The sequence below is a fragment of the Equus przewalskii genome, chromosome 1, assembly GCF_037783145.1.
Source record: "Equus przewalskii isolate Varuska chromosome 1, EquPr2, whole genome shotgun sequence".
NCBI lineage: Eukaryota > Metazoa > Chordata > Mammalia > Perissodactyla > Equidae > Equus > Equus przewalskii.
The window spans coordinates 83,165,235-83,294,989 of NC_091831.1; the positions used below are offsets into that span (position 1 = coordinate 83,165,235).

General features: G+C 49.6%; 3 protein-coding genes and 1 long non-coding RNA gene across 7 annotated transcripts; 2 read left to right on the plus strand and 2 right to left on the minus strand.

Moving 5' to 3' along the window:
• The first annotated feature begins 13,886 nt into the window (after positions 1 to 13,886).
• On the plus strand, positions 13,887 to 29,455 carry RBP3 (retinol binding protein 3). The gene is made up of 4 exons (XM_008530266.2): positions 13,887 to 21,326; positions 23,545 to 23,735; positions 27,213 to 27,355; positions 28,904 to 29,455. Exons 1-4 carry the CDS (start codon positions 18,279 to 18,281, stop codon positions 29,338 to 29,340), a joined length of 3,819 nt encoding a protein of 1,272 aa, XP_008528488.2. The 5' UTR covers positions 13,887 to 18,278; the 3' UTR covers positions 29,341 to 29,455.
• A 5,292-nt stretch (positions 29,456 to 34,747) lies between these two features.
• ZNF488 (zinc finger protein 488) lies at positions 34,748 to 60,352 on the minus strand. 2 transcript variants are annotated; one of them, XM_008530265.2, is made up of 3 exons: positions 50,791 to 51,097; positions 40,936 to 41,077; positions 34,748 to 40,827 (listed from the first exon to the last, which is right to left on the minus strand). In XM_008530265.2, exon 3 carries the CDS (start codon positions 40,441 to 40,443, stop codon positions 39,469 to 39,471), a length of 975 nt encoding a protein of 324 aa, XP_008528487.1. In that variant the 5' UTR covers positions 40,444 to 40,827; positions 40,936 to 41,077; positions 50,791 to 51,097; the 3' UTR covers positions 34,748 to 39,468. The 2 variants fall into 2 exon arrangements, with proteins under 2 accessions (XP_008528487.1, XP_008528486.1); XM_008530264.2 differs by lacking the exon at positions 50,791 to 51,097 and adding an exon at positions 59,856 to 60,352 and having other exon boundaries at positions 34,754 to 40,827.
• LOC139082867 (uncharacterized) lies at positions 50,932 to 70,190 on the plus strand. Its single transcript, XR_011539200.1, has 3 exons — positions 50,932 to 51,518; positions 60,863 to 60,983; positions 69,308 to 70,190. It is a non-coding gene; the product is annotated as an uncharacterized lncRNA (long non-coding RNA).
• LOC103557660 (anthrax toxin receptor-like) lies at positions 67,693 to 110,892 on the minus strand. Of its 3 annotated transcripts, none has more exons than XR_011539193.1 (17): positions 110,234 to 110,892; positions 91,520 to 91,591; positions 89,984 to 90,055; positions 87,535 to 87,616; positions 87,399 to 87,432; positions 86,297 to 86,376; positions 86,152 to 86,220; positions 85,789 to 85,869; positions 85,632 to 85,692; positions 80,206 to 80,301; positions 76,994 to 77,063; positions 76,314 to 76,389; positions 73,951 to 74,358; positions 72,656 to 72,779; positions 71,452 to 71,523; positions 70,667 to 70,735; positions 67,693 to 69,160 (listed from the first exon to the last, which is right to left on the minus strand). XR_011539193.1 is itself a non-coding variant. In XM_070616170.1 (17 exons), the coding sequence occupies exons 1-17, from the start codon at positions 110,440 to 110,442 to the stop codon at positions 68,933 to 68,935; spliced, it is 1,818 nt and encodes a 605-aa protein (XP_070472271.1). In that variant the 5' UTR covers positions 110,443 to 110,892; the 3' UTR covers positions 68,575 to 68,932. The 3 variants fall into 3 exon arrangements, 2 of the variants coding, with proteins under 2 accessions (XP_070472271.1, XP_070472282.1); XM_070616170.1 differs by having other exon boundaries at positions 68,575 to 69,160; positions 72,656 to 72,694; XM_070616181.1 differs by lacking the exon at positions 91,520 to 91,591 and having other exon boundaries at positions 68,575 to 69,160; positions 72,656 to 72,694; positions 110,234 to 110,724.
• Between the last annotated feature and the right edge of the window lie 18,863 nt (positions 110,893 to 129,755).

The window sequence follows — 129,755 nt, forward strand, 5'->3', positions numbered from 1 at the left end:
CGTGTAGGGTCCTCTGGTCAGATGGGTATCACAGGGTGCCATTCCCTGGAGAAGGAGGAGAATGACAGCCTTCTCGCCTTTGATTGATGCTCTGTCAACACGGTCACTAAACACTGTGGCTTGAACATCTTCCAGAATTTACCAAAATTGGGAGAAAGGGATCGCTGGGTCAATTCTTGCTCATGGCCTTTTCTTTCCTAAGCCCAGCTTAATTCCCGTGTGAGCTGGGCTAGTCCAGGTGGGAGTGGGCGGTCACACTCTCTGAACTCAGAAACTCTTTTTCTCTCATGTACTAAGGTCTTGGTTCCATACCCAGCTCATCTGATCAGCTCCCTCTGTCCTGGACATCAGTTTCTCCCCAGAATCTTCTGGAGACTTCTGCTATTACCACCCACGGGGCCTCTGCATCTGGGCCCCTGAGATGGGCCTGCATGGCCCCAGATAGTTCCTATTCCATCACTTCATGGGGTCCTCATAGCAGCCCTCAGGGGGTGATGAAGCGTGGTGGACATACTGGTACAGGGCATGTAGTGGGAGCCCTGGCAAGCCCACCTCTGAGGGGGCTCCCTCTGCTCATACAGCTCCTGCTCCCCTGCCTTTAGCTTGGATGGGGCCCAGAGATGTGAGGAGAGGCCAGCAAGCCTGTGCTGGCCTCTCACCACAGGGCACCTGTGCCCCCAGGCTCTAGAATGACACAGGTGTGGCGGTCTGGCCTGTACGGTGGCACATGGCCCATTTGGTTTCATATTCTGCTTTTGCCATCTTAAAATTCATAATAATTTTTGAACAATAGCCCCACATTTTCATTCTGCACTTGGCCCCGCAAACGATGTAGCTGATTCTGAAGGCGTGTGTGTGGACTTGGTTTCCCAAGACCCAGGATGCTCTGCAGGCTGCCTCCGGCCTCGACATTGCCTACATCCTGGTGTGTCAGGCAGTCTGAGCTTTGCTGCTGAGAGCTTGCCCCCAGGGTCCCAGCAATAGGATAAACACCCCCCCACCCCCCACTCCCCAGTGGTGCACGCTGAGGAGGTCCAGAGGCTTCTCAGATTTGTGACCAAAGACAGCGACCCTATTCAGCTCTCAAAGGCCAGCCTGTTCCATCCACACAGCAGCAACCTGGGGGGATCCAGGTTCCTGGGAGTGTCAGGAGCATCCAGGAGTGAAGAGATCCTGCTTTACCCAGACTCACCTTAGCGAGGAGACCTGAGACTGTGCACAAGGCAGGCAGCACTGCACACAGGGGGTTAAGTGGCTTACGCTTATTCAGGTGACTGCATAAAACTTTCTGAACTTCTTTCCTTCCCAAATTAGAGCATCCACTACAGGCAGAAATCTCCCACCACTGGCCCCAGCTTCCCTGAGCACTGCTCACTCAGACAACCGCCGCTCCCCGAGGGAGCCCGTTTCATTAGCGGACGACTCCGCTCGTCGGAAGGATGTTCCTGAGCCTGGGCCAAAGTCTGTGCTCAGCCTCATTCGTGATCATGGAAATGATAATGAGGTTCCATCCTATACTCATTAGATTTGCATAAATGAAAGCATGTGACACTAGAATGCTGGCAAAGGGGGAAATGAGCACTGTCATTGGCAGCTGGCAGGACTGCCAGTGGGGTTGGTCACCCTGGAAGACAATTCAGCAGCATCAGTCAGAGCTGAGAGATCCAGAAACTCCATTTCTTTATAGTCATTCTAGAGATGCACTTATAAGCGGAGAGGCATGCCCAGAGACAGCATTGCAACATGATTTGTAATCATGAAAAACTGCGATGGCCTTGTAGTGGCCAGGTCACCCGTCAAGACCATCAGCTGACGGCTCACAGTTTACCTTTCCTAGGAAGTGTCCTTGGCTCCCTACAGGGATGGACTCAGGTTACATGCCCTCCTCAGAGACAGCCTCCATCCAATACCTGGTTGTGTGGGTGATGAAGGCCCCCACTGCAGCTCCATCACCCCCAACATCTCCCTCTGTCCAGTCCGGGTGCAGCTCCTGGAGCACTGCCTGTGTGCTTCTGCAGCCAGTCCTGTCTCCGTCTGTTGCCCTGGGAAGCTGACCTGCACCCATCAGTTGGCAAACAGCTGATTGGAGGGTGGCACATGCATATGGTGGAATGACGCAGAACAAATAAAAAGCCTGCTAGTCGGTGTGCACCAGTGTGTATCAGTATCAAAGACGCAACGCTGAGTGAGGAAAGCAGGCTACCGTGTGAAATGTACAGCATGATGTCAGTTACAGAACTAAAAACCCACAAAAATCTGTGTGCATTCTAAGCACATGCTTCCATATAAGGAAGGAGTTTATAAAAGGGCTAGACGGACACAGTAAATCGCAGGAAGGTGGGGAATGTCAAAAATGCATTTCCCTTTATCTAGAAAGGTCTTTTTGTCCTACTTCTGTGATTCTTTTTTTAAATACATACACAGGAACAAGAACAGAAATGGATAAACTGGTGTTGAGAGTGTTGGTTTTGGGCAATTGAAATATGGGTAATTGTTTTGTTCCGGGTTATTTGGGAAATTTTTAGGATACTTTTACTTAAAAAAAATTAAAAAGACGAGAAAAAATATCCCATAGTCTTGGCCTCTGAATGGACAGAGGACTCAGCTGTCAGCCTCTGAATTGGGGTGTCCTTGGGTGTGGCCCTACTTGATGGACTGGCACAGACTTCATTTCTCCTCTTTTTTTAAGGCTTCTAAATCCCGGGACATCCAGCTTTCCCATAATGAATACTCCACATGGGCTTGGCCAAGCTCTGAAGACCAGGCTTTGAAAAGGCCTTCATTTCCCTAATGCCACATCAATTAGGAACGCTTTCAGCTGCAGACTTTAGAAAACAAGACACCTGCTAGGAGATTTACTTTTCTCACAAAACATGGGTCTGAAGGTGAGCTGTTGCCTAGCATTGGCCAACAGCTAGATGACGTGAGAGTCAGCATCTCAGCAATGCTCTGGCCTTTAGCGCACGCTTTGCTACTCATGGCCACAAGATGGCCACCTGGGCGTCAAGCATCACATATTTATTTCCCACAGCAAGAAGGGGAAGCAGCAACCCACAGAGGTTGCTGGTCCAGAGGTCCCTAGCAGGCTTCTGCTTATATCTCATTCACTAGACTGGGCTCCAGGCCCACAGTTCTTTCAATCCTCATGCTGCCCCTCCTCTCTTCTCCTGGAAGGGAGTGTCCATTGGGCCCTCCACAGAGTCTTCATTGCACTAAGCAGTGGCCTCCGTAATCATCCTTGCAGAGATTTCTTCATATGTTTGCCTTCCCACCTGTGAGCTTGGTTTGTCTCTGGGTCCCAGCACAGAGCCTAGGGCCTGGGCCCAGCACGTGGCTAGATGAATGTCTGTCCCCTCCTCCCTCCTCCTTGTCTGGCACTGTGCTGGCACCCACCTGTTAGCTCTTACCCACCTGTTTGCACTTCTGAGACTAATTAGGCGGAAAGGTAGGGAAGAGAGGTTTTCAAAGCCGACTTGAACTCAGGTCTTCTGGTGTTCACAACTCCTCTGCACACGACGTTCCTCAGCGGGGGGCGGGGGGTGACATCCTTAGTGCCAGGGCATTTGGAAGCATCGGCTCTATGGATAACGAAGGCAGCAGCTGCCCAGGCTGAACTGGACTTTGCGCCCCTGACTCTCAGCAGCACACAGAGAAGGGAAGGTGAGACCCAGCTCAGAAAAGCATAAAACTGCAAACAGTTTTCTAATCCCTGATGACATCCAAGGCGTGACCTCCCCATGGGTGTTGCACAGCATCCCTGGGTCCACAGAGCTGGATGGTGAGAGTGTGAGCTCTGTGACCTTCTTAGGACCCCCATATCACGCTCACATTCTGGAGGCCACGCGGGGCCCCACCCCAGTGCCTTTGGGGTCATCGAAGTCAGCGTCTGGACTGTCCTTCCTCTGCCTGGACAAGGCTCCTGCTGGGCAGTGCTTGGCCGACCTCTTCCTCTGGCTCAGTGACTGTCATCCTGGTTTCCCAGGGACAGTCCTGGTTTACGCCTGCTGTCCCTGTATAATTAATATTGGGGCCCCAGTTTAGACGACATGTTATATGGTGTCCTTGGCCAGGGACAGCTCAGGGGCCAATCATAGAGGTCAGTTGGGATCAGCAGGGGGTGGGAAGAGCGTGGGGTAGCCTGGCTGGGGCTCAGATCCTGACCAGGTCACCTACTGGCTCATGGTTATGTCAAGGGACACAGGCTCACTGAGTCTTGATGTCCTTGCTTACCACCTGAAAAATGACACAAAAATGCCTCCCGGGTACATAGGGAAAGTTCACTGGGGCCCTTGCTTCTCCTTCTGAGAGATGCTCGGGAAAATGTTAGAGCCTCTTATTGCCTCCTCTTACACTCCACTACTCTGGAACCTTCTTTTCTTTCCTCGGATCTTTTTCATCTCCCCCTCTTCATTTTCTCTCCCCAAGTTCTCCGAGCATCCTCAGCCTCCCTGCCTGTACCTGGGTTGGAAATGAGAGTCACATCCACCAGCAAGTACCCTCCTCACATGCACACACCAGAGGTGCTCCGTGTACTGGCACCCAAATCGGAAACCGAGCCACATCCTTGGGGACCTCAGAGACAACTCTCCACAGCCCTGATGCTCCTGGGAGAAATGGGAGATCCTGACGCCAGTTCATTACTGGGGTTCAGACATATACAGACACGTCTCACAGGCCTGGGAGAAACGGGAGAAAGAAGGGCAAGAAGAGCATTTATGTCTTAGGGGAAAATCAGCGTAGTGAGGACGGCATTTGGGAAGCAGGCCCTGCTCAGCAGGAGTGTGTCACTGACCCTAGACACAGGGTGAGGCCACCCCAGACAAGACACGCTGGGGACGAGAGGACCATGAATCAACCAGGCCGGAGAGCACCACTGAGAGGGAAACCCGGTGGAATTACAACACAGGGGGCACCAGCTCTCTGACTTTCCGGACGAGGATTGGGCACCAGAAAAGGAAGACGTTTCCTCAGAGGCGGGACAGAGAGACAGAGAGGAGCAGGAGAGGGCAGGAGGCAGCCCCCTGGACAGCAGGTCTTCAAGGGACAGCAGAGGTTGAGAGCAGCTGAGCACAGTGGCCTGAGCAGAGCCTCAATAGCAGCGTGGAAGCCCAAGGTGGAAGCAGCAGCAATGAGGCCAGTGGGCTCTGCTGGGCCTGTGGGTGCAGGTGGGCTGGTGGCACGGGCGCCAGCTCATTCAGGGTTGGAGACGACAAGCACTTTGAGAATGTCTCCAGGAGCCCATGTCTGATAGAGGATAGAAGAACTCAGCCCGTCCGCCAGGGGCGAGGTGGAAGCATAAGTGGGATGCTTCAGACACAACCAGATCCCTCCACATTTAAGGAAGACCCTAAAACACCAAGAAAGGCTGGCTTGACCAACAAACAGAAACTCCAGCAGAACCCAGAGGACTCCTTTTGTCACACCACTGTGAGTCAGGGAAAAGGCAGCATTGTCTTCCGAAAGAGACAGCTGGCTGTCATATGCGGGAGGGACAAGGCTGTTTTTCCACTTGTCAGTCTCTGGTTCCTTCGTGGAAACGCTCTCAGCTGGCACAGAGGCAGAGGCAGAGTGGGACTCGGCATCAAGCAGATGTCCCAGAAATGTTCTTAGGAGGAGAAGCGGATGACATTGAGCCATCAAAATTGGAAGTTAAAGTTTGGAATCCAAATAGTCCGATGGACAGAGTGACCAGCTTCTAGCACTTGCCTTTGGAGCATGTGCTGGAGCCCTTGGCTGCGGCTGCTCATGGGGAGCATGCGAGTGTAGGGAGGTCTGCATGGGACACCGTGACCGAGCAGCCAGCGAGTGTCTCCGTGCCACTGGGAGAAGCTGTTATGCACAGAGACAGAACAGCAGGATGACCCACTTCTGCAGGCGTTTGCTAAAGGAGGCGTCGGAAAACCATGGCAAGACTCGAACAACATATTAGGGCAGCAAAACACTCTAAGATACTATGATAATGGGTACACGCCATTAGACATTGGGCCAAACCCAGAGAAGATGCAAAACCTAATGAAGACTGTGGACTCTGGTGGGTTCTGATGTGTCAACGTAGGTTCATCAGTTGTAAAAACTGTACGCCTCTGGTGGGGGATGTTGGTCATGGGGGAGGCTGTGCATGAGTGAGGACAGGGGTTTATGGAAAATCTCTGGATTTTGCACGCAATTTTGCTATAAACCTAAAACTGCCCTAAAAAATAAAGTGTATTAAAAATGTTAAAAATGAAATAAGAAGAAAGACTTTCCCTGGGAAACGGTGGACTAGTGTCCTGGAATGGTATTCCATGTGGAAACCTACAGACAGACACGCGCCACACAAACAGCAAAAAGCCGAGAAAAAAACTGAAACAAGTGTATGTCCCAAATTACCAGCCAAATTTCAAACACATGTCCAGCAGCCACAGCGCATCTGGCCCTGTGGGCGGGGCACTGAGGCCACCCACCAACCCAGAATCCCAGATGGGAATGGCCCGTGAGAACTGCCACCCTACACGGCCTGTCTAGGGGCATTCCTGAGGCCCTCCTAATACGTGGGGTGGATTATGGACAGCATGTTGGCCACACTGGAAAAAATATATTGGCCTGAAAATGCCAACACAGACAGCAGACCCGTCTCCCAGACCTCTCAAGGGGGTCCCCGTGTCGGAAGTTTCTTTTCCTGACCGACCACCCAGGAAACGCACACCCATAACACGGATAGTCACAGTTGCCATGAAGACCCAAACACTCTTTCTTCAGACGGTGATTTTGCTCATCGAATCTGCAAAAACGCCCTCCAGCTACAGGCAGCAACCACCATTGTTCCTATTAATTACGCTGCCATTAAGGCAGAATGTGAGCTGCTTTTAAACTCTTAACTGTCTGTCCTGCCTCTGACCACTTTTGTCTTTCCCTCTCTCTCTTCTTGTTTGCAGCAAATCTGGTAAGAGAGATTTCAATTAAAAAAAAAATAAGACACGGGATTTGGGATTTAGAGTTGGTGGGTGGTGTCCAAGAAGACAGCAGAAGCCAGGACTGAAGGAGGATGCAAAGGCAGAGGGACACCTGGAGAGACAGAGGAGCCATCAGATGCAGGACTTCAGCGAGAGACCTTGCCCGGGAGCCAGGGGACCAGGGCAGAAGGGCTGTTGACGTCACCTGACGGCATCTCAGGCCTGGCGCAGCCCTGGCTGAATGTGGGCCACAAAAACGCTCGTCCACAACCTAACCCTCAGAATCCGTGAGTGTGACCTTCTATGGCACAAAGAGTGAGTGTCACCTTAATGGCAAAAGACGTGATGAAGGATCTTGAGAGGAGGAGCACGTCCTGTATCATCCACGTGGCCCTAAATGCCATCACGTGTATCCTTATGAGACAGACACACAGAGAGAAGAGAGAAAGAAGAGGAGGAGGAGATGTGAGCACAGAGGCAGAGAGTGGAGTGCAGGGGCCACACGTCAAGCCATGCCTGCAGCCACCATGAGCTGGAACTGGTTAAGAAGGATTGTCTCCCAGGGCCCCGGAGGGAATGTGTCCCTGTCACACCTTTATGTCAGACTTCTGGCCTCCAGAACTGAGGAAGAATAAATCTCAGTTGTCTTAAGCCACTAAGTTTGTGGTGATTTGTTACAGGAGCTGCAAAGAGCTACACAGCGCACTGCCCTGCCCTGGTGGCCTTGTGGGCTGGACTTGCACAGACCAGTTTCCTGCTTGCTCCCAGGCTACGGGATTCATCGGAGGGCAGAGTGAACTCCTGAGCAGGGAATGTAGGTGCAAAGGCACAGTGTGATCTCAAGCACACACAAATGTGAGCACACAAACGTACACACATATCTGTGGGCACACGCGTGCACACACACACATAGGCACACAGAGTTCAGCAGAGATTGGCCGTCCTTATTGAGTCAGCTCGGCTCATGCTCCCGGCTGAACCCCTGAACTGCTGAGGCCTGGAGATAGAGGACAATACACTATGTTTCAGGAGCTGAGGATAAAAGACGACAAAGCAAGCTCTCGCAGGATCACCAAGAGGAGAGGCTGTCCTGACCCAAATAGAGGATGCCCTGGCAGAGAAGATGGGGCGGTGGACTCAGGCCCATCTGGACATCTGGAGAAAGTGGGCTGAGAGAGCTACATCTCACTTAACATTTTATGAGAAGCAAGGCACTATTGTGGCTAAAAGTTGAGGGGCAATGGCATGAGGAGTTTATGTTCTAGAGAAACTCAAGTCATTGACAGCATGTGTGTGTTTGTGGTCAGTGAGACTGTAATTTTTTCTGGAACCTGTTTGATGCACTGAGAATTCAAGTGATCTGGAAGCCTGAACTATCCTCAGAACCAACAAAAATGCCTCGTACGCGAGTGCGGAGTGCGTGGCTTTTTGGAGCTAGTCTTCAGTTCAAGTTTTGACTCTGCTGCTTACTGTGCCCTTGGAGAAGACCTTTGACCTCCCCAGGTTGTTGACCTCTCCAGGCTGGTTTCTTCACCTATAAAATGGGAATAATGCCACCTGTGATGGTTAATGCTATGTCCACATAGTGAGACTCTGGTGCTAAGCTGTTTGGTCAGACACTAGTGTAAACGTTGCTGTGACAATATTTGTGAATGTGATTAATATTTACCACCCATTGACTTTGAGTAAAGCGGGTTACCCTCTGTAGTGTGGGTGGACCTCAGCCAATCGGTTGAAGGCCTTAAGAAGAAAGACTGAGGTTTCTCGAGGAAAAAGAAATTCTGCCTCAAGGTGGCCTTAGTCTCCAGCCTGCTGGGGCCCGCCCTACAGATGGCAGACTTGCCAACCCCCACAATCGCATGAGCCAATTCTTAACAATAAATCATCTCTATCTGTATATGGTTTCCTGGAGAAGTCCTGACAAATCCTTATTGACCTCACTAGATTGTAAAGATTAAATGAGAAAGTGCCAGAACAACTGGATTTCCACAGGCAAAAGAATAAATTTGTACCCTTACCTCACATCATATATAAAAGTTAACTCAAAATGGATCAAAGATCCAAATATAGGAGCTGTGACTATAAAAGTCTTAGAAGAAAATGCCAGGGTAAGTCCTCAGGACCCTGGATTTGACAAAGGATTCTTAGAAATGACTCCAAAAGCAAGAACAACAAAAAGAAAATTAGGTAAACCAGACATCGCCAAAATCAACAACTTCTGTGCTTCAAAGGACACCACCAAGAAAGTGAAAAAGACATCCTACAGAGCGGGGGGAATACTTGCAAATCATATATCTGATAAGGGACTTGTATCTAGAATATATAAAGAACTCCTGCAACTCAGTTATGAAAAGACAAATGACCTGATTTAAAAATGGGCGCAGGATCTGAATAGACGTATGTCCAGGGAAGACATACAAATGATCAATAAGCATATGAAAAGATACTTGCTGTTGTTAGTTATTAGGGAAATGCAAAGCAAAACTACTTCACACTCACTAGGATGCTAGGATCAAAGAGTCGGATGATAATGAGTGTTGGTGAGAACATAGAGAAATCTAAACCCTTATACCTTGCCGGTGGGAATGTAAAATGGTGAGCCACTTTGGAAAACACTGTGACAATTCCTCAAAAAGTTAAACATAGAGTTACCATATGACCCAATAATTCCACTCCTAGACATATACTCAAGAGAAATGAAAACATATGTCCATACAAAAACTTGTACATCAATGTTTATAGTAACATTATTCGTAATAGCCAAAAGATGGAAACATCCCAAATGCCCATCAATGAATGAATGGACATACAAAATGTGATGGGTACATCCATAAAATGAAATATGATTCAGCCATAAAAAGCATGAAATACGGATACACCCTACAATATGGATGAATCTTGAAAACGCTATGCTAAGAGAAAGAAGCCAGTCACAGAAGACCACACGTTATACAATTCCATTCATAGGAAAGTCCAGAACAGAGAAATCTTCAAAGACAGAAAGTAGATGTGTGGTTTATTAGGGCTAGGAGGCAGAGGTGGAAGGGACGGTGAATAGAGGGTAACAGCTAAAGGGGACAGCTTTTCTTTTTGAGATGATGAAATTGTTCTAAAATTATTGACACCCAAGGATGCCCCAATTCAGATGACGGTTGTACATTTCTATGACTATACTAAAGAACATTGAAATGTGTGCTTTAAATAGGTGAACTGTATGTGTGGGCATTATATCCTAATATAGCTGTTTTTAAACAAAGGTTCAATAAGACTGTGTTCACAAAAGGGATGCAACACGGTACAAATGAGATAGGCGATTATTTTTCAGATCCATTCTGCCTTCAAAAGCCATCTGTCTCTGTCCCCTGCACCTCTTTCTTTTTGTGATTCTAAGCATCTCCTCCAATCCCTCTTTATCTGCTCTCAGAACCTCGAGCCAGACTGTCCTTCTCAGAGCTGGGCCCACCAGCAGGGACCAGATGCCCCTGCAGACCAAGCCCTGCCTGTAGTCTGGCTCAGGACACACAGCCCGAGTGTTCCAAGCACAGGAATCTCTACCCAGCCACCAGAATCACCTAGGGGTGGTGATGGAGGACACATGGAGGAAGATGCCTCTTGGGAGTGCTCGTTAGGGACCTCCTTATCTTAGACCATCCTGGACCAGCATTCTCACCTCCCAGGATCAGTTCCACACCAGGCACCTTGGACAAGGGACAGGGACAAGGCCTGCCTCCTGGTCCGGTCCCTGCCCTCTCTGCTCCCTACCCCTCTGCCTTGCCCTGATGTGAGCCAGTCTCACATCAAGCCTGCATCCTGGTGTGGTCCCAGCCTCACTCCGTGGATCTGAACCAGCCCTAGGCCCCACGTCCTCCAGGGTCTGACCCCCTACGTGCTTCCAGGCCCCCTATGTGGTCCTGCTCTTAGATTGCCAAGACTGTGGTCCATTCCCCTCCCCCACTACTCCCAGGCCCCCCGTCATCCTATTTTATCTCCTGGATCCCCAGGGGCAGGGGGGTGCACTGCCTGCTGGGGTCAGGCTTCACCCCAGCATCCAGCAGACCACCTGCCCTGGGGTTATCAGAGACACAACATTGCTGGGGCTGCTAAATCCAAAGGGATCGAGGCCCTGCCATGCCTCCCCCTGCCTCCCACCACAAGTCCATGCCTAGGGTTAGGACACGGGACAGGAACCAAAGCCTGGGGAGGTGTGTGCAGAATCCTGAGAGGATGGCAATGTCCTTCCTCCTCTCAGCTGGGCTGTCACTCCTCAGCTCCGTGATCTCGGGCAAGTTCTTTAAGCTCCCCTCGCCTCACCTTCCTCATCCAGAAAACAGAGGGATGGTGGTTAGGAGAAATCCCTCAGGTGAGGGATGCGGGCGAGGCCTCTGAGCGAAGGCATCACCCGTGGACCAGTGCTCCCTGCACGAGGCCCTGCAGGTTGGGGCAGAGGAAACCGACTTGACCCTTGGTCACTATTCTTACGGTCTTACCTTCCTGGTGAAAAGGATTCATTAGACATGAATTCTCTCCAAATTCAAAATTTTTTTCTCACTTATTTGTGAAAATCATGCATTCCCAGAACCTCCTTAAGCCTCACTCTCCTGTGCTCTGTCTCCACGCTGGCTCCAGCCACAATTTACTCTTTGTCCCTAAGCTTGAATTTCTGCCCCCACTACATAGAAAAGGCTCGGTGCAGGAAACGAACGGGACAACTAGGTGCTTCAGAGAGGGTTCCACCATGCAGAGAAAGCATGCGGGGGATGGTCCCACTGCTGAAAGGACCTTGGCCACTATTCTGAGCCCCTGACATGCCTCAGAACCGGGTTCCAGTTCAAAGGCTCCCCATGGGCCCCCACCAGGCGCTTGGCTGGGCACACAGCACCCCCTGGTGGGAGCTGCACCTGAAGTTCCTCCAGTTCCCCGCTTTCACATCAGGCAAATGATGTCATTCATCTTTGGGGCTGTGAACACTTCCTAAAGTGTGGGGTGAACAGCTGGAATAATCCATATTCTTGGACTTCAGTTATTGCTTTCTCTTCATGGCACAGAGCTGAGAACATGCTCAGCTGAGAAGTGGAAATAAAGAAACCAGAAGCCTTCCTTCCTTGTCTAGAGCAGTATTTCTCAGCTAAATACTTAAAATGATATCAATTCTACAGAAACTGTACTGTAAAATAGAAAAGTGAAGAAACAGGAAGAGGAAAAAATACTTCCCAACTCATTTAATGCGGTATTACCTTGATACCAGAGCCAAGAGGGAAGAAGACTGTGATGGATGCCCCAGTCAAGGTAGCCAACCACAGCAACAAGCTGAAGAAGAAAGAACCGTGATCCTCTCAATATGCACTTGACAGTGTTCAATATCCATTTATTAATTTTTTAAACTCCCCAAATACTAGGAATAGAAGAGAATTTTCTTAAACTGATAAAGAGCATGTACCAGAAGCAAACAAATGAAGAAATCTACAGCTCACATCATACTTAATAGAGAAAGAATCAATGTCTCCCCCTAAGATCAAGATCAAGGCACTGAAGGTCCTAACAAGTGCCATAAGGCAAGAACAAGAGATAAAGTCTGCAGAAGGGAAAGAAAGGAACGCAACACTAATATCCCCTTATAAAATTCCAAGGAATCTACAAAAAAAGCATACTAGGATGAATAAATTAGTCTAACAAGGCTGCAAGATATAAGATCAACACACAATGAATAGCTGGAAATTAAAAATTAAGTAAAAAAGTATCGTTTGGAGGAAGATGGGCACGGATGTTAGCTCAGGGCCAGTCTTCCTCAGCAAAAAGAGGAGGATTGGCAGTAGTTAGCTCAGGGCTAATCTTCCTCAAAAAAAAAAGTATCATTTACAATAACACCCAAAAATATCAGAAAAAGGTATAAATCTAACAAAAGATTTACATGATCTGTATGCTGAAACCATACAACAGTGATTTAAAAAAAGAAGACCTAAATAAATAAAGAGATATACCATATTCATGGATTGGAAGACTTGGTATTATTAAGATGTCAATTGTCCCCCAAACTGATCTATAGATTCAATTCGATCCCAGTCAATTGTCTGATTCTGAAATCAATTATCTGAAACTAAAATCAATTATGTGAATCTAAATTTATATGGATAATCAAAGGAACTAGAAAAGCCAAAGTAATTTTGATGAAGAATAACAAAGTTGGATATTTTTATATTCTAGATATGAGTCTCTCGCCTAATACATGTGTTGCAAATATTTCTTTCCAATCTGTGTGTGACTTGTCTTTTTATGCCCTTAACAGTGTCTTTTGAGGATTAAAGTGTTTTATTTTTGATGAATTCCAATTTATCAACTTTTTATTTTATGATTATATTTTTGGTGCCATATGTGTGAAATCTTTGCCTATCCTAAGGTCACAAAGCTTTTCTTTAATATTTTGTTCTAGAAGTTCTATAGTTTTAGGCTTTATATTATAATCCACTTTGAGTTAATTTTTATGTATCGTGTGAGGTAGAGGTCATGGTTTATTTTTTTCCATGTAGATATCCAGTTGATCCAGCATTAGTCATTGAAAGGATTTTCTTGTTCCATTGAGCTGCCTTGGAATTTGGTCAAAAGGTGACTTACAGCATATGTGTGGCTCTATTTCTGTACTCTCCATTCTGCTGTGTTTATCTGTTGGTCTTTTCACCGTTACCTTTTCACCCATACTACGTCTTGGTTACTATAGCTTGTAGTACATCTTGAAACCATGTAGTGTGAGTCCTCCAACTTTAGAATGCCTAAAATTAAAGCGTGACCATACATACCAATTGTTGGCATTGGTGTGGAGGAATTGGAAGTCTCATGTGTTGCTGGTAGAAATTTAAATTTTGGAAAACAGATTGTTTCTTAAAACAAACATACATTCCTTTCCTAGTGAAGATAAAAACATATGTCCACACAGAGACTTATACTTAAATATTCACAGCAGCTTTATTTGTAATAGTTATGTACTGGAAGCAACCTGCAGGGCTATCAACATGTGAGGGGATAACAGATTGTGGTATATCTAGGGAACAGACTACTTCTCAGCAATAAAACAAATAAACTAATGGTCCACTCAACAACATAAGTGAATCTCAAAATCATTATGCTGAGTAAGAAGAGACAGACAAAAAGCAGTGCACATGGTATAATTCCATTTATATAAAATTCTAGAAAATGCAAACAAATCTATAGTGATGGCAGCAAGTGGACCAGTGTTTACCTGGAGATGGAGATGCAGGGGCCATTGGATAACAAAGGGGCACGAGGAAAACTTGAGGGTGAAGGAAATATGCATTATCTTGATTGTGGTGATAGTTTCAAGGGTGTATACACACACGTCAAAACTCACCAAACCGTACGCTTCAAATACAGGAAGTTTATTGTATGTAAATTATACATAGAGCTGTAAAAAATATACATTTATCATATAATTTAAAAGTTACTGGAAAATACAATAAAGAAAAAAATCAAATAAAGAGTGCACATGCTCTTTGATTTCTTCTTCAGAAATAAGAAGCCCCAGTCCTTATGAACACGTGTTCGAGAACATTTATCACAATATTGTTTACAGAAGCAAAAACAGAAAGAACTCAAAATATCCCTCTCTAGGGGAATGGATCAGTAAATTATCGAGGACTATTACACAGACATTAAAAGGATGAACATTACGTATGCGCTTCAACTTGGAAAGCTGTTTCTGCCGTATGTTTAAATGAGTAAAACGAAATGCAAATTACTGTGTATACTATTATGAGGTGACAATAGATAGATGGATGGATGGATGGGCAACCATAGGTGGATGGACAGATTTATTTCCTACAGATGTGTTTCCACGTGTGAACACAGAGAAAGGTGAGGACAGCTACACGTTAAACTGTTATGATTGGCCGGATTAGACAGGCTCTGGTAAAAGATTGTTCATGCACTTATGAATTATTTAACTTGTGAAAATGAGTATGTTTCACTCTTATTTTAAAAAAATTAAAACAAAAAAGGATTAAAACAAATAAAGTCAAGATTCAACTTGCTTTGAAATGCATCCAAAAAATATGTGGGCTTGAGGGTTAGAGAGGGGGCCAGAGAGACAAAGGTGACATAACAAAGGGTAATAAAATGTCAGTGGTAGAATCTAGGTAGATGGGATGCGGATATTTGCTATACTACTTGAAAGTGTCCATAGTGACCATTGAGGGAAACGCTAACATAAAACAATAGATTAGATAGATGACAGATAGATAGATGATAATTGGATGGATGGATGGATAGACTGATGAATGGGGGTGGATGGGTGGATGGATGGATAGGGATGGATGGATTGTTGGATGGTTGGATGGAAGGATGGATGGGTGGATGGATGGATGGATGGATGGATGGATGGATTGATGGATGGATGGATAGACGGTTGGATGGATGGATGGATGGACGGTTGGATGGATGGATGGATGGATGGATGGTTGGATGGAAGAATGGATGGGTGGGTGGATGGATGGATGGATGGATAGGGATGGATGGATGGTTGGGTGGATGCATAAATAGCCAAACAGACAAGCGAAGTGGAAAGAGTGAATCTATATTGTAAGAGGTGATTCACTCCTTCCTAGCTCGCCCAGGCTTCAGGCCTGTTCCCTTTGATCATCCTAACAGCACACTTTTTATGCCATCATTCCCTTTTGAATCTGATGCTCTGGTCACTGTGTGGGGTGCTTTGGAGTAAGCACCAGGACTGGGTATTTCTCAGGTGTAAAGTCTCTCCAGACACACACAGAAGGTTTGGGACCTCAGAAGCACTCAGTACCGGAGGGTCCCAAAGACAACCCCAGCCTCTTGGAGTATCTCTTCCCAACCCCACAGGGGAGGTCCGATCATGGCTGCCACTCTTCAACTCCTGCTGTGACCTCGGCTTCTTTATTATACTCGCTAATGCTCTTACAACAATACTGCAAGGCTCTTCTCCTCATCCCGGTTCCCTTTTGAGGAAGCCAAGGCACAGAGAAGTCATGTTGTCTAATCGAAGTCTCTACACTAGAAAGCAGGAGGGTTTGGGGTGGCTCCTAAACGCACATTCTTGACCCCTCGTGCCCATGTGCTTGTACAAGTGAGGGGAGGCAGGGACTTCTGACTCAGTCCCGACTCAGACTCAACCCCAAGATTGCAAAGGGACTCTGCAGCCCCCAGGGCCGACAGCTGGCAGGGGCCGGACGGGAAGATGTAGAGATCCTCCTGGATCCCACTCTGGGGCTTGCCCAGAGCATGCTCTCCTCTGCCGGCTGCCACCTGCTTACATTCCCCCTCACCTCCAGGTCCCCTGGAGAGTTTGGAGGACTCCTGGGACAGAATTTCCTCTCTCTGGCCTCAGGCCACACCCACAGGAGGACACCTCGCCTCCCCTTGCAGGCACAGCCTGACTCAGGCACCCTGTGACTTGAAGCAGACCCGGCTCTGAGCCTTCCACACAAATCGCAGCCCAGCAACAGCTCCAGGCGTCCCGTTCAGAGACTGCACTTTAAGAAGGGTCTGGGAACAGCGCTTTCCCCAATAAGAGACTTCTTCCAGGTCTAGAGGCTCTGCCTGGGCTCCGTGATGACAGAACAGTGCCCTCAGAGGCCCGGGATGGTACGCTCTGAGTTGTGATGCCCCGAGGGGAGGCGGGGACTAAGGAGGCCTCATTATTATAATAAATCGGGCTCAGTTCATTGGCTGCAAATGGTGGAGTGATGCGACCATATGTCACTTGGGCATTAAACAAATCCTAATGAGCTAAAAATATGTTTGTTTTAGCTAATTGACCTCTTGGCCTTCATAAACCACTTGGTAAACATCCTCAGATAATCATTTCCAGAGAGCGGATTGTGGCTCTCGAGGGTGCTGAGAAAGCCCCCTTGTCCCCCAGACCACCTCCTCCGGCTGCCTGCTGAGGCACACGTGCGCTGGCCTGCTGCCCGCAGGGCCCAGGAAGTGTGCTGGGACAAGGGGGAGGCGAGAAGGGCCGAGCCAGGCGCTCGCCCAGCGCTCTTCCCTGGCTGCGCCACCGACAGCACTCTGAGCCCTAGTTGCTCTTCTGTTAATTGAGGGCAGTGCCCTCCCCCAGAGGGACCCCTAAAAGCAGAAGTTCTAGGTTCTAGGCTCGGTGGCAGGTATTTTTGGATATCTGTGGAGAGTCCGTCACAAGCAGGACCCATGTCTCTTCTAGGCTAAGGAGCAGGAGCTGGGAGCCCGAGAGTCAGCAGGTCACCCGGGACTGGCTCGTGAGCTCCCTGCAGGTGCGGGGGTGATCTGGATACCTGTGAAATCTGGGACCCCAGAGAGACAAGTCCTGCGGCTTTGTTCTCCCTGCAAGCAGTGGGCCGCGGGCTGAGCCCCCACCAGCAGGGGTCTTCGTTAGCTGGAAGAACGGACGCCTGTTAGATCTCAGAGCTAACTTCATCTGACGTGCGGTCACGGGTCCCACGGTGTCTGGAAGGCAGATGCCCCTCCCACTCACCACACCCGTGTTGAGGTCCAGACATCTCATCCCACTGTTTGAAAGATGTCGAGGGGGCCACTCGGGTTTCCTGGAGGCATTAGCAGGACTAGGAGTAAACTTCAAGCTCCGACGTGGACGGCGGCCTTAGACTCAAGTTGTGTGTGGCCTGAGCTGACTGTGGCCCCACAGGCTTCTTCTCGCTGCCCCCACAGCTCCCTGCCTAAGATGGTGGGCTTCAGTTGGCTACTGAACTCTCCTTCTTTAGCCGTAAACCAGAGATAATATCGAACACGGAGAACTCATCAGCCATCAAGTGCCTTCTCCTTGCCTGACCCTGTGAGGTGTTTTATACATATTTTCTCACTTAATTGACACAATCAGTAAGACACTTCTGCAAGGCCACAGAGTAGAGAGTGGCAGAACCAGGCCTCCACGTTCCACCTAATTCCAGAGTCCTGGATCCCACAGTGTGGTGGGGCAATGCTATTGATGAGTGGTTAATGACTCTACTTTGCGAGGCTCTGGTGAGGACTGTCAGCTCATAAAGCATGGAGCACAGTGCCTGGCATGTGGCAGGGGCTCCCAGGACACGACAGTTATTCACCTTATCATACACAGAGGTGGCACAGTGAGAGGAGGTCCAACACACCTTCTGGGTCAAACCACCTCAGCCCCTTCTCCCCAGTCCCCGGGGCTGATGTGCTTGCATTAGACAGGATTAAAGGCTTACCGGAGCTGGAAGCCGCACCCCAACTCCCCAGACCTTCTGTCCGCCGGCTGAGAAGGACAGGAAAGACGACAGCCGTGCAGTGCAGAGCTGTGCAGAGTTTAGGGAGCGTCTGCACAGGAGCCAGCCCTCCTTCTGGATCCCCATGATGAGAGAATGGGCCCTGATCTTGTCCATGCTGCTCTGTGGCCTGGCTGGCCCCACGCACCTGTTCCAGCCGAGCCTGGTGCTGGACATGGCCAAGGTCCTCCTGGACAACTACTGTTTCCCGGAGAACCTGATGGGGATGCAGGAAGCCATTGAGCAGGCCATCAAGAGCCAAGAGATCCTGGCCATCTCAGACCCACAGACACTGGCCCAAGTGCTGACAGCCGGGGTGCAAAACTCCCTGAACGACCCTCGGCTGGTCATCTCCTATGAGCCCAGCACGCTCGAGGCTCCCAAGAAAGCCCCGGCACTCACCAACCTCACACAAGAGGAACTGCTTGCTCGGCTGCAGGAGGGCATCCGCTATGACATTCTGGAGGGCGACGTGGGCTACTTGCGAGTGGACGACATCCCGGGCCAGGAGGTGGTGAGCAAGCTGGGGGGCTTCCTGGTGGACAATGTCTGGAGGAAGCTCATGGGCACCTCTGCCTTGGTGCTGGACCTCCGGCACTGCACTGGGGGCCACGTTTCCGGCATCCCCTATATCATCTCCTACCTGCACCCAGGAAACACGGTCCTGCACGTGGACACCATCTACGACCGCCCCTCCAATACGACCACTGAGATCTGGACCCTGCCCGAGGTCCTGGGAGAGAGGTACAGTGCCGACAGGGATGTGGTGGTCCTCACCAGTGGCCACACCGGGGGCGTGGCCGAGGACATTGCTTACATCCTCAAACAGATGCGCAGGGCCATCGTGGTGGGTGAGCGGACCGTGGGAGGTGCCCTGGACCTCCAGAAGCTGAGGATAGGCCAGTCCGACTTCTTCCTCACAGTGCCCGTGTCCAGGTCCCTGGGGCCCCTGGGCGGGGGCAGCCAAACATGGGAGGGCAGTGGAGTTCTGCCCTGTGTGGGGACCCCGGCCGAGCAGGCCCTAGAGAAAGCCCTGGCCATCCTCACATTGCGCCGTGCCCTGCCAGGAGTCATCCAACGCCTGAAGGAGGCCCTACAGGACTACTACACGCTGGTGGACCGCGTGCCTGCCCTGCTGCACCACCTGGCCAGCATGGACTTCTCCTCAGTGGTCTCTGAGGACGATCTGGTCGCTAAGCTCAACGCTGGCCTGCAGGCTGTCTCCGAGGACCCCAGGCTCCTGGTGTGGGTCGTCAGGTCCAAAGAGACCCCTCCCGGGCTGGAGGCTGGAGCTGATGCCCCCCCAGAGATAGCCCCCGCAGTGCCCGTGGATGAGGCTGCCCTGCAGGCCTTGGTGGATGCCGTGTTCCAGGTGTCCGTGCTGCCGGGGAACGTGGGCTACCTGCGCTTCGACAGCTTTGCCGACGCCTCCGTGCTGGGCCCGCTGGGCCCGTACATCGTGCGCCAGGTGTGGGAGCCGCTGCAGGACACGGAGCACCTCATCCTGGACCTGCGCCAGAACCCCGGGGGGCCGTCCTCCGCCGTGCCCCTGCTGCTCTCCTACTTCCAGGGCCCTGAGCCCGGCCCCGTGCGCCTCTTCACCACCTACGACCGTCGCACCAACGTCACACAGGAGCACTTCAGCCACACGGACCTGCTGGGCCAGCGCTACAGCACCCAGCGAGGGGTGTACCTGCTCACCAGCCACCGCACTGCCACCGCCGCCGAAGAGCTGGCCTTCCTCATGCAGTCGCTGGGCTGGGCCACGCTGGTGGGTGAGATCACCGCCGGCAGCCTGCTGCACACCTGCACGGTGCCCCTGCTGGAGACGCCCGAGGGTGGCCTGGCCCTCACGGTGCCCGTGCTCACCTTCATCGACAACCACGGCGAATGCTGGCTGGGAGGTGGCGTGGTGCCCGACGCCATCGTGCTGGCCGAGGAGGCCCTGGACAGAGCCCAGGAGGTGCTGGAGTTCCACCGCAACCTGGGGGCCCTGGTGGAGGGCACAGGACACCTCCTGGAGGCCCACTACGCCCGACCAGAGGTGGTCGGGCAGACTGGTGCCCTGCTGCAAGCCAAGCTGGCTCAGGGGGCCTACCGCACAGCGGTGGACCTGGAGTCGCTGGCCTCCCAGCTCACGGCCGACCTGCAGGAGATGTCTGGAGACCACCGGCTGCTGGTGTTCCACAGCCCGGGCGAGCTCGCGGCTGAAGAGGCGCCCCCGCCCCCTCCCGCTGTCCCCTCCCCAGAGGAACTCTCCTATCTCATCGAGGCTCTGTTCAAGACCGAGGTGCTGCCCGGCCAGCTGGGCTACCTGCGTTTCGATGCCATGGCCGAGCTGGAGACGGTGAGGGCCATCGGGCCACAGCTGGTGCAGCTGGTGTGGCAAAGGCTGGTGGACACGGCCGCGCTGATCATCGACCTGCGCTACAACCCCGGCAGCTACTCCACGGCGGTGCCGCTGCTCTGCTCCTACTTCTTTGAGGCCGAGCCCCACCAGCACCTTTACTCCGTCTTTGATAGGGCCACCTCAAGGGTCACGGAGGTGTGGACCGTGCGCCAAGTGGCAGGCCAGCGCTACGGCTCCCACAAGGACCTCTACATCCTGATGAGCCACACCAGTGGATCTGCGGCCGAGGCTTTTGCTCACACCATGCAGGACCTGCAGAGGGCCACTGTCATCGGGGAGCCCACGGCTGGAGGGGCGCTCTCCGTGGGCATCTACCAGGTGGGCAGCAGCCCCTTGTATGCCTCCATGCCCACACAGATGGCCCTGAGCGCCACCACAGGCGAGGCCTGGGACCTGGCTGGAGTGGAGCCCGACATCACAGTGCCCATGAGCGAGGCCCTCTCCACAGCCCGGGACATAGTGGCCCTGCGCGCCAAGGTGCCCACCGTGCTGCAGACGGCCGGGAAGCTGGTGGCCGATAACTACGCCTCCCCCGAGCTGGGGGCCAAGGTGGCTGCCAAACTGAGCCGCATGCAGAGCCGCTATGCCAGGGTGACCTCCGAAGGCGCCCTGGCCGAGATGCTGGAGGCCGACCTGCAGATGCTCTCCGGGGACCCACACCTGAAGACGGCCCACATCCCCGAGGATGCCAAGGACCGAATTCCTGGGATTGTGCCCATGCAGGTGAGAATCACGGGGGGCTCGGCCCGCACGGTGCCAGGAATGAGTTGGCCAGTTGTCCTCACGCCCCGGGCTCTGTGCATGGTGCGGGACAAAGGCTTCTAGACTTGCTTTTGTGTTTAAGTTGTCACCCATCCCATCTTTTCCCATCAACTCCCTATGCCCGTGGGGTCCCTGAGCACCTCTGTAGAACCCTGGCACCCACAGGAACTCAGTCGGAGCAGCCCTGGTGCAGAAGGCGCTTCTCTCTTGGCTGGGTGGGAGGCAAGGACTCGCTGGGCCTCTCCTTACCAGTGTTGGGGTCAATAGGTCGCGTGAAGTCACCTCAATTTTGTCCTCTGGAAACGTGCAGCATGTGTTCATGCTCACCACTCTCCTGCCTCAGGGCTTTGCAGTTCTTGTGAACGAGTGGGAGGGTGGGAGACGGGGAGGCAGGCGGGGGGCCCTGGCCTCACAGTTGCCTGGCAGCTGGAGCGTGGAGCCTGGACACAGGCCCCGGAATGGTCAGGGGGGCCGGGGCCCAGCCCAGAAAGCCAGAGTGGTGAGCCTTCCTCGCTAGGCACTGGCTGCCTGCTCGTCTCCTCCCACAACGCGAAGCACTACATCCCAAAGGAGGGGGCTGGGTGGGGGTGCCGCCTGATCCAGGGGGTGGCTGGACCGGCGATTCTAAGCGAGGCTCTTGTGATGAAATATTTGAAACCAGCACTGCAGTTCTGGGCAACACTGAAAAGGTGCATCAAGGCTGAGGGTCTTGCTGCTGGGTGGATGACGGACAGAGTCTGCAGACTGGGGCCACGGTCAGCCTCAGGGCCCACCCAGTTCCCGTAGGAGGAGAGCTCCATCCAAAGCAGCATTTACAACACCTCTCCACACCGTCCACCATCTGTGACTCACCGCACAGTCACGGCGAGCAGGCAGGCCCCAGCTGTCTTGGGTGCCTTGAAAGCGGGTCCCGAGACAAAGAGCTTCGGGGCAGGCCATTTGGGTGGGAGGTGGCGCTGAAGCCCAGAGAGGGGGCAGGGAAAGTGGGAAAAGGAGGAAAAGCTGACAAGTGGGTGCATGACTGAGGCCGTTGCCTCTGAAGGTTCCAACGGGCCCCTGACATGTGTGAGGAATGCCCCCCAACAGTGCCAGTCCTCGATGGCTTGAGGGTCCTTCCAGAGACATGAACTCTCGAACTCAGAGGCAGCTTGAAGCAGGTTCTGAAGCAGAGAGTAGAAAGACACAGGGCTGTGCTGGAGGCCTGGCCCTGTCTGCAGGGGTCCAGCTGCAGCTGAAATCAGACGAGGGCTGAGGGCACCAAAAGCATCTACTGCACAATGGTTATCCCATTTTACAAAAAGGGGAACTGAGGCCTGGAAGGGTGCAGATGAGTGTGACCTGTGGCCAAAGAGCTTGAGACTGAGGGTGGAGCAGGGCCTGGAGACCAGGTGTCCCCGTCAACAGTGGGGTCCCTGCCAGCTCCTTGCTCTCAGCCCCGCTCACAGAGCCTGCCGCCCTCCAGCAGCCTTGGAGAGAGTAGCGGAGGCCCAGGCATGCTGGGGGAACCTTGGAAGTGCCATCCCTGTACTAGGCTCGTGAGGTCTCCAGATTCTAAACCAACAGCTCACTCCTTTCCAGCGTAGTCAGAGCTCACAGTTTGGTGCGACATGTAGATTCAGATTCTGATTTCACCACTTACTGGCTGTGTGGCTTTGGGCAAGTTACTTAATCACTCTGTGCTTCTGTTTCCTCATTGAAAAGAAGGGATAATGGTGTCTCCTCCACAAGTTGGCCGTGGGGGTGAAGAAAAGGACTACAATGTGTTCAGCACAGGACCAGGCCCCTGGTAAAGACTCAGGGGCGCAGGAATGTCTTCCCTCCCTGCCCAGGGAGGATGCTCAGGGACGTCAAGAAGTGTCTGGTGAGATCGGGGGAGTCAAAGTGGAGACCATGGGCCTTTCAGCTCCGGACACCAGGGCGTGGGATGGGCACATATGAGCACTCTCTGTGGTGAGGCTGCTGACCACACGTGGGTTCACATCCCAGGCCAGCCAACGGGGTAACTTCCTAGACACCATCGGAAAAGGCCCTGGCACCTCCCGCCTCCTTCAGAAATGTTCGTTCCCTTCCCATACCCTCAATATTTCTCACGACACGAAGGAAATCCTAGGTGCCCACTTTCCCACGCTCTCAGCTCCACTCCTCTCCTGATGCTGGGCTGCACCTCCCGATCTTTCAGATTCCCTCCCCTGAGGCCTTCGAAGACCTGATCAAGTTCTCCTTCCACACGAACGTGCTTGAAGACAACATCGGCTACTTGCGATTCGACATGTTCGCAGACAATGAGCTGCTCACTCAGGTCTCCGAGCTGCTGGTGGAGCACGTCTGGAAGAAGATTGTGCACACGGACGCCATGATTGTCGACATGAGGTCAGTGGGCCAGGGGCCAGCGGTTCCAAGCTGGCCAGGCCAGCTGATGGAGAACAGTCAAAGCTACGGGCCTAGGAGGGAAGAAAAAGGACTTGAGACACAGGACGGGAGCTGAGAGGGCTAGGTGACCCGGCCATCAGGGCTCTGGCCCTAGCCCAGAGGTTCTGGAGTAATTGGCCGGGTGGGGCCCCAGCACCTGTAGATTCTTTTCAGCTCCTCATATGATCCCAATGTGCATTCCAGGCTGAGAATCACTGGGCTAATTCGGTGGTCTGCAAACTTGCCTCGTCATAGGACTCAGTGGAGAGGGAGGGGAAGGGAAACCTTAAAAACACCGATTCCAGGGCTCCACCCCAGCCCCACTGAGTCCAAAGCTCCAGGCACGAGGCCCAGTGATCCGTCTATTTAACAGGCAGGCCCCAGGGGGTTCTGATGATCAGGCACGTGTGAGACAGCAAGGCCTCCACCTGTGGCTGTGCCTCTCATCATACAAAACCCGCCCATGACCACCCTGGTCACAAGAACCAGAAAGCCGGAGTCCCAGAGAGAATTTGCGAATTAGCCACTATTGTTGTAAAAAGAACTCTTTGCATCACAAAATGAGAGTCAGAGGGATGCTCTCAGCTAGCCTCCGCCCTTCTGCCTCTGTAAAGGTGTGTGTCAGCTTCTAGAGTGAGTTTCCCTTGGGAAAAGTGGAAGAATGCCCTTGGGCAGTGGCCGGGCCCCGGCCTCCTGTGACTCCCAGGTCCATGAGAGAACTTGCCCTGGGCATCCTTCACCACACAAGGAGGGGCATGCTGCTCCCCTGGGATGTGGATGCTTCCTTCCCCACTGACCCCCGGCTGCCAGAGAGACGTGGCTAAGATTGGCCAAGAGGGTGTGTCCAGTCCAGCTCTGGTCTCTGGCCTGCAACATTCCCGTGGTTCTTAGTGGTCCCTAGGTGGCTCTGGATCCCAGAGGCTGGCTTTCCTCCCTGGGAGATGAAACGTCTCCCAGGGCTCCAGGGTGTGTGCCCAGAACACGAGATTGGGGGTTCCTGTGGTACCTCTCGTCATTTTGCTCTTCAAATGCTCTATCGAACATCCAAACGACTGTCATGCTAAGTCCCTCTCTGCTTACCTGTGCCATCCATATTTTTTAAAGAGGAAGAGGCCCAGCCTACAGGTGTGCTTTGCTTTAAGATCCTTCCTGCCCAAGGTTTGGAGGTTCAGAGGCTGAGGTCATGGGCCCTGAACCCAGCAGGGCCATCCTAGACCATCAACCAGAAAAGGCTCCTAACGCACAGCCAGCCCTGCACTCCTCATTTCCCAGATGAGGAGACAGAGGCCCAGGGAGGTCCTACCACAGGGCAAATCCAAATGGCCTGGGACGGGCATAGGCTCTCTCATCCTCAACACGGTTCCATAGCTCTGAGCATGCCACTGCTTTACCAACAAAGTTCCTGTGATATTCTAAACTCTTTGTTGTCATTTCAACAATCTTCACAGCATCTTCTTCAAGAGTAGATCCCATTTCAAGAGACCACTTTCATGCACATCCATGAGAAGCAACTCCTCATCCATTAAAGTTTTATCATCAGATGGCAGCACCTCAGTCACGTCTTCAGGCTCCACTTCTAATTCTAGTTCTCTTGCTATTTCCACCCCATCTGCAGTTACTTGCTCCACTGAAGTCTTGAAGCCCTTGAAATCATCCAGGAGGGTTATTTTGACCTCTTCCCATGAATCATGAGTGTTCTTAATGGCATCTAGAATGGTGAATCCTTTCTAGAGGTTTTCAATTGACTTTGCCCAGATCCATCAGAGGAATCACTATCTATGGCAGCTATAGCCTTACAAAACGTATTTCTTAAATCATAAGACTTGAAAGTCAAAGTTACTCCTTGATCCATGGGCTGCGGAGTGGATGTTGTGTTAGCGGGCATGAAAACAACATTAACCTCGTACATCTCCATCAGAGCTCCTCGGTGACCAGGTGGGCTGTTGATGAGCAGTAATATTTGGAAAGGAATCTTTTCTCTGAGCAGTAGGTCTCAACAGTGGGCTTCAAATATTCAGTAAACCATGTAGACAGATGTGCTGTCATCCAGGCTTTGTGGTTCCATTTATAGAGCACAGGCAGAGTAGATTTAGTGTAATTCTTAAGGGCCCTAGGATTCTCAGAATGGTAAGTGAGCGCTGGCTTCAACTGAAAGTCACCAGCTGCATTAGCCCCTCACGAGAGAGTCAGCCTGTCCTTTGAAGTTTGAAGCCAGGCACTGACTTCTCCTCTCTAGCTGTGAAAGTCCTAGATGGCATCTTCCGATAGAACGCTGTTTCATCTGCGTTGGAAGTCTGTTGTTCAGTGCAGCCCCTTCATTACCATCTCAGCTGGAGCTTCTGGAGAACTTGCCACAGCCTCTGCATCAGCACCTGCTGCTTCACCTGCACTTTTATGCCGTGGAGACGCTGCTTTCCTTAAACCGCGTGAGCCGACCTCTGCTGGCTTCAGGCTTCTCTTCTGCAGCTTCCTCCCCTCTCTCAGCCTTCACAGAATTGAGGAGAGTGAGGGCCTGGCTCGGGACTAGGCTGTGGCTTAAGGGAATGTGGTGGCTGGTTTGATCGTCAGTCCAGACCACTACAACTGTCTCCCTATCAGCAATGAGGCTGTTTTGTTTTCTTCTCATTCGTGTGTTCACTGGAGTGGCACTTTTAATTTCCTTCAAGAACTTCTCCCTTGCATTCACACTTGGCTAACTATTTGGCATAGGAGGCCCAGCTTTCGGCCTGTCTCAGCTCTCGACATGCCTCCCTCACTGAGCTCCATTGCTTCTAGCTTTTGATTTAAATTGAGAGACGTTGACTCTTCCATTCTCTTGAACACTTAGAGGCCATTGGAGGTTATTAATTGGCCTAGTTGCACTATTGTCGTGTCTCAGGAGAGGGAGAGAGACGGAGGAACAGCCAGTCAGGAGAACAGTCAGAACACACACATTTGTCATTTAAGTTAGCCGTCTTACATGGGCACAATTCATAGCACCCAAAACAATTACCATAGAAACATTACAGATCCCCATGACAATATAATAACAATGAAAAAGTTTGAAATATTGCCAGAATTACCAAAATTTGACACAGTGACACAAAGTGAGCAGATACTGTTGGAAAAATGGTGCTGATAGACTTGCTCAACAAAGGGTTGCCACAAACCTTCAATTTGTCAAAAACGCAATATCTGTGAAGGGCGATAAAGCAAAACACAATGGAACAAGGCATGCCTGTATTTTCTAAATGAATTTGGCCACAAAGTCTCTCGTTCTCAAGAGTTTTGTACTCTGGGAAATGCTGACCAAGGCATTAAATAGGAGGAGGAAGGGGCCCCCGACGAAGACTGCCTGGAACTGCAACCCTCGACAGGGGAAAGAGCCAGGGCTCCCGGGGGGACCAAGGGCCTCACTGGGAGCTCAGCCCCTCGGTGCCCTCCATCTCCTTCCCTCAGGTTCAACATCGGTGGCCCCACCTCCTCCATCTCCGCCCTGTGTTCCTTCTTCTATGACGAAGGCCCTCCGATTCTGCTGGACAAAATCTACAGCCGGCCCAACGACTCCATCAGTGAGCTCTGGACCCACTCTCAGCTCACAGGTGCGTGGAGAAAGCTGCTACTTCCTGTTCTCATTCTAGAAGCTTCTGGAAAATAGGGAACGATAGCTAAGGTTCAGGTAAAAGTAACAGTAAATGGAATATCAAACCCGTCTCCTATGCTGTGCCCTTTGTACACAAGATCTTTAATCCCCCCCAGACTCATACCGTTATGCTCATTTTCTAGAGGAGAAAAATGAGTCTCAGCTGGGTTGAATATCTCGTCTAAGGTCACTCAGCTACTAAAACCAAAATGAAAGTGCCAAAATTTGAACACTGGTTTGTCTAAAACCAAAAGGTCCCCCATTCTCACCATTACAACCATCAGCCTTCAAGGTGAATGCAGAACAAGAAGGGTCCCCCTGTCCATCACCAAACCCCATGGGGTTCCCCGTATTCATCTTCCCTGAGCTCTTTGCAGCAGCTGCACACACTTGCCTGAAGGAATTTCAGGACTCTGAGGGGTCCCCCATTACCTGCCCTGGGCCCAGAGCCGTGCAGGCCCCTTGCTCCGTGGAGCCACGCATGACTTTCCCAGCCCCGTCCCGGGTGGTCAGCCTCATACCATCTCCCATGCCTGGTTCGGCAAACTAAGGAAGCTGTGATCCCACCCAACAAAAGGGGGGCTGGAAGACCAAGGAGGGGGTACCTATGACCAGAAAAGCACCCACAGTTTCCATTTGTATACCTCCTTATCACACAAGGATTCGGGGGGACCATCCAGGACACACATTCAATAATATTGCAAAATGCAAATAAAAATCAGAACCATGAGAGTTCTGAATTCAAACAAAAATTCAAGACCAGGAGTTAAAAACAAACTCAGATCTGCAGATCATGGGGTGCTGGAAAGGCAACATCCAATATGGGAGCCACATGCCACACATGGCCATAAAAATTGTGACGTGTGAAGTGTAAAGTGCACACTATACTTTGAAGACTTTGTATGAGAAAAAAGAATGTAAAATATCTCATTAATAATTTCATGTGATGACATTTTGAGATGAACATATTTTGGCTATCTCCAGTTAAATGAGGCATTATTAAAGTCCATTTCATCTGTTTCTTTTTACTTGCTTAATGTGGCTACTCGGAAACTTGAAATGACATCTGTGGCTCACATTCTGGCTCATGTTGTATTTCTATGGGGCGTCTCTGTCCTTGAGTGTAGTTGTCAAGCCACAAATTTGGCTCCTCCGAGGGTCCAAAGTGAAAAGAGAATAGGGTCAGTTTAGGCATTCTAATTATTCGTAAAGAGGAAACATGCCCTTTACTCAGGAAAGTCAAGCTTTTTCCCATTACTTGGCAATAAAAGAGCATGCATCAGGGAGCTCTCAAGCACATGCGTGCTGGGCATTGGGCACACATTCATATCCCCGTCTTACAGATGCAGAAACTGGGGCTCACAGAAGGGGAGTGACTTGCAGGTGGACACAAGGACGCAAAACTAAATCTCAGCCCTTCTCTCGGAGGGTGCAGACAGCATGGAGAAGGCAGGTGCCCCCGGGTCATGCCTTGACTCCCTACGCTGAAGGGCCTTCTGTCTTGCAGGTGAACGCTACGGCTCCAAGAAGAATGTGGTCATTCTGACCAGCAGCGTGACGGCTGGCGCTGCAGAGGAATTTACCTACATCATGAAGAGGCTGGGGCGGGCAGTGGTCGTTGGGGAGGTGACCAGCGGGGGCTGCCAGCCGCCGCAAACCTATCACGTGGATGACACCGACCTCTACCTCACCATCCCCACGGCCCGCTCAGTGGGGGTTGCGGATGGCAGCTCCTGGGAAGGGGTGGGCGTGATGCCCCACGTGGCTGTCCCCGCTGAAGCCGCCCTCACCAGAGCCAAGGAGATGCTCCAGCACACTCTGCTGAGGGCGAGGCGGAGCCCAGGCCTGCAGGGCTGCCGGGATGACCTCTTTCAGCAGAGCCCCGGGGTGGGCGGGACCTCTGGGCCATACCCCAAGGGCATTCCAGCATGTGGTCCTGCCTGAGGCCCCCGAGGGGCAGCAAAGGGCCCTGCTGAGCTCTGATTAGCCTCATCCATCAGTCTCTTCACCACTGCCAGTATCCTCTCTGGACACCTAAGGATAGCAGCTGGCCCCCTTCAAAGGCCACCCCTCCATTGTAGTTACTTTGGGGAGCGGAAGTCCGGATCTGCCCGCACCCATGCTTCTTAATGGCCAACCCCTTTTCCTCATGCTGTCAACTAGAGCACCTCTGTCCCATAGAGTCACAAAGTGAGCCACAGATGTCAGGCACACGTGTCACTTGACATTTTCCAGAAGCCACACTTAAGAAAAGTAAAAAGGAACAGGTGAAGTTAATTTTAATAGTATAATTCGCTTAACCCACTAGATTCACAGTAGTCTCATTTCAACACATACTCAACTTAAAAATTATTACGAATGAAATGTTACTGCCCTAAGTCTTTGGAATCTGACGTGTGGGCTGCACTTAGCGCACATGCCCATTGTTGTGCACCACATGTTTATTGCTCGGGGCCACTGGAAGCTGGTGGCTCCCGTGTGGGACAGCGCAGGCCCAGAGGTGACGCACGTCCACTCTCCCGGCACACTGGCCCCACCTTACCCTCCCTGCACCTGCGTCTTTCCTGTTATAGCACCTCTCCCCCTCTGCCCTGGGATCATTTCTGTCCCCACCCTGCTGCATAGCCCTCAGGGGCAGGAGTCGACGTATTTGTCCTCGTCTCCTGCTGCCGGCCACGCAGCACGGCACCTGGTGCCCAGGCGAAGGACGCGCAATGAACACACGTGAATATGGGGCACCAAGTCTGCGTTTTCCTCCAGCTTCTCTCCAAGCTCTCCAGCTCCTGCCACAGACCCTAAAGTGAGGTCTCCTGCCACACAGCATCCTGCCACGAGGAAGGGAGAGCAGCCCCGGGCGGCGGTATGCGTGCCTGCCCTGTTTGTCCAAGTGCAGCCTCTCACTGTGCTGCCTCTGGTCACCATGCCCTTTCCTAACAGGGTGAGGAGCTGGCAGCATGCAGACACCAAGACCTCCTCCAGAGCTGAGCAAACCCCAGGAGGAGACAAGGAGACCAGGGGTGAATAAGGCCCCTGGCTGGTGCCCTGGGAGCCACACAAGCCTGCTCTGCTGGAGTCACTAGGACCCAAAAGTGAGAGACCTCTAGGGCCCTGCCCCAAGTCACGGTGGGGGTGAGGCCAGGAGGGTGGAGGGAACCTCAGCCCCGGTCAGTGCTCTGGGAGCCCCAGGCTCTACGATGTCCGAGCGAGGATGAAGTATTGGTGCCGTCTGGCCTTGCTGTCCGGTGAGTCCAGGCTGCAGCTGTCACAGGCAGCTTCCCCCATGGCACCCGGCTGACTTCACCACACAGCCCTACTTCACCACCCCCTCCCCAGACCCCAGAGAGCTGTGGGATCTGGGCACGCCTCTGGGCCACCACCAACACCGGGGGCGGGGAGCTTTCTCCACTGGAAAAGCTTGAACCCGCCCTGTTTAAAGAGGAGCACCACAGCCAAAGGCAAGATTTCACTCAAGTTCCTTCTCCTGATAAAGTCAAGGAAGACTCAGTGCAGGACTGAATTTTAGTAGCAGCCTGTGCACTGTGGTCTCACCTTTTTCTTTACTATGTCTGTTAATGTCCAGGCAAATGTGCGACCCCTCTCCGTGCTTACATTCTAGGAGCTCTCTCTCCTCCCTCCCCTCTCTCTCTCATACATGTGCACGAGCACACGCACACGGCTTTCTAATGATCCCCTAAATCAAACAATGGTTCCTTCTAGGTGGCAGAATCAGGGGGGATATTTTAGCTTTCTTCTTTATTCTTTTCCTTTTTTCTGAAATCCTTAAAATGAGCATACATCATTATCTTCAAAGGCAGCAGTCATTATTCCAAAAATAAAGTAAACCAGATAAAATAAATTGTATAAGTGAGTCACTAACCATACCCTAGCGGTCAGCAGTGGTTGTTTAATTTTTTTCGGGGGTTTTCCTTTCACAGAATTTGGGTCCCCTTGATGTGCACCACTGGGGTGATTGACAGTTTCTCCCGGGGCAGGTGCCGGGCGAGGTGCCGTAGGGTTCGCAGATGGCAAAGATCTTGGCGGCTCTTCAATAGCGGAAGGGGCGGCACAGCCCTTAGGCTGGGGGACCTGCACGCTGTCTCTTCAGAGCTTCACAGCACGTGGACAACCGTCACTATCATCTCTGCAGGAGTCAGCTGAGACTCAGAGAAGCTCAACAATTCACCGGGGTCACACACCTAGCACAGGGGACAGTCGTCCTCCTTTAGGCCACCCAGCATTCGCACCCCTCTGGACATTCAGGGAATCACTCCACGTATGAATCTGTGGGCAACAGACGAAGAAGCAGTGAGGTGGCTGGGAGCCCAGGTTCTGGCTTCAGCACACAGGGTGGGAAGGGCTGTCCAGCCACTTCTCAGCTGTGTGACTCTGAGCAATTTACTTCACCTCTCTGGGCCTCAGCTTCCTTATCTGTACAATAGGACAGGTGATAGCACCTTTGAGGCTATGAAGATTAAATGAGTTAATCCAGTGCCCAGCCAATGGCAGCTGTCCTCATTTCCCCACTAAAAGCTAGACCTCAGGAAACCCACTTTCCCAGCTCCCTGACAGTGGGGTACAGGCACATGGTCTTGCCTGGACCAATCAGAGGCTTCTCTGCAGGATGTTTTTTCTGGAGGAAGTGACCCAAAGGAGCCGGACAGCAGAGTGGCCAGTGCCTAGTGTACAAGGCAGCACGACCATGCCTGCCGTCAGCAGGGGCGGGAGCAGCAGCATCCCCAAGAGGTGTTTCCCCGGCCCGACCGTGATTGAGATCCTGTCCAGTAGCTCCTTGTCCCGCCCACTGCCCAGCCTGGGCCCCTAGCCTACCCGTACACACAGTAGGCAGCCCAGGCTCCTCTCAAGACACCCCTTTCTGCTCTAATCAGCCACAGGCTTGTTTTCTTACAACGAATTGCACTGTCTCGGGCAGCTGGGGAGGGAGCAGACGAGATCTGAACCCACATGTGTCTGGCTCCGAGGCGCCCGCTGTTTCCACCACATCATGAATAGGTCCTGGGCCTGGTCTTAGAAGAGGCACAGAGGTGAGCAGGCCAAGTGAAAGGGTCAAGCTTCCTGACCTCAGCCTTCTTGCACTGTCACCTGCTTGGAGACTGAAGACTGGAGAAAAAAGAAGAAAAACAAAATCCCTCCAGGCCTCTCTCTGGTGGCAGAGCCAGGGGACCCACAGCTGCCCAGCAGCCTCTGCTCCGATGGACTGCAGGCCCCTCAAACTCTCAGTGCCCCGGAATGAGCTCATCACCCCCGCCCTCCCCAGGGCTGCCTGGCCACCGCCATTCCTGCCCCCAGGTCCCCATCTCGTACAGAGTCACCCCTCCCTCCAGAAATCAGGCCAGAGATCTGGAAGCCACTCCCGACTCCCTCTGCTCTGTCCCCCCGCCCCTCCACCCTGTGCCCACATCATCGGGACTCAGGATGAGTGACCTGAGTTAACAGCACTCTGCTCTGGGCCCCACTGCCAGCTTCTCTCCCTCATCTTGGGGTTCTGCCTCCATGCCTGAATCCCCACCACAGTCTCCTGCCCCATCTGTGCCCCAGCCACAGCCAGGGCCGTTGCTCTGCCACACAACCTTCTCACATCTCCCCCTGCTTGAGGACCCTTCAAGGCTCCCCCCGCCCTGCAGGGAGAGGGGCTGGGCCAGGCTGTCATCACCCAACCGCCAGGGTACCCCTGGCCTGTGGACACCTGGACCCCAACCTCGACAAAGGGCCTGTGGTGTGTTAGGTTGTCCACGCTTCCTAATGCCCCCTTCTCACCTGGCAAACCCCGCTGGCTCCCCAGGACCTGCTCAGATGGCACCCGGTCAGATGAAGCCCCCTGACCTCTCTCTCTGCATCTCCTCAGTCCCTGGGGCACCCCCGCCACAGTGTCTGTCTTCCTCTGCACCATCAGTCTCCCCCTGTTCTGTAGGGAAGGGAACTCGCCCTGCTCTCTGCTCTTCCAGCCCCAAACAGGCCTGTCCCCTGGGGAGGAAAGTCAGCAGGCCGTGAATGAATGAATGAATGGGGCCCCTCTCCACTGAAAGGGCATTATTATGTGATGCCCAAGGCGTCTTATTTCTCTGCCCCTCCTGGAGCTGTGGTGGGGAGGGAGGTCCGTCAGGAGTGAGCAGGGAGGGCTGAGGGCAGCCCCTTTGACTTGCACCCATGGGTGCCAGCAGGCCCACACAACTCCAGCCGGGCTGTGTGGTAACAATGTGAGTGACAAATGGATTATCAAGGACCTGAAGAGGACTAGAAGCCGGCTTTCTGGGGCAGGACAGGACCAGCGGATCCTCGACCCCACTCCAGGTAGGCAGGCATAGGGTCATTACGGGGAGAAAGCAACACAGTGGCATCCTGGGCCCATCTCCTCCTCCTGCCTCCGCCCCAGGGGGCATCGAGAGGGTGGCAGACCAGCCATGGGCAAGCCGTGGAGGCAGAGGAGACCCGGGGTACCAGATGTGAGCGGCAGAGGGTCAGGAGGGGGCACAGTGGATATACCTCTGCTTCCTGACAAGGGGCTGGCAGCACAGGGCCACGGTGGCCAGGGTCCAGGGAGGCGGCTCTGGGTGCTGGGGGGCCCATGTTCAGGTGCGCTGTGGCAGGACTAAGCCACTCCTCCACCAGACTCTATGTAGTTAGGAAAGAGCAAAAAACGGTGACCTTCACCCTCGAGATCCCTGCTGAAGACTGGTCCCAACCCCCCAGGGCAGCAGAGTCCAGCCCCACAGCAGTGAGATGCTCCATCCAGAAAGGAGTGTGAGGGGGCCCTGGAAGACCTCGTGGCTCCTCTCTAAGGCTGGGCTGGAGCAGGAGGAGAGAACCCCACCTCTTCTCCCGACTCTCTCACCCTTTTGTCTCCCGCGTCCTGGGTCCTGCCCACACAGCCCCTTGCCACGTCTGTGTGTCAGCGGGGGCCCTGGCTATGCTACACAGTTTCAGGGCAAGGAGAGGACGCGGCTCACAAAGGACAACGATGCAGCCCCAACACGCTCCTGGGCAGGGAAGCCTGTCTCCCTCGTGCCCACAAAGGGCACCATCTCACACCTCGTGGTCCTTATAGAGTTAGCGGCCGCCCGGCCTGAGGACTTCCCTGCTGCCTTATTAACCAGGGCGCAGGCATTGAACACAGCTTCCTAGTCCAAGCAGTTTAGAATAGCAGGCGACAGAGGCCGTTGGCTTCCTGTCTCCGGGAAAACACAAGACAGCCAGGGAAGAAGTCGAATTTAAAGACCCCCAATCCTCCTCCCAGCATGCACTGCCTCCACGCTCCCCGCCTTCAAAACTGGTTTCCAAAAGTTCTTCTCTCTGAGGAAGCGGCACAAATCAAAACACATCCGGAAATGAGTTATTTTTTAAATAAAAGATTTATTCTTTGGGAGTTATATCTTGCTGTATGATCGTTAGACTTCCTCGTGACTTCTACTACAAAAAGGAGAAAATAAGTTATGCAAATAGCCAGGGCGTGGGAATCCTTTCTCTGCAGAGAAGTGGCCTGCAGGGGAGGCCAGCTGCCTCCAGGGGGCACCAGCGCCTTCCAAGGAAAGGAAGGACGCAAAATTCCCTTGGGACAACTCCGGACCGACTTTCACTCCTAAAGATAGTTCTCTTCCTGTCCCCAGAGGAATGGGGGTGGATGGGTGAAGTCAGCAGAGCCAGGCCCAGCACCCAGGCCCCTCAAAGCCTGGGAGCATATAGAGTTAGGGGTCTCCAGCTGGGGGATCTTGCCCCTCCCCATCACCACCACTGACGAGCTTCCTTGAGTCCATGCCATTTTGGCCGTCAGTGTTTAAAAGACAACAGGATCCGTTGACCTCTAATTTCACATACGGTTCTGATTCTGGCCTTTCTTGAGGGTTGTGTTCAGCCTGGCGCTGAGGAGCCTTCACCCAGAGCCATTGAGCTCCAGGTGTCAGGACCGCCCCTCTTCACTCTCCCCGCCCCCCAAACTCAGTGGGCTTCACTCACGTCATTAACCGAATTAGATGGGCATTTGAGCAGGATCCATGGTCTACGATCCAGGAATTGACTAGAAGTGGAAGTCCAGGATCCCAGCCTTGTCAAGGTTTTACTTCTCTCCGGATAAAAACAGAGAGAAAAGCAGATCTTGGTTAAAATTGAGCAGTAAAATGAATCTGAATTCAGAATCTCTTATTTTAGTACATCTTGGGGACTTTTATAACTCTTAATGGACTGGCTGCTGGGAGATAATTTATCAAGATATAATTAGCCGTTTTTCCAGCCGCCCTGAGTATTTTCCCCTCTGTAGCCCAAAAAGTCAGCCAAGCCTTTCTGTTCATTGACTCAGTGGCTTCTGTGTAACATGCCTAGTGACAGCATTGCCAGAAAACCTCCAAGACCCAAGACTCTGGGAGAGGTGGAAGAGAGGAGACGGAGCCATGGTAGCACAGAGGCAGACACCACACGGCCTGGGGAGACCTCACGAGGCTAAGAGAAGATACCCTCTTAGGTGGGGGTGTCGGGGGGCTTTCTGTGACCTTGAGACACAGGAGAGGAATTGAAAAAGACAGATGGCACATCCTACCAGAATCACAGGATCGGGGTGCAGAGCAGATGAAATGATATAGAGAGAACTTGAGGAATGTGGCACTTCTCACCTAGAATTGTAGAGTAAAAAGCATACCCGCTGATGGGATGTTTTGTGACAACATCACCCGTCAACTCTTAACTGATCCAGAAGGTGGAAGAGAGCGCTAAGGCAAAGTCAGATTAGAAGTGACGACTCTCCAGTAAATACAGGAGGGCAGAGGAGACAGGATCTGACTGCCAAGGGGACTTTGGGAACCCAGCCTGCTGACAAGCAGGAACTGCCATGTTAATAAACTCCAAGCCATCACCTCCATAAGTCATCTGTGAGTTTGTTACCTTAAATGGCTGCAAAGCAACTTGCATCTACATCCATCTTTACCAAAATGAACTCCATCTTAAAAAGCTGAGTTAGAGGAAGAGGTCTCATTGTGCTTCTTCAATAACTTTAATTTAAATGTTTTCCAAATGTCTCTCTTGCTTGTGAGTGGAATGGTCACTGTTAGTAATAATTCCATTTGAGGCCATAGTGGCGGTTCCTCGAAGAGTGTGGGCGGGCCAGGGGAGACACACAGGGCTAGACGTCTCAGGGGTCCTCACCTTGACCAGCTCATCAGTGGACCTCCACGCCCCCTGCTATAAAGGGAGGGGATGGACCGGAAATCTGGAGTCCCTCTCAATTCTAAATTTCTATCGTATCTTAGTATAATGCATTTTGCCTTTCAAAATAATTTCACAGAAATGATGGACCAATCTAATAAGCCAGAGGAGGACAGCTGTGCACACCATTCGACAGGTGCAAAACTCATGTGAGAAGCTGATTCAAGACTCGTCAGGGGTGAGGCTGGAACCAGGCATCTCCTTCGTTCCCGCAACAAGTGTCTGCTGAAGAGCTGCTACGTGGCCACATTGTTCCAGCTGCTGGGGATGCAGCAGTGAACAAAACAGCCAAAATCGCGCATGGGGCTTACAGACTAGTGATGGGAGACACCATACACAGGATAAATCAGTAAAGTACATAGAATGCAAAACAGTGAAAAGAGCTAAAGAAAGAAGAGTGATAGGAAATGGGGGGCGGGGGTGGGCAGGGTGCAAGTGGAAATTTCAGACAATGCCTGGTCCCCAGTCCCAGTTTCTGAACCAACCACGAGGCCACGTCACCATGCCCTCCTGAGAAGGCAGGCTGGGAAGGATGTGAGCTCAGAGTTGGGCGGTCCTGGGGTCTTATTCTTGTGTTCTGCCCCTGAACCCATGGTGTTAGGAAACTCAGTTAACCTCTTGGAGCTTAGTTTCTTCTGCAGTAAAATGGGAATTAAGTATCTACTTCGTGGGCATGCTGGGCAGATGAAATGATGTAATGGATGTCAGTGCAGTGTGGAGCCTGAGGTTCAAAGCCCTGGAGGGATGCCTATGGACAACACTGCTGGCTCCTTCCAGATGCAGAGGAAAATGGCTTAGGGGGTCATCTCCTCTCCTCCAGCCCAAGCCTCCCACTGCAGCCAGAGGCCACCTCGAAGTGCCACTCGGAGCCGACCCTCTCCGCCCTGGTCCAAACTCCTCTCCTTTGAGGCCTTCCTATGTCTTTATTTCAGAGGGCCACCCCCCCCAAGTCCTCCTCACGCTGGCTTTGCCCACCCTAGCATGTCTACAGGGACCACCCTTTCTCCCTAGCCACTGCTCTCCCTGTCTGAATCACCAGCGCCCACTGGAATTTGAGGCTCAGCTCATGCCCTTCCCTGCTACCCACAGGTCTGATTTAGGCAGCCCCCCACATCCAGCACCCCAGCACAGACCTCTGTTTAGCCTCTGTCACACTGCACTCTAATCATCTCACACCCTAAGGATCATGGGCGAATTCACTGCTCCCCCACCCAGGGTTTGGCACAGAGCCTGGCACAGCATGGGTGCCCAGGGAAGCCAGTAAATGAGTGGATGGTTGGCTGTGGGTGGAGAATGGATGGTGTGTGGGTGGGAGGTGAGGGAGGATGAGAAAGAGGGACAGAGGGGTTGGGCGGGCCAGGCAGGTCATGCTGCTGCCTCGGACAAGGTGGGCTCCATGGAGATGGAGAGAAGAGGCAGAGTCTAGGGGCTTTGGATGGCTAGCTGGCCTCTGTGTGAGACCCCCACCAGCTCCTCCCCAATCACAAGCCTGAGCTCCGTGACAGAGGCCCCAGTGGAGGGTTGGAAACTGGAGGTCAAATGAACAGATCCTGACAGTGAAGTGGAAACCAGTCAAAGGAACTGCACTGACTCAAAAGAACTCCCAACGAGTGGCTTCCACACAACACGGCCTGTGCCACATCAGAGCTCCTGACCTGAGGTCTGCATTATTAGGAACAAGGACAAATGTGGGTAAACAGGATAGTTACTGAAAGAAACTCCACAGACAAGAGATAAGAAATGGCACCCAGAACTACCCCAGTCCTCATTATGTTTTCAGCATTGAGTTTCTGCATATGCTGACTTCCTGAAAGCTAAGGGGAGTGTGTGTGTGTGTGTGTGTGTGTGTGGTGTGTTAGACCTCCCCATTTTTCCATTTTCACATATTCAGAATGTGAAGAACCATGGACCAGGTGGAAGGTTGAATTATTGGTCCCAATTCTTCAGGCCCCTGTACAAGGATTACACACCCACTCGTGGCTTCACCATGGGCAGTGTGCACATTTCACCCCTTAACTTCGGGCTTGGCCATTGACTTGCGTTGACCAAAGGGGCATTAATGAAAGTGACCCAAGCAGAGGCTTGAGATGTGCTCGTGTATTTGGATTTATCCTCTTGTGCTCTTGGCATAACCGTGAGAGAAGCCCAACTGTCCCAGAGAAAAAGAGCATGGACCTACATCCACCGGAAATCTGGAGCCAAGCTCAGACAAGACCAGCTCAGCCCAAGCCAACCCACAGACCCACAACCAAGGACCAGGTAACAAATACCTGAACTACCTTGGACTAAGGTCCAAGGACTGATGGACCTTGGTAATAAATATCGTTTACTCAGTGATCACACTGTGCCAGGCGCCATGCTGGCCACTCTCCACACATCTTCCCATGTAACCCTGACAACATCCCTAAGACACAGGTGTCATCATCTCCACTTTTCAGATAAGAAAACTGGGGCTCAGACAGTTAAAGCTATTTGTCCAAGGTCAGGGCTAGTAGGCAAAGGGCCGCGATTCGAATCCGGATTTGTCCGCCTCCAGAGCCCAGGCTCTTTTCCAAACTTGCTTCTGTACAGAGCAAAAGGCGTAGTGACAGGAGTAGGGCCCCGACTTTTGAAAACATTACCAACACTTTGTGCCTGTTAGTCACCATGCCCTGGATGAGCAAAGCACATCATTTTATTTCACGACTTTATTTCCTTCAAAACACATCACAGGGGCTTGGTTATCTTTTTCAAATGACGACTGAGCTGTTCATCTACAAATGCTGAAGCACACAGCCCTGCAGATGACTGTGACCAGCCCTTTCAAAGGAAGGCCCGGTGAGCCAGCTGGACGCTGTGCCCAGCTGTCTGCTCCACGGCCACCTGCTAACTGTGAGAGGTCATGTGCCGGGCGAGGTGGTGGCGCTCCCGGAAGTACTCGTGGCAAATGGGGCAAGTGAGGGCCTCCTCTCTCAGCTTCTTAGACTGTAGGTCAGGCGTCGCACGCTCTTTCTTGTGGTGGGACCGCATGTGGAAGACCAGGTCGGAGGTCAGGCGAAAGGAGAGGTTGCACTTTGCGCACCAGTTCTGGGTGGACAGGCCCAGGGAGGAGAACGTGGAGGGCAGGAGGGCCCAGGAGGCGGTGGAGGAGGCCGCCGAGGGCGTGGGTGTCTGGGCCGTGGGCTGCTTGAGCCACAGCATGGGGGCACCCACCAAAGGGCTGCAGAGAGGTGCGTTTTGGGGCGACATCTGCAGGTTCCAGAAATCGGCCGCTAAAATCTTAGAATTTGAAAGTTGGCCCCAACCAGAGGCGTCTACCGTGTTGATGAGACCCAAGAGCTCCCCCAGCGCATCTGCAGGTCCCCCTCCCTGGAGGACAGAGGTTGGCCCAGGCCTCCCTGCTGGACACCTGGCTGGTTTGCTGAAGGCGCTTCTCTGCTCCCCTCGGGCTCCAACGGGCCACACCAAGGAGACCGTGCCACCTGCTTGGTCCCTGGGGACATCCTCGGTCAGCTCCTGGGGACCGGGCCGGCCTGTAGGACCACTGTGCTCCCCTTCGTGGGCCTGCCCATCCCCCAGCCTCCTCCCAGGCCGAGGCACCTCGGTGAAGGCGCTCTGCCCCTGTGCCCAGCACGCCTTTCGCAGCATTGGCTTTCCCAGGCGGAGCTTGCCCGGGGTTGCTGACAGCGCCATCTTGGCACAGGCCTCATCCCGGCCACCACTGCCCATGGCAGCCTGGGGGCCCAGGCGGTTCGTTTTCTCCAGCAGCACAGGCTTGCGGCCCCGGCCCTGCTCGGGTTCACTAAGCCGCCATCTGTTTTCAGCCGAAGGGCCCTGCAGAGCCCCCTTCCCAGCAGCCATGTTGACCAGCAGGGCCTGAGCCAGCTGAGCAAGGTAGACAATCCAACAGCTGTCGGTCTTCAGGGCTTTAGGGCTCTAGAGGGCTCAGCCCAGGGAGGATCCCTGAGATGGGAGAGTTCCCCTGATGAGCGGGCCGGCCACACTTGGCCCACGGGGCTCTACAGAGAGAGGAAGCAACAGCAGTGACACAGGCTCTCAGGATCACCTCCCAGCACGCAGGCTGCAGCTGCCTTAAACAGTCTCCTCTCAGGCTGGCCCCGTGGCAGAGTGGTGAAGTTTGCCCACTCCGTTTCGGCGGTCTGGGATTCGCCGGTTGGGATCAAGCCATGCAGTGGCAGCATCCCACATAGAAGAGCTAGAATGACCTACAACTATGTGCTGGGGCTTTAGGGAGGAAAAAAAAAAAAAGAGGAAGATTGGTAACAGACATTAGCTCAGGGCCAATCTTCCTCACCAAAAAAGCATACGTTAAAAAAAAAAACCTCCTCTTACCAGGAACCTGATGTCCGGTGTCAAATGGTGACAGGAACAAGAACTGGGGGGTGAACAAGGCTCCATGTGAATCCAGGCTTCGCCAATCCTTAGCTGTGTGATGTTAGACGAGCCACTACATTCTCTGAGCCTCGGTTTGCATCTGTGAAATGGAAGAAATGACCTTACTGCCCATGTCCTCCCTGGGGGTGGGGACAGAGGTCTCTGCTGAGAAATACCTAGAAGCAGCAGCCCCTAGAGACAGGAGCAAGGAGAGATGAGAGAAATGCACAGATTCCCCTGGCGGAAGGCCAGGGGAAGGCTGTTTGCCAGGCTGAGGAACAGGGAGGTTGGAGGGGAAGGGAGGGGCGCCTGTCCCGGGCACCATCCAGGCCTCAAGGACCCTCCAGGAGTTCTAGGTCATCTGTCAACAGTGGACTCCAGCGTGAGGACACCCAGCACCAGCGGTTCCTGCCCCACGCTCAGGCCCTGTCTGGCCCCACTGAGTGCCAAGGGCACAGAGGGAGGTCACAGCATCAGGATGTCACAGCGTGTGGAGGAGTGTCGCCTTCATAGTCCTTGCTCCTGACAGCATCTGTCTCTGTTCTGACTTCACCCCATAACCCCTCAGGCTGCCAGACCTGTCTCCCAGCCTAGCAGCCTCTTTGTCCACACCACGTGCCCCACCAGCTTCTGTGTCGTCTCCCTATTCCTCAGAGCCAGGCTTCTTGGAAGAGTCACATGTCCCCACTCGTCCCCCCACTCCCAGCCCAGCCCCGTGTGTTGGGCAGTGGTCCCCGCCACTGCAGAGCCGAGCCTGCTCTGGCGGAGACCAGCCAAGGTCGGATTGCCCAAACAGCGGCCCCTGCTCAGTCTTACTCATTCTTGCCCAGGGTCACCCAGATGCCCCCAGGTGTTGTTTCAGGCTCCCCCTGCACATGGACACCCGCATTCCCCATGGGACCCATGAACTCCAGCTCATTCGGCAAAGCCCAGCTTGGGCGTGGCCCCTCTCTGTGCCTCCCCCGATCCTCTCAGGCACTGAGAACACTCCTGCCTCCACCACTGCCGTACCTGGACCAACGTCCCGCATTGCACCACGTGTAACATCATATTTACCCACTTGTGGTTTACTGCAAGGCAGGCCCTAAGAGTCCAATACATCAGTTCACCTCGCCATCTGAGTCCTTCCTAGCGCCTGCTCACAGCAGCGGTCAGCAAACCTTGGCTGAATGAATGAATTCGGGAACATGAAATGGGTTTAGCAACCGTCAGAAGAAATCAATGTTATCCTCACAAAGCATGCAGCCGTCTCCCCCCAGTACAGACAGGACAATGTGAGCCCCTCATGTTTCCGTGGGGTCCCAGGGAGGAGAAAAGCGCAGCATGGGAAGGGCGGGGGCACCTGCTCTGAGGCTCTCCTGCACCTGCCTCCCCCAGGAGCCTCTCTGCAGGCCCGCAGCCCCACCTGGTCCACAACCCCGGCAGGTGAGGAAGTTGCTATCTGCAGCAAAAGGCATCCTTTTCTCTCCAACGCGGACATGAGACCAATATGAGGCACCACAAGGCCCTCCAGCCTTGCCCTATCCCCTCACCTCCCCTTGACCCCGGCATTTCTTTCCCCAGTGAGAAGCCCCTCAGTTTCTCCTCAGGAAAGTGGCAGCCCAGGGTCAGCCACTTGAGCCGACTGGGAAAGGCTCAGTGGCCTGTGGGTGCCAAGAATCCTCCCAAGGATGAGTCCACGCAAGGAGCTCAGGCTCTGAAGGTGTCCTTCCTCCAGGTAGGGGACAGACCACACTGATGGTGGCTGAAGGAGGAGCTGGAGGGGGCAGATCTGCCCAATGTGGGATGAAACAGAGACGTCCATCACAGTGTTGTGCACAGCGAGGATAAACAACAAACTGCTCAACGCCGCACGACAGAGACTTGTGGTAAGTTGTGATGCGTAGCCGAGATGAAGCATTGTGTAGCCTCGGAATGGAATGTGTAATATGCCTACAATGTAACGTTGAGGAGGAAGAAGGGCAAAAAGGTTATATATTTGGTGTAATCTATTCTTGGCAAAAACACATAAGCCAAAGGAAGAATCCTTGAAGGAAATATACAGAAATGACCAACAGGTCGTATTTTTCATTAACTTCCTAACTTGTTTGTTCATTCATTCAGCAAACCTTTGCAGACAGCCTTATGCATGCCGGGTCTGTCCTAGGTGCTGTGGTGACAGTGGTGACAAGACAGTCCTGGGATGTGCTGAGCAGCAGGACAGTACGCATTGGCCTACATGTGTGTGCGTGTTATAAATGGGCAAGTGTGGCATTTCAGCTGAGCCCTGAGGATGGAGAGGGGTTTGCCCAGGACTCATGAAAGGGTGGAATCTCCCTAGTAGAAGGGGAAGACTACATGAGAACAGAAAGGAGGAGAAAATGTGGGAGAAACGTTGCAGGATCAGGGATGGACAGTCACTAACCAGAGCAGCCTGGGGGGCCTGAGGAATGCCCCATCGAAGAGGCGACACTAGCCCTGGGTGTTGATGGATGAATAGGAGTGCATCAGGAAGTGATGGTGAAAACGGCACAGGCAAAGTCATAGTGGCAAAGAAGGACTGGGCACATTCCAGCCATGAGGAGATGGTTGCGGGGAAGGAGCTCAGGGTGACACAGAGGTGCCCCTAAATAAGACCTTTCTATTCATACTGAGCCAGGCCAGACCGGCATGTGAATACAGCCCAGTGAGTGAGGCAGGGGAGGGCAAGGGGAGAGGGGCAGAGTCAGAGGCAGCAGTGTGCACAGCTCCTTGCCATGAGGAGCTCTGAGCACCTGACCCCCATGAACGCCCGTGTCCTCAGGCTCCCCCAGGAGGTGGAGCAGCCCCCCAGTGCAGATGGAGGGGCGGAGGGACCCCCTGTCCACTTGCCTTCCACAGTCAGATCAGGCAGAGGGGGTCAAGCCCGGGTCTGATCCCCAGTGCAGACACGCACAGCATTCCCCCCACACTCCAGCACCAGGGGCCAAACTAAACCCAGGGAGACAACCCTTTTCCGGTATGGAAATTATACTCCAGTGCCCTGTCCTTCCAAAGCCTGCAACTAGACCCTGGTGTGAGGACTTCCAGTGAGGCCCAGGGGGCTGCCCACAAAGCAGAAGGAATGGGTTTCCCCTGCACCTGCTCACACACGACACCAGCAGGGTAGGCATGCCGGGGCTCAGGCGTGCGGAGCGCCATCCACAGCCTGCCCTGCCCTGCTCACTGTCACCCTAGCCGGCCCTGGAGAGGGACTGTCTGTCTGTTCCTCTTTGTACCCCACTGGGCCTCACGGGCGGCAGGGAGCAGCTCTCAGCAAGGGTTGGCTGTCCCGCACTGAAGACGCTCTTTTGCTCCAGGGTCTTAAACCCACACGTGGAAGGGGGTTGCGTGATCTCTGTGACAACAGGGCACCGGTCACATGCTGTGGCGTGGTCTGCCACCCGGCGTCCTCCTCCGCAAACCCGAGTTCCGTCCGGGAGCTTGCCAGGACTCTGAGGCAGCTCAGTCCCTGTCTTCTCCAAGCGTACTTCTCCAGTCCTCCCTTTGACACTGGGACCACCCCTCCCCACCCCCACCGTAACCTTCTAATTAATCTTCTTGGCTAAGTTGGCCAGAGTCAGGCTTTGCTGTTAGCATCCAAAGAACGCTGACTCCTATAGATGTGACAGCTCACCTGGCTCAGAGCTCTAGGCCACCTGCTTTCACCTCCAGGACCCCATCAGGGAGGAAGGATGCCTGTCAGCCTCCAGGCAGCAGTGGCCCTGCTCACAGAGCATGCAAGGCTGCCTCCACCAGCCAGTTCTGACCCGGTTGACAACTCTAACAGGTTTGAGCCCTGATTTACAGCAGTTTTTGTCCCCTGATGCTCAGCATGCTGATTTTTCTCCCAAATCATCAGAAGTGCCAGGACACTTTGAGCACCTGGGGACAGGAGCTCCTGTAGGCACAGGTGTCCACAGGGGTAAAAGCTGGAGCAGTAGACACCCAGGCATGCAGGGTTGGTCTGGGGCTGTGCCTGGCCCCTGCTCCCACACCTGGGGGCAGCCTTCTCTCCACCTGGCCTTGGCCCTGGTCCAATTGAGGGGTCTCCCGTGTCTCCACTCACCAGAAGTGCCCACCCTTGGTTCTCCTCACACAGTCATCCACTTGCATCTCCTCTGCCCACTTATCCACTGTCCTCTTGTGCCAACCTGCTGGGCACACACAGGTGGACCAGCCTCCCCTTTGCCCTTGAGGTGCTCATGGCTTGGAGGGGAGACACACAGTGGCCTCATGTGAGGTTGGCACCCAGAAGGGGAGGGTGCCATCAACCTGCTGGAGAGGCATTCATCTCTGCTCTTCCATAGTCAGCTCCACCAGCGAGGTCTGCAAACTGGGAAAACTGGCTTCAAGCGCCTCCCTCAGCTGGTGAGCGGTACTGCTGGACCACACTCCACTGAGTGTTCCGAGTTTTCATCACTAGAAAGTAGTTGTCCCCGGGGCCCTGAGCCCCCTCCTCACAGGGACCTCCATGGGCTTGTCATGCATAAATGCCACTAGGGCTCATGTCAGCTCCTTTCTCTGGCCCTGCCTCCTGCCTCCACCCCCCCCCCCCCCATGAAAGCACACACAGGCACCCTGCCCTCACTCTCTCGGTGGCAGGAGTCTGTGACAGGCACTGTGCATGTCACCTCTTCCATCTTCACTGCACCTGGAGGATCATCACTCTCTTTCACAGATGAGGCAGCCCTGGGCTCCCCAGAGCTAAACATCCTGCCCGATGTCCCCTGCAAGTAGGAGGCACGCTGGGACTGAAACCCACAAGTGTATCCCCAAAGTCTGCTTGGGTTGCACTCCCTGTGTCACCCTCACAGTGGCCCCGACGGTGAGCACCAAGTCCAACCTGTGTGCCACCAAGGGGATCTGAGCCCCTCCTAATCCTTCCAAACTAATTCCTCAAAGGGGATGCCACTGACATGAGAGAATAGTGCTAGCCAGTGCTTCTTGAGGAGGCAGAGGTGGACACCCCAGTCCACTGGGTGACCCTCAGCTGACCAGCCCACCTCTCTCAGCCTCAATTTCCCATCTATAAACTGGGGTTGGGCTAGATCATCTCTACAGTCCTTTCCAGGTCGGCCAGCGGATGACTCCAGTGGGATGAAGCCAATTCTTCCCTTTCTCAAAGAGTAACTGGTCTGCCTGAAGCCCTATTGCTGAGCTTCCATGAGCTCACACAACGACACACAGCCAGATACCCTCACACCCTCACATGCACACACAGACACCCCCATCTCTCTCATGTGCTCCCTCTCTCTCTTTCATCCTCAGACGGTTCTCCACATGACAGTTGACATGTTTGGAATCAAAGGACATCTTCCCAAGCCTGGGCAGGAGCCTGGCTTGCTCTCCTCTGGGTCCTGTTGAACCCCTGCCTGCCTCTGCAGACAGCCCCACTGAGCTGCCTTCACCGCTCAGGCCCCCTTTGCCAACCACAGCCGTGTAGGCCCAGGTGCCAGCAGTGTCCAGAGTGCCCTGAGCCATGGATGTGACTGCCCTCTTCTCAGCACTAAAATTGGGACACGTGGTGTTAACCGCAGGATGGGTATTTGCTAGCAGGATGCTTCATGATACAGAAATAGAGGCCACTGCTTACTGACTGCGTTAAGTGTCTACGTGCCAGAGACTGAACACACCTTCTTTCACTGAGTTTTCACAACGACCACGTGAGGGAAGCTGCCTGTCTCTGCCAAGCGCGTTCGTCCCCAGCCTGGCAAACACCCCGTCAGTAACGCAGCACAGCACTCCAGCCTCTGAGACCCTGGCGGAGCCGGATTCTGCCCCTGCTGTGTTAGATCTCCATCCAGCGCCATGCTCCATGAATGCTATCGCCCAAATCTTAATAATAATAGTGAGAACGAGGAGGAGGGGGAAAAGGCAATGACGTAATAACAATAATAATAACAAAGAGGAGGAGACAGAGATGCAGAACTGACGGGGACCTATGGCATGACCGACCTCCCTGAGGGTCACCACTCTCAGGTGCGTCAGCACTGCTGGGGTAAGTCACTTGGACAAGTGCAAAAACGTCCTACAAAGCTCCATCTGGGACTCCATCTAACCCTGGTCCACTCTTCTGGGACAATCGCCAGATTGAAGCCTCTCAAAATGGAAAAGGATGTGAGTCTGACATGGCGCATCCCGAGGGAGCCCCTCCAGCTCCGAATGCTCAAAGCTTCTTGTTGAAGAACTCACAGGCCCTTTCCCAGGGTCAACATCAGACCTGGAGTCTCATCCAGCTCCAGCCTCCCTGCACGCCTCTCCCGTGATCCCCAACACATCTCCGATGACCTCTGCAGATGAGTGAGGTCATCTCTGGGGTCAATCCATGCCCTGGGCAGTGAGTTCTGGGTCAGGAGACCACATGCACAGTGGCTCTGTGCTGCCTCGCTCCTCCTTTCCCACATGGACCACCCAGAGCCCTTTGCACCCGGAGGATGTTCCCTGCCCGAAGGGCCCTGGGCAAAGCGGAGCTGCCCTTCCTCTTTCTCCTTCCACAGACACCGCGGCCCTGGCAGTACATCGGCCTGTGCAGCTCTTGTTCTCCCTGCTCTGATCCATTATTAAAGGACCCTTTGCCATCCTCCGCTCTCCTCAATAGCCTCAGTTCCTTCTGGGCTCTCGACCTCAGGGGTATGTCTCCCTCAGGCTCCCACCCACTCTGGGCCACCAACCAGGGGCTACTGACCAACAAAGAGAGTGCTACATTCTGAGGGATGAGGCCTCACCCACCCCCTGTGGAAAAGCATGGTTTATTACCTATTCCCAGGGACGTGACTGCAGACTCTGATCATTCCTTCATCTGGGAAGCACTGACCATAGTCCACCTTCCTATTCCTGCCATATCCAGGCCGTCCCGGATAACCAGGCTTACAGCCACGTAGAGGTCAAGTGTGCGGACTCTAGGGTCAGAATGACAGGACCACATCCGGCTCTGCCCTTACCAATCCTGCGACCGTGGGCAGGGTGCTGGTCCTCTCCCTGCCTCTGTTTTCTCATCTGAAGAAAAGGATCACCTCACTGCCCGCTTCATCAGGGGGCCGTCAAGATGAATGGATGCACATATCTAAAGCGCTAAACAGCCTGGCTCGATAAAGCTTAGGTAGCATCAATTTATTATCACACTAGGCCAAGGTTCAGACTCAGTTTCATGGCTGCTTTCCCTCCACTCACGTGCTGCCAAGGACCAGCACACAACAGTGTTTAAGGAGGGACCAAATGCCTGGGCTTCTTCGTCCTGCCCCCTCGGTTTACAGAGGAAAGAACTCTTAGCAAACACCGGACGATCTTGTGTTCCTGAGATGTCTGAAGATGCTCACCCCCCAAGTCACTGACCAGACTCCAGTTGGTCCAAGCTGCAGCTCAGAAAATAGATTTTATCAATGGCTCGTCTACCCCACCAGCCATGCCTTCCTGTGTCTGCCTTCCACTTCAGCAAAAGCAAACAGGAGCAGAAAATATCTCCTGTGCTCTATTCCTTTGGCTTTCCTAGCCTCTGGAGTTGCTTTTCTAATCCTTTTGCAAGATTCCAGAGGATAATCATCTATCTACTTCTTCCACATATGGATTGTGAAGTCCTGGGTTTCCTGAGAAGAGAAACACACCTGTTTTCTAGACATCCTCCTAGCCCTGGAGCCCTGTGAAAACTAAAAACTCAGGCTTTCCTGGAGGCCAGCTGGTGGAGCCATGGAGCCGGGGGACCAGAGGACTCCCCGGCCAGCTCTCACAGGCTCCATGTCCAACTCTGCCTACAACCCTCCAGCAGCAATTCCTGCTGTGTTAAAGCAAAACCAAATGCAGGCTTCCCAGCCTTCAGCCAAGCCTCAGCGAGGTCAGCTGGAGTCCTAACACAACGCGGCCACACGGACCAATTCCACTGGCAGCCTTCAGGGGAACAGTCCACGGTTTCTTCATCACTGCTCAGCCAAATTCTACCTGATGCCAACAATAGCCTCATTTGCGAGAAAGAAGGAAAGACACAGTCTACTTAAAGAAGGAAAAGAAATTTAAAAGCATTGCCACTCACGACCTAGCCCTGAATTAAAAAAAAAAAAAAAATTGCGTGATTATCTGTTCAAAGAAAACTTGTCACCTGGACTTCTGGGGGGAAAAATCTGCTAGGCAAAACAGACATGACAGTTCTAAATCATTTGAAAAGCATTCCTTCCCCACCCCCTGAATTCTGATATACTACAAGTCAGTGGTTAAACGACGTAAAAGACTATTTAACGATTCAACTCAGAAAATAGTCTGCCAAATTGAAGTGCCATGCATCTACCTAGGAATTTGCCCAACGTTCTTTAATCTAGAAATTATTTCAATACACACGCTGCAATCCTCTTTCAGCATATTTAATTTTTGTTCACTTCTGCATGATTTATCTACTGACACATTTCCTTTTCCATATCAACGGAAAAGTTAAGCTGAATTATCATTAAAAACCATAACAAACTAAAAGGACAGGTTAAACTATTTATAAGAACCAAAAGATACAAGTGTTAGGTGATAATTAACAGCTTTAAAAACAAACAAGCTTTTTACAGCATAGTATATATAATATGTGTGTGTATGTACATGTTTGAAAATGTAGCTATACATATCACAAAAATCTCCTTGAGTACTGAAATTATGTCTCTCCGACAAGATTAAATTTTTAACAAGAAGCAAAAAATTGCTTTGATATACAACACTTCTACTTTATTCCTCAAAAATGAATCAGATTTGTTTTTCTTGATTTCTTCCCTTAGTATGTGTCTAAGACGATCTTTGGTATTAAGATGAAATATTTTCACCATGGTCCTACCTAACATACACAAAAACGTTAATTTCAAATGCCACAATAATTGCTATTAAAGGTCTGCTTCATTCAATAGTAATTATGTGACAATTTCTGCACATCAGCAGCACTGACAACTATTTATTTTAGAAATTTGCAGTTAATTTCTAATTTCAACTCTCACCCAAATGTGTCATGTGCAAAGCCCCGGCCTCCCTATTGTCTGCCCACAGCTGAGCTCTGAATCCCACCCTCTCGGTCCCCAGGAACCTGGCCTTGCACTGCACAGAAGCATGGCTTGGGCCCCAAGGTCCCTTAATGTTCCTGCAAAGTTTAGCTTCCTGGTGTGTTGTCTGTGCCTACTACTAAAGGCAAAACGTCAAGGAAAGGATTCAGGCAATGCCTTGTTTCTAAAGCCAAATCTCTTCTTTCAGCTCACCCTGAAGTCTCGGGATTTATGACTTGATCATTCATGTATTTTTCCCACGACAGGCACTGAACAGGTTACATGCTCCGATCTTTGGGTACAATCTGCTGGGGAAAGGATATGGGGCAGATGCTCAGTAATTACCCTAGTGCCCAGGGGAAGCCCCAGCTGAGAATCACCAAGCAACACACAATGAGTGGATGAGTGGGTGGATGGACGGATGAATGAAAAGAATTGCAGCCTAAAAAGTCAACCCGCAGGGGAAAAAATCCAGTAGAATTCTTGTTGTGGGGGTGGGTGGGGGGAGAGAGAGAAAGAAAGAGAAGGAGGAGGACAGGAGAAAGATAAACAAGAGATAGACAAGAAAAAGTGAGATAAATGAGAGAGAAATCAGGAAAAGAGATGGCCACAACGGACAGAGGCAGAGGGCAGGGACAGGGGTGGCAGAGAGGGAAAAAAAGGAGAGATGGAGAAGGCTGGTGACAGAGGGAAGAGAAGGGCCAGGCAGTCCAAGGCAGGACTGCGGACTCTGCCCCGGGGACAAGTCAGGAGAAGGGAGAGGAATCTCGCGCGCACTCGCGGCCGGTCTGGCGAGCAGGGCAGCGCGCCTCACCTGTGCTCTCCCACGGAGCTGGCCGCTGGAGACGCTTCCGCAGCCCGGGCGCCGCCAGTTCTGGAGCCGCAACCCCCGGGTCGGATTGGCGCATGAGCCCTGGGGCCGGGCGGACCCCGCCTTCCCGCCCGCTCCCGCCTCGGGGAGGGGCCTCCAGCTGGCAGAACCCGCTGATGGGAGGACACAGAGGATCCGCTGCCCAGGCACTGCGGGCAGAGGTGGGCGCCCAGGCGCACGCCGCTCCGCGCCCGCTTGGCGGGGCCGGCGCTCCGGGCTCAGCTCTGAAACCCCGCCCGGCGCCCCAGCTGGTTCCAGCCCCTGCCTGGCGCCTCCAACGGCGGGACTGAGGACGGGGTGGGCCGCCCCACGGTTCGTCCAGCCCCCGCTGCCTTTGGAGGTGGCGCCCTGGGCGGGACAGAGGCTGCACTTGTCGCTGCTCACTCGCCCTCTGCGCTGAGACTTCTTTCCTGGGTCTGCGGGACCCAGGTGACAGGAAGGACTGCTGTCCATGTGGTCCGCGCCCCGCGGCTGCCGATCCTCCAAAAGCCACCCAGAGACCCCATCCGCGCTCCGGACTCTCCCTCCCCCTCCCGGCTGAGTAGCCGCGCAAGCTGCATCTTGGCAGCACCCCTACAATCTCCCAGACTTCACTGGAGCTGTCCCCGTGCCTCTCTGCATTCCCCGAGAGCTCCCTCAGTTGTCAAGTGGCGGCACTGTCCCAGATAATGGTGAGTTCTCTGACCTCAAAGAAAACCAAGGTCTTGGGGAAATTAACTACCCACGGAGCGTGGGACAGGCTAGCGCCAAAAGGTGGGGGCAGCAGGGAATGGACTCTGAGTGTGCACGTTCGTGCCAGGGCTGGATGACGTAGGGCTTTTCCCTGTTTGAGGGGTGAGAGAAGAGGGAAGCAGAGTCGCAGGCCACCAGAATTCTTGCAGGGGCAGCCAGGTGTGTGGGTCACATTGTTTGAGCCCAGTGGGGCTGCAGAGCAGATTAGACCGGGGAGGAGAGAATCACTGAGGGACTGAGGGGGAGACCAGCCCTGAGTGCCTGCTCCTCCCTTCCTTCCTCCCTCAGTACGTGTTCTGACCCATGGAGGTAGGGCGGGCACGGACATAAGGCGACAAGGCGCTGTGCTTTTCCCCAAGGTCTTGCAGCATCTATTACAAAGCTAAGATTGTAAAAGAATAAAATCATGATACATTGAAAGAAGGGAAGGGGGATTCAGCACACACATTAAAACTTTGGGGGATGGTCCCCAAAGCAAATCTTATTTTATATCACAGAACATCCAGGATAACCTCGAAAATAATCTGTCCATGTAGAATTCTGTATCTAACTCTACCGTTATTCAAGGCTGAGCACAAAACAGAGATATTTCCAGATGTGCAAAGCCTAAGGTTATCACCCACACAACGTTGGTGAAAGAACTACTAAAGAATGTACTTAAGAAGGAAGGAAACAGATGAAAATAGTGGGTTTAAAGAAACAACGGGGAGCAAAGGAGCTGAGAAAACAGGCTGACTGCTGGAAACATCTATACACTGAAAATCACAGGGACAGTCACTAACTTGGAGAGGTTCTTTTGAAAAGGAAGGAGAGTATGATGTAGGGTTGGATAGGAGGAGTGTCAGAGGGTAGAGCAGTTAAAGAGAGTTTCAGCCATGCTCATGGGGAGTCCTGGAGCCATCAGAGGAGCCTGAGCTCTCCTAGGCATGGGGCTGCCTCAGTGTCCCTCTACACTCAGTCCTTGACCAGCAGCAGGGGTGTTCCCTCTGTGTGAATGTGGGGTAGATTGTGGTGGTGGGTGGTGGGTTCCCAGAGCACCCTGCCCCCCAATTACACTTCCTAATGTCAGAGCTGAGTGGTGCATCTTCATGGCCCCCACAATGGAAATGGACTTGACCTACCAATGAAAGACAGTTTGTCAGGTTGTTTGTTTGTTTTTAATCTAACTATATGCCTTTTAAAAGAGACAACTAATACATAAGGACATGAAGAAGTTGACTGGAAAAGATATGCCAGACATGCTGGACAAACCCAAAGAAGGCTGGAGTCTTCAACACAGAAAAACATTATTAGGGTTAAAGAGGGTAAGTTCCTAATGATAGTTTCATTTCCCAGAAAGATACAAATATTTTAAGCTGGCATGCACCAAATAAAGTAAAAATGATGAACAAAAATGATAAATGATAAGAAGAAATTGGTTAAATCCACTATTACAGTGAGAAATTTCAAAACTCATCTGTCAAGAAGACGAAATATTACTTAAAACAAGCAAGGTTTGAGCAACAACGAATATTTGGTGTAATAGGCTTATAAAGAATCCTGCACCTAGTCATGTATGGAAACAAGTCTCAATAAAACTTAAAGAAACAGTATCATACAGGCTACGTTCTCAGATACCACAATGCAAATAGGTGGGAGATCAATGAGAAAAATAGTTTTTGACAAACCAAATGCAATTGAAAATTTAAATCATACATGTAAATAATTAGGGATCAAAGGACAAATCCTTTCTTTTGATTTTTGTAGTGTCTATTTCATTTATTTCTGCTCTAATTATTATTATTTTCCTCCTGCTGACTTTAGGCTTGTTTGTTCTTCTTTTTCTAGTTCTGTTAGATGTAATATAAGATTACTTATTTGAGTTTTTCTTGTTTGTTGAGGTGGGCCTCTATTGCTATGAATTTCCCTCTTACAACCGCTTTTGCTGCATCCCATAAGAGTTGGTATGTTGAGTGTTCATTTTCATTTGTCTCCAGGTATTTTTTTATTTCTCCTTTGATTTCTCCACGGATCCATTGGTTGGTCAGTGGCATGTTGTTTAGTCTCCACATATTTGTGATTTTCCTAGCTTTTTTCTTGTAGTTGATTTGTAGTTTCCTAGCATTGTGGTTGGATGAGATGCTTGATATTTCAATCTTCTTAAATTAATTGAGGCTTGCCTTGTTTCCCAACACATGCTCTATCTTTGAGAATGTTCCATCAGCACTTGAGAAGAATGTGTATTCTGCTGGTTTTGGATGGAATGGTCTATATATATCTAGTAAGTCCATTTAGTGTTTCATTTAAGGCCAATGTTTCCTTGTTAATATTTTGCCTGGATGATCTATGCATTGATATAAGTAGGGTGTTGAGGTCCCCCAGTATTATTGTGGTGTTGTCAATTTCTCCCTTTATGGCTGTTTGTTGTTTTATATACTTTGGTGCTCCTGTGTTAGGTTTATACATATTCCTAAGTGTTTTGTCCTCTTGTTGGAATCTCTCTTTCATCATTATATACTACCCTTCTTTGTCTCTCATTGTCTTTTATCTTGAAGTCTACTTTGTTTGATACAAGTACGGCTACTCACTTTCTTTTGTTTGCCATTTCCTTGGAGTATCATCTTCTGTCCCCTCACTCTGAGCCTATGTTTGCCTTTAGAGCTGAGATATGGTTCCTGGAGGTGGCATATGGTTGGGTCTTGTTTTTTAATCCAACCAGCCACACTGTGTCTTTTCATTGGTGAGTCAATCAATTTACATTTAGAGTGATTATTGATATATGAGGGCTTAATACTGCCATTTTATCTTTTGTTTTCCAGTTTTTTTATATTTCCCCTGTTTCTTTTCCCTCATATTTCTGACTGCCATTTCAGGTTGGCATTTTCTCTGATGGTTTTCTCAATTTTTTCTTTGTTTATGATTTGTACCTTTGCTCTGACTTTTTGTTTAGTGATTACCATGAGGTTTGTATACAAGACCTCACAGATGAGGTAGTCCATTTTCTGACAGCATCTTATCTCCATTAGCCAAGCAGATTCCATCCTCATCCTCTTCCCCTTCTGAATTACTGTTGTCACAAATTATTCTCTTTTGCATTCTGAGTTTGTGACTAAATTGAAGTGTTTATACTCATTTTTGATGCTTTCCTTCACTTTATCTTTTATCTTATACTTAAGTGTTTGCTAACCTATTCTGATAGAGAGCTACAGTTTTCTGATTGTGTCTATCTATTTATCTCCTTGCTCAAAGCTTTGTGAACCTTTGCCTTTTCATTTCAGATAGGAGGGATCCTTTCCTCCTTTCTTGTAAGGCAGGTCTTGTAAGGCAATGATCTCCCTCGGTTTTTGTTGATCTGGGAAAGCATTTATTTCTCTATCATATCTGAAAGATAACTTTATTGCATAAAGAATTCTTGGCAGAAAGATTCTGTCCTTCAGAATTTTGAATATATCCTTCCATTGACTCCTAGCCTGTAAAGTTTGTGCTGAGAAACCTGCTGAAAGCCTGACAGGGGTTCCTTTGTAAGTTGTTCTCTTCTGCCTTGCTGCCCTTAATATTTTTTCTTTGTCATTGACTTTTGGTAGTTTTATTATTATATGTCTTGGAGAAGGTCTTTGCATTGATGTCATTAGGATTTCTATTGGCTTCAAGTACTTGTAAGTCCAGTCTCTTCCCCAAGCTTGGAAAGTTCTCAACTATAATTTCTTTCAACAAGCTCTCTGCTCCTTTCTCCCTCTCTCCTCCTTCTGGAATACCTACTATCCTTATGTTACTTTTCCTAATTGAGTCAAATATTTCTCAAATACTGTCTTCATTTTTCAAAATCTTAGTTCTCTCTCCTCCTCCACCTGAAGCATTTCTAAATTTCTATCTTCTAATTCACTAATTCTGTCCTCTGTATCATCTGATCTATTTTTTATGGTTTCTGCATTATTTTTCATCTCATTAATTGTGTTCTTCATATCCAGAATTTCTGTATAGGTTTTTTTAAGGGCTCCAATCTCTTTGGGAAGTATTCCTTCTGCTCACTAATTTTATTCCTAAGCTCAGTGAACCGTCTTTCTGTATTTTCTTGTAACTCGAGTTTCTCTATGACAGCTATTTTGAATTCTCTGTCATTTAGATTGTAATCTCCTGTTTGGTTTGTAAACTTCAGGTTTGCTCTCTGGAGACGTGTCATTTTCCTTCTGCTCTGGAGTGTTACAGTAGTTCTTCATGGTGTTCCATGAATTGATCCTCTGTTGGTGTGTCTTTGGTGGAATCAAGTCACAGATTCCACCTGCCACAGCTGAGGCCATGAAGGAGCTGTGCTTTCTGATCCTGCCCTGTCCAGTGGTATTTGTGCCAGTCAAGGCACTCTGCATTCACACAAGCTGCTGCAGCTGTTTAATGATTTGCACTTGTGAGGGTAGGGCACCTTTGTTCCAGCCAGCACTGAGCTCAGTGGGCAGGGGGCCTTTTCGGGGATGGAGCCATCACCACTCAGTGGGGAGTGTTCACACGAGTGGGGCCACTGCAGCACAGTGGCCATTCCTGTGGGCCAGGCTACCACTCCAAAAGCATTGCTTGTGGGCTGGGCTGCTCCCAACTCCACTCACAGTTGCACTGTCTACCACATGAGGACCTAGGACCTGGATCACTGCTGCTGGGCAGGGGGAGACGGCCACTCCCCTTGTTCCACTGCTTCCCAGGGACCCACTCCCCCCACCTTCAGATGCAAGGCTGCATGGATCTCTCAGGTGTCCTGTTGTGCTTTGTAGGGAATCCTTTGTTCCTCTGTTGGTTAATGAATGTCCTTTTAGTTGTAACTTGGACGGGAGAGACTAAGGGAAATTAGAAATGAAAGAGGAGAAATTACAACAGCTACCACAGAAATACAAAAGATTATAAGAGAACATTAAGAAAATCAATATGACAACAAACTGGACAATCTAGAAGAAATGGATAAATTCTTAGACTCTTAAAACCTGCCAAAACTGAATCAAGAAGTAATACAGAATCTGAATAGACCAATCACAAGTAAAGACATTGAAATAGTAATCAAAAACCTCCCCAAAAATAAAATCCAGGACCAGAGGGCTTCTCAGGAGAATTCTACCCAACATTCAAAGACAATTTATTCCCTATTCTTCTCAAACTATTCCAAAAAATTGAGGAAGATGGAAATATTCCTAACACATTGTAAGAGGCCAACATCACCCTGATCCCAAAAACAGACAAGCACAACACAAAGAAGAAAAATTACAGGCCAATATTGTTAATGAACATAGATGCAAAAATCCTCAACAAAATACTGGCAAACTGAATACAGCAATACATTAAATAGACCATACACCATGATAAAGTGGGATTCATACCAGGGACACAGGGATGGTTCAACATCTGTAAATCAGTCAATGTGATACATCATATCAACAAAAGGAGGAACAAAAACCACATGATCATCTCCATAGATGCAGAGAAAGCATTTGACAAGATCCAACATCTGTTCATGATAAAAACTCTCAATAAAATGCATTTAGAAGGAAAATACCTCAACATAATAAAGGTGATATATGACAAACCCACTGCCAACATCATACTCAATGGGGAAAAACTGAAAGCCATCCCACTGAGAATAGGAACAAGACAAGGATTCCTACTCTCACCACTGCCGAGGGGCAGTGCTGTCCCTGGGGTCAGTGGGGCAGGACGCGGCCAAAGGAACGCCAGCTGCGGTGAGGGGAGAGGCAGGATGGTCAGGATGGGACCCAACGAGCAGAGCCCTGATATATAGAACATTCCATCCAAAAATGGCAGAATACACATTCTTCTCAAGTGCACATGGAACATTCTCAAAGATAGACCATATGTTGGGAAGCAAAGGAAGCCTTAAGAAATTTAAGAAAGCTGAAATTCTATCAAGCATGTTTTCTGATGATAATGCTATGAAACCAGAAACCAACTACAAGAAAATACCTGGGAAAGTCACACATATGTGGAGACTAAACAACGTGCTACTCATCAACTATTGGACCAACGGAAAAATCAAAAGAAAAATGAAAAAATCCCTGAAGAAAAATGAAAATGAAACCACACTGCACCAAAACCTATGGGATGCAGCAAAAAGAGTACTAAGAGGAGAACTGTAGCAAAAAATTTGGAATATTTGGAAAATATGGAAAATCTTAAATAATCTAACACTATACCTAAAATAACTAGGAAAAGAAGAACAAACAAAGCCTAAATTCAGTAAAAGACAGAAATTCTACATTTTGTCAGAATGATTTCCTAGGCCTCAAATGGATGAGGCCTCCCTAGGACGAGAGCTAAGCTTTGTTGGGAAATAATAGACATCAAAGCATAAACAAAGGAAACAGACACTAAAAAGACAATATAAAGGATTGATAAAACTGAGAGCTTGTGGCCAGCCCCATGGCTGAGGGGTTAAGTTCACGCTCTCCAATTTGGCAGCCTGGGGTTCACCGGTTCAGGTCCTGGGTGTAGAGCCAGCACCACTCGTTAAGCCATGCTGTGGTGGCAACCCACAAAGAACAACTAGAATAACCTACAACTAGGACAAACAATTATGTACTGAGGCTTTGGGGAGAAAAAAAAGAAAAAGAGGAGGATTGCCAACAGATGTTAGCTCAGGGCCAATCTTCAAAAAAATAATTGCAACATTAAAAAAACACTAAGAGCCAATTCTTTGAAGAGATAAACAAAACTGAGAAGCTCATAACTAGAATCACTAAGAAAAAGAGAGAAGGCTCAAATACATCAGAAACGAAAGAGAAGAAATTACAATGGACACCACATAAATACAAAGGACTATAAGTGAATACTGTGAAAAGCTATATCCCAGAGAACCTCAGGAGTGCCACCAGCAGAGGCATCTGACCCGCACAACACCAGGAACAGAATAAGTGCTCAGTGAAAATTAGTTCACATCCCCTCCAGTGCCCAGAGCCCTCTCTGATCCATCCCAGAGCTGGGCTGTGCCCACTCTGGGCCTGACAGCACAGACCAGGAGTGTGGGAAGGGGCACTGTGACAGCATGGCAGCTGAGAGGACCCTTTGGACTCACTGCCACTCTCTGGAAAGACTGACCCAAAGAGGCTGACAGCCCCCACAGTGCCCACCATGCCCCAACCCCAAGGCCCAAGAGACAATCGCCACTGCCCTGGGCTATGCTGAGGACCAACCAGACAAGACCCGCCCAGGGCATCTCAGGACCCTCTCTGGACAGTGAGGAGGGACTTCTCTTCCAGGTCCAGCGTGGCTCCCAGCTCGAGGGCTTGTTAGAAGCTGTGGGCTGGGCACCCATCCCCCCAACGTCAGTGCCCATGGAGAAAAAGAGGATCAGAGGCCACACAGCCCGGAATGCAGATGAGCCCAGCCCAGGAAGACGGAGTCCTGTCACCACTACCAGCCTCTGGGCTCCTTCCTCCCATCTGAGGAGCCCCCCGTTCCAGGAGATCCCACATCCAAACACCTCCCGACCCTACACCCTGGACTGTTGGGAGGACGACAGGAGATCACTGCAAGAGCTTTATCAACCGGGACGTCCTCAACCATGCTGACAGTCATGCCACTGTGACTACTGAAGAAGTGAAGTTTATTCTCAGCCGCCAGGGGTTGAAACTGGAACCAAGGCACTCCCTCCAAGCCTGAAGACCCCCAGCTTCCTTCTGTGAGGGCCAGAGCTGCCTAAGGCACAGCCCAGCTTTCCCAGGGCCAAGCCACACAGACCAAACCGCTGGGAAAGTGCACACACACTGTCACGGGGGCCCAGGTTGTCGAGGAGAGAAGCAAATCACTCAGAAGCAGCAAAGCCAAGGACCCTCTGAGCAGTGACGCTGCGACGAGACCCAAGAGACCACACGGGGGGTCTCTCTGGGCAGGAAAACACACACGTCATCTGGGGGAAACACCAAACCAACCAAGCAAACCCAAACCCAACCGCGGCCCTCGGGAGCCGGGACCCGTGCCGAGGAGGCGGCTCCACGCCATGGCCCCTCGGCTGTTACGGGCAGGCGCTCCCAGATCCAGGCCCGGGGATGGAGAGCCGGGGAGCCACCCAGAAACCCTCGGCTGGCCGCTCTTCCTTCCCAAATGACACAGCCCCGGGGACAAACGCCTGGGTCATTCCTCTGCCTCAGGACAAGGAGGCCACAGGGCTCTGCTCGTTGGGTCCCATCCTGACCATCCTGCCTCTCCCCTCACCGCAGCTGGCGTTCCTTTGGCCGCGTCCTGCCCCACTGACCCCAGGGACAGCACTGCCCCTCGGCGCTGGCGAGGGCAGGAGGGCCGCTCACATGTCCAAGATGAAGTAGAGGTCAACCGTGCTCTGGCAGAATTTCGGCTTTTCTCCAGCCAGTCGCTCCTGGGGCAAGGGGGTCGGGCCCCGGATGTGGTGGAACCTCTCCTGGTCCGGGCCCAGGCGGCGCGGGCGCCGGGGGCTTCCCCAGGGCAGCCCGAGGCCGCGCCAGTCTCGCGAGCGTTGGAGGCTGAGTAGGAAGCTGTCTGCGCTCAGCGGCGGCAGCAGCAGCAGGAAGAGCGCGGGGCCCAGCACCCCAGGGCCGCTGGCCCCCATGGCCTTGGCCGCCCCTGCGCCACACGGACCCCGGCCATTCCAGGCCACCTCAGGGCCACTCCAGACCACCTCAGGCCTCTGCGCCCACCACCTCCGACTGTGCTCAGGGTTCGGCCCCTCCGCCCTGTCCTCAAGGCTCGTGCGCGGCCTCCACCTGGTCCCACCTGCGCGTGGAGAAGGCGAAATGGCTCTGAGCCGAGGCCCCCAACATCCGCGGACGCAGAATGTCCGGTTGTTGTGATGAACAGCAAGGTTGGCATGGTGACTTTGTGACCTGCAGCTCTGCTCAGAGTGCTGCCTGTTGACAACCCCAGGCGGCAGTCATGGGATCTTTGGCGGGGAAGACAGGCCTCTGTTGGTCGCTTATCCCAAACCCTCACAGGTGGCCGTTGGCGTCCCCCAGAAACCCCACCTTGCTGTAAACTGACCCGCCTTGGCTATTTGCTACGATATCATCTGTGCTTCCCATTCCTTTGTGGGAGTCTTGAACTATTGATACAATTTATTTAATGTTTACTGGACGTTATGGACTGAATTGTGCACCGCGAAATTCATATTTCGAATTCATATTCATGTTTTCAAGCCCTGACCTGTAATGTGACTGCATATGGAGTCAGGGCCTTGCAGGAGGGGATTCAGGTGAAGTGAGGTCATGAGGGTAGAGCCCTCATCCCACAGGACCGGTGTCCTTATAAGCAGAGGGAGACAGCAGGGCTCTCTTTCCTGCAGGCACAGAGGAAAGGCGGTGTGAGGACACAGCAGGAAGGCGGCCGTCTGCGAGCCAGGAGAGAGGCCTCATCGGAAAACCACCCAGCTGGCACCTTGGCTGGACCTGCCGACCTCCTGAACGGTGAGAAAGTCCATTTCTGTTTCAGAAGCCCCAGCCTGTGGTTCACCTTATGTCTGTGCCCGCCCTACCTCCGTGGGTCAGAACATGTACTGAGTGAGGAAGGAAGGGAGGAGCAGGGACTCAGGGCTGGTCTCCCCCTCAGTCCCTCAGTGATTCTCTCCTCCCCAGTCTAATCTGCTCTGCAGCCCCACTGGGCTCAAACAATGTGACCCACACACCTGGCTGCCCCTGCAAGAATTCTGGTGGCCTGCGACTCTGCTCCTCTCTCCTCTCACCCCGCACAACAGGGAAAAACCCTACATCATCCAGCCCTGGCACGAACGTGCACACTCAGAGGCCGTTCCCTGCTGCCCCCACCTTTGGGCACTAGCCTGTCCCACCCTCCGCGGGTTGTGAATTTCCCCAACACCTTCTCCTTCTTTGAGATCACGGAACTCACCATTATCTGGCACGGTGCCGCCACTTCACAACTGATGGAGCTCTGGGAATGCAGAGGGGCACGGGGACAGCTCCAGTGAAGTCTGGGAGATTGTAGGGGTGCTGCCAAGATGCAGCTTGTGTGGGTTCTCACCTGGGAGAAGGAATGACTGTCCACGATGCTGAGGGGTCTTATGGCTGCACATGGAAGATCTGTAGCCACCCAGTCGGAATGCCCTGGGCTGACATCCTGGTTGTCACGCGGGTCCCGAAGACCCGAGAGAGGAGAGGTCGTGAGGCTCAGGGTGAGTGAGCAGTGGCAAGTGCAGCCTCTGCCCTGGCCAGGGTGCCACCTCCAAAGACAGCAGGGGCTGAATGCACTGTGGGGCAGCCCACGCCAGGACGTCCTCCAGGTGCCCCAACCACGAGGTGCCCAGCACTGGCCAGAGGCAGCTGGGATGGTGGGCCTTGGTTCCATTAGCTGAGCTTACAGTCAGGCCCTGGAACTGCGTAATAAACAAAGCAACATGGGCTCTGACACCATGCAGTGGGCGCAGCTTCCTGTCCAACAATGTCACATGTCCTGTGTTGGTCTGTAGAAGCATGGTTGGTGGCCGAGGAGTGTTGAAAGCCTGAGGCAGATGTATCCTCTATGGGAGGGAAGGCTGGATGTGGTGAGACGCCCTGTCAACTTGGGGAGTTCAGTTTCAGAAAATTTCCAAGATTGGTGCTTACTGATCCCAAGAAAGGGCTCAGAAAAGGTTGCAGAGTATGGATTGAAATCAGATGCTTTCAACAGGAAGGACACAGGGTGGTGCTGAAAGATGTCTGCATGGCTGAGAGGGTTGTCGAAGAATGAAGGAGGACAAGAGAAGCCCCTTTCACTGGCCCCCCAACATGGTGGTTGCAGGTCCGCACGCTCCGCCTCAGTGGCCCGGGTTCGTGGGTTCGCATCCCAGGTGCAGACCTACTCTACTCATCAGCCATGCTCTGGAGGCATCCCACATACAAAGCAGAGGAAAGATTGGCACAGATGTTAGCTCAGGGCTAATCTTCCTCAAAAAAAAAAAAAAAAGAGGAAGATTGGCAATGGATGTTGGTTCAGGCGAAATCTTCCTCACCAAGAAAAGAAAACCCCTTTCAGGACACACACATGATAGAGTGATGGGGACCAGGAAATGTTGTCGGGGGGTGAGAGCCCAGAATGAAGTGAGGCTATTGAGGAGAGCGGAGGTCGGCAAAGGGTCCTTTACCATTGGATCAGAGCAGGGAGAACAAGGGCTGCACAGGTCCACGTGCTGCCAGGGCAGCTGGTGACTTGTACTGGAGCTTTGTAACCTTTGACCACCTTCCCCCATTTCCCCCACCCTGCACCCCTTGATTCTGACAACCACCCATCTGTTTCTGGATCTATGAGTTCCTTTCGTCTTTTCCTTTTAATTTCACAATCAGTGAAATCATATAGTATTTGTCTTTCCCTGTCGGACATATTCACTTACAATAATGCCTTCAAGGTCCATCCATCTTGTTGCAAATGGCAGGATTTCCTTCTTCTTGACAGCTGAATAGTATTCCATGGTATACATGTACCACATTGTCTCTACCCATTCATCTGTTAGTGGACACTGGGATCATTTCCCTATCTTGGCTATCGTAAATAACACTACAGTGAATATGGGGGTGCAGACATTTCTTCAGGTTACTGATTTTATTTTCCTCACATTATGCTCAGAAGTGGAATTGCTGGACCATTTGGTAGTTCTACTTAGAATGTTTTGAGGAACCTCCATAACGTGGTCCATAGTGGATGTACCAGCTTACGTTCCCACCAGCAGTGTACACAGTTCCCTTTTCTCCACATCTCTTCAGCATTGTTATGTCTTGTGTTTTTTGATGATAGCCATGCTACTAGGTGTGAGGTGGTATCTCCTTGTGATTTTGGTTTTCATTTCCCTGGGATTAGTGATGTTGAGCACCTATTCATGTAGCTGTTGGTCATTGGACTATTTTCCTTGGTTAAATGTCTGTTCAGGTCCTTGGTCCGTTTTTTTCATCAGATTATCTTTTGCAAGTGATTTGTATCGGTTCCTTTTATATTTTGGATATTAACCCCTTACGAGACATGGGTTTGCAAATATTTTACCCTGTTCCATAGGTTCCTTTTTCACTTTGTTGATTTCTTTTGCTGTGCAAAAGCTTTTTAGTTTGATGTAGTATAGTCCTACTTGTTTATTTGCTTTGGTTGCTTGTGCTTTTGGTATTATATCCAAAAAATTATTGCCAACTCCAATGTGAAGCAGCTTCTTCTGTATGTTTTCTTCTAGGAGCTAATGGTTTCAGGTCTTACATTTAAGTCTTCAGTCCATTTCCAGTTAATTTCCGTGAGTGGTGTAAGCTAAGGGTGTAGTTCCATCCTTTTGCATGTGAATATCATACTTTCCTAGCACCATTTATTGAAGACACTGTCTTTTCTGCCTTCAGTGTTCTTGGTTCCCTTGTCAAATATTACTTGACTGTACATACAAGGATTTATCACTGGATGTCAATTCTGTTCCCTAGTTCCTCTTGTCTGTTTTTAAGCCAGTGCCTACTGTATCAATCACTGTAACTTTGTAATAAAATTTGAAGTCAGGAAGGGTGATGCCCTGCGTTTGTTCTTTCTCAGTTGCTTTGGCTCTTTAGACTCACTTGTCATTCCAAGTGAGTTTTACAAAATTTTTTTTCTATAAAAAATGTCATTAGGATCTTGATAAAGATTGCTTTGAATCAGTGGATGACTTTAAGGAGTACAGACATTTTAACAATATTAATTCTTCTGATGCATGAACATGTGTTATCTTTCCATTCATTTATTCCTTCATCAATCACTTATAGTTTCTGTAGGCAGATCTTTCATCTCCTTGCTTATGTTTATTCCTAAGTGTTTTATTGTTTGTCATGTTCTTGTAAAAGTCATTGCTTTATTTCTTCTTCAGACAAGTTACTGTTAACAGACATGCTAGTAATGTTTGTTAGATTGATTTTTGTCTTCTGCAACTTTTCTGAATTTGTTAATCAAACCTAATAGTTTTTTGGTGGAGTCTCTGGATTTCCTATATAAAATCAGGTCATCTGTGAATAGGGAAAGTTTTCCTTTTTCATTTTTGATTTAGATGCCTTTTATTTACTTCTCTTGCCTTATTGCTCTGGCTGAACCTCCAGTATATGTTGAATAGGATTGGTGATAGTGGGGTAGCTTGTCTTCTTCTTCATCTTAGAGGATAAGCTTTCAACCTTTCATCATAGGGAATGATGTTAGCCGTGGGTTGTCATACATGGCCTTCCATACCCAATTTGTTGAGAGTTTTTGTTAGGAATGGATGCTGAATTTTGTCAAGTGCTTTTTCTGCATCTACTGAGATTATCATAGGATTTTGTTCTTTAATTCTATTAATGAGATGTATCGCAGGTATTGATTTGTGTATGTTGAACCATCCTTGAATTCCATGGAGGAATACCACTTGATGATGGTATAAGATCCTTTTAGTGTGCTGCTGACTTTGGTTTGCTAGTATTTTGTTGGGAATTTCTGCATTATATTCACCAAGGATTTTGGCCTGTGGGTTTCTTTCTTGTAGTGTCCTGGTCTGGCTTTGGTATCAGGGTAATGCTGGCCTTGTAAAATGCATTGGGGAATACTCTCTCCCTTTCAATTTTCTGCAAGAGTTTGGGAAGGAGTAATGTTAATTCTTCTTTAAATCTTTGGTAGTATTCACCAGTGAAACCATCTAGTTTTGGAATTTTATTTGTTAAGAGGTCTTTGATTACAGATTGAGTGTACTTACTCATTGTGGGTCTATTCAGATTTTCTGTTCCTTCATGATTCAATATTGGTAGGTTGTATTTCTAGGAGTTTTCCATTTCTTCCAAACTGTCCACTTTGCTGGTGTGTAGTTGTTAATGGTAGATTTTTCTTATCCTTGTATTTGTGTGGTATCAGTTCCAATATCTTCTCTTTCATTTATAATTTTATAGATTTCGGCCCCCTTTCCTTTTCTTGGTCCGTCTAAATAAAAGATTGTCAACTCTTAGTTTTCTTAATCTTTTCTATTGTTTTCTTGTTCTTGACTTCATTTATTTCTGCTCCAATCTTTATTATATTCTTCCTTCTGATAAATTTTTGCTTAGTTTTTCCCCCTAGTTCCTTGAGGTGTAAAGGTATTACAGATCTTGCTTTTTTCTTGACGTGTTTATTGCTGTAGACTTCCCTCTTAAACTGCTTTTGCTGCATCCCATACATTTTCTTATGCTGTGTTTCCATTTTCATTTGTCAAGATTTAAAACGTTTTCCTTTTGATTTACTGGTTGTTCACATAATTTCCCCTATTTGATATCTTTCACCTTTCTTCATGTTATTCATTTCTAGTTTCATACCATTGTGGTTGGAAAAGATACTTGGCGTGATTTCAGTCTTCTTAAATTTGCTAAGATTTGTTGTGTGGCCTAACATATAATCTATCCTAGAAAATGTTCCATAGGCAGTTAAGAAAAATTTGCATTCTGCTGCTGTTGGATGGAATGGAATGTATATGTCTGCTAGGTCTTGTTTGATGTATATCGTGTTGTTCAAATCTGTGGTTTTCTTATCAATTCTCTATCTGGATGATGTTTCTATTGTTGAGAGTGGGGTATTTCGAGTCCCCCACTATTACTGTACTGCTGTTTCTTTCTTCTTTTGTTCTGTTAGTAATTGCTTTCTATTTTGAGGTAGTCTAATGTTGCAGGCATAAATATTTACAATTGTTACATCTTCTTGGTGGGTTGAACTCTTTATCATTATATAATGACCTTCTTGTGTCTTGACCATTTTTAGTTTACAGTCTATTTTGTTTAAGTATAGCTATCAGTGCTGTCTTTTGATTACCATTTGCTTGAAATATCTTTTTCATCCCTTCACTGTCAGTCTGTGTGTGTCTTTAAAGGAAAAGAGAGTCTCTTGTATGCAGCCTATTGTTGCATCTTATTTTATATCCATTCAGCCATTCTAAGTTTTCTGATTAGAGAATTTAATTCTTTCATGTTAAAAGTAATTCTTGATAGATAAGGACTTCCTATTTCTATTTTCTTAATTGCTTTCTGTCTGCTTTATAGGTGCATTGTTCCTTTCTTCTCATCTTGATCTTCTTTTGTTATTTGATGACTTTTTGGAAGGGTATGCCTGGACTCCTTTTTTGTAATCTTTAAGTGTCTAATATAACTTTTTACTTTCTGGTTATCATGAGCCTTTCATGAAATGTTATATTCATAATATCCTATTTTAAGCTGATAACAATTTAAGATTCATATTATATGTAAATGGTATCCTTTTACTTCTCAATCCCACACATTTTAGGTTAGTGATGTTAAAATTAACACACTTTTCATCTTGTGTATTCAATAACAAATTATTGTAGTTATGGTTAATGCAGTTTTTAAAACTTTTATACAGGTGTTCTATGTGAATTACACACCAACATGACAGTAGTAGAGATCTGTCTTTGGCAATATATTTCTGATTGCTGGTGAGTTTTAGAAATATGTTAATATGTTTTCATGATGTTAATTATCCTTTATTTCCAGCTGTTGAGTATGCTTTAGCATTTCTTGTGAGACAGGTCTACTGGTTATGAACTCCATCCTCTGTTTGCTGGGAATGTTGTTATCTCTTCTTCATCTCTGAAGAACAGCTTTTCTGGGTGTAGTATTATTGGTTGTTAGTTTTTTATTTCAATATTTGAATATATTATCCCTCTCTCTCCTGGCCTGCAAAGTTTCTGTTCAGAAATCCAGCCTAAGTCTTATGGGGCTTCCCTGCATGCGACAACTCACTTTTCTCTTGCTGCTTTCTAAATTTTCTCTTTCTTTGGTTTTTGACAATTTACTTATAATGTATCCCAGTACAGCCCTTTCAGATTCAACATATTTGTTTTCCTTTGGCCCTATGAATCTGGATGTCCATTTCTCCCTGCATGCTTGGTAATTTTTCAACTCTTATTGTTTTAAAATACTTTCCCTTTCTCTCTCTCTTCTCATTCTAGGATTCTGCTAATTCATATATTGGTTCGGCTGATGATGTCCCATAATTCACAGTCTTTTCTTCGCTCTCTTTAATTCTTTTTTCCTTTTACTCCTCAGATAATTTCAAGTGACCTATCTTTTAGTTCACTGGTTCTTTCTTCTGCTTGATTGAGTTTGCTCTTGCTATTGTTTTCTATAGTAAAGTCATTGTACTCTTCAGCTCTAGTTTTCAACATGCTCTTTGGATGGTTTATGGTTTTTGTTCTTGTCATTTTGTTCATGCATTGCTTTCTTAATTTTGCTTACTTTTCTGTCTGTTCTTGTAGTTCACTAAACTGCTTAACAAGGATTATTCTGAATTTTTTTATCAGGAAGTTCATAGATCTCCATTTCTTTAAAGTCAGTTATTGGTGCTTTAGTAGTTTTCTTTGGCTGTGTCATGTTTCCCTGATTCATCATGATCCCTGATTCATTGTGTTGGTAGGTGCACATCTGAGTAAGTCGTCTCCTCTTCCCTACTTTACAAGTGTGCTTTGACAGAGACAGTCTGTCACTAGCTAAGACAGAGCCTTCACTAGTTAGCTTGGTTAGGGTACTGGAGAGGTCAGCAGGGAGCATGGTTGGGTAAGTGGGGCTTGCTATTGGGGTCTCTATTTGGGTGAGGCCATTGCTTAAACTCTGAAGTCAGCAGGGTGCCAGTGGCTGGGAACATATAGATAGCACAGCTGTCTTTCTTTCATGCTCAAGTGTGGCTGTAGGATGAGCTACATACTTGCCTAGATTCTCTGGTCAGGCCTCCTAGTGCTCTACTCAGTAGTAAATGGGGCCATGTACCCATTCCCCCACCTAGGGAGAATGACAGAACACACCCCAAGGCCAGCATGGTTCATTGGCTAGGGACCTGAATCAAGCACAACTCTACCAAGTTCTCTGGTCAGACAAGGCCACCAGCTCAGTTATGCACACAGGAAGATTTGCTGGCTGCAGTCTCTGCTTGGTGCCACTGCAAGTGGGGCAGTAGGATGGGCTATGCACCTTCCTGGATTTTCTGGTTATGCTCCCTGCTTTCCTCCTTTCAGTGAGGAAACTGAAGCACAGGAAGGTTAATAACTTGCCCAAGAGAATAAGGGACAGCCACTGGGTGATACATACAAGATTGGAGTCATATTTCAAAGATGTTGTGAGCTTTTTCCAAGAGCAGAATTTTGCTAAAACCCCACGTGGCCCAGCCCTTGGTGAGAGATGAAGACCAGGCTATGAGGAGTGGGACGCATCCATGTCTGCATCCACAGGACACTAGGGTGCTTTGTCCCTGCAGAAGCAGTATTGATATAACTCATACCATGAGGCAACACTCACCTGGTACCAAACTCTCTTGCTGATCAGCAACAAATTCCAATTCTTTTTGACTGTAAACCAAGACTCAATATATATGTACAATTCAGTACACAAGGGGTTCTTAACAATCTTGGGTTTCTGGTGCTTTAGAGCTCAAACTATGGGGGTGGGAGTGACAAAGTAGTTCTGCAGAGTGCCTGGGCATGGGGGGGGATGAGTGGCAGCATCCTGGAGGCAGGCCGGGAGCAGATGGCTCGCAGGGGTTGACCCCGTGAGCAGCAGCTGTTGAGGGGGAAGCTCTCCTGGCTGGGTCGAAGGCAGATATTTGAGCCGCAGGGCATCTGCACGCAGGGTGGCTTCACTAGGGTGAAGTTGATGCATCTCCCCTGCAGGGAAGGGAAGCGAGAGAAGGTCACTGAGAAGACACTGAATCCGGAGCAGAAGGCTGTGGTTTTTGTGGCTCAAGAGGATCAGGCTCACGATCCATCTGGACCCACAGGGTGGACCTTTATCGCTGCCCTTGCTTTTCTCAGGTGCTGGCCTCCAGCCTGGATTCCTATTCTGAGATGCTCTTCAGGCACCGGAAGTCTGCCCTGCCTTCCTGGGCAGCTCCAGTTTTCTGAGTCTAGACGCCTTTTGCTCTGGTGTTGAATTTTTCTGCTTGCCCCTGGACTGGGAGCCTGGGGGCAAGGAAGAGGCCCGACTGCCACCTGAGCCCCAGTGTTGCCCAGGCTTTCTCGGTGAGCGTGTGCTGAAGGGATGAGCCGTCAGGCTGGGCTCCAGTTCCCCAGGGCAAGGTGGGTGGCGGCACCCTCCGATGCGTGACAGGCTCTGGAGGCAGCAGCACCCGTGGGCACCTTGTTTGAGGAAGAGCATGATACTGCTTCTGAAACGCTACCTACCCTGCCACCAAGACCCAGTGTTCCCTGAAGGTGGCCAATGCAGCCCTCACGTCAGACCCTGGGGACCACAAGGCCCTCCAGGCCCCTAGCCCAGCCTGCGCCAAGGAAGTGAGCATGGGGACCCAGGTCGAGGAGCCTCAGTGAGCTGGGCCCACTGCTCTCCTAGGGCCCAGGGACCTGAGGAGGGCAGCCCTGCAGTGATTTGGGGGAAACCATCCTGAGATCATGAGTGCTGACCCAAAAGGGGGGCAGGGCAGGGAGAATGGTGGGGCCTAGGTCAGGGCTCAAGTCCAGCTCGGTCACTCCAAGGCTTTGTGACCAGGGACAACTCACTCAGCCTCTCTGTGCGTCAGCTCCCCCCTTGGTAACACTGGGATAATACTAGTCCCTACACGAACACTTACTGGGAGGACGCAGATGGCAAACCTGTGAAGTTCTTATGCTAGCAACGGGTCCATGGGAAGGACTCAATAAAAATTAGCCTCATTATTAAATTTCAACATGACAATTGTGACAATTTGGCTTCTCCCTGTTGTCACAGGTAATGACACAGAACAGAACATTTATAGCTGGTGAAGCCAGGCAGTGTTGCACAGACAACATTCGGGAGGGTGTCACCATGCCCTCCTCCACTCCTGGCTCCTCAGTGGAGGCGGGGAGCCAGCAGACCCACAGGGCCTGGTGGGCCGTGGGGAGGGCCATGGCCCGGGAGGCCACAGCACGCACTGGGCTACCAGCCTCTGCAGCCCTTTCACTTCAGTTTGGAAGAGCTGCCTATTGCTCCAGATGAGAAAGCTCCCCACGTTCCTGAGCCGACAGTGTGTGGAAACGCAGCAGTCATGTCCAGAAGGGGCCTGTGAGGCCCTGAGCACCCTGTCTCCATGTCTGGGCCATTCCTCCTTTGCACATTACCCACAGTCGCAGAGCACAACTGTCCAGGGCAAAAGCAAGGTCCCTGTCCCATGCGGAGCAAGCCTGTGCCCAGCTTACCTTGTCTCTCCACATCAACGGCACCTGGTTGCAGCTTTGAACAAAGTTGCACAAGGTATCCAGTTTACCCTGAAAGGCACAAGTGGCTGTCAGCAAGCTGTAGGTGGGGATGCTGTTTCCCAGGGGTGGTGGCCCCTGCTGCTCTCAGGGGCTCTGTCCCCATGTACTCGCTGGCACAGCACTGCAGCCTCCCCTGGGGGAGGGTGTCTGGCGCCTGGCTTGTTTTGGGTGGGGGCAGTCACTGTGGGGGACACACCGTTCAGGAAATCTGGAACAAATCAGTATTTTTGGTGCAGGAGGACAAGTCAGGGGCAACTTTCCGAGGAAAAGTTCTAAGGTTGGAGGAGACATGTGGTGGCCAAGGAGGGTCTTGAAGGAGAAATGGGAGGTGGGCAAGGGTACCTGGGCTGGATCCAAAGAAGAGGGGAAGAGGGTCTCATCTGGGGGGCCACAGGAGAAGGTGGGAAGAGGACCCATGCCCTGCTGGGGGGCAGGTTCCTCACACAGGGGAGGGGGTGGAGAGGGAGCAGGAAGTGAAGACAGGGAACAGACCAGAAAGGGACCCTCCTGGTGGTAGTGGGAGCAGGAGCCCTCAGACTTTTTGCCCATAGGGTCCAGAAGTCCTTGGGTTTTTCTCTGGCACCAAGTGAGCCACGTCCAGTGCCCATAAAGCTCATCTCCACCCAAGCCGTGCCTTTGGGCCCAGCCTGTGCAGCATGAACCAGCGGGCCCTCTCCTTCCACCCCAGCCCAGAGGTGACAGCCCTCCCTAGCAGCCTTTCTCACCTCCATCCATCTTATCCTGTCTTGTTGGCACCCACACCAAGGGACAATCACTGTGGGGCATGTCTCTGGCTCCTGGGAAGAGAAAACAGAGTCGGCTTCATGTCTGGCAGCTCCTGGGGTGCAGACACATGATGTCTGGTCACTAACACCTGTCAAGCACTGGCCACTCAGCAAGTGCTGGTTGGAGAGTTCAAGGACAAATGAGCAGCATCCTGCACCACAGGAGGGCGGGCTCCATGTGAAAAACAAGCAAACTCCTTTGGGTTTGTGAAAATGCCTCTCCCACACAGCCAAACAATCCTGTCCTTCCCCTTGGTTTCCAGAGGCCACCCCTGCTGGAGAAGCCTGGAGTGAGGCCGAGCAACATCACAGGGGCCATCAGGCTGAGACAATTTCCAGGAGACAGGACTCCATTCACCTGCCTCGGGCAGAGCCAGCCACCCAGCCCACCCTACAACTAGTGCAGAGGCCTCCAGGGCAGTGAGGCCGGTTGCCTGCCAAATCCCAAGCCCAGTGCTCCTTCCTGGGTACTCCGGGCCCCAGCTCTGACTACTTCCCATGGGCCTGGCTTGCCCCACCCCAGGAGAGCCACAGCCTGCTCCCGTGACCCTTGACCCCATGCTCACCTGGGCTGGGCCGCCCTCACAGCTCAATGCCAACTAAGACTGGCTCAGCCTCCTGAGCCCTGCAGACCCTAAGGCCAACCCCAGCAAGCCCCTCACCCAGCCAGGGCACAGGGATGGAGACCAACTGAAAAGAGCCAACATCCGGGAGACCCAGAGGGCAACAGCTCCCTGAAACCTGAGACCCCCTTTCCAGAGGTTCCCCTGAGGCCTGGGAAGGCCCATCCCACAGGCAGTCTTTGGGAACTGGCCAACATGCCCCATGCATTTCAGCAGGGATCCTAGCAGTTGCTGAACCACGCTATACCAAGTCCCTAATCAGTGACAAAAGCCCTGCGTCACGTTGGGTTGGGAGCACAGCAAGGGTGTTGTCTGGGGAACATTTCGTGAGTCCCATATCCTCCCCAGGGCCCCTCCCTGCTCCTCTGTTGCCCTCTTCTTTCTGCCAGCTCTCTGTGCCCAGGTAGTCAGGAGCTGGTGGGCGCGAGTGGAAATGTCCCCACAGGCTGCAGGAGGCCTCTCCAGGAAGGTCAGTGTGCACATCAGGCCTGCTGACAGCATCCGGACCAAACACCACCTACCTTTTCTGCTTTCTGCACTGGTGGTGGCTCCTTGACGGTCTAGAAGGTTAAAGAGACATAAACCCAGGCTGGGAGGGAGGTGGAGAGCTCTGGCTCAGCCGTGAGGACAGGCCGGGCTCCTGCTCTGCAGCAGAGGGACAGAACGTGGGCTTTGGGGTGTCATCTGGGCAACCCTTGCCTGTGCTGGGTGGTCAACAGCCTCCAGGCTCCTGAGCCCCAGGCTCCCTGGTTATCAAAGGGGAATTGGTCCCTCCCTGGAGGGTCACGGGGACACAGCACACTAAGGGCCTGGTCCCTGGTGGACACACCCGCCTGGTCCTGTCCTCAGCAGCTTTACATCACATGAACAAGAGAACCCTCCCCTTTCTGTCCTACTCCCCTGCCCCCAGGCCCTGCAGCCCTGCCTGGCTGCCCAGCCCTCAGGGATGTCAGTCCCCGACCCCGGGCATCCTCTCCTCACTGCTTCCCCTTTGCGGGAATCCAGACCTGCTTCTTGCTGGTTGCTCAGCCCCTCCACACCTCTGCTGCTTCCTGTCTCCCTCCAGCTCTCTGGCCTGTGTCCCTCAAAGCCAGCTAGCCAGAGCCTCGGCCTTCCCTCCCTCCCCTGGGCAAGTCTCTGTCCTTCCCGCTTGCTCTGGCTACACAGGGCACTTGTCACACCCTATGAAGATTGAGATTTTACCCTCAATACCCCCAGGCACCAAACCGGACCAGATTCTAGGCTGTCAGCTCCTGCGGGCAAGGAGGGAGGCCGCTTCACTTCTGTCCCTCAGCGCCCAGCATGGGGCCCAGCACATCCTGGTGCTTAGTAATGACTGAGGAACGACTGACAGAACGCACTAGAGATGAGCAACATCCCTGTTGCCTTTCAAAGGTTCCGAATCCCCCTGCCAGCATCAGTCTCCCTTTGGGGCCATCTGTGCCCCCTGCAGACCCCTCTTCTTCCCTAACAGCTGAGGCCTCTCCCGGCCTCCAGTCCCCCTGAGTCCTCCAGAAGCCTGGCTGCTCTGAGGCAGTCCTGGTCTCAGGGCTGGGGGTCACGTCTCCCCAGGCCCAGGGCAGCTGGAGGCCACCTCCCTGAAGCGAGCATGAGCCAGGAGGCTCCTGAGAAGCCAGCCCAGCTGTGTCTGTGCCCAGGAATGGAGGACAGAGTCTGTGCCTCTGCTGCTCATGTGATGACCCTGGAGCTGACGGGAACCTGCCCACAGGCAGGATCATGGGGCAGGCGGGCATCTGGGTCCCTTGGGGGAGCTCATGGCCTGGGGCCCCAGGGCTGTGGGGGTGGGGTCACTCACTCTCCTGCAGTACCAGATGCAGCAGATCAGCACAGGGATGATGAGCACGGCTGGGACGAGCACAGGGAAGAAGAGAGGGTTGTCGGGGCTCAGGCCAGGTGGGGCCACCGTGGGCACCGAGGTCTCCTTCTGTGTGACAGTCGTGGGCACCGGGGTCTCCTTCTGTGTGACAACCGTGGGCACCGGGGTCTCCTTTTGCGTGACAACCGTGGGCACCGGGGTCGCCTTCTGTGTGACAGTCGTGGGCACTGAGGTCTCTTTCTGTGTGACAACCGTGGGCACCGGGGCCTCCGGTGTTACAGTCGTGGTCACTGTGGTTTTCTTCTGTGTGACAGTGGTGAGCACTGTGGCCTTCTGTGTGACAGTCGTGGGTATTGAGGTTTCCTTTGGTACTGTCGTGGCATCTGGCTACAGAAAGCACACATGGTAGTGGCCTGGGGTGGGTCTTAGTGGCTTCTTCCCACGCGCCCACCACCTGGCTTCCCACACCAGAAATACTCATCTGCCAGCTCCCACTTCTCCTCGGGTTGTCCCTCCCTGAGGGACCACAGCAGGACTAGGAGGCCGGGCCGGTACACACAGAGCCACTGTGGAGCCTTGGGCCAGACCCCACCAGTGGCTCTGCTGAGAGTCTGTGCCCCAGAGCCCTGTCAAGGTCTTCTGGAACCTTCCATGCTGTGACCAAACCCCGCCTCACTGCACGCCTCTGCTGACAGTATGAGGGTGTTGTGAAGACCACAGAGGGCTAGAGAGACCCTGATGGGTGAGGAGGGGCTGCTGAGCCCATGGAGGTGGGGGTGCAAGAGCAGGGGCGGGAGCCCTGGGTCCAGCTCCCATCGCCTCTCCCCCCACTGTCTGGCTCTGCAATCCTGGGCAAGGCGACTCAGTCTCTCTGAGCCTCTGTCCACCTCCGTAACGAGGCCCTGGGTGGGCACTGGTGAGGCTGAGAGCATTCACTGAGTTCTGGGTCAGGCCAGGTCCACGTGGGGGCCTAAGACACGGGAGCTCTGCTCCTGGTCTGCACGACCACGGGAAAGTGCGCTGCCCCCGTGGATCGCATGCTGCACAGCCCTGCCCCGACCAGGGCTCTGCTCTCAGAGAGGCAGAGAGGGAAGCAGGAAGAGAGGGCCGTGCACAGAAACGGGCACTGGAGGGAGGCGAAGCCCAGGCCCACGGGGAGCCGCGGCTGCTCCTGAGCTCCTCCTGCACGCGCCTGTGCAGGGCGGCTGTCGTGGGCGGCACTCCTGATGGGCACAGGCCGAAGTGCAGCTGACGGCCCGGGTGTGGACATCAGGGACAAGCGAAGACAGACCAGATGGCAACTGTCCACCCTGCTGGCACCCTCCCAAGCTGGTCCTGGACACGGGGTGGGCACTGGTGCCGGCGTCCCTCCTCCAGGCACACCTCCCCTCCAGCCTGACTCTCTGTCACCCAAGCCTGCCGCCCCTGGCTAAGGTGCCTGGATGATGAGAAGCTCGGAAAAGTGGGTTCCTGGGAGCAGCCCCCCTTCCCAGGTGCCTCTCCCTGAGCTGAGCCCGGGCCCACCCCACAGCCCTGACTTCTTCCCCACCAAAAGAGGAGAGACCCTCCCTGCAGGGGTGAGAGTGTTAGCACAGGGGGCCCTGAGGAGCAGGAGAGAGGAGGAGAGGCAGGAGGCAGGCTAAAGACATCAGCCAAATGATGGCGGCTGCTCCTCCAGCCACGTGGGGCAGGGCTGTGATGGTCCTGAGTGGGTTCAGAGCTGTGCCAGCTGCTTGGGCACGAATGCAGGGGAAACACACCCTGCTGTGCACGGCCACAGGTGCCACCCTCCAGATCCCCTGTGCCTGGGACCCCGATTTGGAGGGCCCGGGAGCCCCAGAGGTCCTGGACCTGGCTCCTAGCACACATCCTTCAGCATCTCCTGCTTGCCCCAGCTGGAAGCCAGGATGCAGCCCTGATGTCCCACCACTAGCCCCAGGCCAGGGAGGTAGCCGGTGGGAGACAGGGTTGGTAGAGCCTTAGCACCATCTCTGGAGTTGGAGTCGAGCTCTAATTGGTCCCTTCCACACGCCTTCATGACACTTGGTTCACAAAGAGCAGAGGTTCTGCAAGGCCTGGCCAGCTGGCTGCCCCCCTAGTGCTCTTGTAGAAGCACCCCCAGGGCCCTTGCCACACATGAGGGTGGAATGTGTCCCCAAGGAAGGGCTAAGGGCCCAGGCTGCCTGTGGGATGCTGCCCCAGATGCCTGTCTGCACAAGCTACTTGGTGGGCCTGCCTGGGATCATTGTTGCCCTCTCCTGCCTCCCCAGGGTGTCTCTCCCTCCAGTGCGGGGGTTCTGGACAGCCCGGGACGGAGGGTGCGGCCCCACCCTGACACTCACACAAGTGATGCTGACGAGTGTCATTGGTTTCTCGTAGAAAGTGCCATTGTCCTGGCTGCTTTGAATGCTGACCTCCCTAAAGTACAGAAAGGGCAGATTGTGACCACCAGCTCGGATGGCACTGATACGTGGACAGGAACCCATCCATCTCTCCACTTCTCCCTGCCCTTGGCTCACACCACAGCCCACAGGTGTCCGCATTGCAATGACCATGAATATCAGGCCATAGGGCCACCAGAGAGTAGACAGCATGGTAAGGAGACTTCACCCCAAACACTATAAGGTCAAGCTCTGCACTGAAGGCTGACCAGAGAGTGAGGAGCCTTGTACGGGGCCAGAGGCCCTTTCGGCCATGGGCTAAATGACCAGGGAGGATCATACAGTCACCATCCTGGCTCTTCTGAATGTACAGGGTATGTTGGTTCAGCCTTGAAAGGCTGCCTGGAGCAAAGATACCCTCCCGGGGGACACCTCCAGCTCCTGCAGCCTGCTGTCAACAGATCCGGGGCCACAGCAGATCACTGAGCACCTCAGGGGACCACCACCGAGGGCAGGTGCTGGGGATAACCTCAATTCTCCCAGAAGAAGACATGTGCTGTCCCAGCAGAGGTGGCATCCTACATTCTGGACACCTCATGGTGGCAAAAATGGACCATGTGGCCCCTGACCCAGACACTTACTGTCCACCACGCTTAAATACGTGACCAGGGCAAACTACCGAGCCTCGTTGCACAGAGGTGGCATTCTTATCTAAGAGAAGATCACAGGAGAATGATGTCAGTGGACCCGTCCATCCACCCCGCTCTCCCCTCTCCCTGCCCCTGGCAAGCAGGGCCAACACTTGGGCAGACGCCAGCTCCTCTCTGCCTCCTTCTGTCCAACGACATCTCCGCGCTCCCACCCTGCACTAGGCGCGGGGCAGTGCTCTGGGGTGTAATGGGAACAGGCCGGCAGGGTCCCTGCTCTCTAGGGCCTCACATCTGAGGGACTGGAGAGGGACACACACAATGAAATAACTCACAGCGAGCAAATGAACGCCAGAGTGAAGAGTACTGTGACGTCCCTAGACAAGGGAAGGGGCAGAGAACAAGGGGAAGGACAGCTGTTCAGGGCCGGGGGACCTGTCTGCCTCTCAGAGACGCAATTTCTATTTTAGAGAAACTGGAAATTTACACATGAAATGATGCGATGTCTGGGATTTGCTTCAAAATAACCAGTGGTGCGGGTATCAACAAACCCACACTGGCCAAAGTTGACAACTACTGAAAGTAGGCAGAGGCTGCTAAAAGTTCATAAAACAACTTATGCTCCTTTTGTGTATTACTGAAAGTTTCCATTAAAAATAAGGGCTCTCTGAGGAGGTGATTCTGGAGCTGAAACCAGATGAGGGGAAAGCCAGGGAGAGATCCAAGGAAGAGTGTTCTGGGCTGTGGGAGGGTATGTGCCAAGGCCCTGAGGCATGACTACCTGAGCTTGCTGAGGAGGAGAGGAGTGAGTGAGGACAGGTGGGTGGGCCTCGTGGACCCTGGGAGGGGTTTTGGTTTTATTCTGAGCACAGTGAATCCATCCAGGGGCTGCCCAGACCTGGTTGTACTTTGGACACAGAGGCAAGAGGACTTGCTGGTAGACTGGACGTGGGGAAGAAAGCAAAGACGAATCCAGGATGACACGCAGGTTTTTGACCAGAGTGACCAGGTGGATGGTGGTACCACTGAGATGGGGGCACTGAGGAGGGAATGGGGGCTTCCTGTTTTCTGGGTTTTCTGTGGAGGTGGCACTCACCAGGCTCAACACACTTCCATAACTCGGAGCTGTGGAAGCTTCAGTCCTGAGCCCAAAGTCCTTTCTGAGCCGGGACTGACCACAGGTCAGGTCTCTTCCCTACAGACTCGTTCATTTCCTCGTGGGCCAGCTCCCTGGCTCCACCTCTAGATTCGCTCTGACCTTCTGAACTGTGTTTCTCCTTCACTGGTGCTGAGAATGAACACTGATCGCCAAGGATGCTTAGGGGAAAGGATTTGTGTCTGAGGGGCACAATGCAAAACCACAAAGAAATTCAATGACTGTCCAGTAGGGTGTTCACAGGCCAGAGCAGGGGGAAGGAGGCGATGGCAGCAGCCGGCACACCGAGGGCCCCGCAAATCATGGCGGCTGGAGAGGAGTTTTCAAACCATTATTAGCTGATTAAACCCAAAACTTCAGTTGCCACTTTTAGAAAATGTCTGAAGTTATAAAAACATTGCATGATAAAAGCAGATTAATTAAGAGTGAAATATTGAAAACTCTTTAAACATTTTTCTTCTTCATGCTTCTATTTCCTAAAACGTGTTCCTGGATGTGTCATTCCGGGTAACATGTAATTGGAAACAACCCAATGACTCCTCCCCAGTGCAGCAGAGCTCCTGGCAACACACCGCCCTGGGGCCCCCCCCGCCAGCCTCTGACTGGGAGCAGAGCGGCCGTCAGCAGGGGGCCCAGGACTGTGGGACGGGCTCTCCCATGTGAGAGCCTGGCCCTGGCCCACCTCAGACAGAAACACTGTCCTCTCCAGGCTGGGAGAGCAGGACGGCCAGAGACCACAGAGGAAGCATCTGAACACACTTCCTGGGGACAGGGGGCGTCCAACCTTCCTGAGAACCGTCTTCTCACAGGGCAGAAGGCCAGACTGGGCACTCGGGTCACCTGTGGGTACTTTCAGCTCTTCCTGCACCAGCTCTTGGCCCCGGGCAAACCCTTTAATCATCCCTGCCTCTGGCTCCCGATCCATACAAAGGGGTCACAATAGGTCTCTTTGGAGAATTAATGGGGATGGTGTGTATAAGGCACTGAGCACAGTACCTGCTGCAGTCAGCGCCCGATAAACATTAGTCTCCATGCAAGGGAGTGACTCAGAGAAAGTACAGACCAAGGGAAACCTAATTCCCTCAGGCTGTCTGCACAACTCTGCAGGAGGGGATGTGGCCTTGACAGTGCCCTGCCCCATGCTAGGCACCCAAGGAAAGAAGGAGAGATGGCCTACAAGTGTGCAGGGGGAGAGGAGTTTCTCTGGGTTTCCCAGATGGTCCTGGACGAGTCACTGAACATGACATGCGATCGGACGAAGTGAAGGGATCCAGGGCGAACTGGGGATGGAGGAGGAGGCAGACAGTCCAACCGTTCCCCAGCGCTCCGATCCAGGGGGAAGGTCACACCCACCTCAGCGCTGAGGGCACCACATCTGCCTGCCCCAGCTCTGTGCTTCCCCAAGCCACTCAGCCATCATGGGGGTCCACCTGGTGCCTGAGTATTTCCAAAACCAGGTTCCATATGTGACAGAGCTCAGTTAGTGTACCCACCATAGTGGCCCCACTTACTGCAGAGAAAGCAGAGGCTGAGAACGGAATGCTCACTGGGTCAGGGTCACACATGCAACGTGTGTGCTAGGCAGGATTCCAGGCCCCAGGCCGGCAGGTGGCACCCTCTCTTATTGCAAAGGGACACACCTTCCTGGGAGAGGTACCAGTGCACCTGGCACAGCCTCACCCCTGGGGCTTGTCTCCACTTCCCACCAGCAGACCTCTGAGATTAGGTCCTCGGCTCTATAGGGAACTGAGAGCTGAGGGAAGCAAGGGGGATGAAGCTGTGAGGGCAGACCCTGCACCCCACATCCAGCCCCGGCAGGGGGAAAGCCCTGCTCCAAGATACTCCTGGGGCACTGGGAGTTGAGACCTCCCGGCTTGCAGGTCAAGGGGAGGTGGCCAGGCTTCCCAGCCAGGTCCCTCCTCTGCTTGTCCACGCTGCCTCTGTCCCTACAGCATCCACAGCAAATGGTCAGCAAGGGACTTGAAGGCTCAGTGGGTGAGGGGAAGGCATGAGAAATCTGTCACATGGAGGCACTGAAGGGGCTACTTACAGAAGGGCTCAGAGTATCCCAACTTGTATCTGCAAATAACTTCATCCTTGTTAATGTCAGCTGAGCTTGACAAATGAAACGTCACTTCGTAGGATTCTGCAAAGGCAACATCAAATGTCTGTGTCAGTGCGGCTGCGTGCTGTCCTCCGTGAGCTTACAGTGATGGCTGGCCAGCCCCTAACGGAACTCCCAGGAGGCTCCTAGGAGGAAGCAGCTGTGCCTGAACCTGCATCTCTGTGCCCCATGGGCACAATCCCCACCTGCTGTTGCTGAGGGTTGGCTGAGGTGGCTGGGCTGGACTTGAGACTCGGGGGGCCCCTCATCATAGCCCCTGACCCATGGAGCCCATTAAACCCACCCAGCCTTGTCCCCTCCATAAGAGAAACCCAGCCATTGTTTCCAACCTTGAAATCCCACAGTCCACCCTAAGGGGACCTGCTCCCCACCAGGCCCTCCTTCACATAAATGAGAGAGGAGCCTGGACTACACTGGCTAAAGACAGCCGAGATTCCTGTATGAGGTGGGTACTCAGGCCTGGGTGGGACTTTGTGGACACTTGGGGGTCATTTCCTCCTCCCTTCTTTCTGTGTGCCTCTGGCAGCATGGAGATCCCAGCAGCAGGGCCAGGACTCAGAGGAGGCAGGCAAGGAGTCCAGGATCTGGCACAGGAGCATCCCCCATGGAAGGGGGAATCCTGGATCAGCTGCAGTTCCAGAGGCTGGAGGTGACCGCTGTCCACTGCTTCCCCTGGCCCTTCATGGACCACACTCAGTACACCACAGGATACGTTCATATGCTTGGGTGCAGTTCTGGGCCCGGGCCCACTGCCAGGCTGCTGGGCCTCCCTGGTACTTCCCTGCCCAAGGCCCATACCAGGGGATACAGAGAGGGCAGCGAGGGCGCCTGGGCCTGAGGAGTGGGCCAGGATGACATGCAGGTCTTCCTGCTGCAAGCCCAAGGTCAGCAGCCTCCACTGCTGCCTCCTGGCCCAGGCCCGGCTGGTTCCACTCCCAGATGCTGATGTGCCCAAGGTCAGGTAACAGGGGACCATTCCTCAGGAAAGACACACAACCTCGGACCTGGCAGTCCCAGTGCCTCCCGCATCAGGGGATCCTGCAGCACCCACCCATCAAGCAAAGTGGGCGAGTCTCAGCCTTGAGCACAACAGATTCTTGGGCTGTGGGCCCAAGTTGGCCTGTCACGTGTTTTGTCAGGCTTCCAGTGTTTTAAACAAGCGGAGCCCACGTGTAAATCGCAGGCTGCCCCTCTCCTGCATGCCCTTCCCTCCCACCCTGTGGCCCCTGCTGCCCTCAGGCCTCGCTCAGTGGCCACTTCTCCTCTGCAGCAGAGCCCCCTCTGTCCCTGGGGCCTGCAGCTCCCACAGAGGGTCTCATTAGGCTGGCAAGTCTCCATAAGCGGAAGGAGGGGCGTGCTTTCAGATGTCTGAGCAGAAGAGACTTGGAGCTAAAGGGTTTTGCTCTGTCCACACAGCTGCTCCTTCTGCTTCCCAGCAGCCCTCACGCCGACTCCTCCATCAATAACAAGCACCGCAAGGAAATGCAGCCACAGGAGGGACTAAAAGTGGCGTGCAGGGAACGGTATGGCCCACATCCAGCCCCACTGCCCACCAGCTCTCGGGGGCAGAAGGATGGGCCGCCCCGGAAGGGAGACCAATGCTTCTGGAAAGGAGAGCTTTGCCTCCGGAAGAAAAGTGACACCCCAGGCTCCTGGGGCTCCAGACAGAGGAGCTGGGAAGGCGGGCAGCCCCTGAGAAGGCTGGGTGGCAGCTGAGCAGCGAGGAGGGGCAAGGACTGCCATGAGACCCAGAAGGCCACACAGATGGACGGGCCCTGCCCTGGGGAGGGCGGGGTGTGGGGACAGGAGGTGCTGCTTGGCACAGAGTCTGAGAGAAATGCGACATCCCTGAGCAACTTCTAACCTGTGTCCCCTAATGCAGCAATTCTACTTCTGGTATTGATCCCAGGGAATCTGACCCAGGCCCGCAGGGAGGGAACTGTGGGGATGTTCACGGCAGTGTGGCTTGTACTATCAGCTTATTAGGAACAGTCTGAATATCGACCAAGGCAGACTAAGAAATAACCTCGGTTCCCCCATGGACGGAATGCTGTGCAGAGAGCTGGAAAGTATTATGTAGTGCACGATCCCTTTAATGTAGAAATATCCCTGCAAGGGACACAGAGATAGGTGCACACATATTTACAATCCCCGTTTATGGTGTTTATCTCCGGGAGACAGGAGGATGGGAACAAGGGGCACCTTCATCACAGCGGAGGCACAGCAGCCACCAGGCTGGTGGCAGAAAGTCCCTGCACTGCACAGTGGGGTCTGCCTTGGCCCTGCAGGGTCCTCCTGCATCACACAGCCTGTCCCGCCCACTCCACCCAGAGGGCCTCCCAGCCACGGTGCGGCTCCTGGATGCTGGACCTCAGAGGTAAGCCCTCCTCTGCACTGGGCCCTACTACGTGCCGCCACTGACGAGCCCCATCTGTTGGGCTTCTTTGCAGAGACTCACTTGGGCCAATCACACGCACAAGAAAGAATGACCTGGTGCCCTCCAGTCTACTTCCCGGGGCTGAGAAACCCCGTCCAACCCCAGCAAACACACAGCAGGGACGACTCTCCAAACCACTGCGTCTGCTGCTCCAGGCAGACAGGGCGTTCACGCCACGTGAGCCCGCTGAGGGGACGGTTCAGAGTCCCAAACTAGTCCACGGAAGGAGATCAGAAGAGCAGCTCCTCCAGCGGGTGGGGGCAGGGAAAGCCAGGGAAGGGACCCGAGGGGACCTTCTGGGGGCAGTCGTAATGGTCGCTGTCTTCATGGGGTTTGGGCTACAGTGGTGTGTGTGTTTGTCAGAACTCATCAAATGATGCACTGCCGATGTCTGCATTTGGGAGAGACATGTTAGCAAATACTGTTCCCTTAAAGACACGCAGAGTGAGGGGTGTGGGGGTGATATAGGCTGATGACTGTAATATACTTCGAAATGCAGCCCAAAGTGCGATGGATTGATGAAGAGAAAGAGAGAGAAATGATAAAGACGACATGGTCAGACAATTGCAAAATCCAGGTAGTGCATATAGGGGTTGCTCATTGTAAATCATTTTCACTTTGCTGTAAATCCCACAATAAAAGGATGGAAGAAAACCAAAACTAAATGAGGAGAAGAAATCTGTGGACGCAGCCAAGCAGCAGGCATGTACATACTGGAGGACAGGTGACCACTGAGGGGGACAGACCGAGGGCTCTGGGAAGCCAGAGGGGCCAGTCGACCAGGAAAGGGCTTGTGGGTGACGTGCCCTGAGTGTAAGCTGTCAAAGGATGTGTGGCCTGGACCCCGCAAGGCCGAGGAAGGGCTGGCAGGAAGCCCAGCCCCTCCCTCCCATGGCACCTTGGAGCAGGTGGGGCCCACAGCCAGGCTGGACCTCAGAGGGCACCGCTGTCCAGCTAACAAGCCTCCAACCACCAGCCGGCCTGGGGTTAGGGAAGTGGCCTTCTCAGCACCCTCGGGCCCTGGGCAGAGGACGGAGTGGAGTGCAGGCACAGGGGCAGGGAGGCCAGCAGAGGCCTCAGCCTCACCCTGAGTGAGCCCCAGAGGCTGAAGAGGCCGCATGCCTAGTGGTCCCTCCTGCCTGCTTCCTCAGGCCCCCTGGCCCTCTGACGGATTCAGGATGACAGACTGATGAAATGGCTCCTTCTATTCCATTTGGGGTCAAGGGCCCTGCCTTGTGCTTTCCCTCCAAGGGACTGTCACGCTGTGTGGTAGCTTCTGACAAGACAGCAACTGATTAAAAGGGCAGAGCAGGGACGCTGGCCATGCTGGCAGAGGGTGTGCAGTGGGCACCTGTCACCTCAGCTGGGCCGCCACGGGGGAGGAATGACGACTCGCATCCTCACCTGCGGTTTGACCTGCTCCTCAGATGCTACAGCCTGTGTGTGTGTGTCCAGGGGACAGAAGCAGAGAAATGAGGCTGTCAGGCCAGCTGCACAGCTGGGTGCTTTAAACCAGGAGAAGCAGGAGAAGACCCTACGTGTGTGTGGAGGGGTCTCTAACCCACCTCCACACTGCGCAGTGCAGGTCACAGCTTCAGAACGTGGGAGGAGTCACACAGCTGCCACCAACAGCTGGCTCAACTGGAGACTCTCGTCCTGCCTGTCCTTGAGCCACCTCCCTCCCCAACCTGGGCTCAGCAGAGGGGTTGGGGGCAGAGCCAGTAATCAAGGAGGGAAATCCTAGTCCCGGCTACTGTTGGGTAGGGCCTCCCAGCTTCCAGGTCCTGTGCCCGTCACTGTCGACTCCACTGGTCTCACCCCTCACAACAGGTCTGCCAGGGCGCATCGTTCTTTCTACCTCTTGGAGACAGAGGGGGACTTCGAGATGCTCGGCAATCGGCCCACGGGCAGCAGAACTCAGATACACCCACAGCTCTGTCTGACCCACGGCCTGTGGCACCACCGCCTGAAGGGCACAGAGGCTGGCCCTGGCTGCCTGGGACTGGATCCGGCTGGATCCGGCTGGGTGCTGGTGCCAGGGGAAGAAGTGTGCCCATCCACCCACCTCAGCTGGACCAAAGCCTGAGACGGGGACGCACACGCCCGCACACAGCGAGGACACGACAGAGAGAGGCTCCTCTCACCAAGCACCTGCACAGGATGCCGGGCGCACACTGGGGCAGGGAGCCCTCTGGGGAGACAGGGCGTCCTTGTCAGGTTCAGACCCAGGGGGAGGCGTTCCCCATGTGACCCCTGGTGTGATGTTAGCTGTGCCATCTGTGCGGACGCCTTTGTCAGGCTCCGCTCCCGGTGGATGCTGGATGTTGGCCTGTGTCCAGCTCTTTTTCTCATCCATTGAGACAAGCAGGTTGTTTCTTCCCCATTTTGCTGATGGGATAAGTGTTATTATGTTATGTGTTGTTGGATTCCATTTGAAGTGTTTTGTTGAGAGCTTTTAACATTTTTTCCTATTTTTTCATTAAACTTTTGGTTTGGAGATTTAAAAAGAAGCTTACACTTATGGGGGTAATCATTTTGTAATAAATGTATGTCAAGTCATGATGTGGTATACCTTAAACTTACACAGTGCTGTATGTTAATTATATCTTAGTAAAACTGGAAAATAAAGTAACTACATAAAAAAACCCACATCAGAAGCCCTGGCATACACACTCCAAGCAAACACACTCACTTATCTACCCAATGCACATTTCTGTACAAGCACCGTGAATACACACATACCACACACAGTCTACTCGACCACACATATAGCACACACTCACATGACATACGCATATGCACAACAGACTCACACACATCACGTACTAACGCTGACACACCCACATTCACATACACACATTCGCGCGCACACCCAGAAATACTCTTCTGTCTAGAACAGTGACCAAGCTCTTACCTCCTACACAGACATAGTAAGAGCCCCCGGGAATAACTTCTGCACAGGAATTTACCACGAGCTGGAACAGGGAGAGGGGTGGCGGGATCAGGAGACTGAACGGCAGGCTTGGTGAGAAGCCACCCCATGCCTCTGCTCACATTTAGCCCACACTCACCCAGCCAATAATGTCTCTCAGGGACTTGAATCCTTTTCGCGCCTCATAGATTTGATTCTTTGATCCTGCAACATTACTCAGCTACACGAGAGAGGAGGTGGGTCAGGTCCACAGCCAGAGCTGGAGGACACAGCATGTCCCAAACCCAGGAGACAGGCCCTTGCCTCACGCCATGTCACACTCCAAGCCCAGACCCTGGCATCTGCCTTCAGCCCACCCGAACGCAGTGGAAAGCTCTTCCACCCTTGCTTGTCGTGTGTAGGTTTTACACAACACTTGTTCATTTCTACCCTGGGAAAGCCAACTTGATAGGTTTCCCCAAACTAGGCTCATGGTGGCCCCTGGTTACCTGACTGGCATTACCTGGGACGCCTCATAGTCTTTCACACCCACACCATAAATCAAAGTCCCCATTTTCTGAGCCTTCTTAGCCTAAGAGAAAGAAGACTTTTAGTACAAAGTACCAAAATATTTGGAGCAAAATGCTAGCAAAGATGCACAGACTCACTTCGTTCTTAGCATCCTGAACCGTCTTCTGCTGCAGTGGTCCAGCAGTCAGAGCAATAATCAGGCTAGCAGCTTTCTGGTCTGCAGTACAAGAAGGGAGTGGCCCGGTCAGGAAAGGCACCCAGCATGACCCACCGCAGGCTGCCAGGGCCACAGCACTGCCCCCCACACCTCCTTCTCCTGGGGAAAGGCCACACAGACCCCAGCACCCACCGTGCACAGTGCCTGGGGGGCTTTGCATCCCACTCCGGAGGGAGAAGCAGCTCAGCCCAGGACCCACTTTCCAGATGAGGAGACGGAGCCGGCTCAGGGCCCTTCCTACTGAACTCCCACCACTCCCAGATGGCACAACCTTTGCCCTAACAGGTGACTCCAGCTGTTTCACTGGACAAGTGTCACCCTTTCAGGTGGGTAAAGTGAGGAACAGGCAGACCAGACTGTGCCAGGCCCTACAGGCTCTGTGGAAGGCTGGGCTTCTGATCTGGGCAGTGCCTGCCCACACTCTTGCTGGCACCTGTCTCCCCAGTGGTTCCAGCTGCGGGTCAGAGGCACTTAAGCAGCTCAAAGCCTTTCCCACCAGCCCCACGCATCTCTCCTGACAAGAGCTATAACCCTACAGTCTAGACAAAGACGGTTCTGGCCCAGCACAGCCTTTTCCACTGTTGGAGACACAGTCCCAGGATGACAGTCAATCAAGGGAAGGAGCAAAAGGGAAAAGGAATCACAGCCAGAAATGGGATGGAGACAAAAGCGAGGTCAGGAAGGAGGACAGCAAGGTCTTTTCTCCGAAAACTGAAGCCTGTCTGCTCTAGGGCCCCGGGCTGTTCCCTTCCTTCTCGTGCAGCTCAGGGGTAGGGCAAGAGCGCATGTTTACTAAGAACCAAGAATGTGCACACATGATCCGTGGATTCTGAGAAACATCACTGAGGGGGCTTTTAGCCTCACTGCACGGAGGGGAAACCTACAGCTCAGAGAGGGAAAGCAACTTGCCCCAAGAGTCAGCGCTAGGAAGTGGCCGAGGTGGGTGTGCCAGGCCTCACTGAGGCCCAAGCCTGGCTCCGTAAGGGACGGACCTGCCCATGAGGAGTCAGCAGGCAGCTTACCTTTGGAGTGCACTTGTTGGATCTGCTCATTGGCCTGCAACAACATGAAGGAGGGTTAAGGAGCAGTGAGCTGAGCCAACAGCACTCTAAGAACTTGACAAGCAGAGCAAATTCCCAGAGCGCCAGCGGGCTGTACCTTTTTAAACCCCTCTTGCAGGTTTCTGTCTCCTGAGGGCACCACATTCTTAAGTCGGTCAAGACCATCATGTATCTCATTTCTGAAGAAAATCAGAAAGGGGATTGAGGTGGAATGGGGGGCTGACGGGTGAAAACCAGCCCCATGCTGTCCTGGCACCATTCCACCCTGTGCTGAGCGGGCTAGACAGCAGAGGACTCAGTCAAGTGGCCCTGTCATGGCCCATCCACCCTGTGTCTTTGACACTGACAGGGCTTCATGTCCCCCATCTGGAGACATGAGGTGGGCACTGGATGTCTGGTCCCATGGGTACAGCTGGCTTTCCATGGGCTCCCACCATCTCAGGTATGCAGACCTCAGGGGACCTCACCAAGGGCCCTGCCTTGACCATCCATGTGGGAGTGGGAGCATCTAGGATGTGCCCTGTGACTCTGGCACATACAATGTGACTGGCAGGACCGCAAAGCACCCAAGGGCCCCTCAGGAGGGCACGCAGTCCTCCAACAGGTAAGGCTGAGTTTGGAGAAGGTCATCCAGCTGATGCCCCCTGCTCCCATCATCCCTGTCACAGACCCGAGGATGACTCGGTGCACCCAAGCCTCTCCCCCTTCTGTAGTTGGTGCTAAAGGAAGTAACAAAGCTGTTTAATTAGAGGGCTCAGCTCCTGGACCTCATGTGTCCTGAAGGAAAGGACCAAAGCTGGGGCAGTGGCCCTGAGGGCTGTCCAAGCAGGCGGAAGGGCCATGGTCCCCAGGCTGCCATGGGGAGGTGGCCAGTCAGCCAGTGTTAATGCAGAAGCACAGGTTGGGACTGCGACACAGCAGGGGGTGGTCTTGGGTCCAGGCTTATCCGATGTGACAGGGCTGAGCGGGCACAGCAAGGCTCAGGAGAGCGTGGCCCTGAAGGCTGGCCTCTCACTGAAGGCAGAAGAGATGCTGCCACGGGGGGAGAGCTGAGAGCCCCGGGTCCAGCCCTGCCCAGCCCAGCCCAGGACGTGAGGCAGCCTGGACCCATGGCCAGCGGAGGCCAACCCAGGCCCTGCCCAGCCCAGTACACACACCCGCCCCCCTCTTTGAACATCTAGAAGTCTTCTGTTTTGTCAGTAGCACCCCCAGTATGCTGCAACTCCCAGCCTCCGGCCAGCACCCAGCTCAGCCAGGCTGTGCTCTCGCCCCCTCGAGCTCTCCCTGCTGCTGCCCCGGCAGCCCAAGTCACTCCCTGCTCCCAGCTGTGCTCCTGAGGGACCACAGGCTCCTAGCAACCTCGGCAAATGCCCCTCCTCTTAAAATATCACCCCCCTAAACTCACACGAGCTCACATCTTTTCTGCTCCCCTGAGCTCCACACCCATTCCGCCCGACAGCCCCACCTTCGCTCACCAGAGATGACCTGGGAGGCCCTCCAGGGGCCTCACACAGCTTCTCATGGTCTGGGCCCTGAGCCCCTGCCCTGGGGGAGGCACTGGTCTTCCTCTCCCCCAGGGCCGCTCCTCCACCTGAGGCCCATGCCCCGTCCCCGCTGCCTCTGTCTCTGCCACCTGCCAGAGTCCCTCCCCATGGACTTGCTTTCTTCCACCTCAAACCCACTCAGGTCTCTCTCCCCCAAATAGGAACCACAGGCACACACAAAACCTCGCCTTCCCCTAGGCCATGGAGCCGCCAGCCCAGTCCCTGCTTCTCCTGGGAGTCAGACATGGGAGTCTGTGCCCATGCCCTGGGACCCCCACACGCCCTCCCCCGCAGCCTGGCTCTTCCTGCTCATTGTGTGGTGCTTGGCTTCTCTCCAAGGTCCTGAGCAGTGGCTCTGTCCCACAAATACTGGGACCCATCAGTCCTAAATGTCCTCCCCCCCGCTCTGGTGCTCCACCCACTCTGAGTTGGGTTCCAGTCATTTGTATCCATGGGAACTCGAACCTCCAAACTACTCAGAAGCCCAGGACTGCCTTCCTCCGGGCCTGTGGGCACCTGCTCAGCCCTCCTAGGATGCGGGCACGTCATGCCTCCCTCCTGCACCTCAGCCCAGCCTGCTGGTCAGGACCCCATTCACGGGCTCCCCTGTGTCAGACCCACCAAGGGACCCAGCTCCCCCCAACTGAAGCCCCCCCGACTTTGACGCTGCCCGTCCCTTCCTCCCTGCTTCTGACTGTCATCTCCCTTCCTCCACTGGCCCAGGGCAGAGCACAGCAGGTGCACAACACAGGCCACTGTTCACAGCGGCCCAGAATGTTGGTTCCACCAGCTCCCAGGAGTCCTCCCAACCAGCCCGTTCTAAGGGTAGAGTGCCCAGGGAAGGTCTCAGGAAGGTGAGGGCAGGGCGGAGATGGTCTAGAAGCACAGGGGTATAGCTAGTGCACCAGGGTCCCCCCTGAGGTCTCAGGGAAGCCCTCAGCTCCCTGGCTCTCCCTGCAGCCCCACCCACAGGGCCTGCCTTTGGATCAAAGCAGCACTTACCTGTCTGAGGTGAGGTTCATGAGGGTGTGGCCCTCTGTGGAGTAGGTGATGAACGACATCCGCAGTTTCGGGCTGGGGAGGAAGCATGAACTTGTGAGAAGCCATAAACACAGGCTCAAAATGAGGCTAATGTGGAGCCAGGGATGGGGTGCATGCCACCTTCCCTGCTGCCCACCCCAACTCTTCTTTTGGACTCTTTTCTGACTCCCAGGAATTCCCATCACCTCAGAGAAGGATTCTGAGGCTAGTGGAGATGCTGGGCTCCCCGGCAGACAGTGCCCAGATGCATCCTGCTCCATCCCTCTACCCTCAACGCCCCAGGAGTCTCTGTCTCAAACACACACACACAGGCTGCACACAGCATGCCACTTGCACAAGAAGATGGACGCCCACACACTCCTCCATGACGCTCTCTCAACTGGCCTCGCTTCGCCTGGGAAATTCTTTGGATGCTTCATCCTGTTCCCTCTGCCATAGTCTTTTCCGCCTCCCTCTCATCTCCATGAAATTCTTCTCCGGTTTCCAGCCATTCACAGGACTTTGGGTCAAGGACAGAGTGTATATAAGACGGTGGTCCGATAAGTTAGCACCATGTAGCCTAGGAATGTAGCAGGCTGTACCATCTAGGTGTGTGAGCACACTCTATGATGTTTGCACGATGACAAAATTGCCTAAGGACTCATTTCTCAGTACATGTCCCTGTCATTAAGTGACACGACTGTACATCTCTCCCCCTCCTCTCCCTGGTCACTGTCTTCTGGTCCATGCAGCCTCATTATCTTTTAGCTAAATTTCTACCCTAGGTAAATGAGCTTCTTACTGCTTATGGCTCTTGTTCCAACTCATTTTACCCATAATTATCAGACTTTTCCCCGAAGCACAACATTTATCATGTCACACACGTGCTCAAGAATCATCTATAGCTCCCTATTGCTCACAGCAGGAAATCCAAGTCCCTTGATCTTGTATTATGAGCCCCGATGGCCTTGACCACAAGCCGTCCTGTCCAGCCTCATGTCCCTGCCCTCTGCTGAGTTAACCCTACCCTCCAGCCAAACAGACTGTTCTCTCCACAACCAGTCTCCTTGATGACTCCTGTTAACCAGCCCTTCCTCATCCTTCAAACCTAGTTCAAATTGTCACACCCTCTAGGAAGCCATCCTTGACTTTTTCTCTAGGAATTCTTGCTATTTCTTTTACGCTGCCACATGAGACTTTTGTTTCTTTGTTTCTTTTGGTTTGGGCACCCGGCGTTCAGTTACTGAGTTGCTCGTCTGCCTGTCTTAACTTCCTTTCCCAGTCTGAGGTCCTCTGGGGCAGACTGTGTCCCATACCATGTGGCCGGACTCCCAGGTAGGAGCGAACCAAAGACACTGAGACCAAAAGGAACCCTGTGATCTGTCCCTCTTTCCTGCTTCTGAACACTGCCCCGGGCTCTGTGCTCCTGAGCCGAGGGTCTCCCTTGCCCAGGGAGTCTAAAACGCTGGGTGTTCTGCCCGGCAGAGGAAAACACCCTGAAGCATGGAGAGCCCGTACTTTTTGTACTTCTTGGCCGTTTCATTCACAAATTTGTGAATATCCTCCCAATTATCTTTCACAATGTCCGACCTGAAAACAAAAGAGATCTGAGTCAGAGGGCTGAGTCGCATCCTTTGAGTGGGCTGAGCGAGCGTCTGCCTCCCCACCTTCCAGCAGGCCCTTTAGCAAGCTCCTCCCCTCATAGCTGAAGGCTGCCACGCACCCTCAGTGGCCTCTGTGGGTCACCCTGGTGGTGACTTTCATCAGCGTGAGTGGTGGGGAGGGTGACCAACCAGACCTGTGTTTTGGGACAGAGGGACTTCCATAAATGAGGGACTTTGGGTGGTAAACCAGGATGGTCAGTCACACTAGGTGGGGCTGTTAGACAAGAAACAAGGGAGGGTGTATTGGCCACAGCCTCCCTCATGCTGATTCTGACATGTTGGCTCTCCTGGTCCCCCACCTCCCGTTGGGAATAACCATTCCTAGCCTTCTGCTCCTCTCCTGCCCCTTAAACGTGTGTGTGAGTGGATGGGGGCATGGCTCTTTGCCACCCTCTGCCATCAGGAGCCTCTTGGATCAACAGTTCCAGGCTCAGAGGTGGTCCAGGCCTGTCCTGAAGCCCCTGCTGGACTCCTGGATTCTTGGGCATCAACCTATGCTGACATGACCCCTTAGGCTGGGGAGCTATTTGGAAGCCTGTGTCTGACCGGCCAACCCTTCCTCATGACACCCCCAAATTCTGTTCACTCCTCCACATTTCCCAGCACCCACAGATACGTGAAAAGACATCCCCAAGAGAAGTGTGGGCCTCAGGCCAAGGAGAATGTGCAACCCAGATTATTTTATTTCCCTTCTTTCTTATCAGCCTGAAAAGCTGAGCTCCTCTGGGCACAAAAGTGCTTTGTCAGCGGTACTGCCAGGAGAGGGGCAGGAACAGACCTGGGACACACTGTCTGGTGTCATCATGCCCCGAACAGCAGGGAAAGCCACAGGTCCTTCCTGTCCCTACTTTCATTTTCTCACTCCCATCAGCTCCCACTTTAGTCCCTGGATGGAGGGTGAGGAGGCTGAAGAGGGTTGGGGCCTTGGGGCTTCTTCTGTGCAGGTAGGAAGCACTTACATGTGCCCTACCTGCCCAGGGCCAAAGATCTTTGCAACCCCACATCTCTGTAGGTCCACACTATTCAAGGTCATGGAGGGCAACCTAGGGCTCACTGATTAAGTGTGTTGTTCAACGTCCTGCAGCTGGTAGGGGGTGAAACCGTGGCTGGTGACCTGGTCTGGGCTCTCTCCATGGAAATGCTGGCTCACATCTTATTATGGCACGTGAGTCAGAGGACCCTTCAGGAGGCCCGTTCTCTCACCTCCACTGATCACCATGCCCATAAGTGTCCTGAATGTCATGTTTACATGTGTGGTCCCCACCCATCCTTCTCCTCTCCACCATTCCATCTGCCTCCTCTAGGCTGCATCTACACTGTCAACAGATGGTGGTGAGACTAAGCATAGATGACTCTAACAATATCAGGATTATCATTCATGGAGCATGTATGAACCAGGCACTTTATATACATAAGTTCCAAATCTAGAACAACTTGATGATATCAGCATTATTCCCATTTTACAGATGAGAAAACAGAGGCTCTCATCACAGGTCAAGGAATTGGCCAAAATTTCCACGATTAGAATGGAACTGAACCCAGATTTAGCTGCAAAACCCATGCTTGTCCATTGTACTTGGCAGATCGGGGTGACACTGCTGTGTCCAACAATTGCTGAGAAGCAAAGCACTGGACTCTGGCAATCTCCACAATACTGACCTTCTCTCGGAAGCTTCCAAGCTAAGTGCAAGGCAACTCCTTCCCTGAGGAATGGTAACACTTTCCATTTTCCTTCTTATGACTCACTGCTCCTCCCCTCTGTTTTCTTCTGAGTGAAGAAGAACTTCCAAAGAAGATTTACAGGAAGCAAGAGTCTTCAACCCACCCACCTAGTCTGGGAAAGTTGCCAGTTCAGGAGGATTGTGAAAGAAGTTCTGGAATCTAGAATACAGAAGAACACAAATGCTCATGGGCAGTGTAAAAATGCAACAGGGACCTCCAGGTCCCTAGGAAGGAGGCAGTACGGGACAGAGCAGCCATGTGGACTTCTGGCACTCAGAGCTCCAGTCATGTTTTAGTGCCCTCCTCTTAAATGAGAATGCAGAGAGGAGGATCAACAGACACGTGAGGACATCTCTACTGTTAAGGCCTGAGGCACAAACATCCTAGTGATAGAACTATGCTGAGAGAATGGAAGTGGCTGGGACAGTATTGTGTAGAGGAGCTGACCTATAACAAAGCTAAATTCTCTTCCCCCAAAACAAGAAGTCAATAGAGAATGTATAAACCTCAAACAGCAAGAAACAGCACTTAGTGCAAGCATGTTATTAGAAACAAGGTCACAGGAAAGAAACAATAGAAAAAATGAACAAATGCGATTACATTGAACTGAAAAGCTTCTGCACAGCAAAGGAAACCATTAACAAAATGAAAAGACGACCTAACAATTGGGAGAAGATATTTGTAAACCATGTATCTGATAAGGGGTTACTAAGCAAAATATATCAAGAACTCATACATCTCAACATAAAAAACCTAACAATCCAATAAAAAACGGGTGAAAGATCTGAAGAGACATTTGGCTAAAGAAGATATTCAGATGGTCAACAGGCATAAGAGATGTTCACCATCGCTAATTATCAGGGAAATGCAAATCAAAGCAACAATGAGATATCACCTGATGCCCATAAGAATGGCTATAATCAACAGGACAGGAAATACCAACTGTTGGAGAGGACGTCCAGAAAAGGGAACTCTCATCACCACTGGTGGGAGTGCAAACTGGTGGAGCCACTATGGAAAATAGTATGGAGAGTCCTCAAAAAAATAAGAATACAACTATCATACAAACCAGCTATTCCACTTCTGGATATTTAACCATAGAACACAAAAACACTAGATTGAAAAGATATTAGCACCACTATATTCATTGCAGCATTATTCACGATAGCCAAGACTTGGAAGCAACCTAAGTGCCCCTCAACAGATAAATGGATAAAAAAGATGTGCTACATATGTACAATGGAATACTACTCGGTCATAAAAAAAGGATGAAATCTTGCCATTTGTGAAAACATGGGTGCACCTTGAGGGTATTACGCTAAGTGAAATAAGTCAGAGGGAGAAAGTCAAATACCATATAGCCTCATTCATAAATAGAAGATAAAGACACCAACAAAGAAACACATAGAGACAGAGTTTGGATTGGCTGTTACCAGAGAGGAAGAGGGGAGGAAGTAGGGGGAAAGGGGAGACTAGACACATGTGTATGGGGAGCGATAGTAATCAGCTTTGGGTGGTGAACATGATGTAATCCACACAGAAACTAAAATATAATGATGTAAACCTGAAATTTATATAATGTTATAAACCAGTGTTACTGCAATAAAAAATAAATTACAAAAAAGAAACATCATAGAAAACAATCAGAAGCTGTCTGCACTAAACTTGTAGGAGTTCTAGAAAACAATGCAAGGTTTACAACTATAAAGCAAATGTTCAATCAAGAAACAGCCATCTTCAAAATGGTAGGAAAGATTTGTGGCATTTTTCTTCACTCGTCTCCCGCTCCTTCCTGGAATGGTGGCAGTTTTGGTCTTGATCAGTGGTTCAGTTCCAAGTTTTCCTTGAACCAAAGGGAGAAATGTAGACTTCACTCACAAATTATTGTGTAAATCTGTTCTAAGATGATTGGGATCAATTAGGATGTTCAAAAGCAGCCATGGCCACAGGTGAATTGAGAAAGCCACACTTATGCCGAGCTAGAATCACACTCAGAAGAGTCCTGAGAACACCTTAAACCAGCTTTGGGCTGATGCTTAGGCTGAGAGTAAGCCTAAGTAAGAAATAAAGGAATGCCCCAGCAAAGAAACATTCTACCAAGACTGGGAGATGTGGCTCTTCTTGGTGTTTTGTTTTAAAATTTTGTGGTGGTTTTGTTTATTTCAGCTCCTGGAATTCAAGGAAGTCTGTCAAAACCTTAGCTAAATATGAGCTAAAGGAACAGAAACTCCACCGATCATACACAACAAAGAATATTCTTTGCCAAAGTAGTTTGGAAAAGTCTCAAAACAAAGAGACTATTAGACACTTCTACAACAAAAAGTGCAAAAACACCCTTGTATCCATTGGGAATTCTGATTTCTAGACTACCACATTATAATAAGTATAATAAAAAAAAGCGTAATTAAAAAAAAACAATTTGCAACAAAATGCAGAAAGAAATAGGAGGACGTGGTTCATAAAGGAACTAATGAATTTGCAGAAACTACCCCTGAGGAAGCAATGGCATCAGACCTACTAGATAAAGACCTAAAGCAACTATCTTAGATATCCTCAGAGGTAAACTGAAATAAAGACAAAAAAAGAAGGAAAGAAAATCAGGAAAATGATATATGAAAAAGATGAGAGTATCAGAAAAGGGACATAAAGTATTCAAAATCGAAACAGAAATTATGGAGCTGAAAAGCACAGTAACTAAATTTCAAATTTCATTAGCTGAGTTAAGCAGGCAGAAGAAGAAAGCAGCAAAGTTTAGCATACGACAACTGAAATTACAGAGTGACAGGAGGAGAAAGGATAAAGAATGAAGAAAAGTGACCAGAGTCTAAGGGACCTGTGGGACATCATCAAGCAGATCAACATATACACTGTGGAAGTCCTAGAAGGAGATAGGAGTAAGGAATAGAACCATTATTTGAGGAATCACAGTCAAAAACATCCAAAATTGGATGAAATATGAGAATCATCAGTCCAAGAACCTCAACTCCAATTGCAATAAACTAAAGAGCCCTACATCAAGACACACTGTAATCAAACTGTTGAAAGACAAAGACAGAAAGAGAATCTTGAGCAGGCAAAAGAGAAGATGCTTGTCATATACAAGTAGCCCTCAATAACATTATTTCTCATCAGAATCCTTGGAGGCCAGAAGGCAGTAGAGGTTATATTTAAAGCACTGAAAGAAAAAAAACCAGTCAAGTGAGAATGCCAAATTCTGCAAAAGCGTCCTTCATAAGTGAGGGAGAAATTAACATAGGCACAGATAAATGAAAGCTGAGGGAGTTCAATTCCACAGGACCTGACCTACAAGAAATTGGAAATGGAGTCATTCAGGTTAAAATAGAAAGACATTACACAACAACTTGAAGCCATATGAACATAAAAAGATGTCTGGTGAAGATAAATACAAGGATAAATATAAAGGCAGTATGATTGCAATCTTGGTTTCTAACTGAACATTTTACTGTCTACAGAATTATAAGAAGGCATTAATTCATTATGAATCTATGTTTTGGGCACACTGTGTAAAGATGTAATTTGTGACACTGATAACACACATGGGGCTGCTGCAGTGTAGGAGTAGAGACTTTGTACACAGTTGAAGTTAGGATGGTATCAATCCTAGTTAGATTGTTCTAACTTTAGCATGTTATAGTTAATGCCCATGTGACCATAAATAAAATATCTATAAGAGAATATACAGCAAGGGAATCAAATCGGGCCACTAAAAAAAATCAAGTAAACACATAAGTAGGCAGAAATGGAGAAAATAAGAAACATAAAAGCTAGAAGACATAGAGAAAACAAGTTGCAAAATGACAGAGTACATCCATAGTAATTACTTTAAGTGTAAATGAATTAGACTCTCCAAACAAAAGTCATAGATTGGCAGAATGGATTAGAAAAAAAAAAGATCTAAGTGTGTGCTGTCTACAAGAGACTCACTTTAGATGTAAAGACACAAATAAGCTGAAAAATAAGTTGAAAATGAAACAGTCAAAAGACATTCAGTGCAATTAGAAATCCAAAGAGATCTGGGGTGACTACATGATAGAAAATAGACTTTAACTACAAAACTATGATAAAAGGCAAAGAAGGACATTTTATATTCATAAAAGTGTCAATTCATCAAAAAAAATAAAACAAATAGAAACAGATATGCACCAAATATCAGAGCTCCAGAATTTATAAAACTAACATGGATAGAGTTTGAGAGAAACAGAAAGCACTACAACAAAGACTGGAGTCTTCAATATTCTACTTTTGGAATGGATAGAAAAACAAAATCCAAGGAAATAAAGAAATAAGCAAATAGAAGACACGAACAACACCATAGAACAATTGTACCTAACCAATATGTAGAGAACACTCCACGTGACAACAGCAAAATGCACATTTTCCTCAAGTGCACATGACATGTTCTCCAGGATAGATTACACATTATGCAACAAAAGTCTTAACAAATTTAAAATGATGAAAATCATCCAGTGAATAAATAGAAACCATAAAAATAAACCATGCAGAAATCCCAGAGCTGAAGAATAGAAATACTGCCATGAGGAATTCAAGAGAGAGCTTCCAGAACAGATTCATCCAAGGAGAAGAAACTATCAGTGAACCAGAAGATAGGGCATTTGAAATTATCCAGAGGAGCAAAAAGAAAAAGGAATGAAAAAGAGTGAGGAAAACCTACAGGACTTATGAGAAATCATCAAAGGAAACAATATGCATTATGGGAATCCCAGAAGGAGAAGAGAAAGAGAAAGGGACGGAATGTATATTTAAAGCAATAATGGCTGAAAACTTCTGAAACATGGGGGAAAAGGTGGACATCCAGATTCATGAGGCCCAATGGATCCCAAATAAATTGAACCCAAGAAGTGCTACACTAAGACACATTGCATTCAATTTTAAGAAGTCAAAGACAAAGAGAGAATTTTAAAAGCAGCAAGAGAAAAACAAAACATCACATACAAGAGAGACTACCATAATATTATTCGAAGACGTATCAAGAGAAACACTTCAGGCCAGGATAGAGTGGGATGATATATTCCAAATAATGAAAGAAGACTGTCAACCAAAAATAGCATACTGAGCAATGCCCTCCTTCAGAAATGAAGTAGAGATACAGACGTTCCTGAACAAGCAAAAGTGGGGAGAGTTCATCATCACTAGACCTGCCTTATAAGAAATGCTATCAGGTGCTCTTCTAGTGGAAATAGAAGCAGCTAACTAATATCATAAAAGCATATGCATGTAGGTGGAGATCCCACTGGAAAGGATAAAGATACTGTCAACGTCAGATTGTCTAACATGAGAATGGGGTGCATAATTAACTTACAACTCTAGTTTAAAAGTTATAAAATAAGTAGATTAAACTTGACCATAACCACAATAATTTGTTATTAGATACAAAATATAAAAAAATATATAAGCTGTAATATCAATAACCTAAAATGAGAGGGGAAGAAGTAAGTGTAAAGTTTAAGAATTTTATCAACATTAAGTTGTTATCAGCTGAAAATAGGATGTTATAAATATATTTTATGGAACCCTCATTGAAATCACAGTGGGAAAAGCTACAGTAGTTACACAAAAAATTACGATAAAAGAGTCAAAGCACACTGCTACAAAAGTTATCAAATCACAACAGAAGACAACACGAGAAGAAGAAGGGACAAAACTTCTACAAACCCTCAGAAAACAATTAACAAAATGGCAATAGTGAGTCCTTACAAAGCATGAATTACCTTAAATGCAACCGATTAAATTCTTCAATCAAAAGACACAGAATGGCTTAATGGATTAAAAAAAGACCCCAATATCCAACAATATGCCACCTGCATGAGACTCATTTTAGCTTTAAAAATACATATAGACTGAGAGTGAAGGGATGATAAAAGAAATATCAAGCAAATGATAACCCAAAGAAAGCCGTGGCAGCTATACTTACATCCAACTAAATAGCCTGTAAGCTAAAAATGGTCAAAGAAGGTCACTATATACTGACAAAGAGGTCAATGCATCAAGAACATATAACAATTGTATATATTTATGCCCCCAACATCAGAGCACCTCAATACGTAAAGCAAATGCTAACAGAACTAAAAGGGGAAATAAACAGCAATTCAATAATAGTTGTGGTCTTTGATACCCATGCCCAACAATGGATAGATCATCCAGATAGACAATCAATAAGGAAACAGCAGATTTGAATAACAGTATAGACCAAAAGGATTTAACAGACGTATACAGAAGATTTCACCCCACAGCAGCAGAATACATATTCCTCTCAAGCACACAAAGCACCTTTGCCAGGATACATCATATGTTAGGCCACAAAATCTTAATAAATTTAAGAACACTGAAATCATATCAAAGATCTTTCTGACCACAATGATATGAAACAAGTAATCAATAACAGGAGGAAAACTTTAAAATTCATAAATACATGGAAGTTAAACAACATATTCTTGGACAATCAATAGATCAAAGAAAAAATTAAAATGGAAAAAAAGCATCTTGATACAAATGAAAACGGAAATACAACATACCAAAACTTAGGGATGCAGCAAACATGGTTCTAAGAGGGAAGTTTACAGCAATAAATACATATATCAACAAAAAGGAAACACCTCATAAACCCTCTAACATAACACCTGAAGAAACCAGAAAAAGAAAAACAAACCAAGCCCAAACTTAGCAAAAGAAAGAAAATGATAAAGATTAGACCAGAAACAGATGAAATAGAGAACAGGAAAACAATAGAACGGATTAACAAAACTAAAAGTTGTTTCTTTGAAACAAAGGATAAACAGAATTGAGAAACATTTAGCTATACAAACCAAGAATAAAAAGAGAAGACCCAAATCAATAAAATTATAAATGAAAGAGAAAACACTACAACTGATAGCACAGAAATACAAAAGTTCATGTGAGATTACTACCGACAACTGTGGGAGAACAATTGGGCAATCGACAAGAAATGGATAAATTCCTAGAAACATACAATCTCCCAAGACTGAGTTAGGAAGAAATAGAAAACCTAAAGAGACAATAATGAGTAAGGACATTGAATCAGGAATCAAAACCCTCTTGACAAAGAAAAGCCCAAGACCAGGTGGCTTTCCTGGTGAATTTCAAGACAGATTTAAGGAAGAATTAATGTCAATCCTTCTCAAATTCTTCCAAAAGGTGAAGAGGGGACACTTCCAAACTCATTTAATGAGGCCATCATTACCCTGATACCAAAGCCAGAGAAGTACACCCCAAGAAAAGAAAACTACACACTAATACATACAGATACAAAAATTCTCAATACAATATTAACAAACCCAATTCGGCAACACATTCATAGGATCACACAGCATGATCAAGTGGATTCATCCCTGAAGGATAGTTCAACATATGCAAATCGATAAATGTGATGCATCGCATGAAGAGAATGAAAGGGAAAAAATATATGACCATCTTAGTAAATACAGAAAAAGTGTTTGATAAAATTAAACACCCATTCATGATAGAAACACTCAAGAAATTAGGTATAGAAAGAACAAACTTCAGTATATAGAGGCCACATATGAGAAGGTAATATCATGCTCAGTAGTGAAAATGTGAGCACCGTTCTTTTAAGATAAGGGACAAGACAAAGGTGTCTACTCACACCATTCCTATCCTCCATGGTACTGGAAGTCATAGCCAAAGCAATCAGGGAAGAGAAAGAAATAAAAAGCATTAGAATTGGAATGAAAGAAGTAAACTTGGCTCTATTTGCATGTGACATGATTTTGTATCTAGAAAGTCCTAAACACTGCACTAGAAAACTCTGAGATCTAATCAACAAATTCAGTCAAATGGCAGGATACACAACCAACATGCAAAAATCAGAAACATTTCTTTACACTAACAATGAGCTATCTACAAAGGAAATAAGGAAAACAGGCCCACCTACTATAGCATCAAAGCAATAAAATACTTCAGAATAAATTTAACCAAGGAGGTGAAAGATCTCTACACTGAAAACTAGGAAAAAATCGATGAAAGAAATTGGAAGAAGATACAAATAAATGGAAAGAAGTTCTGTGTTTATTGAATGGAAGAATTTATATTGTCAAAATGTCCATACCACCCACAGTCTTCTACAAATTCAATGCAATCCCTAACAAGATTCCACTAGCATTTTTCACAGAAATTGAAAAAACAACTCTAAAATTTGTATGCAACCAAAAAGACCCCAAATAGCCAAAGCAACTGTCAGAAAGAAGAACAACGATGGAGGCATCACACTTTCTGATTTCAAACTATGTTACAAAGCTATAGTAATAAAAACAGCATGGTACTGGCATAAAAACAGACATAGACTAATGGAACAGAATCGAGAATCCCAGAAATTAACCCATGCATACGCAATCAACCAATATTTGACAAGGGAGCTAAGAATACTCAATAGAGAAAAGACAGTCTCTTGAATAAATGGTGCTGAGAATTCTCTCTCAATCAAAAGAATGAAACTAGACCCCTGTCTTATATCACTCACAAAAAATTAACTTGAAACAGATTAAAGACTTAAGTGTAAGACCTGAAACAAAATTTCTGGGAGAAAACATAGGGAAAAAGCTTCTTGACATGGGTCTCGGCAGTGACTTTTTAGTATGAGTCTGAAGCACAAGCAAGAAAAGCAAAACTAAACTTGCACTTGTCGTCCCACTTGGACTACCTCAAACTAAAAAGCCTTTGTACAGGAAAAGACAAGCTTCACAAACTGAAAAGGCAACCTACAGGATGAGAGGAAATCTTTACAAACCGTGTATCTGCTAAGGGGTTAATATCCAAAATATATACAGAACTCATTCAACTCAATCACAAAAACCAAATAAGCCAATTAAAAAATGGGGAAAAGGACCTGAAGAGACATTTTTCCAGAAAGATATCCAAATGGCCAAGAGTTACATGAAAAGGTGCTCAATATCACTAATCATTAGGGAAATTCAAATCAAAGCCACAATGAGGTATCACCTCACGCCTGTTCGAATGACTAGTATCAAAAAGACCAGAGCAAATAACTGATGGTGGGATGTGGAGAAAGTCGCTCTGATAGAAAGCAGCAAACCGAAGATCATGTAGTCAGTGGGCGGGTCAGCCCCTCAATATCATTCAGACTGCAGCCCAATTCTGTGAGGAATTAAAAACAACTCTCCTCGTCTCACAGACTGAGTCTTTATGAGAACAGAAATGTGCTGGAGAAGCGATTCAAAGTCCACCTAGCCTTTTTACCAATCCCGTGGGAGCTGAGTACTGAGTATCCGCTACCAGTCCCAGGGGAGGATTCTGACGCTTCTGCCCACTGCATCTTGGCACAGGAGTCGCCAAGAGAAACACAATCGTCAAGCACTGGGTGGAACAATGCTTTACTCACATAAAGAGACAGAGCAAGATCAGCTTCAGTGGTGGGCACTGGTCCCCCGAGGCCAGTGGGCCTCCCGCGATGGGTGAGGCTGGGCCATCGGCCTAAGCACTCACCTGACCTGCCACAGTGGAAGGAACCCGGGCCCCTCCCCACAGAGGACAGGTAACAGTGGGCTGGCCAGGCACCATGCGATGCAAATGCTTTAAGCAGAGACAAATGGGTATTTAAAAAGTTAAACAAGGAATGATATGCCCACATAAGGTGATAATCTGGACACAGGCTGCAGGGGCCCCTTATCTCTCAGTAAGGAAGTGGTCTGGGCCCACAGTCCGTTCTTATGTGGCTGGGCAGGGGTCAAAGGACTGCAATGCATGGGATTTCCTTTTCCAAACAGTTTCCAAATAAGAGAAAGTGCTGAAACATTAATTACTGAACATAGGTTTAGCTACTTTTGGCTTCCTGTTACAGAGGAATTAAAGATATTTGGGTACGTTAATAAATATGCCTTGTGTCACACTGAAAAATTTACTACAAGGAAGGATATTCTTCTAAAAATTATGAAAATTATTCATCAATTTACCAATCTACAGAATTCTGGTATAAAAGATAGTCCATAACTGCTCACTTAGTTTTCACTAGAAAATAAGGTTTCTACAGGTTAATAATTCTAATCGACATATGTAATTAACACTACCAGAAATGATAAGGGAAATGACACTATACAGGGAGAGTAAGATGTATTTTCAGTAAGAAAAGGTATGAGTTATGAAAGGCACTTTTGTTAAGGGAAAGGAGTATTTTTGTTCAAAAGTACAATAACTAGTCATTTCAGAATGAGAAAGGGGATTAAAGGATCAAAAGTAAATGGAAATAGAAAGTTGGAAGGGGGAGGAAATCGTACGTGGTCAAGCTGGCTAAAATTGAATGAAATTCACTATAAGGGTTTTAAAAATAAGCTTTGATATCCATAGCTTGCCTAGGCAAAATTAAAATGCAATTCTTTTTCATATCTTAAAACGACAAAGTTTTCTGGGTCTGCTCTTAATAAGAGACTATGAAAGGTTTTTCTTTATCTTTTGGGTAATCTATCTGGAAACGAAGATTTTGTGTCTTACTGTATAATTTCCTGCACTTCACCTTGTCTATATCAGGACTTTGATTACTCTGGAGAACTGAGTCTTTTTCTATTAAAAGAACTAAGGAATTTTATAAGAGCTAAGGTTTTCTTACAGCTATGTAACTTTCTGTGTTTGCCTTAGAAGTCTTCGTCATTTTGGCTGAACAGATAACCAAGATTGTGTTTAACTAAGTGTTCAAAACTTTTAATATTTTTTTACAAACTTTCCATAATCAAATATTGAATGAAATTGTTTTGCTCACGAACTAACTTTGGGAATTTCCAGAGGGCCTCTGGAACATCTCAAAGGTTTGTTCTCGCTCCTTATGAAAGAGAGATGTCAAACTATCCTCAAACATGTCAAATTCTTGATATGTTGAATTATGTGGGAAGCAATATCAAATAAGAAGAGATGCTAAAGCTTCTTTAGGTTTTGTTGGTATGGATACATGCTATTGGTGTAAGTGTTCCAGAAATGGTACGAAATTCCTAGAAATCTGATATGTCTTGGTATAATGTTATCAGTCATAATTCTAATTATTATCATAAATGTTGTATGAGGCCGGCCCAGTGGTGCAGTGCTTAAGTTTGTGTGCTCAGCTTGGGTGGCTCAGGGTTTGCAGGTTTGGATCCCAGCTGCAGACCTGTATACCACTCATAAGGCCATGCTGTGGTGGCATCCTACATACAAAAAACAGAGGAAGATTGGGCTGGCCCAGTGGTGTAGTGCTTAAGTTCATGCACTCCGCTTAGGCGGTCAGGGGTTCACAGGTTCAGGTCTCAGGCACGGACCTACCACGACTTGCCAAGCCACACTGTGGAGGCATCCCACAGAAAATAGAAGGAAATTGGCACAGATGTGAGCTCAGAGGCAATCTTCTTCAAGCAATAAAAGAGGAAGATTGGCAACAGACGTTAGCTCAGGGTCAATCTTCCCCACCACCCACCCCAAAACAATGTTGTGTCACAGAAAAATGGAAATTTCATTGTCAATTGTATTATAATGAACTCTCAGCAGATTTTTAACCTCAGCCACTTTTAAGTCTTTTGACATTTACGGACACTTATTGTTTTACTCTACTGTTTTTGTAGAAGTGCCTTCTCTTCAGAGACTCATGGAAATAACTCTGAGAATTACAGGATTCTGATCACTATTAGAACATACCATTGAACTGGGTAATGATTTTCTGAACTCAAACAGAGAAACTAACGGATTCGTAGACCTGCTAACTAAAGATCAAGCATTAATCAAAAATTAACTACATGGGGCTGAATGAACTGACGAAGATGATTACCATTTTTATGACTTTGCTTGCAACATTGCTGGTTCTTTTGCTTTGTTTTCCAGATTTCAAGAACTCTAATTTTTTCTTTTCTTTTAATCTATCTATAACTTACAGCAATTTGGTAAAGCATACTTTTGTAAACAAAAAAAGAATATTTGTTTTTCTCTCCATCTGCTCCCTCTAGTATCCAGAAATTCTTATAGAGTATTCTTATTTTTCATGAGAACATAGGTATTTGCATAAGTTCGATCAGAATCTGTTCTCCTTGTAACAGGACAAAATTGGACAATGCTTGGCTTGGCTTCTTAGCCCAAAGAAGTTTCTAAAAATCGCATCTAAGTTTCCTTATTGTCTGTTTTAAGAAACCAAGGTGGGCATTATGGAGGCAAGAAATTCCCTTAGATATCACCAAAGCATTAGCTGGAATATCATATTCAACAATACACATAAAATTTCTCTTCTGGCTGCACTTACGGCAATAGGTGCAGGCCAGTTTAATGAGACTAGACATTTTGCAAACAAATTAGTCTTACGGCGATTATTTTTGCTAGGAATTGGAATAATTGTAGACAGAAAATCTATGTTTCAGTAGAAAACTGGAACACGCCCTTATGGGTATCAGATTCTACTCCTGCTCACTGTCTTTGAGGTTTTCTTATCTACTTGTAAAATGGACTTGATCCTAAATTCTTCTAGTTTCCTCCAATATCTGGTTACAACTCTCCAAATTAACATTTCCAATATTCTTCCACCCTTCTGACTTGGAGTCACCAAGGACAAGATCTGCCCTTTTCCCAAAGCCCTGCAAACTGAGGCTGGACAACTTGATATGCACTGCAGAGATGTCACCACAATGCTCACGCACAGACAACCTTTGTGCCTGTTGCCGGGTGGGCCACACAGAAAGTTCACTTAAACACCCAAATGCATCACCAGAGCCCCTCCAACTACAAAGATCCTTCGAATCCAACATCTCGGAGTCGGATATCTCAAGTCTTCTCAACTGGCTGCCTTCTAGACTCAGAAAGTGATTCGTCGTCTCCTTCAACCATTGACCTTCTTTTCTTTCCACAGAAATGCCTCCTATTAAATGACTGACTGCTCAAATCATACAGGCCTAACTTTGGGAGACTACCTGTAACACTGCCTCCTGAAATGACACACAGCTGATTAACTAAACTGAACTATCTTCAGGACTAAGTGACAGGTTCCATGAGATGGGGTAATGTACCAACTCAACTTCTACACTATAAAGCTTCTTGGGAAATTTCAAGGTGGTGAATGAAGGGGAGCAAAACAGGCCACCCCCAAATATGGCCCTTTGGCATAAGGATTATTTTAAGCCACCAGGGTGGGTTTAGGTTATAGAATTGCTTTAGATTAATTGTAGTCTGAAAAAGGAGGAGTCTGTGCACAGCAATCACCTTCTGCAGTACCTGAATCGACACGTCTGATGTTGAAGAAACTCAAATATAAAAAATTAACCAGCCACTTGGCTAAAACCAGTTGATGTCTCTTCAAGCACATTCCTTGATTTATCTGATTCAACTGGGTTGGTTCGCAGGGCCCTGGCTAAGGAACATCATTCATTCTGTCGGTATTTTCCTCTGGATAGTCAACACTGTAGTCTCCCTGTCGCAGTGTGTTCTCCCAAGGGTCTTAACTACACGTTCACAGCCATCAGCAGTACGTCAGATGGTCTCATCGCACTTGGAGAGACAGAAATGAGATCGACAGGAGATGAAAAGCCAAACAATTCTTCCAAGGACTTCACATCATAACCTACAAGTTTCAAGACAAGAACATGACACAAGAACAACTTAACCCTAACGGTAACTGAGAGCAGTGCTCATACCAAATTGTTGGTCAATCTCTCACGTAGGGGAGGAGGAACAAGAGGGGGAATTGTTCTAGTATTTAAACAAAGAGGCCACTAACTGAGGTGGCTCTAATGCCTTGCTAGCCTCAGTAAGCAAACCCATCACAAAGAGCAAAATAGGCTTTCCCAGATAAGACAAATGCTTAAACATAACCATTCAAATAACCACTTTGTTTTTCTTCTGTATAAAAACCTTGCCCCTGGATCGTGTAGGTAGAGTGTTCCTAACAACCCAAATCAACCAAGTCAGATCCATGTAGTCCCACATAAATTCTTAAGAATTATAACGTGCCTCAGTTTATTTTTTAATACCAGGAATGGCGGCTGTGAGACCCTCTCTCATCCCCATAGCACGCAGAGTGACACTGCCCACAGCCACCACGTCCCTGGCATGGATGGCATGAAGCTCTGCTTCTCTCCTTTACACCAACCCTCTTCCTCCACCCGTGTTGATCAGGTGGGAGCTCCCCTGGGGTCTGTCGCCCCATTCTCCTCTCATTGCACACACCTGCCCAGGGCTCCTGGGAGCTCTATCATCCTTCCCATTTTCATTCCAGCTGCTGCTTCCATCCTCCCCCTTCCAATCCATCCTCCCCAAGGCAGCCAAGGGCCACTTTGGAAAACACAGATCTGATCCATCTTTCCTCTGAGAGAAGCCTTTCTTTCACTGACCGCAAAATGCCCTTGAGGTAAAGAACACATCTCCTGTGTGGGCCCAGGGACCCACCATCGGCTTATCTCCCTCCGTCTTCCTCCTCCCTTCTCCCCCTCCCTCCTCACACTCGGATCCTCTGGGATCCCCTGAGGGCCTCATTGCTAGGACTTGGCACAGGCCATTCCCCCAGCCTGGAGCTCCCTGGCCCTCAGTGGCCACCAGCCTATACTGCAGGCACATGGGAGGGTTCACTCGTTTTCATGCTGTTCAGTCTACTGAAGGGACAAACGGATCATGAACTACTGAATAAGCTGGGAGCAAACCACTCAAGACCCCCTGCAGGTGACAGAATGTTTATCCTCCAAGATTCTCAGACACCCACCCAGCCTTGGAGTCTGTGGAATGGGCTTTGCAATCAGACTTTCCAGAGCTTCCATTCTGGCTCCATGCCATCCTGAGGACTCTGGTGGGTCATTCGCTGGCTCTGAGTGGCCTCTTTCCCTTGTGTGTAAATAGGGGCAATGACGTTTCCCCACAGTTGTGAGGAAGAACACAGCGATGAAGCTGCTGTCCTCCCTGACCCTTACCCCATCCAGGGCCACACCTGGCCTCGCCCATCCAATCTGTCTGGAATCCTGTGACCTCACCTTCCAAACAGATCCAGACTCTGGCCACTCACCATCTCCACTCCTACCCCCTGGTCCACACCACCCTCATCTCCTCCTGGCTCCCTCAGCAGCCACGTCACTGGTCCCCTGGCACGCTATGCCCTTGTGACGTTCAACAGGGATCCTTTTACACCAGCCAATGACACACCTCCTCTAAGCAAAAAACACCCCACCTGAGCCCCTCACCTTCTCATCTAGGAAACACGGCCACGTCTTTGGAATGGCCCCTTTCTAGTCCTCTGAACTCAGGCCCTCCTTGGAGAGTGGCAAGGAGAGCAGCCTCCCACCTTCTAATGTTTTCCAGCAACCGTTTGATCCACATTGAGCAATTCAGTAGCCCCGCCAGCCTCAGTTTCATCACCCTGAAAGAGGGAAGTAGAACCTACTCCCTGAATCTGTGGGAGGTCGAAGTGTTCAGCACACCCCTGGAACCTAGAAGTGCTCAGTCAACATTAGCTCACATCCCCTCCTGTGCCCAGAGCACCGCCCCCCATCCATCCCAGTGCTGGGCTGTGCCCACTCTGGGCCAAAGAGCAGAGACTAGGGCTGTGGGCAGGGGCGGTGTGACAGCATGGCAGCTGAGAGGACCCTGTGCACTCACTGCCACTCTCTGGGAAGACTGACCAAAAGAGGCTGACAGCCCCCACAGTGCCCACCATGCCCCAACCCCAAGGCCCAAGAGACCAATCACCACTGCCCTGGGCTGTGCTGAGGACCAACCAGACAAGATCTGCCCAGGGCATCTCAGGACCCCCACTCCACAGTGAGGAGGAACTTCTCTTCCAGGTCCAGCGTGGCTCCCAGCTCGAGGGCTTGTTAGAAGCTGTGGGCTGGGCACCCATCCCCCCAACATCAGTCTCCATGGAGAACAAGAGGATCAGAGGCCACACAGCCAGGAATGCGGATGAGCACAGCCCAGGAAGATGGAGTCCTGTCACCACCAGCCTCTGGGCTCCTTCCTCCCATCTGAGGAGCCCCCCGTTCCAGGAGATCCCACATCCAAACACCTCCCGACCCTACACCCGGGACTGTTGGGAGGACGACAGGAGATCACTGCAAGAGCTTTATCAACCGGGACGTCCTCAACCATGCTGACAGTCATGCCACTGTGACTACTGAAGAAGTGAAGTTTATTCTCAGCCGCCAGGGGTTGAAACTGGAACCAAGGCACTCCCTCCAAGCCTGAAGACCCCCAGCTTCCTTCTGTGAGGGCCAGAGCTGCCTAAGGCACAGCCCAGCTTTCCCAGGGCCAAGCCACACAGACCAAACCGCTGGGAAAGTGCACACACACTGTCACGGGGGCCCAGGTTGTCGAGGAGAGAAGCAAATCACTCAGAAGCAGCAAAGCCAAGGACCCTCTGAGCAGTGACACTGTGACGAGGCCCAAGAGACCACACGGGGGTCTCTCTGGGCAGGAAAACACACATGCCATCTGGGGGAAACACCAAACCAACCAAGCAAACCCAAACCCAACCGCGGCCCTCGGGAGCCAGGACCCATGCTGAGAAGGCGGCTCCATGCCATGGCCCCTTGGCTGTTATGGGCAGGCGCTCCCAGATCCAGGCCCGGGGATGGAGGGCCGGGGAGCCATCCAGAAACCCTCAGCTAGCCGTTCTTCCTTCCCAAATGACACAGCCCCGGGGCCAAACGACTGGGTCATTCCTCTGCCTTAGGACAAGGAGGCCAGAGGGCTCTGTTCCTTGGGTCCCCTCCTGACCATCCTGCCTCCCATCTCTCAGAGGCTGGGGCACTTTTGGGCCACTCCCTGCCAGCAGGACCTCTAAAGACCGAGGCGCCCTGAGGAGCACCCTGGGCCGGGGTAGCTGGTCACTCACGCGTCCAAAATGAAGTAGATGTCGAAGACGCCATTGCAGGTTTTCCACTCGTTCACATCCCTCCTCCGGCGCCCTGCCTTTCGGTGGAAGTCTCTGTTGCCTGGGACGCGGGACGGGAAGCTCTCTGTGCTCTGCAGTGGAGGTGGCGGCAGCAGCAGCAGCAGCAGGAAGAGAACGGGGCCTGGCACCCGGGGACCCCTGCTCCCCATTTTCAAGGCCGCTCCCGAGGCCCCGTCTCTCTGGGTGCTGGGGTGGGATTAGCACCGACGACCCCAGCCACCTCAGGCCCCACTCCAGGCCACCTCAGGTCTCTGCCTCTGCCTCCGCCGCCTCCACCTGTGCTCAGGGCTCGGCCCCTCCCGCCCTGTGCCCAGGGCGGCGCGCGTGAACTCCACCTAGTCCCTCCTCCGCTCCGAGGAGGCGAAGCGGGTCTGGGCCGAGGCCCCACGACATCCGCGGACGCAGAGTGTCCGGTCGTCGTGATGGACAGCAAGGTTGGCATGGTGACTTTGTGACCTGCAGCTCTGCTCAGAGTCCTGCCAGTTGACAACCCCAGGCGGCGGTCATGGGATCTCTGGCGGGGTAGACGGGCCTCCGTTGCTCCCTTATCCCAAACCCTCACAGGTGGCCGTTGGCGTCCCCCAGAAACCCCGCCTTTCTGTAAACTGACGGGGGCCGCTAAGGGCCGAGCTGAGGCCAGCACCGTGGGAGAGGAGGTCAGGGAGCGGGCAGTCTCGTGTGCGGGAAGGCCATTCGTGTGAATACTGCAGTCACCCAAGGGGTGGAAGGATCCAGAAGGGGAAGGAGGTCGTGCGAGGGTGCCCGAGTCCTTTGTGAATGAGGGACATTTCCGTTCTCCTCTGCTGTGAAACGAACCCCCCAAATTAGGGACACAAAACACGAACCGTTGTGCTCTGCCCGCAGGCTCTGTGTCCAGAAATTCAGAGAGTCAGTGGGGCTGGCTTGTCTGCTCCATGGAAAACCCATTAGCACTTTCATGAAAGTTCTAGCAGCAGCACATCCTGGCCCCCCAAACCCTCTCAGTATTTGATTTTACGATAACATTAAATATGTAGATACATTTACAGGGATCTGAAAACTGCAGTCTGGCCTCTTCCTGTCAGTGAACGTGCCAACGTCTCCGCTTATTTAAATCTTTGTCAGTGCCGTTTGTATAAATTTCTCTATGAAGATCTCTACCACTTTTGTCAAGCGCCTTCCCTCAATACCCTATATTTTTGCTGCTATAGTAAGTAGCATTTTAAAAATAAAGTTTTTAGATTGTTGATTCCTGTCATTAAGAAATGTATTTATTTATTGATAGATTCACACACCTTGCTAAAAACTGTGTTGTTCTAAAATTGTATCTTCAGAGGCATTTGGGTTTCTATGCAAAATTAAACAAAAACCAAAATCATTGTGCTGAGCAGTTCTCCGATGATGTGTTGACCAGAAGCTTGATGGAGGCATTCTTGATCTTAAAGAGAATGCTTCTAACACATCACCATTGAGGTTGATATTATTGAAGGTTTTTTTTAGAAATCCTTTGCCAGATTAGAGTGTTTCAATACTGTTCTTGGTTTGCTACAAATCATGAATGAATGTTGAATTTTATCTAAATCCTTTTTCTCCAGATTTTGAGATGAATATATATTTTTTCCAGTAATCTATTAATATGGTTGATTACCTTAAGGCACATAAAACCAATTTTAACATTTTATAAATAAACCCATCTTGGCCATAATAATTCTTTTAATCGCTGCTGGATTGAGTTTACTATTAGTTTAGAATTTTTTTTGCCTACGATCATGAGGGAGGCTGGAGTGCAATTTTCTGTTGTTTTGCTGTCCTCATCTGTTTTTGATATTAGGTAATAATAGCCTCATAATATGCACTTGGGGGTGTTTCACTTTCTTTCTCCTTGGAAAGACTGTGAACATTATCCCGTCACTCTGCTCCTTGACTATTTCGTACGATACCATCTGTGCCTGGTGTTTTCTTTGTGGGAAGTCTTTAAATCCCTCATACCATTCATTTAATATTTACTGAATGTTATGGACAGAATTGTGCCCACCATTCATATTTTGAAGCCCTAACCTGTAATGTGACTGAATATGGAGATGGGGCCTTTCAGGAGGCAGTTAAGGGTGGGGCCCTAATCCCATGGACTGGTGTCCTTATAAAAAGAGAAAGAGACACAGGAGCTGTTTTTCCACAGGCATAGGAAAGGCTGTGTGAGGACACAGCAGGAAGGCAGCTGTCTGCGAGCCAGGAGAGAGGCCGCATCGGAAAACCACCCTGCTGGCACCTTGGCTGGGACTCCTGGCCTCCAGAACGGTGAGAAAGTCCATTTCTGTTTCAGGAGCCCCAGCCTGTGACTCCTTGTCATGGCAGCTTGAGCAGGTTAACACAGGTGTTTATTCAGTGCTTCCACTTCCATTATCAGTCATCTTAGGTAACATATTTTTCTAGTTATTTGGACATTTGTTCTCACATATTCATATAAAGTTGTCCAGATTATGTTTGATTTTTATATCTCTGCTCTATCTGTAGTTGTATCTTCTGTTAACTCTTATTATCACTTAATTGTGTGTTTTCTCATTCTATGTGTTCACAACAGGGAGGACGTGGCCAAAAGGGTGGAAATTATACTTACTGTTCTTAAGTATGAAGCACGGTACACAAAGAGATATAAAACAAATTTCTGGTATTAGAATTTCATGGTGGCTACAAGGACAAAAGTGTTTAAAAAGCCCCTGAGGGAGTTTATAATGTTCAAAAAGGCTGGAAACACTGTCTTGTTTTCTGATCTATTTCATTGGAGTATTATCTGTGTTAGCAGCCTTTTCAAGTAACTGTTGGCTTAGTTATTACACTCTACTGAATTTTATGTTCAATTAATTTGTTTGCTCTTTCTCTAAACTTTTCTCCCGTTCACTTTTTTGGTATAATTTACTATTGTTTTCTAATATTTTTAGGTGGATTATTCGCTGATTTATTTTCACCCTTGTTTTCCGTAACATAAGCCTTTTGAGTCACAAATTTTCCTGTAAGTTTGTCTTTCACTGTATCTCATCTGTTTTCCTATGTAATATTTTAATTCCATTTGATTTTACAAATACTTTAATTTTACTTTTGATTTGTCCTTTGAGGTGAGGTCAGCATCATGGTGGACTGAGTTGTTCCCTTTGTCTCTCCCCTCTAAGTTACAACTAAAAGGACATTCATTAACCAACAGAGGACTCCCTACAAAGCACAACAGGACACCTGAGAGATCCATGCAGCCTTGTATCTGAAGGTGGGGGGAGTGGGTCCCTGGGAAGCAATGGAACAAGGGGAGTGGCCATCTCCCCTGGCCCAGCAGTAGCGATCCAGGTCCTAGGTCCTCACATAGTGGACAGTGCAACTGTGAGCAGAGGTGGGAGCAGCCCAGCCCACAAACAATGCTTTTGGAGTGGTAGCCCGTCCCACAGGAGTGGCCACTGTGCTGCAGTGGCCCCACTCGTGTGAACACTCCCCACCGAGTGGTGATGGCTCCATCCCCGAAAAGGCACCCTGTCCTTTGAGCTCAGTGCTGGCCGAGGCAAAGGTGCCCCACCCTCACAAGTGCAAATCACTAAACAGCTGCAGCCAGCTTGTGTGAATGCAGAGTGCCTTGACTGGCACAAATACCACTGGACAGGGCAGGGTCAGAAAGCACAGCTCCTTCATGGCCCCAGCTGTGGCAGGCGGAATCTGTGACTTGATTCCACCAAAGACACACCGACAGAGGATCAATTCATAGAACACCATGAAGAACTACTGTAACACTCCAGAGCAGAAGGAAAATGACACGTCTCCAGAGAGCAAACCTGAAGTTTACAAACCAAACAGGAGATTACAATCTAAATGACAGAGAATTCAAAATAGCTGTCATAAAGAACTTCAATGAGTTACCTCACAGAAAGTTCACTGAGCTTAGGATTAAAATTAGTGAGCAGAAGGAATACTTCCCAAAGAGATTGGAGCCCTTAAAAAAACCTATACAGAAATCTTGGATATTAAGAACACAATTAATAAGATGAAAAATAATGCAGAAACCATAAAAAATAGAGCAGATCATACAGAGGACAGAATTACTGAATTAGAAGAAAGAAATCTAGAAAGTCTTCAGATGGAAGAGGTTTGAGAACTAAGATTTTTATAAATGAAGAAATTCTTTGAGAAATATCTGACTTAGTTAGAGAAAGTAACATAAGGTTAGTAGGTATTCCAGAGGGAAAAGGCAGGGAGAAAGGAGCAGAGAGTTTGTTCAGAGAAATAATAGCTGAGAACTTCTCAAACCAGGGGAAGACACTGGATTTACAAGTTCTTGAAGCCAATAAAAATCCTAATGACATCAATGCAAAGAAGACCTTCTCCAAGACATATAATAAAAAAAACTACCAAAAGTCAATGACAAAAAAAAAGTATTAAGGGCAGCAAGGCAGAAGAAAATGAAGGAACCTCTATTGGGCTTTCAGCAGATTTCTCAGCAGAAACCTTAAAGGCTAGGAGAGAATGGAGTAATATATGCAAAATTCTTAAAGACAAAAGCTTTCTGGAAGGAATACTTTATCCAGAGAAATCATCCTTCAGATTTGACAGAGAAATAAAAGCTTTCCCAAAATAACAAAAGCTGAGGGAGTCATCACCACTAGATCTGCCTTACAAGAAAGGATTAAAGGAGCCTTCCTATCTGAAACAAAAAGGCAAAGGTTCACAAAGCTTTGAGCAAGGAGATAAATAGCCAGAATCACAAAATTGCCTCTGTCTATCAGAATAGGTTACCAAACAATTAATTATAACATAAAAGATAAAATGAAGCAAAGCATCAATAATATCTGTAAACACTTCAATTTGGTCACAAACTCAGAATGCAAAAAAGAATAATTTGTGACAATAGTAATTCAGAAGGGGAAGAGGATGAGGATGGAGCCTGCTTAGGCTAATGGAGACAAGAGGCTGTCAGAAAATGGACTACCTCATCTGTGAGGTCTTGTATATAAACCTCATGGTAACCACTAAACAAAATGTTAGAGCAGAGGTAAAACTCATAAATAAAGATAAAATTGAGAAAACCATCAGAGAAAATGCCAACCTGAAATGGCAGTCAAAAATGTGAGGGAAAAGAAACAAGGGAAATATAAAACAACTGGAAAACAAAAGATAAAATGGCAGTATTAAGCCCTCGTATATCAATAATCACTCTAAATATAAATGGGTTGAATTCACCAATCAAAAGACACAGTGTGGCTGGTTGGATTAAAAAACAAGACCCAACCATATGCTGCCTCCAGGAACCATATCTCAGCTCTAAAGGCAAACATAGGCTCAGAGCGAAGGGATGGAAGATGACACTCCAAGGAAATGGCAAACAAAAGAAAGTGAGTAGCCTTACTTGTATCAAACAAAGTAGACTTCAAGGTAAAAGACAATGAGAGACAAAGAGGGGCAGTATATAATGATGAAAGAGAGATTCCACCAAGAGGACACAGCACTTATGAATATGTATGCATCTAACATAGGAGCACCAAAGTATATAAAACAACTATTAACAGACCTAAAGGGAGAAATTGACAGCAACACAGTAATACTGGGGGACCTTAACACCCCACTTACATCAATGGATAGATCATCCAGACAGAAAATTAACAAGGAAACACTGGCCTTAAATGAAACACTAAGATAGACTTCCTAGATATATATAGAACATTCCATCCAAAACCAGCAGAACAGACATTCTTCTCAAGTGCTGACGGAACATTCTCAAAGACAGACCATATGTTGGGAAACAAGGCAAGCCTCAACTAATTTAAGAAGATTGAAATCATATCAAGCGTCTTATCCAACCACAATGCAAGGAAACTACCAGAATAAAGCTAGGAAAGTCACAAATATGTAGAGACTAAACAACATGCTACTGAACAGCCAATGGATCAATGACTAAATCAAAAGATAAATCAAAAAATACCTGAAGACAAATGAAAATGAAAACTCAACATACCAACTCTTATGGGATGCAGCAAAAACAGTTCTAAGAGGGAAATTCATAACAATACAGGCCCACCTCAACAAACAAGGAAAATCTCAAATAAGTAATCTTATACTACATGTAACAGAGATAGAAAAAGAACAAACAAGCCCAAAGTCAGCAGAAGGTGGGAAATAATAATTAGAACATAAATAAATGAAATAGAGACAAAAAAATGAAAAGAAAGGATTTGTTCTTTGATCCATAATTACTTAGATGTATTATTTAAATTTTCAATTGCATGTTGTTTTTCAAAAATTATTTTTGTCATTGATTTCCAACTTATTTGCATTGTGATCTGAGAACGTAGCCTGTATGATACTGTTTCTTTGAATTTTATTGACACATTTCAATACATGACTAGGTGCAGGATCCTTTATGAGCCTATTACAGCAAATTTTTTTGTTGTTCAAATCTAGTGTGTTTTAAGTAATGTTTTGTCTTCTTGACAGATGAGTTTCATCTTGACAAGTGAAATTTCTCACTGTAATAGTAGATTTGACAAATTTCTTCATATCATTTATTATTTTTATTTATCATCTTAACTTTATTTAGTAAGTGCCAGTTTAAAATTTTCGTAGCTTTCTGGATGTCATTGATAAAATCTAGTTTCTGAGCTGCAGCTTGGACCAACTGGAGGCTGGCCAACTGACTTGGGGGGTGAGCATCTTCAGACATCTCAGGAACACAAGGTCATCTGGTTGTTTGCTAAAACTTCTTTCCTCTGTAAATCAAGGGGGCAGCACGAAAAAGCCAAGGCATTTGGTCCGGCCTTAATGGTGTTGTGTGCTGCTCCCTGGGAGCACGTGAACAGTGGGAAAGCAGCGACAAAATTGAGTCTGAATCTTGGCAGTAGTGTGATCTTAAATTGATGCTACCTAAGCTTTATCCAGCCAGGCTGTTTAGCGCTTTAGATATGTGAATCCATTCATCTTGACGGCCCCCTAATGAAGTGGGCAGTGAGGTGATCCTTTCCTTCAGATGAGAAAACAGAGGCAGGGAGAGGACCAGCACCCTGCCCACGGTCGCAGGATTGGTAAGGGCAGAACCGGATGTGGTCCAGGCATTCTGACCCTAGAGCCCGCACACTTGACCTCTACGTGGATGTAAGGCTGGTTACCCGGGATGGTCTGGATATGGCAGGAATAGGAAGGTGGACTATGGTCAGTGCTTCCCAGATGAAGGAATGATCAGAGTCTGCAGTCGCAGCCCTGGGAATAGGTAATAAACCAAGACACACGTGCTTTTCCACAGGGGGTGGGTGAGGCCTCATCCTGCAGAATGTAGCACTCTCTTTGTTGGTCAGTAGCCCCTGGTTGGTGGCCCAGAGTGGGTGGGAGCCTGAGGTAGACATACCCCTGAGGTCGAGAGCCCAGAAGGAACTGAGGCTATTGAGGAGAGCGGAGGATGGTAAAGGGCCCTTTAATAATGGATCAGAGCAGGGAGAACAAGAGCTGCACAGGCCGATGTACTGCCAGGGCCGCGGTGTCTGTGGAAGGAGAAAGAGGAAGGGCAGCTCCGCTTTGCCCAGGGCCCTTCTGGCAGAGAACATCTTCCGGGTGCTAAGGGCTTTGGTTGGTCCATGTGGGAAAGGAGGAGCGAGGCAGCACCAAGCCGCTGTACTTGTGATCTCCTGACCCAGAACTCACTGGCCAGGGCATGGATTGACCCCAGAGATGACCTCACGCATCTGCAGAGGTCATTGGAGATGTATTGGGGATCACGGGAGAGGCGTGCATGGACCCTGGAGCTGGATGAGACTCCAGGTCTGATGTTGACCCTGGGAAAGGGCCTGTGAGTTCTTCAACAAGAAGCTTTGAGAATTCGGAGCTGGAGGGGCTCCCTCGGGACGCGCCATGTCAGGCTCACATCCTTTTCCATTTTGAGAGGCTTCAATCTGGCGATTGTCCCAGAAGAGTGGACCAGGGTTAGATGGAGTCCCAGATGGAGCTTTGTAGGACGTTTTTGCACTTGTCCAAGTGACTTACCCCAGCAGTGCTGACGCACCTGAGAGTGGTGACCCTCAGGGAGGTCAGTCATGCCATAGGTCCCTGTCAGTTCCGCATCTCTGTCTCCTCCTCTTTGTTATTATTATTGTTATTAGGTCATTGCCTTTTCCCCCTCCTCCTCGTTCTCACTATTATTATTAAGATTTGGGCAATAGCATTCATGGAGCATGGCGATGGATGGAGATCTAACACAGCAGGGGCAGAATCCAGCTCCGCCAGGGTCTCAGAGGCTGGAGAACTGCGCTGCGTTACTGACGGGGTGTTTGCCAGGCTGGGGGCGAACGCGCTTGGCCCAGACAGGCAGCTTCCCTCACGTGGTCGTTGTGAAAACTCAGTGAAAGGTGTGTTCAGTCTCCGGCACGTAGACACTTAACGCAGTCAGTAAGCAGTGGCCTCTATTTCTATATCATGAAGCATCCTGCTAGCAAATACCCATCCTGCGGTTAACACCACGTGTCCAAATTTTAGTGCTGAGAAGAGGGCAGTCACATCTGTGGCCCAGGGCACTCTGGACACTTCTGGCACCTGGACCTACACGGCTGTGGTTGGCAAAGGGGGCCTGAGTGGTGAAGGCAGCTCAGTGGGGCTGTCTGCAGAGGCAGGCAGGGGTGCAGCAGGACCCGGAGGAGAGCAAGGCAGGCTGCTGCCCAGGCTTGGGAGGACATCATGTGATTCCAAACATGTCAACTGTCATGTGGAAAACCGTCTGAGCAAGAGAGAGAGAGGGAGCACATGAGAGAGATGGGGGTGTGTGTGTGTGAATGTATGTGGGTGTGTGTGTGTGTATGAGTGTGTGTGTGCATGTGAGGGTGTGAGGGTATCTGGCTGTGTGTCGTTGTGTGAGCTCATGGAAGCTCAGCAATAGGGCTTCAGGCAGACCAGTTACTCTTTGAGACAGGGAAGAATTGGCTTCATCCCACTTGAGTCATCTGCTGGCCGACCTGGAAAGGACTGTAGAGATGATCTAGCTCAGCCCCAGTTTATAGATGGCAAATTGAGGCTGAGAGAGGTGGGCTGGTCAGCTGAGGGTCACCCAGTGGACTGGGGTGTCCACCTCTGCCTCCTCGAGAAGCACTGGCTAGCACTATTCTCTCATGTCAGTGGCATCCCCTTTGAGGAATTAGTTTGGAAGGATTAGGAGGGGCTCAGATCCCCTTGGTGGCACACAGGTGCTCACCGCAGGGCCACTGTGAGGGTGACACAGGGAGTGCAACCAAAGCAGACTTTGGGGACACCCTTGTGGGTTTCAGTCCCAGCATGCCTCCTACTTGCAGGGGACATCGGGGAGGATGTTTAGCTTTGGGGAGCCCAGGGCTGCCTCCTCTTCTCTAAAAGAGAGTGATGATCCTCCAGGTGCAGTGAAGACGGAAGAGGTGACATGCACTGTGCCCGTCACAGACTCCTGCCACCGAGAGAGTGAGGGCAGGATGCCTGTGCTTCTTTTCATGGGGGAGGGCAGGAGGCACGGCCAGAGAAAGGAGCTGATGTGAGCCCTAGTGGTGTTTATGCATGACAAGCCCATGGAGGTCCCTGTGAGGAGGGGGCTCAGCCGCCCACTGCTCAGGGTCCTCAGAGCCCCGGGGACAAGTACTTTCTAGAGATGAAAACTCGGAATACTCAGTAGAGTGTGGTCCAGCAGTACTGCTCACCAGCTGAGGGGTGCGCTTGAAGCCAGGTTTCCAAGTTTGCAGACCTCCCTGGTGGAGCTGACTAGGGAACGGCAGAGATGAATGTTTCCCCAGCAGGCGGATGGCACCCTCCACTCCTGGGTGCCAACCTCACATGAGGCCACTGTGTGTCTCCCCTCCAAGCCATGAGCACCTCAAGGGCAAAGGGGAGGCTGGTCCACCTGTGCGTGCCCAGCAGGTTGGCACAAGAGGACAGTGGATAAGTGGGCAGAGGAGATGCAAGTGGATGACTGTGTGAGGAGAACCAAGGGTGGGCACTTCTGGTGAGTGGAGACACGGGAGACCCCTCAATTGGACCAGGGCCAAGGCCAGGTGGAGAGAAGGCTGCCCCCAGGTGTGGGAGCAGGGGCCAGGCACAGCCCCAGACCAACCCTGCATGCCTGGGTGTCTACTGCTCCAGCTTTTACCGCTGTGGACACCTGTGCCTACAGGAGCTCCTGCCCCCAGGTGCTCAAAGTGTCCTGGCACTTCTGGTGGTTTGGGAGAAAAATCAGCATGCTGAGCATCAAGGGACAAAAATGGCTGTGAATCAGGGTGCAAACCTGTTAGAGTTGTCAACCGGGTCAGAACTGGCTGGTGGAGGCAGCCTTGTGTGCTCTGTGAGCAGGGCCACTGCTGCCTGGAGGCTGACAGGCGTCCTTCCTCCCTGATGGGGTCCTGGAGGTGAAACCAGGTGGCCCAGAGCTCTGAGCCAGGTGAGCTGTCACATCTATAGGAGTCAACGTTCTTTGGATGCTAACAACAAAGCCTGACTCTGGCCAACTTAGCCAAGAAGATTAATTAGAAGGTTACGGTGGGGGTGGGGTAGGGTGGTCCCAGTGTCAAGGGAGGAATGGAGAAGTACGCTTGGAGAAGACAGGGACAGAGCTGCCTCAGAGTCCCGGCAAGCTCCCAGACGCAACTCGGGTTTGTGGAGGAGGATACCGGGTGCCAGACCATGCCACAGCATGTGACGGGTGCCCTGTTTTCACAGAGATCACGCAACCCCCTTCCACGTGTGAGTTTAAGACCCTGGAGCAAAAGAGCGTCTTCAGTGCGGGACAGCCAACCCTTGCTGAGAGCTGGTCCCTGCCGCCCGTGAGGCCCAGCGGGGCACAAAGATGAACAGACACCCAGTCCCTCTCCAGGGTCGGCTGGGGTGACAGTGAGCAGGGCAGGGCAGGCTGTGGACGGCGCTCCGCACGCCTGAGCCCCGGCATGACCACCCTGCTGGTGTCGTGTGTGAGCTGGTGCAGGGGAAACCCTTTCCTTCTGCTTTGTGGGCAGGCCCCTGGGCCTCATCGGAAGTCCTCACACCAGGGTCCAGTTGCACGCTCTGGAAGGACAGGGCACTGGAGTATAATTTCCAGATGGGAAAAGGGTCGTCTCCCTGCGTTTAGTTTGGCCCCTGGCCCTGGAGTGTCGGGGGAACGCTGTGCGTGTCTGCACTTGGGATCAGACCCGGGCTTGCCCTGCCTCTGCCTGATCTGACTCTGGAAGGCAAGTGGACAGGGGGCCCCTCCACCCCTCCATCAGCACTGTGACGGGGCAGGCACCAGCTGGGGGGCTGCTCTACCTCCCGGGAGAGCCTGAGGACACGGGCGTTCATGGGGATCAGGTGCTCAGAGCTCCTCAGAGCAAGGAGCTGTACACACTGCTGGCTCTGACTCTGCCCCTCTCCCCTTGCCCTCCCCTGCCCTACTCAGTGGGCTGGATTCATAGGCGGGTCTGGCCTGGTTCAGTATGAATAGAAAGGTCTCATTTAGGGGTGCCTCTGTGTTGCCCTGTGCTCTGCCCCTCAACCTTCTCCTCATGGCTGGAATGCGCCCAGTCCTTCTTTGCCACTACGACTTTGCCTGTGCTGTTTTCACCATCACCTCCTGGTGAACTCCTGTTCACCCATCAACACCCAGAGCTAGTGTCACCTCTTCGATGGGGTATTCCTCAGGGCCCCCAGGCAGCTCTGGTTAGTGACTGTCCACCCTTGATCCTGCAACATTTCCCCCACATCACTAATACAGGCTTCTGTAGATCCCATTACAACTAGGCATTTTCCTCTCTTACTGAATGTGGAGTAGGGGGCTGCATGGTATATATCTAACTCCAGGGCCAGCAGAGATTGGTATTGGTGGAAAAAATGAATGAAAATCATCCCTAAGAGAGAAGGTATGGGTTCCTGTAGCTAGACCACATGACCCACCCTTGAGCGATAGTCCTGATTCGGTTCTAACCGACTGCTTTCATGGCCATGCATCTGCCTATGCAGTTCCCTCTGACTTCTCTTTCTGTTTCTACTTTCCCCCGCCCTTTGGAGGCAGACAAGTCTCTGACATTTCCAGTGCGCAGAATCGCAAATCACGTGGGGCACATGGGGGGTGTGCTGGTCAGTGCTTAGCAATCGGCTCTCTGCCTATAGTTCCAACACGAATGCTGGATGGTATTTTCATTTACAAGGAAGTTAAGACGCAAGTGAAACAACGAAGACAGCTGTCAAAAGTCCACTGTCTGTCCGTGATTCCTGCGACTCCTTTACCGCGTGGAGCACAGTGTCTGAATACTGGAGGAACGCTCCCTCGAGTGTGGCCTTCTGCTCACAGTGTTAACGGGAGCAGACGAGGCACGTTTCTCACCGTCATCCACAGTAACATGTCTTCCATCACTTTCTGAAGTCCAGACGGTCTGTGAAACAAGATTCAAGCCCCAGTTTTTAGCATGCCGTAAGTTCTCCATCATGGCTGCTTTCAAGGCCCTGAAGTCATGTCACTGGACGTGGAGTTGGGAGGAAATGCACAGCAGCAGGCACTACCACCACCAGACAGATCCGATCGCCACAGTAACCTCTGCAGCATAGATGGTCAATAGCAAAGTGTAGAAAAATAATCAGGAAGTGCTGAGTTTTGAGTATTTATTGCCTCTGTTTTTAATATATTTTATTTAGTTTTTGAGTTTCAATGATTTGGCTTTTAATCATGGCTGTTAAAACAGCTGGCTCACCAAATTCCTGGAAAGCTCACTAAGGCCCCATGAGCTGGCTCAGACCACCACTGGCCACATTCCAAGAAAAACTGACCCAGAGAGAGCCGGGGGAAAGGAGAAGCTTTGGGGCTGGAGTTGTATGGCTGTGTTCTCGCAGCCTCTTCATGGGGTCAGCTGTGTTCAGGCCACACTGCCAGGTTCTGTCCATGGGTTCAGTCAACAACTGCCTGCCACCCCTGCTCACCTGTCTTTCCTGCAGTGCAGAGGTGGGAAAGTGAAATCCACACTTCCCAGACCCCTTGGAGGAGGGCCCGGGCCCTTGACAGGGGTCCCTCCCAGCAGCCACACTGATCAGCTGGACCTGCATGTGAGGTGAGTTCAAGGATGTGATGTCTTTGGCAGGTGGGGGCTTCTGGGATGCCCCGTGCCAGATCCCACACAAGAATTCCATCACACTACATCCCCATGGGGCTGTCATTTTAGTACACTTCCTACCTTAGGTTTGATTTATTTATTTGGTAGATAGGAAACACATACTTAACATCAACACAGCGCAATCTTAAAACCTTTTTTCCCATGCTATTGCGTTGTTCTGGAGCCACACTTCACAAATGAATCATTCCTTTCACTTTCTGGTTACGAACACACTCAGGCCCTTTCCCACAGATGCCCTCCCCTTGGCCCTCTCCCTCCAGCAGAACTGGTCTTCCCTCGTTCCCTAAACATCCCTCACGGTCTCCACCACAGGCCTCACATGGGCGTTCCCTGCTACTGGGCGGATCCAGCCTCCCATGAGCCCAGGGCAAACCCTGCTCAATCCTCAGGGCTCAGCTAAAATGCCATGCTTGCCCGTTTATAACTCACACATACGTATAGGTCCATGCCTACCATCCTGTCCAGAAGGCCCAGGATTCCTGTCATCGCTGCCTCTTCAGCACCTAGGACAGAGCACAGGCATAAGGCGCTCAGTAAAAGTTTGCTGGGTGGATGAATGAATGAGTTAATGGAAAATAAGAACTGTTGCTCACTTCTGTATACTTTCTTCATGGGTTCTTCCTTTGGCTTATGCCTTTTTTCAAAAAAGAGATTACACCAAATATATAATCTTTTTGCCCTTCATCCTCCTCAACTTTATATCATAAGCATATTAAACATTCCATGTCAAGACTACGTAGTGTTTCACCTTGGGTATGCGTCACAACTTATTTAACAAGTCTCTGTAGTAGGTACTTAGTGGTTGTTTTTCCATATTATACTCAACACTGTGATGGACATCCTTGTTTCATTCCCCTATTAAGCAGATCTTCCCCCTCGATATGCCTCCTCGAGTCATGATTAGTGTCATTTGTCCATCACTTGAAGGAAGTATATTTGCAGAGTCTTAGCTGTATATTCTGTACATTACATACCCAGGACTTATTTATCTTATAACTTTTGACCACTTTTACCTATATCCCCCACCCTCCACACTCTCTGCCCTGGCAACAACCAACCTGTTCTCTGTTTCTGAGTTTGGACGTTTTTAGAGTCCACAATAAGTGAGATCGTACAGTATTTGTCTTCTTCTATCTGACTTATTTCACTTAGTATAGTGCCTTCAAGGTCCATCCATGTTGTCGCAAATGGCAAGATTTCTTTCTCTTTTATAGCTGAGTGTATTCCATTGTATATATATGCCACATTTTGTTTATCCATTCCTCCATCAATGGACACATGTTGTTTTCATGTCTTGGCTATTGTTAATAATGCTGTAATGAACATGGGGCTGCAGATTTTTGGGGGGTTAGTGAATTAATTTCCTTGAGATAAATACTCAGAAATGGAATTGCTGGATCACATGGCAATTCTATTTATAGTTTTTTGAGGAACCTCCATAACGTTGTCCACAGTGGATGTACCAGCTTACATTCCTAACATCAGAGTCCCACGGTTCCCTTTTCTCCACATCTTCACCAGCATTTGTTATCTCTTATCTTTTTGATGATACCAAGTCTAACAGGTGTGAGGTGGTTTCTATTCTGGTTTTGACTTGCATTTCAATAATGAATAATGATGTTGAGCACCTTTTCATGTTCCTATTGGCCATTCGAATATCTTCTTTAGAAAAATGTCTATTCAGGTCTTTTTCCCATTTTTTAATCAGATTATTAGGTTTTTTTGTGATTAAGTTATATAAGTTCCTTGCATCTTTTGGATATTAACCCCTTATCAGAAATGTACTTTGCAATATTTTCTCCCATTCTGTAGGGTGTCTCTTCATTTCGCCGATCATTTCTTTTGCTGTACAAAAGCTTTTTAGTTTCATGTAGTCCTACTTGTTTATTTTTGCTTTTGCTGCTTGTGCTTTAGGTGTCATATCCACAAAATTACTGCCAAGACCAGTGTGAAGGAGTTTTTCCCTTTGGTTCTTCCAGTTTAATGGTTTCAGGCATTACATTTAGGTCTTTAATCCATTTTGAGTTAATTTTTATGAATGCTGTATTTTAGGGGCATTAGTTTTGTTTTGTTTTGTTTTGATCTCCCCAAAACCCCCTGTACACAGTTGTATATCTTAGTTGCATGTCCTTCTAGTTGTGGGATGAGGGACGCCGCCTCAACGTGGCCTGACAGCGGTGCCATGTCCGCGCCCAGGATCCGAACCCTGGGCTGCCGCAGCAGAGCGAGTGAACTTAACCACTTGGCCACGGAGCCGGCCCCGGAGGGGCATTAGTTTTAATCTTGTGCATGTGAATATCCAATTTATCCAGCACCATTTATTAAAGAGACTATCTTTTCTCTATTGAGTATTCTTGGTCCCCTTGTCAAATATTAGTTGACTGGACATACAAGGGTTTATTACTGGGCACTCAGTTCTGTTCCTTTGTTCTGTGTGTCTGCTTTTAAGCCAGTATCTACTGTACTGCATACCTTTGTAACGTAGTTTGAAATCAGGAAATGTGATGCCTCCAGCTTTGCTCTTTTTTCTCAGCTTGCTTTGACTCTCTGGAGTCTTTTGTCATTCCAAACAAATTTTAGAATTTTTTTTATTTCTATAAAAAATATCATTGGCATTTTGATAGGGATTGCATTGAATCTGTAGATGGCTTTAGGGAGTATGGACATTTTAACGATATTAATTCTCCCAATCCAGGAACTTTATCTTTCCATTCATTTTTGTATTCTGCAATTTCTTTCATCAATGCCTTATAGTTTCAGTGTACAGATCTTTCACCTCTTTGGTTAAATTTATTCCTAAGTATTTTATTGTTTTTGGTACTATTGTAAATAGGATTGCTGTCTTTATTTCTTTTTCAGATAATTCATTGTTAGTATATGGAAACAATAGTAATTTTGTAAGTTGATTTTGTATTCTGCAACTTTACTGAATTTGCTGATCAATGCTAATAGTTTTTTTGGTAGAGACTTTAAGATTTTATATATATGCAGTCATCTGCAAAGAGAGACAATTTTACTGTTTTCTTTCCCAATTCAGATGCCTTTTATTTATTTCTCTTGACTTATTGTTCTGGCTAGGACTTCCAGTACTATGATAAATAGAAGTGGTGAGAATGGGATAGCTTGTCTTGTTCCTGATCTTAGAGGAAAAGCTTTCAACCTTTGACCATCAAGGATGATGACAGCTGGAGCCTTGTCATTATGCTGAGATGTGGTCATTCCATACCCAGATTGTTGAGAGTTTTTATCATGAATAAATGTTGATTTTTGTCAAATGACTTTTCTGCATCTATTGAGATGATCATGATTTTCTTCTTTCATTCCATTAATGTGATGTTTCTTATTTATTGATTTGTGTACATCAAACCATCCTTGCATTCCAGCAATGAATCCCATTTGATCATGGTGTATTTTCCCTTTAATGGGCTGCTGAATTTGGTTTGCTATTGTTTTGTTGCAATTTTTTGTATCTCTATTCACCAGGGATATTGGTCTGTAATTTCCTCTTTTTGTAGTGTCCTTATATGGCTTTGGTATCAGGATAACGCCAGCCTTGTAAAATGAGTTTGGGAGTATTTCCTCCTCTTCAATTTTCGGAAGAGTTTGAGAAGGATTGGCGTTAATTCTCCTTTAAGTGTTTGCAGAACTCATCAGTGAAACCATCTGGTTCTGGGCTATTCTTTGTTGGGAAGTTTTTGATTACTGATTGAATCTCCTTACTTCTTATTGGTCTGTTCAGGTTTTCTATTCCTTCATGATTCAGTCTTGGTAGGTTGTGTTTTCTGGAAATTTTTCCATCTCTTCTAGATTGTCCAATTTGTTGGCATATATTTTTGATTGCAGATACTTAAGATCCTTTATATTTCTGTGGTATCAGTTGTAATGACTCCACTTTCATTTATCATTTTATTGATTTTGGCACTCTTTCTTTTTACTTGGTTAGTCTAGCTAACAGTTTGTTAATTTTTTATCTTTTCAAAGAACCAACTCTAGGTTTTGTTAATCTTTTCTATTGCTTTCTTGTTCTCTATTTCTGCCCCAATCTTTATTATTTCCTTCCTTCTGCTAACTTTTTACTTAGTGTTTTTCATAGTTTCTTGAGGTGTAAAGTAAGGTTGTTCATTTGACATATTTCTTTTTTCTTGATGTATGTGTTTATGGCTGTAAACGTCCTTCTTAGAACTGGTTTTGCTGTATCTTATATGTTTTGGTATACTGTCTTCCATTTTCGTTTTTAAGATATTTCTTTTCCTTTAGATTTCTTCTCGATCCATTGGTTGTTCCAGAGTGTGGTTTTTAATTTTCATGTATTTGAGCATATTCCAGCTTTCCTCATGTTATTCATTTCTGGTTTCATACCACTGTGGTTGGAAAAGATACTTGGTATGATTTCAATCTTCTTAAATTCATTAAGACTTGTTTTGTGGCCTGACATACGATTTATCCTAGAAAATGTTCCATAGGTACTTAAGAAAAATGTGTATTCTGCTGCTGTTGGATGGAATGGAATGTATGTCTCTTAGGTCTCATTTGGTCTAGAATGTTGTCTCAATCCGCTGTTTCCTTATTGAATCTCTGTCTCGGTAATCTTTCCATTGTTGAGAGTGGGTATTAAAGTTCCCACTATTATTGTATTGCTCTTTATTTCTCCTTTTATTCTGTTATTAATAGCTTTATACATTTAGGTGCTCCAATGTTGGGTGCACAAATATGTATAATTGCTCTATCTTCTTGATGAATTGACCTCTTTATCATTATATAATGACCTTCCTTGTCTCTTGACCATTTCTAGCTTAATGTCTATTTTATCTGAAATAGGTATAGCTATCAATGCTTTCTTTTGGTGAACATTTGCTTATAGTATCTTTTTGTATCCTTTCACTGTCAATCTACATAAGTCTGTAAAGATAAAGTGAGCTTCTTGTAGGCTGGATACTGTTGGATCTTATTTTTTCATCCATTCATCCATTCTATGTCTTTTGATCAAAGAATTTAATTCTCTTATGTTAAAGGTAGTTATTGATAGGTAAGGACATACTACTGCCATTTTGTTAAATTTTTCAACTATTTTCTAGACTCGTTCTTTGCTTCTTATCTTGCTGTCTTTTGTTATCTGATAACTTTCTGAAGGAGTATGCTTGGATTTCTTTTTCATAGTCTTTCTTATCTCTATGAAAGATTTTTGCTTTGTGGTTACCATGAGGCTTACCTAAAATATCTTATATTTATAACATCCTATTTTAAGCTAATAACCACTTAAAACTGATACCATACACTAATTTATACTTTTACCTCTCCTCCCTTCACATCTTAGATTATTGATATTACAATTTACATATTTTTAATATTATGTATCCAATAACAAATTATTGTTTTTATAGTTGTTTAATAGATTTTTTAAACATTTTAACTAAAGTTCTAAGTGAATTATGAACCACCCATACAATATTAGAGAATCTGACTTTGACAATATATTTGCCATTACCAGTGTGTTTTACAAATACATTCTTATGTTTTCATGATGTTAATCATTATACATTTCAACTTGATGAATATCCTTTAGCAGTTCTTGTAGGCAGGTCCTACTGCCTCAGATTTTGTTTAGGTCTGATTTTATCTCTCCTTCATTTCTGAAGAACAGCCTTGCTGGGCATAGTATTCTTGGTTGACAGGTTTTTTTCCCTCTCACTATTTGAATGTTTCATCTCTTTCTCTCCCGGCCTGCAGAGTTTCTGTTGAGAAACCCTCTCTAAGTCTTACAGGGTTCCCTGTATGTGACAACTCACTTTTCTCACTGCTTTCAAAATTCCCTCGGTCTTTGTCTTTAGACAATTTACATATAATGTCTCTCATATAGCTTTTTCAAGTTCAACATATTAGGGGTCCTCTGGGCCTCATGAATCTGGGTGTCCATTTCTCTCTCCACATTTGGTAAGTTTTCAACCCTTTTGCTTTGATTATACTTTCCATACCTTTTTCTTTTCACATTCTGGGATTCTCATAACTCATATATTATTTCTGTTGACAATGTCCCATAGTCTTTCTTCACTCTCTTTAATTCTTTTTTCTTTTTGCTCCTCTGACAGGATAATTTAAAATGACCTATCTTTTAGTTCACTGATTCTTTCTTCTGCTTGTTCAAGTGTGATGCTGAATCACTCTCTTATATTCTTCAGTAAAGCCATTGTATTCTTCAGCTCTAGCTTTCTATTTGTTCTTTTGATGGTTTCTGTTTCCTTGTAGAACTTCTCATTTTGTTCATGCATTGTTTTCCTGATTTCATTTAGTTCTCTGTCTGTGTGTTCTTGTAGTTGACTAAATTTCTTTAACAGTATTATTCTGAATTCTTTGTCAGACAGTTCATAGATCTCTATTTCTTTAGG

Bases quoted from the DNA above. Each gene is read 5' to 3' on its own strand.
- ZNF488 (XM_008530265.2), bottom strand. From the start codon at position 40,443: ATGGCTGCTGGGAAGGGGGCTCTGCAGGGCCCTTCGGCTGAAAACAGA.
- RBP3 (XM_008530266.2), top strand. From the start codon at position 18,279: ATGATGAGAGAATGGGCCCTGATCTTGTCCATGCTGCTCTGTGGCCTG. The intron at 21,327-23,544 runs GTGAGAATCACG...CCGATCTTTCAG, and splicing joins CTGGGATTGTGCCCATGCAG to ATTCCCTCCCCTGAGGCCTT. The intron at 27,356-28,903 runs GTGCGTGGAGAA...TCTGTCTTGCAG, and splicing joins GACCCACTCTCAGCTCACAG to GTGAACGCTACGGCTCCAAG.
- LOC103557660 (XM_070616170.1), bottom strand. From the start codon at position 110,442: ATGGGGAGCAGGGGTCCCCGGGTGCCAGGCCCCGTTCTCTTCCTGCTG. The intron at 87,617-89,983 runs GTAAGTGCTGCT...GATTTTCTTCAG, and splicing joins ATGAACCTCACCTCAGACAG to AAATGAGATACATGATGGTC. The intron at 85,693-85,788 runs GTGAGTGTGGGC...TCCCTGTTCCAG, and splicing joins TGAGAGACATTATTGGCTGG to CTCGTGGTAAATTCCTGTGC.